General features: G+C 31.2%; 3 protein-coding genes, 1 long non-coding RNA gene and 2 pseudogenes across 6 annotated transcripts; 1 reads left to right on the top strand and 5 right to left on the bottom strand.

The window, feature by feature from the left end:
- Window positions 1–15,576: 15,576 nt before the first annotated feature.
- On the bottom strand, window positions 15,577–82,633 carry LOC143085206 (uncharacterized). 3 transcript variants are annotated; one of them, XM_076261437.1, is made up of 3 exons: window positions 82,580–82,633; window positions 17,753–17,856; window positions 15,577–15,895 (listed from the first exon to the last, which is right to left on the bottom strand). In XM_076261437.1, exons 1-3 carry the CDS (start codon window positions 82,619–82,621, stop codon window positions 15,646–15,648), a joined length of 396 nt encoding a protein of 131 aa, XP_076117552.1. In that variant the 5' UTR covers window positions 82,622–82,633; the 3' UTR covers window positions 15,577–15,645. The 3 variants fall into 3 exon arrangements, with proteins under 3 accessions (XP_076117552.1, XP_076117553.1, XP_076117554.1); XM_076261438.1 differs by lacking the exon at window positions 82,580–82,633 and adding an exon at window positions 19,391–19,502; XM_076261439.1 differs by lacking the exon at window positions 82,580–82,633 and adding an exon at window positions 19,395–19,418.
- On the top strand, window positions 25,716–26,643 carry LOC143042903 (uncharacterized; annotated as a pseudogene).
- On the bottom strand, window positions 40,030–56,153 carry LOC143085207 (uncharacterized). The gene is made up of 2 exons (XR_012981267.1): window positions 54,852–56,153; window positions 40,030–40,455 (listed from the first exon to the last, which is right to left on the bottom strand). It is a non-coding gene; the product is annotated as an uncharacterized LOC143085207 (long non-coding RNA).
- Window positions 82,634–89,509: 6,876 nt separating the features above from the next.
- LOC143042971 (uncharacterized) lies at window positions 89,510–103,296 on the bottom strand (annotated as a pseudogene).
- Window positions 103,297–104,358: 1,062 nt separating this feature from the next.
- LOC143085204 (neuropeptide Y receptor type 1-like) lies at window positions 104,359–111,032 on the bottom strand. Its single transcript, XM_076261434.1, has 3 exons — window positions 110,945–111,032; window positions 109,104–110,213; window positions 104,359–105,125 (listed from the first exon to the last, which is right to left on the bottom strand). The coding sequence occupies exons 2-3, from the start codon at window positions 110,177–110,179 to the stop codon at window positions 104,816–104,818; spliced, it is 1,386 nt and encodes a 461-aa protein (XP_076117549.1). The 5' UTR covers window positions 110,180–110,213; window positions 110,945–111,032; the 3' UTR covers window positions 104,359–104,815.
- A 13,320-nt stretch (window positions 111,033–124,352) lies between these two features.
- Window positions 124,353–127,899, bottom strand: LOC143085205 (lysophosphatidic acid receptor 6-like). Its single transcript, XM_076261436.1, has 2 exons — window positions 126,542–127,899; window positions 124,353–124,851 (listed from the first exon to the last, which is right to left on the bottom strand). Exons 1-2 carry the CDS (start codon window positions 127,618–127,620, stop codon window positions 124,704–124,706), a joined length of 1,227 nt encoding a protein of 408 aa, XP_076117551.1. The 5' UTR covers window positions 127,621–127,899; the 3' UTR covers window positions 124,353–124,703.
- Window positions 127,900–130,417: the final 2,518 nt, after the last annotated feature.

The following is a 130,417-nucleotide window of genomic DNA, read 5'->3' as shown; positions in this document are numbered from 1 at the left end:
AAATAAGAAAATATTATCTTACATTTTAAAAGGCAACCCTATGATACAGTAGGAACACATATCAAATTTCTGCGATGCAAGCTCCCATTGTTACCAATTTATGTACATAATAAAATGAATGTACCACGTCAGGTATTTGACAGTTGTATTCCTTTCGTTTGATGTGTTTGAACTTTTGATTTTGCCATTTGATTAAGGACTTCCCGTGTTGAATTTTCCGAAAATTTAGTAGTTTTGTGATTTTACCTTTTGTTATATATTATAATTGTTCAAAACATTTTGTTTCTGTTTTACGAAAGAAAAATAGTGATAAATGATATTAAATAAGATGATATTTAAATATACCGTCTTCCGTCTTAATGATAACACGCATTTCTTTTTTTTCCGCTATGAAGCTGTATAAAAGTGTAACTGCATGATTTTTAATTTAAGAAATGGACATGCTACTTACATTTGGTGTCTTTTTATGTGTTTACGACTATTTTCAGTTTGTTACTTGGATGAGTTAGGCCTATTGTATCGTCAAATGCTTTAATTTGCCCTTTTCATATTTCAACTTATTACCTTTTTTGTTGCAAAACATTTGTGTGTGCTACTAGAAACATATTTATGTGATTGGAAAGGCAATATAAATGTATGGTGTTTTTTCTACCCTAAAGCAACAATCCCAATGGAGATATTCCATGTCGAAAAAATCTATTGGTATGGTTTCATCTATTGAATCTTTTCACATTTTGTCTTTTGTTACACAGGCCTGTTGACTCTGTAAGATACAGTTTGCAAAACCATAAGAAATTTTGTGAAAAAGAAACACAGTTAGTGTAACAAATGATAAATACAATAGATAATGAAAACGGTGAATTTTTCATAGGCAAAACATCCGGATCAAAGAGCAGAAAGCAACTTAAGGCCACCAATTAGATTTCAACAACAGCGGCGAGCTTTATCTTACCCCAAAACAATAATGTAGGGCGGACTCTACTTTAAAGTTTAATAAGTTTATATTTTAAAACACACAGCTGGAACAATAAAATGGGAACATTTCGGATTAGCATATTTTTATAAACGTGTAAATTTAAATCATGTGAACAACGGCCGAAGCCCTTGTTTCCGGAGGGAAACATGTGTCCACACCGGCTGTGCTACAGGGATACGTATCTCTTAGTTGTTTTTATTTATGCAAGATTCTCATCATTGCTGTATACTTTTCAATTAAAGACAGAAATTAAACAGTATAATATTTTTCTTCAATGTTCTCAATTGTAATGGTCATTTAGTCGTGATGTCATATTTTGAATGACCTCATTGTTGGACATGTGGCGTTACAGACGTCGAGCTGTCTTATTTTCCGGCACACGAAATGAAAACTTGAACAATACCGTCAGCAAGAGGGTGAAAGACATGTAATCGTTTGACAATGTTAATAGGTACTACTCAGGTAATGAAATGTCAGGATTTATCAATGTTCCAATACCCCTAATAGCGATTATCATACCCTAGTTAAATGGTAACGTGGTGATAAGTGGAAATCCGTAACTTGTGTAACACCTATCGATACGTAAGGAGTCAGTTGATTTCTTTTTGATTGCATGACATCACTTTTGTTCTTACTGGTTACGTCATAGTTTAATGTGATTGTATTTTACTGATTGCTCTTATACATAGCTTAACAGGAAAATTTATGTGTACGATTTCATCGTTAAACGGTTCATTTTTCGGCCTTACACTGTATCCCCTCTGGATTGTATTAACGCTGTATGGGTCCGTATAATGTCAGTAGCAAACACCATAACTTGTACTATTATCAAAGATATCCATAGATAAAAAAAGGTGTGGTATGAGTGCCAGTGAGAAAACTCTCTATCAAAGTCACAGTTTGTAAAACATAAACCAGTATAGGTCAGAGTAAGGGACCATAGATGCTTGACCATTGATGGTTAAATCCAACAACTATTTATATCTACCCATTTACATTAATAAAAATATCTTTAAGTCTAACAAAACTCGATCATGGTATGTGGAAATATATGAACAGTTTTTGATGCCTGAGGTTAAATAAATTATAAAGATTTTGGCAAATTTAAATTATTTATCAAAAAAAAAATTTAATATGACAAATATGTCCTTCGATGCAAACATTTTACAATATCATGCAACGTTGTAAATTGTGTATCAAAATAGCTCAACCAGCAATGTATAGTTTTAAATACAAATAAAGAGATGTGGTATGATTGTCAATGCTATCCACAGGAGTTCATATGAAGTGCATATAGGCAATTATTTGCCACTGGACGACACTCAGTAACGTGAAAGCCGATATCGTAAAGTCGCCTTTATAAAGAGCCCAGATAAGAAACAATTTGAAAAATTAAACTTACGACTTTAGTTTTAACAAAGCCTTTTACAAAAAGCATAAGAACCAACTGTTAAAATCAGTTGAGATTGACTTATCAACACAAATCGGTACCAGGCAAAAACATAAAATAAGATAACCGAAAAAAAATGGACACATTGCAGTTACTGAAATCTAATATATGTTTACCTAAGTATCAATTAATACTTATACAATGAATTAAGTTTAAAGACGTCATAAACTGTTTGAGAACCGCACGTCCTTTTTGAATTAATCATACTGCCAAGTAGTCCCATTCTGGAGGAATGAGATAACTTTTAGATTTTGATCCTGTGTGTAAAACTAATACAAGGAATCTAAATCTATCTCTACTCTACTTCTAACTCTATAGTTCAGATCCATATATTACATGTATTATATAGGACCATATTTCGTAATTGTAATAAGTCGAAGTTCCAATAGCAGCTCGTTTATGTAAATTCCAATTTTAAACATTTCTAATACTCTAAGTATGATCGTTAGAGATGTGTACTTTCTATAACTGTGTCCTGTGTAAAAGATTCATCTTTACCAGTAACGTGAATCGGTATTTTGTTCTGATAAAGCACTGATATTATCTTGTAGTGAAGGAACAAGTAACAATGATAAATTAAAGATTTATATGCATATACATATTCATGGATGTTGGATGTGTACGGATTGATAGTTTAGTCTTAGTTGCAAGATTTTTTTATTAGTTGTTAGTGGCTTTGAACTAGCTGTCAGATAACTGCGAGTACTCTCAGATCTGTTCATTGTGTCTTTTTGTGTGGGGATGTAAGTACCGGGCCACGTCCACTTGTATTTTTGTCCATCTGATGAGTTAAGCCTTTTTCAACTGATTTTTATAGTTCGTTCTTATGTTGTACTGTTATACCACTGTCCCATGTTAGGGGAGGGTTGGAATCCCGATAACATGTTTAACCCCGCCACATTATTTGTATGTGTCTGTCCCAAGTCAGGAGCCTGTAATTCAGTGGTTGTCGTTTGTTTATGTGTTACATATTTGTTTTTCGTTCATTTTTTTTTACATAAATAAGGCCGTTAGTTTTCTCGTTTGAATTGTTTTACATTGTCTTATCGGGACCTTTTATAGCTGACTATGCGGTATGGGCTTTGCTCATTGTTGAAGGCCGTAAGGTGACCTATAGTTGTTAATGTCTGTGTCATTTTGGTCTTTTGTGGATAGTTGTCTCATTGGCAATCATACCACATCTTCTTGTTTATATTGTGTGGAGTGTCGCTGTTTTCTAACATGTTTGTCTGACTCCTGGTATCCACGAATATGAACGTTGCCATTTTGAACCTGGTTTGGAACATCAGTTAATGTTGTTCTGATAGAGATAGAATTCTGGTGTGTCCGTCGTCGCATACTGAAACTATAATAAACTAAATGTATTAATAATGTTTAACCTTTGATAAAGTAAAGCATTGTCGATATTTGAATACTTTATGAACTATTGAAGAATCAATCCACTTTTTGTTTCATTAACTAATGTAGGTAATAAAACATCTCCTTTTGTCATAATTGCTTGTTTTAGGAAATTCCCTATATATTATGGTCATGGAAGCAATCCAGGACAGCAATTTATGCATGAATTTAATTGGGTGAACCAGAATGTTTCATGCAGTTGAGTAGATTTCGGTGTCAAGAGTTTAGACGCAATATGATCATGATGTATCGTTAGGGTTCTTCAAAAGTTTACATAATCTACATAATGTATATTTATCAGTATTGATAGCAGGAGTGTTACCCAGGTTTCGTGCATTTACTGTATAACATAAAAACCAAAGAAAACCCGGAACAATTCTATCCCTGATGAAAATAATATATTTGAAATGAAGATATGTTTACACAAACCATCAGTTAGCAGTTATGAAGTAGGAACAATAGCCAGGAAATAAATTGTTGAAGCTTCTAAACTCCCCTACAATTCTGTACATAGAAGGTAATACTTAGTCGGTTTATGTGTTCTCTATTTAATATTCTCAATCAATTAAATAATAATTCAAAATAATGCAAGATCTTTAACTTCATGCATCAACGAACTGTTATGGGCAATATAAATTAATCCCTCCTTATATGTGGTGTTTACTTTCGTAATGCGACTTGCGATGAGTTTAAATCACAGCTCCTGGGGTATTTTTTTTCTTCTTTTTTTTATTAAAAGATTGAATTGATAGATAAATTATTTAAATGAAAGTGCAGTTTTATTTGAATACGAGTCCTCTAATCACTAGCACAGTGAGATATCAAATACATGTTTTTAATGTAATATATCTCTTTTATGTTATTTATCAATTTGTACTGCATTTGAACGACACCAACATAAATAAATGACATAATAACTATTCTATTCTGAACTTATTATAAGTGCTGTCAGAAAATAAACTGCTTGTTCAAATAAGTACCTCGTCCGTATTTATGATAGTTTATTCCCTTAATAGAAACGTGTTGGAAATATAGACCACATAAGAAAATGTTATCACGGCATAGACGGGGGCCTGGGAGTTATTAAACAACAACATGAATTTCCATAAAGCACTTTGCATATCCTGATGTGACTATCCTGTTACTTTGTTACAATACGGTTTACAGGATATAATAAACTAAATATGGTGTTATATAGTTATCGCATGGTCCTGTTCCAAAATCACAATGACAAAAGTAAAACATATGCGATAGAAACAATTGAGACTGGAATTATGAGAAAGAGACAACAAAAACTGACCATTTCGAATGCTATCTTAGACTTACATTTTTGATTTTGATTTTTATAACATTTGAAAAACAAGTTTTAAAGTTCTTTTAGGTTATGGAAAATTGTAAAAAATTTATCAACTTGCAGACTGGAAATATAAAGAAGTTTTCGCTATCGATAATTACAAGCTACAAATGTAATCGAGACCTTCTCCAAATGTTATTAAACTTTTGACCAGTGTAACAGGAAAGTGCTATCGAAAGAATTGTCAATGTATTCTATTCCGTTATTATAAAGATTTAATATTTGTATATGTTGAACAGCGGTATACTAGTGTTGCCTTTATTTGCCACAAAAGTATTGTTTGTTTGCTACAACTAGGAACGATTATTCCATTTTGTAATTAAGAAATTTGACATTTTTAGAAAAATGACCTTCATGTAGAATTCGATTGGAAAACTAAGTATGAAGATTATTGCCTGCTTAAATTTTAGAATAATTTTGATGAAGAAGAAAACAAAGCAACTTTTTTGGCAGACAAGGATCATGATATTGTTTATTAGTTTCCTTGTAAGAGATGATCAAATCTGTGTTTCAAATATGATGTTAACTCACAAATGGCCTTTTATACATGCTTAATAAACATAGTTTAAAAATGTTTTTATTGTTCTTTGAAGCTCATTGAGTTCAGCTTTTTTTAACGTTCATTTTATGTCTTATTTTATACACAGACTTGAATATTAGAATCCTATCTAATGTTCACATCAAAATGTTAGTATATTAAGTAAAAGATAATTTGCATAAATTAGATGAAAATGAATTTTTAAATGTTTCTTTTATAAATCAAGGACGTGAATGTTGAACTTCCGAGTTATCCTTTTGTTATTGCTATTCCCTTTTTCTACACTTTCACATTTGTAAGATATATATTACAAAACAAACATACTTTTCATATACGCATGCAAATGCACACATGTGACCTGTCGTATCTAAATAGATTGACTCTCTCAAACTAAGGATTACTCAGAGGATTGATATCGTCGAAACACTACATATTTCATTAGAGAATCATATTACAATTAATAAACATTTTGCTCTTGTCTATTAAAATTCAAAAGTTTTTGTTTTTGTAAGCACAACAATCTAGAATCATATATTTGTTCGTTATTAACACAATGGTTCATTTGACATTAACATACACAGGAAAAGTTTCCATGAATTAATTAAACCCTGGGAAGGTTAATATATATAATTAGTTATCAAAGTTACCAGGATAATAATTTAGTACCCCAGACACGCGTGTTGTCTACATAAGACTCATCAGTGACGCTCATATCAAAATATTTATAAAGCCAAACAAGTTCAAAGTTAAAGAGCATTGAGGGTCCAAAATTTCCAAAAAGTTGTGCCAAATACAGCTAAGGTAATCTATGCCTGGGATAAGAAAATCCTTAGTGTTTCGAAAAATTCAAAGTTTTGTAAAGAGGAAATTTGTAAAATGACCACATTATTAATATTCATGTCAACACCGAAATGTTGACTACTGGGCTGGTGATAACCTCGGGGACGAAACGTCCACCAGCAATGGCATCGACCCAGTGGTGTAAATAGTTATCAAAGGTACCAGGATTATAATTTAGTACGCCAGACGCGCGTTTGGTCTACATAAGACTCGTCATTCTAAAATGTTCAATAAAGATTATGAAAACAATAGCAGGTTCTGCTTTTATAAACCAAACACATCAATATTAAATTATGTTGACGAGAACATGTTTTATTCAAAACAAAGTATTCCCTACACAACCTATATACGAATGAATATAAGACAAAATACCTCTCAAAAAAGGAAACCATGACTTAAAATATTTTTAAGGAAATTTCATTCATTGAATGTATGTTACGAAGATCTACGAAAGAAAAATTTTATAAAAGCTTTTGATATAGCTTTTTTGAAAAATAATAACACTGTTTACTGTAGAATCAATTCACACAATTCTTCATTAAAACTATTCTATAAGTAAGGCGTTTATAAGCCTTTGGTTATCGTTGTAATTAATATTTGAATGTGATTCATAAATTTTATTTTTCGCGGAGTCGTTCAATGGATTCAATTTAATTATATTCATATAACACGATTTTTTTTCTATAATATACACTTACATATTTCGATTGCAAATCTTTGGAAGGTTTATTTAAAAGTTTCGTTGATGTTGACGTAAATGTAAAAGTTAATGCCATAATTTAAAATTGAAACAAATACAGTATTGCTTTGGTAAGCCCACGTTGTGCTGATACTAATGTAGTTGCTGATGTGGTTAACGAGTCAACTGCATTGACAATTTATATTGGGAGTGTTGGGATTAGAAAACATATACTATAGTACGGTGACCGAGTAAGGAAAAGTCACTAATTTAAAGAGTTTAATTGTCATTCGGACTATACGGCTATAAATCACAGTGTTGGTAGATCAAAGGTTAAACTTTACATTTTGACTTGTTGTCAAAAAATCGTACGTTGCAATTTTTGTGAAATGGACTTTGAAGTACGTTAGTTTACTTTAAAGAAAAATCGACTTTGAAAAGTTTCGAGGTTTATATTGTAAAAGAGCATCCGTGATATACTTTCTGTTATTATATACATTGTTGCAACACCTTATTTTAACGATTTCAAATAAAATTTAGCAAAATTAATCCGTTATTGAAGAGTTTTTGTAAAAGTTTAACAGTACGAAAATTTTGCATTTAATAGAGTACTTTTCAATTCAATTTTATCATTTGATATTACGGAAAATGTAAAATAGAAAACATTAATATGATTTTTCATACCTTTATTAAACAACAATATCAAATAAATTTATCTCAGAAGCAATATTTCAACAATTCAAGCCAGACACAAGGCCTAACGTCTAATATGACGTAGTTATCCAAAGCTCATATACAGCCCGTTATAGATACACATAAGCAACAGGGATATGCTGCATCACCTATATTCAAATAGTGGAATACGTTTCTGGAAGCTGTACATATCAGTACATGCCAGTTTACATACTCGATATGCTTCAATTTCCTGCGATTTTCTATTAGACAGACTCCTGGACATTTAAACAGTAAATGGACCGACATTGCAACAGAAAAGACCGCTATTAAAGAATCAAAGGGATCAGGTGGCATTTTAGGCATAGCAAAACAACAGTCTACGTTTGTTCGATAAACTCATTATAGATACCTGGATAAAGTTTTGTATCTACGCCCAACAGATGGACACTTACTAGACATATTCTAGCATCCCTTAGTCGTGAAAGGCTTGAAAGGGCTGCACTTGCTGCAAATAATGCAAATCATTCACATGAGGAAACAATCCAACAGCATTGAAAAGAGATAAAGAACATGTTAATGCCATTGTGTACCATCTAGTAAGTGAAACCATAACTGATCCTTTTTGATGTTGAACCTCATCCTAATCTTATCAATATTCCTCTCGAATGCAAACTACAAGAAATATTCAAGATTCTTAGCTCACAGCTGTGGAGGGAGGCTTGAACATGTCTAGACATTTCATCACTAGTGCTTTTTCTGTAAGTCAGTCAAGGAGTTTTTATAGTCCAATATCAAAGTCAAAACTAAAAATGTTTGAAAACCTGACCACAAAAACAAGTTTTGAATGCAAATCGGGGGATATAATTTCAGTTCACATATATCCAGAACTTGTATTTAGATGTGTACTGATTTTGGCAAACTGTAGAGGTGATGTTACAAAAGAAAATGTGCTGTCGCATCCTGTAGGTATCATTCCAGTTACTAATTTTCACGATGACGGCACCATGAGAAAATCATGTAAGTATGATTTGGTGAAGCAATTCGAATATAAATTCTCTTGTGCACTTTCAATTCACTACCTTCCTTTGGCCCATTACTAACAACTTACATCAGAGATGGTACTGAATTGGTTCAATGTACTGGTTTTACGAAAAAAAAAAATATTCGGTAACCTTGCAGCTGAATGTTATAAGAATATGTTCAAACGCTTTTCTATAGCGCACACAATATCTGATGTTTTTGACCGATACGACATGAAAAACTCTATAGCGTCTTCTGAAAGGGAACGCCGAACAAAGACTACAGCTTCCACCAAAGAGTATCAGATTATTGAAGGGAGAAGTATTCTTGACTGGAAGAAGTTTCTTTCTGTTAATAAAACAAACAAGTTATCCGGAATTTCCTTGGTATAGTTTTATTCTTTAAAAGAAATTCCCTATGATTGTCAGCTTTACTTAGCCAGAACGGTTGTAAATCCCGAAATTGTCAAAGTTATTTTAAGCAACACTGTTAATGACTGTCGTAACTTGTTAAGCACTCAAGATGAACCCGATACTGGTATAAAACTTTATGTCTTATACCTTGACAAGGAGTTTAGAGAAATGGGAAAGAGCGGCAGAACAATCACATGGACCTCTGATACGTATGTAATTGTTCTGTGAGTTCACTTCTACAACCATATGACCATTACAAGCGAGTGTTAGATGCAAAAGTGGAACATTAACAGTGTAAAGGACGAACGAAAGTTTTTACCCATTCACCAAATATGTGCCTGCCTTTCCCCAACGAGACTTTAGTGGTTTACAGAGCTTCGGTAGTACTGACAAAGATGAAGCCCTTGTTTGGGCAAGAAAGTTAATTTTAAGGCTATATGATCCTAAAAATCTCTTGATCATTCCATCATGATATGAATAAAATGCGCGTCAAGCTTGCCACTAGTAAAGATGTAAGTTTAGTCAGATTACCTCCATGTGAAGTGGCATTAAAACAGCAATGTTTTACGAACTTCGTTTTAAACTACCATTTGGACAGCATCACACATTCCTAAACCCCCTATTTCGACACCTTTAAAATAGGGTTTGCGAGAGTTAAATAATTCATTATAGCCCGTGTATTCTAAAGTGCATATGTCAGTAGAATTCTTGCAGGATCTTCTGTTTTCATGTAAGGGAAAACATCCATGTAAAACGTCATGTGTTTGTTCACAACAAGACCTTACATGTACGGAGCTTTGCTCCTACAAAGGATAAGAATTATGTAGAAATTGACAATCATGTTCTGTGACAGATGAACCAAAGGATACTCCTGGATACATTATGTTGTGTAGATCTCTTTGATTAGATGTTTTCAATTGTAACTGTTTTCGAGGTCTTGAGTGGTTTTCGCTATAATGAATAACATGAATGAACTTTTAAAAAATTACGCCTTCAGGATATTAGTCTTCAAGTAAAAACAATGTTGATCATTTATTGCTGAGGTTGGATGTCACCGGCTAACTAACTACTGTATCTTTAACAGAATATGTGTTGATCTTGGATAATAGAAGAAGTATTTGAAAAGCGCCAATTTTCAGAGCAAATCGACCAATTAATCTTTTTTTTAACATTTTCAAGATAATTCATTGGTAGTTAATTTGAAGAAAAAAAATGTATCTGAAATTTAACATAGATTGCTGTATATATCTTGAAATTTTTGAAAATATAGAAAAAAAATAAAAACAGATTTTGATCTTCGACCTTATTTTATGCAAAACTGTTACCACATTTCTTTTTGACGACATCGATATTTCAAAAGTACTAATTTTTCCGAATCCAATGATATATAATATAGCCATATAGTTTGTTAGACGATTAAATCTAAAAAATATTGTGTCTGGTCACCGTGCTACTAATGAAGAATAACATCTGAGTATGGTGCTTACTACTCCTTATGTTGCGATTTCTATATTCTTTACTCCTCATAAATAATCCACGTAATCGTCCAGAGCTCCGTAATGTTTGTCCAATAAAGATATTCATGATAAACATCAATATTAATGGAAGTAAAGACAGCCACACTAAATCTATGACAACATAATAATTTTCGTCAAAATTGAAAGATGCAGGTGATGTGTTATTGCATATATATTCATTCTATACTTTCATCAATCCGTTATTTATAAAAAGATGATCACATATTGCGAAGCTCATCAGCATTGGTACTATAAGAACTATTTTAGGCAGTGATGAAAATTTTGCAGTTCGAAATTAACTGAGTTTTCAAAAACCTTTCAACAGTTATGGACACCAGTATTAAAAACGAAATATGCATTGAACAATATATCATAAAGACATCCAGTTTACAACCGACGTCAGAAATAGTCCGAATGTCGAAATCGAACGTTGCTAGAATCCATCGTCTCACTAATCCAGTTATAAGTACAGTAGTGTCCGATAATAAGAGAATAAAAAGGCAATTGTAGGTTATATTTTTCCATTGTTTCACCCAACATTGTAAACGGATAAAATGTCCGTTGAACGTCCGGTAGACGTCTGTTTTGTAAGGTATTCGTCCGTTTTGTTTCCGTTTTGTATCCGTTACGTGTCCGTTATACATCCGTTGGAGGTTTGGCAGATAAATTCACCAACGGACTTCTAACGGACGTTTAAGGGATAAAACGGATGTTGATCGAATGTGAAACGGACTTCTACCGGACAAATAACGGATAAAACGGATGATGAACGGATCTGAAACGGATAAATGCCAATTGAAAATTTTGCGTCAGAAATGTCAATTAGATTTCGTAAGATTCATGAACTCTTATTAATAAAAAAAAAAAAAGACACTAAGAAACCTCTGCAATTTTATAAGATGTATTTATAGCAAGCTCACTCCTTCTTAACAACCATAATTGCTTTACCATACTTATACGTATAGAAAGTATTTCTTTATACAATTTTAACTTTTATATTTGACTGTATAAGTACATATATTCTTTTATATGTTATCTCATCCGAAATTTTGAATTTTATGCATTTTTAATGAATTTTCATTTTTATTTTTTTTTTTTTTTAACTTCTCTGTTACCTTTGTACTTGCATGGTTTTATGATAATAAACTATCTATCATAATTTAAAAAATCGATATACTGATTATGCCTGTAATGGGTCCACTATTGGAAATAAAATATATCTCTTAATATATCTTATCTTATCTTGTTTATTCATAATTGATCATAGAGTAAGGGCACTTCTTCGCAGTCTTGAAGCTCTTATTCAGGCAAGACACTGCCCTTTGGCTGCATTTTGAAGAACAAACCAAAACCAGTTTCACAGAAACATTTTAAATATTTATGCAATTAACATGTATTATTATTGTCGCCTTTAATTTTTCCGTATATCTTGTTCATCCGTTTTATCCGGTATGTTTCCGTTAGGTGTCCGTTTTATGCAGTACTCGTCCGTTAGATGTACGTTCGACATCCGTTCTGTCCTTTACGTTTCCGTTTCTCGTACTTTGCGTATCCGTTGTGTGTCCGTAATGCATTTGTTACACGCAACGGATAACAATTTTGTCAACGGACAACTTTTATTTTCATCCGTTAGGCAACCATTCCTGCTATCCGGTAAGGTGTGACCTAGGCTTTACCATACAATTATTTTATTTACCCGTTCATGTGTTCGTAATTTTATATGGCGGCATTGTGTCCAATGTTATTGTTGTCTTTTTCATACTGTTTTACATCACCCACCTTCCTTTTTTGTTTTATTAATTATGTATTGTCATTACGTCATTACTTTTTACAATTGTGACTTTAATGGAGAGTTGTCTCATTGCATTGACACTCATACAACATATCCTTATGTCTATATATTTTGTTGTTAGCTGATTTCTGTAACGATATTTACTACTTTATTGTATACGAACATCAAAGGAAAAGAAAATCCATTGTCGTAGATTTATCTTCAACGTTCGATCAATAAAAATCTAATATAATTCCTGAGTTTTTATATATTCTCAAACAGGCTATTCTGGAGTAATGTATTGCTAATCATTCTTCTTTCTCTATACCTGTAAAAGTGTCACCTTCTTTATGTTTAGAAATACATCAATGGTAGACAAATCCAAAGTATGGTTACATTAATTTGCTAGAGAAATGTTTAATAACGCTTCTGTTTTGTAAGGCTCTGGTTCTTTTGTGATGACGTATCTTTACATATTATCTATTGTTATGCAGTAATCATAACACTTTTATTATCACAATCCATTGGTAGAACATAATTCAAAATAGGCAAACATTCACGTTTAATATCTAATACGAAAAAGACATTAACTTTTAAAATAACGTTTTCAAAATGTTTTGTTAGAAACACATTGTAAAGTTTCATAAACCAATCAAATAAAGTGATAGATATCAATAACAGGTGCACGTTGCCATTACGCCATACTACATTGATAAGATAGTAATTATGGAGTTTGCCATTGCCTATTCAAATAAACGATTATTCATAATATCGGACATCCTCATCCCCATTGTTATTTTTTGAAAGTTTGTTGAAAGATTCTGTAAAAATTAAATAGAATTTTGAGGTTATGATTTCAACTTACAATAGACACGCGACAAGCAAACTCATCAAGATGCAAAAGTGAAACTATACTAATACAATACTGAACCAATAAAGATACAAAGGTGAACCCATACAAATGCAATAATGATCCAATAAAGATACTAAAGTGAACCCATACTAGTAGTAGTGAAACCATATAGGTACAATATTGAATCCATCAAGATGTAATAGTGAAACCATATAGGTACAATATTGAATCCATCAAGATGTAATAGTGAAACTATATATGTGCAATAGTGAACTCATATAGGTGCAATAATGAACCTATACAAATGTAATAGTGAACCCATAAAGGTCCAAGAGTTAACCAATAAAGGTACAATAGTGAACCCATTAAGATACATAACTGAACCCATAAAGGTACAATAGTGAACACTTAAAGGTGCTTCAGTGAACCCTTTAAGGTGCAATAGTGAACTCATAAAGATGTATTAATGGACACATAAAGGTGCAACAGGTAATCCATAAAGTTACAATAGTGAACAACGTATAAGGGTACAATACTGAACCCAGAAAAGTATATTAGTGAATCCATACAATTGCAATAGTGAACCCATGAAGGTAAAATTGTGAACCCACGTGTGGAAAGCTGACCTGTGTATAGCTATTATGAATGCCACTGATTTAAAGTTTGACACTGCATTTATTGAATCGTGCATGGAACAATGAAAATAGGAAATTCCAGTAAAAAAATAATTGTTTGTTTTGTCTATACATGATATGTATTCTTTTTGTTACATTTGAAGATGTTTATATTTTATTTAATGTTGAAATAATATGCTGATCTTGATATTGTGTGTTTAACAAAACATTATGTTTCGATTATTCAGACAAGTCAATTGTTACTTTTGTCTGTGATCATGTCGAGCCGTTTTTAATTGAATTATTATCATTTGCAAATACTGAAACTTACGATTTACAATGATGCCGATTAAATACTTTACATGTTGTAACGCGATAAGCTTGATTGAAAAACATTGATATCTTTATTTCTAAAAAGTCGTAACTCAAGATAAATCATGCAAAATCCTAAATGCTTGTAGGAAATATGATCTTTTAGAAACAGTATTTTCACATATACCGAGTGCAGATTGAATCGTTATGGCAGTTTTACGGTAAGCAATCAAAATGTCAAGATTAATGTTAATTTTGGTTTAAAAAAAGTTAGAGTGTTGTGTGAAAACATCATGAACAGTGAGCTACTAATATGTTTCTTATATGTTATTTATATTTAATAATCACGCTGGTATTTATATCGTTTACCATAAGGTATTTACATATCTAAGTTGATACGTTACGCTCGTGCATTTTCACACTACACGAAAAACTTCATTTGCAGGTCCTTGTGCCTTACAAACAAAAATACTTCAAAATAGTTATGAAGTAGAACTAGACAATTATGATTCTCCGGTCAAGTTGGTTCACTGATATGTCTCTCGACTCCTCACCCTCATAGATCTTCTGACTCCAGACTAAATGATAAATTTACACATTGTTTCCTATTCACCACATTTCTTATTCAATATTTAATCATTTCATAGTTATATAAGAATCCACTGAAGGAGTAATCGAGGTCTGTAACTGAATAAAATCTAGTATAACAATGTTTGACTAAATGTAAAACGTAAACATATATTCCTCGCTTGCTTTATGAAGTAATACATCATAGAACAAGGAAAGATACCAGAGGGATATTCAAACTCTAAAATAGAAAATAAACAGACAATGCCACGCCTAAATTGGAAAAAGACAAACAGACAAATAATGGTACACAACATTGAAAACTAAAGACTCATCAACACGAACCCCACAGAAAATGGGGGTGAGCTCATGTGTTCCGGAAGGGTAAGCATTTTCTGCTTCATATGTGGCACCCGTAGTGTTGCTCATGTTAGTAAAACCCGGTAAATAGTCTTATTCTGTATGTCTCATGTTCGAAATTGTTGTGCAGTTTTCATGTACATGGATTCAAGAAATAAATATTGATTCTAAAAATAAAAACAAACAACAGGGAGAAATAAACCAACACAGAAGCTTTTTTTAAAAGAAATGTCAGTAAATGTTTTGTATGTGTATTGTTTATTTATCAAACAATCAAAAGTCATCCTGTTAGATATAATGATATAGGTTTAACATGGCTTTCTATGATGTCCATATTTAGGCGATCCACATGTGCTTGCTTTATACCATGTCCTAGCAAATTTACATTTCCCTCCATTCGATTTTAACCAATTGGTAACTCTTCTATCACACTCGTCACCGCATGTTATCATTTCTGTTCGTCGACAAGCACACGTAGGCCAGCCCCGACAACTTTGAATTGATCCAAAGTTGTGAAGTATTCCATGTGTATCTGCATCAACAGCTTTACAAAAACAGCTACAAACACATGAATAAATCAACGTTATATTAAATATCATACTGAAGAACAGGGTTCAATCGATGACATCTATTTTTTGGATAAAACAACAAACAAAACAAAACCAGATCAGAAGAGCCTTCGGAATAAGTTGAAAAGATAGTATCTGACGAATACATTAGATATTATTAATTTGTTTTCTATTAATTATGTAAGTGAATATAGTACATGTTAAATTAGATCGGTTTATATGAAACAACATCATAAAAGCACACCAATATGTCTAGTGTAACAAAAGAAACTGATACTGCAGTTGTAGGATTAAATAGTGTCCCCCATGAAATGATGTCCCATGGACAAAATTTCACAGATATGACCTGTGGAATTTTGTTAAGGACAAGATTTTATTATAAAATATTGTCCACTTCTAAGTAAAAGTGTCCCTTGAAAAGTTATTTTATTTTGACCTTTGTTGGATATTTTTTCATAGTGAATTCATGTCATAAAAGTCCTGTCTAATACAAATAATTTAATTTACAAAAAATACTAAATCAGATTTGGCTCTCTTATTTTGATGCTGAAATTCATCACAAACTGATGTATATTTCTTGACAATGTCTGTGATTCTTGAGAAGTAATATTTTCCAGATATCTTATTACAGGTCTTATTAACCCCAAGATGACATCTACTCTCATTATGGCATAGGTACAACACCTGTTTCAGTTTGTCCTTATGAAAAACAAATTTTAATGTTTTCTCCTGTGTTTTCTGTCAACATATATATATATAAAACATTTCATTGTTTTTAATTTCAAATTGCGTGGCCTTCCTTCTAAATGATATTCTTTCATTATTATTAAACTCATAAAGTCATGTAGCTGTATATATTCACCACTTTCCATTTATGTTTACATCTGTGTTGTCTTGATTTAAATTTCAAATCTGATTTAACTAATTGATTAAAACATTACAATGATTGCTTAATTGTTTTCCTTCTTTAGGGACAGAAAAAAATAGCTACAATATGAAAAATTGTCTCTTGCTACATATTTTTATAAAAACATCCAGGAAATTATGTCCAAGCACACGGGACAATTTTTCACTATTTAATAGTTTACAAATGTGATATTCTGTCCCGTGAACGAAATTTCACAGATGAACTGTGAAATATAGTTCAAGAAGTCACAATTTCAAGGGACACTTTTTGGCTTACACAGTCATCAAGATATATTTTGTTTTCACTTTTTATTACAAATGTATTACATGTACATATTAGTTGACAGATTTGAAACCATTTCAACAATCTATGCTTCTCTTTAATTTGATTTGTTCCTTAAATTGTATATGGTAGACTTTATACATAAGCTTTAAAAAATTTATGATAAATTAGCATAAAGTTTAAATTGGATGTTCTACTATAAAGATGATGTCCTAGATGGGGGTTTTTGTTAATCTAAGGTATCCGTCGTTTTTCTGTGGTTTACATGTTGAAATAATATTATAAAAAAAACAATTATTTCTTTGCCATGAAAGTTTTTTGCGTTTATTTGTACTGTATTTTGTAATGTAATGTTATCATTTTAACGGTCTTTTAAACCTTGCAGTTTAAGCGGGAGGTTTATATAGCCATAAAACAACATCTGCTTATATCTATTTAAAATTGTAAAATGAAAATCATAACTTCGATATAATGGTTGGTTAACTCTCCAAATTGTATATTAAAATATCGTTGAATGTGCTGATAGTACTTACTATGACCGTTTATACATAAGAATACGCATTGACCGAAAGGAATAAAGTTTTTATCATAGTTGAATGGCAATTATAAATCAAACAGATTTCTGAAATACATGTATTAATATCGAATAGTACTTACTTTCTTGTGTCTCCAGTAACTCTAACCCTTCTGAAGAACCATCCTTCCACTTGTAAAAAAGATATAAGAATCACCAGGAAAATGAAGATTTTCTGCATACCTTCCTGTAAAAAACATATAGACATATTAATTGATGGTACACAGTTCATTAAGCACCTTATATGGCACATTAACAATAAGTTTCAATGAGATGAGATTGTAGGTAAGACGAGGATGAATACGTCCTTAACTCCTGGCCTTCTTCTGCAGATTATTGTAGCTAAGCATTCAAAAGTCGTTTGACACAAACAATGAATATCAGATAATAATTCTTCAAAAATACTGAGAATCAATTATTTATGTTGATTTTCTGGTTCATATTTCTTCTGTTAAAACTTGTGGTAACATGGTATATCTAAACAATAGTGATATTGCAAAGAATAAAATATGACTATATAAAAAAGACCAAAAGCAATTCAACAAAAAAAAAAGTAGACTAAACAAACAATCCGGAGTTGATCTTGTGTTCTCTAAAAGATAAGGCAGATCATGATACATTTTTAGAATTTTACTCGTGAAATTTTTTTTTGTTATAAAACGAGGAAGATTTAGTGTTCACTGAAAATATAATAACGTACAAATGATTTACATGTCTGCTTGATTTCTTTTTTTTTTACAATTTTTTTAAATATCAGAACTACATATAACACTATAGAAGGTTTATTACACATTGCTCATTATTTCAATTTAGCCTGCATATATAAATTTGGTAATGTTTCCTAATCGAGTAGGTGCAACATTTTCAGTACGCTGTCAGTTCTGATTTACTACATAAAGTGATCAAATAGACCAGTTGTATTCAAAACACTTAAATAGGAATGAAACGCCGTGAACAAAAATGTCCTGTCGCAACATTTAACACGGTACTAAATCATGAATTTTGAAACCTTTATTTAAATCACTGTATACATGTTAGTGTAGAAATTGTCAAGATAAATATTATGTTATATAAGGAATGGCTCTAATATGTGTTCTGTCTATGAAGAAATAACATAGAAAATATGGTACACACTAAGTAACCCGAAAAGACAGAAAAATATATTACAGTAATTTCTTATAATTTAATTCTAAATTGCATTTCAAACCAGAGTGAACCATGAAAAAACGTTGATTGCGTTACGGTGATATGACAAGATTATGTCTATGAACTGATAAACAAACCAATGTCAGCCAATCAGAAGACGCGTTCCATCCAAAATTAAATTATTTCTATAAAAAAAGTTTTTGTATTACAAATTGTAAAGAAGATTGAAATGCACGTGCATACACTAAGACGGACTCTGAGTGAAATTTTCAATAGGTTTTTTACGTTATTATATAAGATCTGACTTTGTTGTGTTTATGCATCATAAAGAGAAAAATAGAGTAGAAAGCAAGAGCGACGCTTTGAACATAAGGATGATTCACTTTAATACATTTAGAAGATGGCAACTTTTACTTGATTAAGAAAGAGATAGGGAACGCTTTAAACATTATTATGATATACATGGACTTTAACCTATAATGAAGATGTCAACATTTTAGTAGGAACCCTAAACAGTATGATAAATATTTTACGTTAACACTGAACATTATTTATTCATATAGTTCTAATCTTACCTACGTTATAGCAGTACTAATGTGAATACAATATGAGGCACCAATTGTTGTTCTAATTACATGTATTCAAATACAGAGGTATTGATTACAATTTTGGTTATCAGATTTCTGTCAACGTTTGCAACCATCTGTTTTCCATGAACTATTTAAAAATGTTTTCATGGAAGTTAACTTTATTATCTAATTGTGAAACAATTGTTTTCAAAGAACTATAGTCAATACAGAATTTGCAAAAATATGCATTCAACTATATACATCGTATCGCAAATCAAACACATATTGACTTATTATGTTGCATGTAACTTACGAGATCACCCCTATTTTTTTGGTGTGGTTCGTGTTGTGTATTCTTTTGTTTTCTATGTGGTGTCATGTGTGCTGTTGTTTTGTCTTTTTCATTTTTAGCCATGACGTTGTCAGTTTGTTTTAGATTTATGAGTTTGACTGTCCCTTTGGTATCTTTTGTCCCTCTTTTACGCGCACTCATTGAAAATGAAATTATTCAAAAATGTAAATCATAATTCCAATGATGTACAGTCAAGCCTGAATTTGTATTTATGTTGCAAATATAATGAATAATCGATTGTGTGCCTAATTTTGTGAGCAGTAGTCAACACTAAATTAAAAAAAAAACTAAAAAAAACTAAATACTTAAACAAGTGTTATTGAAACCTGTTTATTTAAAACTTAAATATTGATTAGAAAAGATGTACACAATGTAAACGTTATCGATAATTCAACGTCTCTTTTCTTTGCAAAGTTACGAGCACTCATTGAAGACATAACTAATAATATCAGATATGTTCCTTATGTCGTAACTACAATACCTTACCCTTTTCACGAATGTGACCTACCGAATTAGACTATTTACTGGATTTGTCATAACATAAGCAACACGACGGATGCAACATGCGAAGCAGGATCTGCATATTTTTCAGGAGCACCTTAGATCATCCCCAGTTGTTGGTGGGGTTCTTGTTGCTTAGTCTTTAGTTTTCTATGTTGTGTCTTCTGTACTATTGTTTGTCTGTTTGTCTTTTATTTTTAGCCATGACGTTATCAGTTTATTTTCAATCTATGAGCTTAAATGTCCCTCTGGTATATTTCGTCCCTCTTTTATGAAACTTATCAAAAAAATGTAAATCACAATTTAAATTATCTGACATATACAGTCAGGTCTGAATTTTGTTTTTATTTTGATTATTGATAATGTGTTTAATTTTGAGAGCAATAGTCAACACAAAATAAAAACAAACTAAAACAAACAAACAACAGAAAAAAAAATACTTAAACAAGTGTTAGTGAAACATGTGTATGTAAAAGTTTATTATTGATTAGAAAAGATGTAAATGTAAAAGTTATCGATAAACCCATGTCTTCTTTTTTTTTATTTGTTGGTGTGTTGTTTTGTTTCATTGTTTTTGTATGGTATATATATATATATATATATATGTATAGGAAAAAGTTAAGTAAAGTCCGATTGCTGGTAACATATAAGAAAATTTTGAAAGATAACAACGGTTTCAATGCATCACTTTTTTACTAGTACTTTCACTGCTTCCGCAGATCTTCAGGTAATGTGACTTGTATACAAATAAAACAATTGATTGACGTTAACAATAGTATGACGTTAACTAATACAAGGGAGACTACTAATGTCATTTTAAGACTTTAAAATGTTACGTTAAAGTTAGAATATCATTTATCATTTAATCCCGGGTTGAGAATGTTTATTAATAAGTCTTCTTTCTTCCTCCAGAGAAAATCATTTTGACGATTGACCATATACAATGGAAATATTTTAAATCGTCCATTAGAACAACGATAGAAATGGTCGTTTGCCCTGATGAGTGTTAAATCTTCATGGTTGGTTTGCTGTCTATGTAAAGTCATTCTAGTCCGCAGTTTATTTTATGTCTCTCCAACATAGAATTCCTCACAATTTAAACATATGAGAGAATAGATGACGTTTGAACTTTTAAAAGACAAATTTTGCTTAACAGTAAAATGTTTTCCATTTTTGAAATAAATTGAACTTTCTTCTATTAAATTTGGACAAGTCATACATCGTTTATCGGTACATTTTTTTACAATTGGCACAGTTTCCTTAAAGTCAAATTTTGGAGATGTTAAATATCATTTCAGACTTTTTTCGACTGTCTTTTACTGTTATAATCTTCTTTTTCTGTAAGACTTGTCCATTCTTTCCCTTTTGTGTAAATGTGTTTCAATTTGTCGCATGAAACTAAATATGTCATAATCTCGCGGATGATAAGTTGTGACAAACGGAATAACTTTGTTTAAATTGTTCGATGATTCCTCAGTAGTTTCTGATCGCCGTGATTCTGTAACAATTGGTCCTTTTGTCAGTGTCCTTTGAGTTCCGTAATTTCCTCAATGTTTCGGATCGCCGTGATTCTGTAACAATTGGTTCTTTTGTCAGTGCCTGTCGAAATGGTTGATATACAATAATTTGGCTTCCCATACATCAGTAAATGGAGTACATTTATCTATCAAAATAGTGTCACTCAGGACAAGAGCGACCTTAATCTCTTTAACAGTATTTTTAATTGGATTAATATCAATTTATTTTTTCATTTGCGGGTATTGCACATATAAATAATAAATGTAATTTCATTTTATAAAGAGTTTTAAAAATAAAATGAAAATGTGTACGATATATTTTTACATTTCACTCACTTTCAGAAACAAAATAAATCTATAGAAAAAAATAAAATATTATGTTTGCGTTCAAGTATCTTATTGATGTAGCTGTGACTTCCTCGCAGTATTTTTAAATAGTCATTTATAACTTTATCTTTTATCTTTGTAAATAGGTTCATGTAACTAGACACTTCATTATTAAATACGCACGAAACCTCGATGTTGTTAACCGTCTACATTTACATGTCAACATTAAAACACCCATATACGAGTAATATTTGATACTTGCAAACAAATAGATTCATTTGGTATTCATAATTTCTATATTTAAAATCAATTAAAACATATTTAACTCTTTTATACACATGTCATTCCTATCAATAAAATTATAATTTAACCCTGTGTTTCTCTCATCTGTGACTAACCTGTAAGGATGTGTGACTATACGGTCCTGGTTTCAACAAAACATTTACCGCTGTCATATCGTTTTATTTGCACATTTACTTTTGATTCAAGACATATTTGCATACATTTTTATTCAATATATATTTTGTGAAATTACGAAACGTTTCAATTTCAGACACATTTTCAACTGTAAAAATAAAACGTTTCCAGTTGTGTCTTTTGTAATTTATCTCTGCTACTTTAACAGACATTAATGTTGTAGAATTTTGTTTATGAAGAATGGATATGTAGAGGTATATGTACTTACTTAAACTGTTGGGTTTTTAGATTTCAACTCGTCGAAAGTTTAGTCTTGAACTTTAATCACAGGAAACAAGAGGTTTATGTACACTTGAAATGAAACATTATATGTCAATGCATGTGTTTATCAAATACAAGTTATTTGGAGAATGGTTTTGTCTTCGTTTTTATGTTTATTTTATTCAGAGGAGTCTGGTGTCGGTGGTAGGTGAACTATTCAATATTGCAGTATAATTTGGTGATTTTAATGTGTATCATTAATATCAATGTTATGTTTTTTTTGTTTTTTTTTTATTTTATTCATAATCAGCATTTTTTTACTTAACATATTAAATGTATACATGTGTTTAATGGACGTAATATGGTATACCGCTGTCTGTCCATATGTTTTTAAATCCGTTGTCATTATGTCTGACAATAACTCAAAATCGAATAAACCAATTAGCATGAAACTTTGTCTCATTATACATGTCTTGATTGATCTCCCTTTTGATTTTTACAAATTTCAGATTTGACGTTTCCGAGTTATTGGGTTTTATTCAACAAATGAGGGAACTTTCCGAACAAGGTCTCAACAGTATATAAATCTTCGATGACATTAATTTGTGTTTAAATGGTGGGAAATTCAGTTTAAAACGGATATGTGCGATCATCAAATCATCAATTAATGCCTTCGAAGCTGAAAATAATCAATATTGTTATAACCACTCTAAACAAAATGATTGTAACACACGATGTTGCAAAGGAATATTAGGTTACATCTGATCTAAAAAAAAAAATAGTTATGCCTAACAGAAAACTTCAAAGTGCAAAACATTTCAATTTGATAACAAACCACTCTAAAGTCCTTTTGACAAAGTTTGATACTATCGATGTTTCGTCTGTTATACCAGGGTATCACCAGCCCAGTAGTCAACACTTCGGTGTTGACATGAATATCAATAATGTGGTCAATTTTATAAATTTCCTGTTTACAAAACTATGAATTTTTCGAAAAACTTAGGATTTTCTTATCCCAGGCATAGATTACCTTAGCTGTATTTGGCACTACTTTTTGGAATTTTAGATCCTCAATACTCTTCAACTTTGTACTTGTTTGGCTTTATAAATATTTGGATTTGAGCGTCACTGATGAGTCTTATGTAGACGAAACGCGCGTCTGGCGTACTAAATTATAATCCTGGTACTTTTGATAACTATTTACACCACTGAGTCGATGCCACTGCTGGTGGACGTTTCGTCCCCGAAGGTATCACCAGCCCAGTAGTCAACACTTCGGTGTTGACATGAATATCAATAATGTGGTCATTTTTATAAATTTCCTGTTTACAAAACTATGAATTTTTCGAAAAACTAAGGATTTTCTTATCCCAGGCATAGATTACCTTAGCTGTATTTGGCACTACCTTTTGGAATTTTGGATCGTCAATGCTCTTCAACTTTGTACCTTATTGGCTTTATAAATATTTGAATTTGAGCGTCACTGATTAGTCTTATGTAGACGAAACGCGCGTCTGGCGTACTAAATTATAATCCTGGTACTTTTGATAACTATCTATACCACTGATTTATCGGTTATGATGAGGTTCAAGGATAAAATGGTTCATCATTGCTTAAAATCAATACATTGACGGTTGATTGCTGATAACTCATAATAATCCGTCAACCTACAAAGATTTAGCAGGAAAAGGAAAACTGATGAGTAGATTAAAAAATAAGTGTAATATATATATAAAAAAAAATATGACTATCCTAAGACCCTCTCGTGTAGTCCTAACTTTGTGACCAACTTTAAGAGATGTTCTAATTTAGGAGTACTTTGTGAAACCCACTAAGGAGTAAGATTTGTCATAAGACCAGCATAACAACATGGCATAGTCCTAAGACAGATTTGTGAAACTGGCCCCAGATGCATAGTTTTGATACTTTCTTTATACCTTTGTTAGTCTTGTATTATTTTTAATTTTAGTTTCTTGTGTACAATTTGGAGTTTAGTATGGCGTTCATTATCACTGAACTTGTATATATATTTGTTTAGGGGCCAGCTGAAGGACGCCTCCGGGTGCGGAAATTTCTCGCTGCATTGAAGAGCTGTTGGTTACCTGCTGCTGTTGTCTGCTCTATGGTCGGGTTGTTGTCTCTTTGACACAGTCCCCATTTCCATTCTCGTTTTGTTTCTAAAACTTTTTGATCATTGTCCTCCAAAGAAAAAAAGAACGTTTTTATTGTTCTTCTTTATTCATTAATAAATTAAAATGTCTAGTTTACTTCATTTAGTTTAATCTTAATTTTTGTACGAGTTAAAACCATTTTTAACCAATATTTCGTACATGTTTAAGATGTACGAGGTACTTTTGTACATGTTATAACTTGTATTTTTACATTATACAAGTTATAACATGTACATTATTTTTCGTACATGTTATAACCTTATCAAAATCGCAACATGTACATGACATATACTAATACACAATCTCATAAATCAGTTTTTCATCATATCTTTATAGTTTAATAATAGCTGCTCGACACGATATGAAGATTTTTCAGATCTCGTTTGCTGTGCACACCAGACAAAAAACTTCATATTGTGACTCGCATCCAATATTTTACATTTTTCATATGCAGACAACTTTATCAGTGCATATCATTTGGTAGGAACTGATCTGTAAAAAAACTCAACTGCGCACCTTTACAACATTTGATATTATGTAAACCCAAATATTGAAATTTGATCTCAAGTTGCAACTAACCTAAATGAAATTCAAATAAGAATTCACATCAGTTTTTGAACTTTGGTTCTTGTTTTGTGCTTTCATTGGCAGTCATCACGGTACTATGTGTTGGATCGACGAGATACTGGACAATGGAAGTGTTTAATATCGATCTCAGATCTATAACAAATATCGAATGTTAGGTTAATGTATTTTTTATATACACGTCCATGCAGTTTTCATCAATGATACTGGTTTGTATTACGTTTGAAAGATTTTTGAAAACAAGATTCCCATTTCGATACCACACAATTGTTTCAAAGAAAAAGACCATCTTTTTGGTAATATATAAAAAAAAGAAGATGTGGTATGATTGCCAATGAGACAACTATCCACAAAAGACCAACTTAAAACAGACATTAACAACTATAGGTCACCGTACGGCCTTCAACAATGAGCAAAGCCTATTCTGCATAGTCAGCTATAAAAGGCCCCGAAAAGACAATGTAAAACAATTCAAACGAGAAAGCTAACGGCCTTATTTATGTAAAAAAAATGAACGAAAAACAAATATGTAACACATAAACATACGACAACCACTAAATTACAGGCTCCTGTTAGGAATGCCTGTATATTTGTTCTTTTGACTGGTCTGAATATTTTCTGGTTTGAAACCCAAGGACTAGTCGTTCTAGATGGTGAACTCTCTTGTGAGGCAACCACAACAGGATATTTCTGGTTTGAGGAATTCATCTATACCTATGTTGATCTATTTGTACTTTCAGTCTTCCCTTTTGTTGCAATGGTAATAATGAACATTTTCATTAACATGGTTTTGATGGAATCTAAAGAATTAAGAAAAATGTCGGTATCTGATGAGTCAACAAGGAAAGAACTGGGAAAATTCAGCAGAGCGTTAACCAACATGATTCTCTTGACGAGTTTATATTTTCTAGTACCGACAGTTCCCGTGTCTGTATATTTCAAAACAGAGTCATATCTAGCTCCTGATGCAGATGATCTGACACTTGCAAAGATGGATGTCGCCTGGGCGATGACATATCTATTCATGTTCTCAAATTATGTTGTAAATTTTTCCTGTATATGATGACAAACACGGCATTTAAAAGAGCTTTCCTAGAGATATGTTGCTGTGTCGTCAACAAACTGTAAGTACGATACGTATTGCGAAGTGAATAGCAAAACACGTTCTTCATTATAATACATATTATGCAATTATCATTAATACCTTTCTTCATTGATTGATTTTGTTATTTGAATATTTAAATAAAGTTTGGGAACAAATTATTATTATAGATAAATGTGTATTTGTATTTTTTAACATTTTCAAAATGCCTGGCATCCAATACATACACTCAAACTATATGGAAACAAATTTGATATTTTGATGAATCTGATTATTTGTTCTGATTTATCTACGCTGTAGTTTAAGCAATTTCAATTAATTAAGGGAGAGATGAGAAATGCGTTATAAGACAGTAATCCAACACAATAAAACTAAAACTTATCTATAATGCAACATAATTATTTCAACAGATTTGACTCCGGATAGCAAAATAATTAGAGGCTGATTTTTTTGTTTTTTTATCCTCCGACCTTCTCAATGAGTCAACAAAATATACAGTGGCATTATTATACAATTACAATGAATCATACACTGTATACACACTGTTCAATTCCACATACTCTTATCATCATGTATATACTATTAACAAAAGGGGAAAAGCACAAAAGACACAAAGTACTCACAAGCAATAAAAAACGCATTATATAAAAATAAGTAGATAAGGTATGATTGCCAAAGAAACAACTTCCACCAAAGTTCAAATAACGTGGATATAAGCAAATAAAGGCAACCGTACGGCCTTCAACAATAGAGTAAACCCATACCGTAGTATCGGCTAAAAAGGCTCCGCCATAATAAAAATATGAAACAAGTCAAATGTCAAAGTAACGATGCTTCCAATGCTCAATTATTTCGATTAAAATGCGTTTATCGGTTCGTATACATAGCTTGTTCGGGAGCTTTAAAATTTCTATTTTACTTTCCAGACCGACAAGGAGAGGCAGTCGATATGTGAGTACAACACAAGTCTCGTTTGTTACATCACCGACTGAAAGCGAACGGAAACTACCTGCAGTATCGCAGTCTTCTGAATTTGATCCTATTTAACAATAGTGTGTTTTTGCTTATTCAACCTACACAACATATAACTGTTCTAAGTTTTGAACTGATATTTATATTAAAAACTTTATTGATAACACTGTGTGTTAGAATTGACAAAATTTAATTATTCATGTTGAATAAAAATACTAAATGCAAATTGCATTTTTAATGAGTTTCTTCCTTAAATATGTATATTCATACCTGATATACATATGTAAAACAATCCAGCTATATATTTTGCTTTGTTGTGTTAATAAAAACACATGATGTTATCGTTGTGTTTTATCTTATATACTCTTAGTATTAAAGGAAATTACATATTAACACGAAGAATGGCGAAATATCCCAGTAGAACATTTTAACTCATTAGTCGAAAATATACTGACAACGCCTTAATTAAACGTAGAAAAACATAAACAAAGACATAAAACACAACATAATTAACTGAGCAACAAACACCACAAAAACTGGGGTATTCTCAAGTGCTCTGGAAGGGTGAGCAGATTCTGCTAAATATGTGATACCCGTTATTTAACATTTATTTGTCAAACAGGCCTCTAAAAAACTGTATGTATAGACAGGAAAGTTTACAGAGTATAATTCTGACAATAGTAGAGTCATAATATATAGTAGTAAAACTATCTTTTAATGATAGTGAACGTGTTAACAAAGAGATAAGAGTTGATATGGCCTCTTAATCTAGAGAACTCTTTTTTGTTAATATACAAAACTTGGTATGTGATATGATTGCACAAAGTACAACTTCCACCAAAATTTAATTGTAGAAGATATATTAAGCATTTATAAACAGTTTACGATCTTCGAAGTAATTTCATACCGTTTATATGGATTATTGTTAATTAGGTTTAAAACAAACTATTATTTCTGTTAAAGTACACAAAAAAATAATATTGCTTGTCTACATGCAATATAATTAATATATAACAAGTAAAATAGAGTTTCATAAAAGAAATGTCCAGTGTTCATAAAAATATCTAATTAATATGGGACAAAGCATTCTATATAGAATCCACTCTGATTCTGGTGAAACAATATATACCAAACAAACACTAAAAGAGATATTTGATATGTTTGATTAGCATGAATTTTCAACAGATTGCTGCATTATATTTGAAACTGTGCTCGTCTTGTACATTTACACCCAGAATCACCATTTTTGAGATAAGGGTATTTTATTTCCACGTATTAATATAACTTTTTATTTAACTAGCATATGGCCAAGATGTATCCCGTTTCAATTAATTACTTTGTCATACATCTCTTGGATTTTCCGTCTTTAGCCTCCATCTTTGTTACAGAAGTCAAAGCAATAATTGATAACAACGCAGCAAATTGCTCTCGTAGATGAAGACTATGATAAAAAAAATCTAATTTTTGTTATGGATAATTACTGTATACAGTCAGTTATAAAAGCTCAGAGAGCTTATGTTTATTTTTTATATAACATGCCGACTATAGCTAGAAATGAAGCTTTGAATAGAATTTGAACATGCTATTTAACATAATTACGGGAACAGCAAATACTTTCCTGAACCTAGAGCGTTTCAAAACCAAAAAAATGCTTTATTTGTCCTATTATAATATATATCATTCTTGGGGGATTGCATTTGTACTGATTTTACAACGGTTTAACCCTTTATTCTGATTTAATATAAAAGAGTAAGCTGTGGTAAAATCACATACATTCAGGCCCCGCTAAATCATTTTCTTTTTTTTTCTTTAGATCAGTGAATTTAATAATCAATTATAATATCAAAGATCGACAATTTTTTTTTATTTCAGTGTCTTAACCTCTATTTGTTTATCACAGATAGAAGTATTTTTTTTCTTAACCATTTTTTTTCTTGATGAGTCTGTTTTTTAAACAAACTGTTTTCTCGGATGATTACGTAAAGAATATTAAAAGATGGATAGAAAACCAGTTAGTTTGAAAAATTAATCCATCAAATTATAAACGAATTAATAAATTCTGCGAGAAAGTAAACGCACATAAAAACACCAAAAACGTTACTATGAAGGTCTGTTTTTTTTATTGATAGGCAGGCACAAACACCAATGAATCAATTACTAGTAATCAATAATTATTCATGTTCATTTATATTATGCATTATGTTTAATTGTATAATACTAAAAATCAGTATGCTGTATTAAATATTAATGCCGAGATATCTAATCTTTGATGCACATATAACTTGAGCTTCATGCTGTAAGCTAAATAAATTGTTAAACAGCATTAGTACGACAAAGATGATTCAATTGTTACACAAATAACAATCATACGTTTTTCTGTTTTTATATCTGCAAAATATCTAATTTACATGTATAACGATTACTTAACATTGCAATTCGTTGGTTAAACTTCGAGATGATAGATACATACACTTTTCTTTTGTTTATTTCCATAAAATAAAAACTTTCAACAAATTGAAACATAATATATCTATACAAATATGTCATACATATATGCAAAACGCTATACTTAGTTCAAAATCAATATTAAAAACAGGAACAGTAACTTAGTTTATATATAAAATGTGGAGAACAATCAATTAAAATATTTCAAATAGTTTAAATAGTAAACACGATAAATCTCAACATAAAATGATTAAAAGAACATTTTGTATTACATGGTAACGATACTTTGATCGATTTTTTATATATGAATTATGGCGTCATAACTCATAACATATTCACAAATTGGAACCAATTTTTACAAATGCATCTAACTATAATCTGGTTTAACTTCTTTATTGCTTAGTGTGGATTTTTAGGCTGCAGTTTATTCTTTTAAATCTTTAGGGTTCAATGCTACGTAAGATTTGATATTTTTATTGATTTTATTGACCTATATTTCATTATTTAAAAATATTCAGAATAATAGCTGTCAAAGAATACATTTCATATGTAAACAACAGGAGGACAGTATATATACTCTATTGGCAATAAAGCAATTAGAAAGTTTTTATATTGGTGTTCATTTTTTTCAATAGCCTGTTCTTGGAATAGTTCTATCAAGGGACACAGTCCAGTGTGATCATCATAATCGCACACGATGAAAAATGTTTACTTTTCATTGTCATCAAAAGATACAGGACAGAATTATTTAACAAATTGTTTTTCAATTTCAATAACCAACGATTAATGAATCGTGCATTAATTATGTGATTTTACTTGATGCTTGGTGGTAGTTTCTAGATCACAACCAAGATGAAAAATGCTTATCAGCGAAATCTTGATTTAATTAAATTTCTGGTAATTTATATTTTTTATTGCTGTTATTGGGTTTTCTGTTATTAAGTTAGTGTTGGTCAATGCTTAAAATTTATAACCATTCGTTTAATTGGCATTTAAAAGGAGAATAAAATCAAATCTAATCTTTCTAAAAATATGAATTTTGGACAGATACTTATTACTGTTGATTGTTAAACCTAAAGATTTCTTCGATGATAAATACAATATCTTGAAAATAATCCCGCGCCACAATTTTAGAGTGTATGATTCGCAGATGAGTATACCTGAGTCCCAAGTCAGGAGCCTGTAGTTCAGTGGTTGTCGTTTGTTGATGTGTTACATATTTGTTTTTGTTTTGTTTTAACATAAATAAGGTCGCCAGTTTTCTCAAATTGATTGTTTAACATTTGTCATTCTGGGGCCTTTTATAGCTTACTATGCGGTATGGACTTCGCTCATTGTTGATGGCTGTACGGTGGCATATAGTTGATAATTTCTTTGTCATTTGGTCTCTTGTGGAGAGTTGTCTCATAGGCAATTATACCATATCTTCTTTTTTTTATAAATGAATACACTTTTAAAAATAGGTTGGTTATAAACATTGCTAAATTAAAATTCTGCTAAATAAGCCAAACTTTGAAAACAATATAATGACTTTGATTAAAGTTTTGACGATGAAACTATTGCACTATTCAAATTTGATTGATGATCCCTCCACCTAAAAATAAAAGACGTATTATATTTAAAAAAAAAAAAAATCATCTTAACTTTAGATATATGTTCTTAGCAAAATACTGCATTGAGGTGTAAAAACATTAAGGAAAAATGGAAAATCACATAAATAAATCCGAGGAAAATTCAAAACTGGAAGTCCGTCTGTATATACTCTAATAGCAAAATTTAACGCTCAAATAAATCAAACGAAAACGAATGGACAACAACTGTCACATTCCTGACTTAGTACAGGCATTTTCTTATTTAGAAAACGGTGAATTAAATCTAGTATCATAGCTAGCTAAACCTTTTATATGTATGACAGTCGTACACAGTTTCATTTTATTGACAACCATATGTGAACAAAACACACAGACATAATATGTAAAATGTCAAGACACGTACATTTGAAGTCCTTTAAATAATATTTATGTTAAAATCAGTTGACAGTTATGATACAATAATTTACCTGCTTTTGGTGCAAATATATTTTTTTCATCAGGTAATTGGGATGTTTGAGCATTTATTATTGTTTCGTGAAATATTTGTTTGTTTTTCTTTTGGTATTGTTGATAAATGAATAAAAAAAATGAAACATTTGAATCTATCTGCAATTGCAGATGTCTTTAAATGTGACATGCATGCAAATAAGACAACTTATCGCAAGAGACCAAACCATGAAGATGTTAATAGATTTCAGTCAAGTAATGTTTTCCATCCTGTCAATCAGAAACGTTCCTGTTCGTCAATTTTATTTTATATTTCAAATAACAAATAACATATTGATTTAGTTACATTTACACTTTTAACAACGTGTTAGATCTAGAACTTCTGGCAAAGTACCTACACCTTACCTAAGTACATCCTTAGTTAGAGACATTATTGTCCAATATAAGAAATCCTGCTAAATACAAGTCATCAATACCTGCTTGGAATACATAGTTCACACATTATACTATTAAGCAGCCAGCGACGAAAGTGTTTGTTTATTGTTATATATATGTAGAAATGTATTGTATAGTTGGAGTATTGGTACAAACATAGAACGGTCGTCTATGGAACGCCACAGCTGTCTTATCTGAAACTCTGATATAACTTTATCTTGTTTTATTATTACTAAATAGTATTTTGTCTTTACTTAATATGGTTTTGACATAACTTAATGATGTGTTAATATAACTCAATACGGAATAGTCATTAGTTAATGATATTTCGATATTACACGATATGGTTTCGTATTGACTTGATATGGTTTTGTCATTACTCGATATGGTTTCACCATTATTTGATATGGTTGTGTCATTTGTCAATGTGGTTTTAATATTACTTGATGTGTATGTAACTTAACGTAATGTAGTTGTTTCATTACATGATGTGGTTTTGTTATTTCGTAATGATGATTTGTCTTTTCTTTATATGGTTTTAACATTACGTAATGAGGTTTCAAAATTTTACGATTTTACACTACTTGATGTGTTTGTTTCATTATTTGATTTGGTCTTGTCATTCTTTGGTGTGGTCCTGTCATTCTTTTATGTGCTTATCACATTACTTGTTGAGGTAAAACCACGTGACCAAAGCGGAAAAACCTGTTCTATATTTAGATAGATTTCCATGTTGTATGTGCCTTGAATGAGTGTGGCAATCGATCGAATTAGTGTTCAAATGAAAGTTCGGGCTACTGTTTGAGTTAAACTTTGAGTTAGTTTTAAATTCAAGTCATGCTTAGAATTAAAGATCTAGTAAGCATTGAGTTTCGAGTTGGACTTCTAGTTTTAGTCACATATGAAGGCAAAGTTCTAGTTACAATTTTGAATTTGAGTCACTTCTTGAGGTAGAGTTTGAGTAAGATTCATTGTCATTCTTTGATGTGGTTATCCCATTACTTGATCAGGTAAAAGCACGTGACCAATTCGGATAAAATATGTTCTATTTTTAACTTATTTCAATATGTCGTTTGATTAATGTGCTTTGGGTGGGTATCGCCAAAGTTAAAGTTCAGATAAAAGATCGATGGGTTGTTCAGGGTTATTTGGTATGAAAAAGGTGAACGGCAGAAAATAATAAAAAAAAATCCTAAAAATTTGACAGTATTCCAAACATAATTGGGATATCCCCAAACCACTTGGTCCTGTTATTTTATACCAAGTTCTCTAATAGAAGCAGTATTATAATACATTTGTAAAATATTCCACGGAACGTTGTGTCTCGCCTGATATTCCTGCCTTTAGTGTAAATAAAGGCAACAGTAGTATACCGCTGTTCAAAACTCATAAATCTATGGACAAAAAACAAAATCGGGGTAACAAACTAAAACTGAGGGAAACGCATTAAATATTAGAGGAGAACAAAGACACAACATTAAAATAAACACACACAGCAACGGACTAAGCATTAGACAACATCCGATGAGAACAGCCAATATAACATTGAAACCAAATACATGAATTTGGGATAGATAAGTACCGTGACACGTCTTATAGTAATGTGAATTCACACTCAAAAATTGGAGAAAACAAACGACACAACGGAAACACAACGTAAAAATGTTACACACGCAGAAACGAACTAGGATATAACAATGGCCATTTTCCTGACTTGGTACAGGACATTTGTAAAGAAAAAATGGTGGGTTGAACCTAGTTCTGTGGCATGCCAAACCTCGCACTTTGATGGCATTGTTAAATATAACATTAAAATGACAACATAATAATACAGGACTACAATACAAATAAATAGCAGAACGTACATGTATTAGGCAAAGAAACACATGAATAAAAGATAACAAAAGGCATCAAGTTTAAAATTCATTACGTCAAAAACGCGCCTCGTCCAAACAAGACTTACCAGTGAAGCCCAGATATAAAAGTTCGAAAGTCAAAAAAAGGGGGACAAAGTAGTACAGCTCTGATGATCAAAAGTTGAAAAAGGTTGTGTCAAATACGGCTAGGGTTTTTTGCTTGTGATAAGAACATCCTTATTATATAGAACAATTTATGCTATTACATAAAAACGTAATGTTGATCGGCTGTACATTAATCGGTAAAAAAAGTGTTTTTCTGTAGATGTTTTTTTCTTGATATTGAGAATTAACTCCTATACAAGTTTTAAAACACTTCATGGAGGTAATAAAATCATGTCAACACAGTTTCATTCGGTTTTATTCAACTTAAACAAAACTGTATGGTTTTTCAACAATGAGCAAAACTCGTTCCCCATAGTAAGCTGTGAAAGGTCCCGACGACGTTGTTGTGTCTCACTGCCGCTACATTGATGTCGCAGGCTCGACTCAAATTAAAAGACTCATACTTTATTGTTATTAAATAAAACACTTCAAATCAAGTCACACTTAAGTTACAGAAAAATCGGGGAGGGGGACTCGGACTAAGCGACAAAGCATCAATACTGTAAAATAAGAATTCTCCGATTTTGTTTTAGCGTGAATGATCATTTGAACATACATACGAATATCAATCTTTTATTTTTAATCAATTGAATTCTCTGATCTACCTCACACTAATTGAAAAAAAGAATCTTTTGGAATATTTTTCACATATGATGACAGTTGTCGTAACCATAACACCGTCATCTTTTACTCGAATGTGAATTACCAAATAAAACCAAATCACTCAGTTTGTAATTTCGTGAATAACACGATGGGTACCATTCACACATTGAACAGAATCTCTTAACCTTTCTGGGGAACCCGAGATCACCCCGATGAATTTAGATTACCCAGTAATACCGATCTATTGAGTCAGCCAATTGAAAATGTTTTTTAAGCCACCGCAACTTTACTGCAACTGAAAGGTAGGGGCATAGTGTTTAACCTCTGTCCGTCCGTCCGTCCGTCCCATTATGGTTATATAGTTATTCCGCATGACTCCTCCAACATTTTAAATCCTAGGAAGTTCTCTCTTTACTGTCTATTTGTACCTATATTGAAAGTGTGCTGCATGTGGTCAGGGTTTAATTTTTATTAATATTTGCTCTTTTGGGAGAAAGGTGAACTTTCTCATTTTTGGGGAAATTTACTTGCATAAGTAGGGCGTTTCCAGATAACTCCTCCTACAGTTTGAATGCTAGGAATTTATCACTCTGCTGGATGTTTGTACATGTTCTGAGGGTTTGCATGTGGTCAGGTTTTTTTCTTTTTTCTTATTTTTCCTCTTTTGGGAGAAAAATTGAACTTAGTCCTTTTTGGGATATAAATGAGTGGAATGCGGGGGCATTACTTTGTCTAGTTTACATTTTTCTCTCGTATTGTGCTGTTACGTATGCACTTCTGTTACAGTCCAACGTTATGTTAGAATGCATCGCTCACCTATAGCCACGAGCACTTTCTTTATATATAAAATTGAGAATTGAAATGTGGAATGTGCCAAAGAGACAACAACCCGACCATAGAGCAGACAACAGCAGAAGGTCACCAACAGGTCTTCAATGCAACGAGAAATTATAGCACCCGGAGGCGTCCTTCAGCTGGCCCCTAAACAAATATATACTGCTTCAGTGATAATGAACACCATACTAAACTCCAAATTGTACACAAGAAACTAAAAGTTAAAATAATACAAGACTAACAAAGGCCAGAGGCTCCTGTCTTGTGACAGGCGCAAAAATGCGGCGGGGTTAAACATGTTTGTGAGATCTCAACCCTCCCCCTATACCTCTAACCAATGCAGAAAAAAGTAAACGCATAACAATACAGTACCTGCTCCAAGTCAAGAGCATGACGACGTTCAATTGTTGTCATTGTATACATATGTGTCATACTTGTTTTTTTTTTTGTAAATTAGACCGTTAGTTTTTCGTTTGATTTTTTTTTAACATAGTGCATGGTGGCCTTATGTAGCTGACGATATGGAGTGTTGAAGGCTGTACGGTTGTATATTTACGATTTCTTATATCCTCTGTATCTAAACTCTAGTGGATAGTTGTCTCATTGGCAATCACAACACATCTAACTTTAATTCAATTCCTATGTTGCGTTTTGTATACTGTAACATTGTTTATTTAGTACGCATACCCCGGAGCCCGCTTTTCGGAAGCCCAGGTAAAATCCCTTGTTTTGCGATAGAAAATTTAATTACGAACTTAAAAAAGACATATAAAATAGCTCGAATTTCAGCACGAAATCTTAATTAATCTAAATGAGACTTAAATTCGAATCTTACTCAAACTCTACCTCAAAAAGTGACTCAAATTCAAAGTTGTAACTAGAACTCTGCCTTTGAATGTGACTCAAACTAGAAGTCCAACTCGAAACTCAATGCTTACTAGAACTTAAATTCTAAGCATGACTTGAATTCAAAACTAACTCAAAGTTTAACTCAAACAGAAGCCCGAACTTTCATTTGAACACTAATTCGATCGATGGCCACACTCGTTCAAAGCACATACAACATGGAAATCTATCTAAATATAGAACAGGTTTTTCCGATTTGGTCACGTTATTTTACCTCATCAAGTAATGTGATAACCACATCAAAGAATGACAGGATCACATCAAAGAATGACAAGACCACATCAAATAATGAAACAAAGTTAACACATCAAGTAGTGTAAAATCGTCAAATTGTGAAACATCATTACGTAATATTAAAACCATATAAAGAATAGACAAATCATCATTACGAAATAACAAAACCACATCATGTAATGAAACAACTAAATTACGTTTAGTTACATACACATCAAGTAATATTAAAACCACATTGACTAATTACACAAAACATGTTAAATAATGGTGAAACCACATCGAGTAATGACAAAACCATATCAAGTCAATACGAAACCATATCGTGTAATATCGAAATATCATTAAGTAATGACTATTCCGTATTGAGTTAAAGACAAATTATCATGACGTAATAATAAAACAACATAAAGTTATATCAGAGTTCCACATAAGACAGCTTTTGCGTTACATAGTCGTCGCTGGATTTAGCTGTGAATGACGATAATCCGGTGAAGTATTCTGAACATATGAATCAACAACAAAAATAATTGAAGTCGGTAATGTTGAACACAGAAAGTTCGTAACGATCAGCATTTTTGTAAGAATATGGTTATTTTCGTTGTTATTGTATCTACTTCTACAACCAGCCATCGACTTTGCACGAATTCTTGCTGATTTCTGTAAAGTTTTCATCATTGATATATTCATTATTAACATAACTATAAACGGAATTAAAGATAGCAAGGCTAAATCTATAAAGGTAAAATATTTTTCCTCGAAAATAAAATATTTTCTGGATGTACTATTGCATTATGTTGTTCCGTTTTCAGTTATGATCAAACCATTAGTCCAGAAAAAGTGACTGTCAGCGCAAATACACATGACCATTAAAACGATATAACAAAACACAATTTTCAATGATATACCCGTCTAAATAAACTGTAACGGATATCGAACTTTTACAAAACGTTCTGTTGTTACACAAACTAAAGTCCAGGAAGATAAGTGCATAGAGAAGTAGATCATAAACAAATTGATCTTGCATCCGATATTACGCATTGTTCTGACGTCAGTGTCAAACATTTCTATGATCCACTTCCGTATTAATCCAACGCAAAGTACTGTGGTATCAGAAAGTGATAGGATCAAAAGAAAAGAGAATGTTGCATTTGTCCAAAACTCCATACAAACTAATATATAAATTGTAAAACTGTTCCCAAATAACCCTAGAAGAAAAATTACTGGTGAGCAGATTATCCATAGCCATGATGATATTTGATCTAGCAAAAATCCATTCGATAAATACTAGTATTATCATTAATTAAATTTCCTGATATATTCATAATTACTAAAACGCAGACATGTTTATGTATAACCCCGAAAAATATTATGAACTTATACGTTGTCGTAAAAATAATCTGAAATTGATTATCATTTATTATTTTCACGATACATTTCATTTTGTTACTTGGTAAACAGCTGTGTTTCAAGTATTAGTTTACATTTTTTTTTTGTTCAGGAGTAGCCTATTTGATAAATATTTACCAAAGAACTTAATTTGCTTCTACTTGTTTCAAACATAACGAGTCAAATGACTAAACAGGAATCAGTAATGTTTTGTCTATAATATGAATAGGGTCTATAAATTTTCAGATCATATGCAAACGTTAAGACTTGTTAATTCCCCATGCCAGGTAAAGATGTCCTTCACCATCTTGGACAAATAGGTTTGTAATATTTGTCGTACAGTGTGCTCTATTAATTAGTATTTGAATGTGGCCTTCCCACTTTAAAATGTAGCACAAACAAATAACCTTATACGTAGCCGAAACAAATTATTATCCTGCTATTTCTAATTCATTTTATTGGTAGAATACTTCGATTTACTATAGTATATTAAAACATTTATTCAAAATGATTTAAAAGATTTTTTTTATATGTTATTCGCCTTCTTTGTTTGTTTGATTATTATGGTCCAAGTACGATACACAATCTCACAGCATTTACGTAGATTATTATATAGAGCTATCATCATTTTATTTTTTTAAATATTTATTTAGTGCTTCGGCATTGCATTTTACAAAATATTCTCTCGTTTGACAAAATATATAAAGTAATTGTAACAAAACAATTCACGAATGGTAATTTTTCTGAAGATATTTATAGATATGACTATGTAAAATCGATTTTATTTATATGCGTATACTGTATATCCAAGTTTGCGTTTGTTTAATACTAAAAACTTTTGATATAGAAGAAACTCAAAATCTATTAACGTATACATTGTTGTCTAAATTTGAGAAGCAGATTTAAATCCTTATTTGTAGAACAGTTTAAAACCAATCATAAAATCAAATAGGCAATTTTTTAATGTGCATGATTGAACCATAAGTATTGCTTTCTTACATTGCATATTCAGTTATAAAGTATAATTAACATATTAAGTATTATACAACACTCTAATCTTGTCATTTGATAGAATGTGTATAATATATATCATTTTAAGCATGTTGCTGTATATTTTGACGGCAAATATCAAATGAAGACATATTGCATTTGATTAAAGAGACTGTTTGTACATGTAACTCGACAACATTAGACTATTTGTTTTTTTCAGATACAATTTGATTCCATGCCTCATTATTTTATGATATATGAAATAACATCATTTGTTTTCAATAATTTGAACAAGGATATATTTCCGTCAAGTCACGATTTGTTTATAATAGATTTGGCATGATTGACAATGACCGATATATTGTTTATGCTTATATATATATATATATATATATATATATATATATATATATATATATATATATATATATGAGTCTAAAAGATTGTGTAACAATACCGATAAATAAATGGAAAACAAAACACTAAAAAGTGTTGAATATCATCGCACAAAGATGGAAAAACTGAACAGATGATATAAATTATACAATAATTGCAAATATTTATATATATATATGAACATATTTCGTAATTGTGATAAGTCGAAGTTTCAATAGCAGCTCGTATATGTAAATGCAATTTCAAACATTTTTAATACATTAAGTATGATCGTTAGAGATATGTACTTTCTATAACCGTATCGTGTTTAATTGGTTCGTCTTTATCAGTAATATTGTGCAGCGTGTTATGTTCTGATATAGCACTGATATTATCTCGTAGTGATGGAACAAGTAACAATGATAACATTTGGGGGAAGTGTCGCTGTTTTCTAATATGTTTGTCTGACTCCTGGCATCCAATCAAATCTTTAGCAGTATGAACGTTTTTATTTTGAACCAAGGTTGGCACATGAGTTTCTGTTGTTATGGTAGAAATAGAATTCTGCTGTGTCGAAGTCTGTCTTCGCATGCTGAAACTTTAATAAACAAAATGTATTAATATTATTTAACCTTTGATGAATTAAAGAATTGTCGATATTTGAATACTGTATGAACTATTGAAAAATCAGTCATACTTTTTTTCATTTACTAATGTAGGAACATGAGTTGTGTGCCCTTAGAATGATGAACGTGTAAATTTTCGGAGCACAAAATATTGAAAATGTAGCAAAATCAAAGCTGCTATGGAGATATGTGATATATGATTGGAATCGATATCGAACGGACTTTATTCTCGAATGAAGAAAGCCAAAGAAAAGTAACACTTTATTTATTTTCACAGCAATTGTTTATTCTTCATAGACATCACCAAAATAGTACATAACACCTACACGTAACGAATACAACTCACTAAGATTGAACACTATAACGTATTTGAAAGCGCTACTGGTCAGTTCATCACAGTTGGACTTTGGACTTTAATATTCAACTATGCCCTTTAGTGTTTACACATATCCGCAATACACATAATGGCTTTAAGCGAGACTCGTAAACTAATGGAAGATAGTAGGTTAATTATTGAAGGCAATGGAGACGATCTGAGCGTACCTTTACTATTGAACACTTTTATTAGCTTGGTATCGAGTATTGATAAAAGGTTTCAAGTTGTTGAAAAGGGGATTGAAAAGTTCGGGGAATTTAAAAGTATAATTACATCCTTGACCAGCAGGGTTATAACTAACGAGCAGGGACTAAAAACATGTCAAACCAAAGTAACGGAACTTGAAACCAATGTCCAAGGGATAGGGAACATATTTGACGATGTTAAAGCTCGATGCGACAGAAACAACATCGTCACCGAGAAAAACTCAAATGAACTCGAACAAGCAAAGGCCTGTATAAATAATCTTTTCAAAAATTTAGCAGAATTAAGTGACCAGCGACAAGAATGCAACTGCCAAACAGAGCTTGCAAACATGAAGGAAAGAGTGCTCGACCTTCAGTGCCGCTCCATGAAGAACAATCTTGTTTTTACCGGACTTTATAATGTCAGAGATGAAAACACCGAAGAACTTCTCCGTTGCTTTCTTCACAACGAACTAGGAATTGACTATAAAATTGAGTTCGGGAACGTTCACAGGTTTGGATGATATCAAGGTGGCGGAAGACCCATAGTAGCACGTTTCCTAAATCTTTGTGACCTTCAGTACGTTTTAGATAATGCATACAGGATACGAAACACAGGATACGGCATTAAGCAACAATTCCCCAAAGAAATAGAGGACAGGAGACGAAAGCTACATCCTATTATGAAAGAGGCAAAGCGAAATAGGAAAATTGTAACACTCGTACGAGATCGCCTCTTTATAGACAATGATCTGCGACGATGCCGAGGTAGCAGATATCCCATACCAAGATGGCAGTCTACCGACACGCCAAGGTGGATCTTCGCAGCTACGCCAAAATGATGCCACACCACAGCGTCCTAGTTACGCCTCACCATAGCGCCAAAGTGACGCCACACCACGCGTATTGAACAACAAACATCAACCCCTTCATCTGATAGCAACCCCAAGAAACGATCCCGCACAGGTTCAACTCCGAAGGCTCATTATTAGGATTGCCGAGGAGTGCAACATATTGACAGTTCGACACTAATTGATAAATCTGAAAATAAATATGTAGTTATTGCTGAAAATAATGTAAATAGTAATTATAATGAAACTTTATGTAATGATGAAATATTTGAACAGATTAATTGTATTTTTGAAGATTTAAACGTTCTTGTAGATATTGATGTTGATGAAAATATTACTATAAATAATGAAGACATAAGTGCGTCTTTATCAGGTGAAACTGCCTATTTGTCAAAAAATAGTATTACAGACAAAAAAGCTTTAGATCTTTTATATGTTAATTGTTGTGGCCTAAAACATAGACTACAATATCCAGAATTTGAAAATCTGATCCGAAAACATGATGTTGTTTGCTTTGTTGAATCAAAAACTGGATGATATTCATATATCTGGTTACACATTAAAATTCAAAAATAGACGTAAAATATCAAGAGTTAAATCAGGTGGCATTGTAATCGGGTATAGAGAAAATCTTAATAACTCTATAGAAGTGATTGAAACAAATAGTAAAGAGGGAGGGCCAATTTGTCGGGATTTTTTTTCACAGAAGGGCCAATTTCAAAAAGTGCCTACAGAATAAAATTTACTATAAAAACAAAAAATAAAAATGCTTTTCGATCAATATCTCGATTTACATATATTATGATATGCCTGATAAATATTTAATTTAACCCTCAAAAAGGATGAAAGTCCAATATGCGTAATTTAGGGTGTTTTTAGTTGATGAAAACAGGGAATCCCCTAAGAAGGACATTTCAAAACCAAAAAAAAGTTATGTTTTTCCTGACTGTGGCAATTTATACTACCTCTTCCCTCAGAAATAAAATTGGTTTAGTGTGTCCTTATTATATAAAAACCAACTTTTTAATGAAAACATTGTTACATCACCAAATCGTACCTATATAGCTCCTTAATAAGAATAATTGGTCAAGCACTGCCGTGGCTCAATCAATAGAGCATAGAACTTCAAATGAAAGAGTGTTATCAAGAAAGGGTTCGAATCTCATCCAGTCTTTTTGCATTTTTGTGTTGTTATATTAAATTTTAATGTTTCTATCATATTTTTCCGGATGTTTGCTTAACTCATAGAGTCATTCTGGTTCATTTTGACTATATAGTATAAATCATTTTATTAAAGAAAAAAGTACTGTATCGCTTATTGTGTTCATTTCTATGACTGTCCATACTCTTGACTTACTTTCTATTCAGGTGTTTACATTTATAACATATATGCAAGGAACAACTGCGTCAAACTGAAATAGGTGCCTGTATATAACCAATAACACGAGAATTGATTCTATAGCAATAAATCCCAACGGTTGCGTGTGTAATATACACATAACATAAAATAAGACCATTGTACACAAGTTTCAAAATAACACAAACAATTTTTCGAAACCTTTTTTGAACATGGTATAATATGTAACAAATGCAGTCAATAGCAATCAGTTTTGTCGCCAATTCACTAACTGTGTTGATACTAGTACTGACATTTTGATAACCGTCTCTAGGCCTGTACCGGTACCTAAGTCATCAGAAAATAAGACAACACCAAAAAAACAAATCAATTACGCTACACATCGTGATTGTAGGTAAAACATCAAGAATCTGTTGCATCTGTATCACAACGAATGAACGATTTTGTTAAAATGCCAGAAAAGGCCATATATAATATAACATGTGTTAGTAACACAAGGTGGTCTATGAACAACTGATGTAAGATGTTCTCCGGTTAAAATATTATAATATACTATCTTATCTTCGTTATCTTATAGACGATAAAACCTTAAAAGACCAGGACAAATACAGAAATACATGTATTCAGAATGAGAAAAACAACATCCCATTTGAATTTGTTCGATATTTTCTGGCTTCTTGACAAGTTACGTGGTATGGTACCTTATGCGCATAAAGGGTGTTAACAATTAAACAAAATCAATATAAAAAAAACAATAGTCTTGGCCTTGTTTTTTGTAGGAATACCTGTTCAAGGTATGAAAATAGATAAGGTGACGTATTTTCATGTACTATAATTAGCATCTATCGGGCTATTTAAAACATGATCTGCCTATCTTATCGAATGAAAAGAATCCAGGGGAAAATGGCCATGGCTCTTTGTTCTATGGTGTAAAATTTCTAAATTTTTAACTAACGAATATATAATTTTTGTAGTGGTCTATATCCCACCAGAATATACACCATACTCTTCCCCTGATGCATTCAATGAAATTGAAAATGAATACTTAGAATGTTCTACAACATTTGAACATATATTCTTATTATTGGTGATTTTAACGCACGTACCTCAAATGAAAAAGATTATGTATTTATTGATGAAAAAGATATCAGTATATATATAGATTTGGAGGGTGTTTCTATAAATGATGTATGTAATTTAGAATTGTATAATATACCCAGAGATCGTATTAGTATGGATAAAGGGAAAACACGTTACGGTAATAACCTACTTGACTTATGTAAATGTAACAACTTATTCATTATGAATGGTAGAGTGGGAAATGATAAAACTGGGAAATTTACCGGCAGAAATGCTAGTGTTGTAGACTATTGTTTGAGTAATGTTACCGTTTTAGAAAAACTTATTGATTTTGATGTATTAGAATTTTCACACTTGTATTCAGATGTTCATTGTCCATTGTATTTACGCTCAGAAAGCAACTCATTGATCATAGATTGTAATGAACAGGACTGTCATAATGATCAGTCAAGACAAAAGGTTAATAAATTGGATCATAAAATGGTACCTGAATCTAGAGCTAATATCAATGTTGGTAGATTAGACAGGTTGTTTCGTAATTTGAAAAATGTGAATTTGGAAAGAGTTGATGATAACAATGTCAACGCATTTGTAAATGAGGTTGAATTGGTTGTTTTAGAGTCTGCTAAGACAACGTTTGGAACACGAACTGATAAACAAAAAAACGCGAGCCCCTAAAAAGAAGGGAGACAAGCCATGGTTTAATTATGACTGCAAATTTGCGAAGCAAAACTTTAGAAAGCTTAAGCGCAGGCTCAAATTTTCACCTTCGCTTTCATTATATAACGAAGTTAAAGATTCTGAGAGGAAATATAAAAAAGTTATGGACAAAGCCATAAAAACTCATATACGTGATATGGCTAAAAAATTAAAAAACCTCAGATCTCAAAATTCAAAAGAGTATTGGGATATTTTGAATAAGCGGGAACACACGAAACAACCGGACATCAATTTTGATAATTTGCTAAACTTTTTTCAAAGATCTAAATTCAGGCACCCCCGATCCTATTGAGTTACCAAATGTAGACCAAGATGCTTTAAATGATTTAAATGGTACACTTAATAGTCCAATTACAAATGACGAGATTATGAATTGTATTAAGAAACTAAAAAGTAACAAAGCCTTGGCGACGATATGATTATAAATGAATATATTAAATCTTCTAGTGATTTTTTAATTGATGTATATGTTGAATTGTTTAACTTAGTTTTTAGAACTGGGATAATACCAGAATATTGGGTAATTGGCACGATCAAGCCATTTTATAAGAATAAGGGAAACAAATTTGATCCAAAAAACTATAGACCTATCACAATTGTCAGTTGTGTTGGGAAATTATTCACTTCGATTTTATGTCATAGATTATCAAATGTTTCCGACGAATTTTTATTAATAAATGGATATTCAGCAGTCGATTGCATATTTATACTGCACTCTTTCTTTGAAATTTTGAAATTAAAAACGAAAAAAATGTTTTGTGCATTTGTGGATTTTGAAAAAGCGTTTGACACAGTCAGAAGAGACGCTTTATGGTATAAGATGTTATTGATTAACATCAATAGTCATATGTATAACATAATTCATAAGATGTATGATAATTATATTAAGTCATGTTTATCTTATAATGGCAATATATCAGATTATTTTTCATGCAATATTGGCCTACGTCAAGGGGAAAACTTATCTCCTTTTTTGTTCTCACTTTTCTTAAATGATTTGGAAAATTATTTTATCAACGAGAACGTAACTGGTTTGGACACTATTGAAGATGCACTCGAAGAAAATTTAGATATTTATGTAAAACTGTTTGCAATTCTTTATGCAGATGATACTGTGCTAATGGCGGAATCGGCCAAAAATCTTCAATTGTTGCTAGATAAATTCCACTCATACTGTGATGTCTGGAAAATGAAAGTTAATGTAGAAAAAACAAAAATTGTAATTTGTAGTAATGGAAGGCAACCCAAAAATCTCAGTTTTACTTATAATAACTCTGTCATAGATATCGTTCAAGAGTTCAACTATCTTGGGATTTATTTTTCACGAAATGGCACATTTAAATACTGTAGAAAACACATAGCAGAAAAAGCTACAAAGGCAATGTATGAGGTGATCAAAAAGGGGAGAAAACATTGGTTATCTATTAGTTGTCAATTAGATTTATTTGACAAATTAGTGAAACCGGTCTTATTGTACGGTTGTGAAATTTGGGGGTTGGGAATAACGACATTTTGGAGAGAGTTCAATTAAAATTCTGTAAGCTTCTTCTGCCCCTAAAGTCTTCTACCCCAAATTGTGTAATATATGGTGAACTTGGACGATATCTTATTAATTTAGATATTAAAGTCCGAATGGTATCAACTGGGCTGAAATTAGTGTGTGGTAAACCGACTAAATTATCAGCATCCGTTTATAAACTACTGTTTAAGCTGTCAAATGAAAATGATGTAAAGTTTATTTGGTTAAACCATGTTGAATCCATTTTTAATGAAACGGGATTATCTTTTGTGTGGTTATCTAAAACATGTATTAGTGACATTTGGTTAAAGAATACAATTTTAACATCACTCCAAGATCTGTTCCAACAAACATGGTTTTCAAATGTGCAAGCATGTTCGAAGACATTAAATTATTGAATTTCTAAGGATACTTTTGGCTTTGAGACCTATTTTAATATTTAAGAATTTCGTGATATTTATACTTTATGCAAATTTAGAACCATTAACCATAAATTACCCATAGAGATAGGAAGATGGACAAATATTCAGAGAGATGGACGAAATTGTAAATTATGCAACTCTAAAGATCTTGGAGAGAAGTATCATTATATTATGATGTGTACAGAGATGTCAGTAAAAAGAAACAAATGTATTGATAAAAAATATGTAAATCGTCCAAATATAATAATGTTTAAGAAAATTATGAATTTAAATAAAAAATCTAAATTGAGAAAGCTGTGTACTTTCATTAGATTTATAAATTCCTATGTGTGCCCTCCTGCCGAACTACTATCAGTATAATTGTAAATAGTGTACATATTTTGCTCAGTGTATTCATGTATTTATGTCTGTATTATTGATGTCATGTAGTGTCTGTATACCATTGTAATTGCAAAGGTTTGACAGAATAAAGAGATATACATATATATATATAGGAAATAAAACATCATTGTTATGCTTTGTAGAAATTATTAGGTCAATGAACTATTTCTATAAACAACAAAAAATGTCTACTTTTGTCCTAATTGCTTTGGAAATACCCTACATATTATGGTCATGGAAACAATCCAGGACAGCAATTTATGCATGAATTTTATTGGGTGAATCGGAATGTTGCATACAGTTAAGTAGTTTTCGATGTCAAGAGTTTAGACGCAATATGATCATGATGTATCTTTAGGGTTTTAAGGAAACTCTTTAAAAGTTTACAGAATCTGCATAATGCATATTTATCAGTATTAATAGCAGGAGTGTTACTCAGATTTCGTGCGTTTACTGCATAACATAAAAACCAAAGAAACCCGGAATAATTATATCCCTGATGAAAAAAAATATATATATTTGAAATGAAGATATGTTAACACAAACCGTGTAAGCCGTTTGCAATTATGAAGATGCAGTAGGAACAATAGTCAGGAAATAAATAGTTGAAGCCTTTGAACTCCCCTACAATTCCTTACATAGAAAGGTAATAATTTGTCAGTTTATGTATTTTAAATTTTAATATTCTCAATTAATTATATAATCATTCAAAATTTATGCAAGGTTGTTGACTTCATGCATACATAAACTGTTATGGACAATACAAATTAATCCCTTCTTATATGTGGTGGTCGCTTTCGTAATGCGACTCGAAATGAATTTAAATCACAGCTTCTCTTTTTTGTTATTAAAAAGATAAATTGATAGATAAATTATTTAAATTAAAGTGCAGTTTTATTTGAATACAAGTCCTCTAATAATGAACACAGTGAGATATCAAATAAACGTCTTTAATGTAATCTATCTCTTTTATGTTCTGTATCAATTTGTACTGCATTTGAACGACACCAACATAAATAAATGACATAATAACTATTCTCTTCTGACTTTATTATAAGTGCTGTCAGAAAATATACAGCTTGTTCAAATAAGTAACTCGTCCGTATTTATGATAGTTTATTTCCTTAATAGAAACGTGTTGGAAATACAGACCACATAAGAAAACTTTTAACGGCATAGACGGGGGTAGTTATTTAACAACAGCATAAATTTGCATGATTAGCAATTACATGATAACAGTACTTCATCAAAGTGTCCTCAAAAATTATATATTTACATATATTTTTACATATACTGAATGTTTTGGATATTTAAGTTGTTTTAAAGACTTCAACGTCTTTAATATTGCAATTTTGCACAGACTTAATGTAAAAATGTTCCCGGTAGCCGTTTAGAATATACGGGTGACAGGACATAATAAACTAAATATTGTGTTATATAGTTATCGCATTTTCCTGTACCCAAAACACAATGATAAAAGTAACACAATTTGCGATGGAGTTACTCGTTGTTGGAATCATTAGAAAGAGACAACAAAAACCATTTCGAATGCTGTCTTAGACTTACATTGTTGATTATTTTTATAACATTTGAAAAACAAGTTTTAAAGTTCTTTAAGGTTACGGAAAATTGAGAAAAAAATATCAACTTGCAGACTGGAAATATAAAGAAGTTTTTGTTATCGATAACCACAAGCTACAAATATAATTGAGACCCTTTCTAAATAGCATTAAGGATTATGTACCTTGTGTTGATTCAATGCTAAACATATGGGAATTTTATAGAAAATCCACAGCCTTTATCCTTGTACTCTCATATTTGACAATTTGATGACTGATAGATATAGGATTATTGCATGCAGTGCTAGCATTGATTTTCTTAAAACGAGTTCATTAATGTAGTTATTGGTTAAAACAAATAAAAATATGAACCAAATCAAGTACACCTTTCAGGGTGCGCTTGACTTAAGTGACTTAGCACGAGGTATTTTGAAATTTACAGGTAGGTTAGAATTTTTTGTAAAAAATAAACACTAGCACATCATAGAAAAGCAAGTGAGTAAGCTATGTTTCAAATTTTATGATGTGCTTTGTTATTTGATTTTGCTATGTGATTATGGACTTTCCGAATTGATTTTCCTCTGAGTTCAGTATTTTTGTGATTTTACTTTTTATAACAATAATCTCTGTATTAAGGTTTATCATAACCTGTTGGGGAACATGGCCGTATTTACAACATCTATTTTACTCTGCGTACAGAAAAACCTGTGCACCTACAAAAGTTTTAAGGCATGACTGGTCCTAGATAATTAAATTTTAAATGCACTTTATGGTTAAGAAAATTTTAAACTGGATTTTGCTATTCATTTTTTTTTCATTCCTGCAGAAGGTGCAAAAATAAACTAAGTTGGAAAAACGTTTGAGAAGCTCCCTCATATAATCGATGTTGTGAGTATATTGATTTAATGGACAATTGATGGACAATAGACATATGTAAACAATAGGTGATTTAAACTGCGTAGCTGAGTGGACCGTATCAAATGACACTCGTAAGTTTGTTTATTTTGCAGACTGGAAAAAAATGTACGTCAAAATCCAGGAAAGTGATTGATTTTCTGAAACATAGACTTTATATAACTTTTGTGTACCTAGGTCCAGCCATACCTTCAAACTTTCCTAGATGCATCAGTTTGTCGGCACTCATAGTAAATTTTACGGTGTACCAACGGCCATATTTTTCAATTCCTTCAGATGAACCTTAAAGGCTGTAGATTTCTATAAAAATCTTGATTTATTTGCCACAAATGACTGTTTTTTTATCAAATGCAACGAAACAGCAAATTATAATGTTTTGCATCAAGTATATGTACAAAACGGCCTATCACTATTATTCTTTATATCTGTAGTTTTAATGCAATTGTAGTTTGAAAAGTTCGTACAAAAATGACTACAGAATGGTAACAGGAAAGTCCTATTGACAGAATTGTCAATGTATTCTTTTCCGTTATTATATAGATTTCATATTGGTATATGTTGAACAGCGGTATACTACTGTTGACTTTATTTGCCTCAAAAGTATTGTTTGTTTGCTACAACTAGGAATGATTATTCCAATTTGAAATTAAAAAATATGACATTTTCAGAAAAATGACCTTCATGTAGAATTCGATTGGAAAACTAAGTATGAAGAGAATTGCCTGCTTAAATTTTAGATCATTTTGATGAAGAAGAAAACAAAACAACTCTTGTGGGAGACAAGGATCATGATATTGTTTATTAGTTTCCTTGTAAGAGATGATCAAATCTTTCTTTTCAAATATGATGTTAACTCACAAATGACCTTTTATACATGCTTAATAAACATAGTTTAAATAAAAAAAAAAGTTTTTATTGTTCTTTGAAGCACATTGTGTTTAGATGTTTTCTTTCGCACTTTTAAGATATATATATATATATATATATATATGATGTTATATATATAAGTGCCTATAAATAGCAGCACATGACATACAAATCTATGGGAGTGTGGATTAATCAGTACAGAGATTAATTCAATTACACAAATAAAATTATAGATTGCCTAACAATGTAATTTTAACACACTATTTAGTATGTAAATATAAGAATGTTTAAAATATTTACAAAATGATGAAAATAAACGCAATATTTCGCTAGACCAACTAGCTTTATCAAGCGTGCATCTATCCAGGTGAAATCGGATGTAGATGATAAGAAACTTTTGCAGCTCAACGTCTGTGTTGCACTGAACTGCCTTCAAAATAAGAAAATTTTGCAGCTCAATGTATATGACCTCTTGCATTTAGCTGCTTTGAAAATAAGAAAATTTTGCAGCTCAATGTACATGTTGCACTTGGATTTAGCTACCGTAAAAATACATAATTGGTAGTTGAAGTTAGCAACGTCCATTGGCCAATATTACGGGATAAAAAGGACGATGCTTTGTTTTAAATTATTCTTTATCTTTCCTGTATCTTTTTTCGTCTTTTTCGTTAAGACCATCAGGTTCTAAAGTGTGGAGTTGGTGGATCCAAAAGTTTTCTCTTCTCCTTCTCGCCGTGGTGTCCCATTCGGTGTTGACTTCTATAATTTGGAAAGTGACATTATCAAAAGGATGTTTCGTTGAACGAAGATGTCTTGTGAGAGGACAGTTTTTGTTGGTTTTGTACGATGAACGATGGTTATTGAGCCGAATATTAAATTTGTCCATTGTTTCTTCCACATACTGAATGCCACAAGTGTCACATGTTAATATATAAATTGAGTTCTCCGTTTTACAGTTGGAATTAGAGTAGATGGTATAATTTTGTTTAGTAACGGAGCTGATGAAAGAACTGCTTGTATTGGCAGCTTTACAACACAAACAATTCCTTCGACCACATTGTTTGTAGCAACCGGGCGAAGGATTAGGCTGCTTGGTTAATACAGATGTCACTAATTTGTCACGGATGTTTTTAGGTCTTCTGAAGGCCATGACTGGTGGTGAAGAAAATACTTTTTTTAGATTTAAATCATTTTCTATAATTTTCCAATGCTTCTGAACAATGGATGACACATTTTTAAAATCAGGATGGTAAGTGAGTACAAGGGGTGTTCTGTTAGCTGCATTATTCTTATCTTTGTACTCAAGAAGTTCTTGGCGACTAGTTTTGTTTGCTCTTTCAAAAGCGCTATCAATAATGTTGTTATTGTATCCTCGAACAACTAGATGTTTACGAAGTTGTCCAAGTCTAGCATTTTTCGTATTTTCAGTAGAGCATATTCTCTTGATTCGCAATGCCTGGCTGAATGGGATACCACGGGAGCAGTGTTTAGGATGGCAACTTTTAGGAGAAAGGAATTGATGTTTGTCCGTTTGTTTGGTATGAAGGTCCGTTATAATGGTTCCGTTCTTGATGTAACTCGTAGTATCGAGGAAGTTTATTTTCTCCATAGATGATTCATATGTAAATTTTATTGAATGGTGGAAAGAGTTGCAGTGTTCTAGAAATTCATTAAGATGTTCTTGTGAATCTGTCCATTTGAAATCAATATCGTCAATGAATCGGAACCATGATAAGGGCTGATATGGAGCACTAGCCAAGAGGCGTTTTTCAAGTTGGCCCATAAATATGTTGGCATATGACGGGGCCATTTTTGTGCCCATACTAGTACCGTCTATCTGGAGATAGTGTTTTTCATTGAAAGAGAAGTTGTTATTCTCCAGTACTAGTTTCAGAAGTGTAACAAGGCACTCAGTAGGAGGATTTTTTTCACTACGAGTGTTCCATGCCTCTTCACAGGCTGCTATTCCTTCGTCTTGTGGAATGTTGGTATATAAAGAAGACACGTCCATGGATGCAAGTATAGTATCGCATGGTAAAGGATTGAGGCTTTCCATTTTCTTGAGATAATCAGTTGTATCTTGAATGAATGATGGTAGTTCTTTCACATGAGGTCTTAGATGATGGTCTACAAATTCTGATATCTTTTCAGTTGGATGACTATTCGCTGACACAATTGGTCGACCTGGAATGCCCGTTTTATGTATTTTAGGCAACATATAGAATCGTCCGGCCTTTGCTTCGTTCTCAAGAGGTCGGAGATAATCAAAGGTGTCATTGTCTATATGCTTTTTGTCGAACATCTCTTGAAGGATGGTGTTGATCCTTCGAAAAGTATTAAGCGTTGGATCTGTGGTTAATTGTTTATAAAAAATGGAGTTAGAAAGTTGTCGATTCCCCTCTGCTATATAATCTGTTTTATCCATGACCACCACAGCGCCCCCTTTGTCGGCAGGTTTTATTACAATATAATAAACCTCTAACAAAATTTGGAAAAAATCCAATATTTTTTACCCCCCCCCCCCCCCATCCCTTTTGAGCTATTGGTAAAATCATCCCAACGTTCCTTTTGTGGTATTGAACCTGTATGTCATATTTCATAGAGATCCAGTCACTGAAACTAAAGTTATTGTCCGGAAACTAAATTAACGACGATGCATACGACTGTACAGACAACCACGAGTTTATAGTAGTATACTAACCTAAAAAAAACATTTGCGGTCGTATAAAAATGCTAAGTTCTAGTTGAAAATATATATATATATATATATATATTACAAAAAGAATTCTTTATATCCGAGAATTTTGACTTAACTATTTTGAATATCTTCTCTTTTCAAACAAGCATAACTACAAAAATGTACGCATGCACATGTACACACGAGACCTGTCGTATCTAAATAGATTGACACTATTTAACTAAGGAATTACGTTGAGGATCGATGTCATCGAAAAACTGATATTCATATTTGACTAAACAAACATGATGCTTTTTTTCAACTAGAACTTAGCATTTTTATACGACCGCAAATGTTTTTTTTAGGTTAGTATACTACTATGAACTCGTGGTTGTCTGTACAGTCGTATGCATCGTCGTTCATTTTGTTTCCGGACAATAACTTTAGTTTCAGTGACTGGATCTCTATGAAATATGACATACAGGTTCAATACCACAAAAGGAACGTTGGGATGATTTTACCAATAGCTCAAAAGGGATTGGGGGGGGGGGGGAGTAAAAAATATTGGATTTTTTCCAAATTTTTTTAGAGGTTCATATTTTTCTTTTTTTCAATTTTTAAGATATTTGACCACATTTATTTTGTGTCAGACACCTATATAAAACAAATTTGATCACAATCTAAATTCAACTAGTATCAACCTTGAATATTGTGTCCAAATTTGACCCAACTGTTCAGGGTTCGACCTCTGCGGTCGTATGATGCTGCGCCCAGAGAAGCGTTATATTAATTTTATAAACACACAAATCTAAAATCATATATTTGTTCATATCAAAATGATGGGCAATTCGAAATCTACATACAGAGGAAAACTGAATAATTTAACCCTGTGAATATTATTTAGTATAAACATTCTATTATAACATGTATATTCTTAAATGTGCAATAAAGATTATGAAAACTATAACAAATAGTTCTGCTTTTATATACCAAACACATACATATTAATTTCTGTTAGAACATCTTTCAATCAAAACAAATAATTTTCCTACGCAACCTATGTATATAAACGTCGAATGAATATAGGACAAAATCCTTCTAAAAAAAGGGGGAACCATGATTTAAAAAAAAAACTAAATTAGGATTGTTCCTTTATTGAAAGTTTACAAAATGTAAACATATCAAAGCGTTTTCTTTTGCCTTTTTTATTTCGTTTTTTAATTAATAAAACTGTTGACTTAAGAATCAGTATACAAAATTCTTCAATAAAATATATCATGAATAAGGCGTTAACAAGCCTTTAGTTATAGTTGTAATCAATATTTGACTGTGTAAAATAAATTGCATTTTTTGTCGAGTCGTTCAATGGTTCCAATAAAGTTATTGGTATTGACAGAAAATATTTTGGTCGTCATATGACTCAAAATTGTTTTTTATCTACAATTTAATAAACACTTACATGTTTCTCCTGCACACCATTGGAAGGTTTCTTTTAAAAGTTTCGTTGATGTTGACGTAAATGTAAAAGTTAATTCCATAATTAGAAAATTGAAACAAATACAGTATGGCTTTGATTAGCCCACGTTGTGCTGATATTAATGTCGATGCTGACGTGGTAAACGAATCGACAGCATTGAAAATTGATATTGGAAGTGTAGTTATTATGAAATATATACTAATGAAGAATAGCATCTTAGTAAGGTGCTTACTACTCCTTATGTTGCGCTTTCTATATTCTTTACTCCTCATGAATAATCCACGTAATCGTCCAGAGCTCCGTAATGTTTGTCCAATAAAGATATTCATGATAAACATCAATATGAATGGCAATAAAGACAGCCACACTAGATCTATGACAACAAAATAGTTTTCTTCAAAATTGAAAGATTCATCTGATGTGTTATTGCATATATATTCATGCTGTACTTTCATCAAACCGTTATTTATAAAAAGATGACCATCTAATGCGAAGCTCATCAGTATTGGTACTATTAAAACTATTTTAAGCAGTGATGAAAATTTTGCAGTTCGATATTGTAACGGAAACCGAGTTTTCACAAACCTCTCAACCGTTATTGACACTAGTATCCAAGACGAAACATGCATAGAAAAATATATCATAAAGACATCTAGTTTACATCCGAAGTCAGAACTGGTCCGAATGTCGAAATCGAACGCTGCTAGAATCCATCGTCTCACTAGTCCAGTTAAAAGTACGGTAGTGTCCGATAAAGAAAGAATAAAAAGGAAATTGTAGGTTATTTTTTTCCATTGTTTCATCCGACATAAAACAATAATAATTCCAATGTTTCCGAAAACTCCGACAATAAAGATTATTGGTGATATTATTCTCCAAATCCATTTTGTAATTTCCTCTAATTGTACTGCATTTGGATTAAATGGCACATCAGTAATGTTGTCATAATTATTAAAATTAGTTACATTTACATAACTGGACGATGTGAATGAGCACTCTGTGTATGAATCAGTTGTATCTATAGTACTACTTCCACCTGTTTGAACACCGACAACCATTAAATGGGTTTTTCTTTACCAACAGAACAAGCGTCTAACAAAATATAAGTCATCTAATGCTTTATAATAACAAAGCGTAAATCGGGTTTAATCGGGTGTATCTTTTCAAGGTAATATTTGTACTTTGTTCGTCACTGATATTCTTTTCTTTTTATACATAATAATTCTTCACCTCTAAGCGCGTCACAATCTGTATACTTCCTCTTTATATAATGAAAACTGTTGAAATTTCAAACACTGCTATAAAATCTGTCAATATGCAATTTGCGCGTTTTCCTAACTGGTTAAGGTCTTGAATGATACTCTGTACAGTATATTTGTATATTTATTGAAGTGAATGTACTTTAATGGCTGATGAATTGTATTGTATGTAAATATTGAAGGCTCGTAATTTGAATATTAAAAATTTGCTTTCTCATGGATACATTTACACATCTATTATACTTTTTTAAACCATTACAACCATTAACGCAAATGTTAATGATATATAATTTAATTTTGGATGTAATAAAATTGAGAATCGAAATGGGGAATGTGCCAAAGAGACAACAACCCGACCATAGAAAAAAACAACAGCAGAAGGTCACCAACAGGTCTTCAATGTAGCGAGAGATTCCCGCACCCGGAGGCGTTCTTCAGCTGGCCCCTTAACAAATATATACTAGTTCAGGGACAATGAACGCCATACTAATTTCCAAATTGTACACAAGAAACTAAAATTAAAATAATACAAGACTAACAAAGGCCAGAGGCTCCTGACTTGGGACAGGCGCAAAAATGCGGCGGGGTTAAACATGTTTGTGAGATCTCAACCCTCCCCCTATACCTCTAGCCAATGTAGAAAAGTAAACACATAACAATACGCACATTAAAATTCAATCCAAGAGAACTCCGAGTCTGATGTCAGAAGATGTAACCAAAGAAAATAAACAAAATGACAATAATACATAAATAACAACAGACTACTAGCAGTTAACTGACATGCCAGCTCCAGACTTCAATTAAACTGACTGAAAGATTATGATTTCATCATATGAACATCAGGCACAATCCTTCCCGTTAGGGGTTTAGTATCATACCATCATAACATATATGAGAAGAACATAACCCGTGTCATGCCAACAACTGTTTTTTGAATAAATGTGTTTAGTTCCGATGCAAAGACCCTATAAGTGAATCAATATTAACGCCAAAATATGCAATCTTTAATGACCTGACAACAGTATCGTAACTATATCCCTTCTTAATAAGTCTATTCAAAGGTTTTGTTAGTTTTTGAGGTGAATACTGACACCTTTGTGCTTTATAAAGAATATTTCCATAAAAAATTGGATGTGAAATACCTGAACGTATAAGAAGTCTGCATGTTGAGCTATATTTACGAATGATTTCCTTATACCGATGATAAAATTTAGTAAACGCGTCTTCCAATTGATTGACGTTATTTTGGTATCATCTCATAGACATAATTTAGTCATGTGACCGTGACGTCATCAACGTTTTTTCATGGTTTTGTACGGTTTTAAATGGAATTTGGAATTAGGGGCTACAGAACATCTAAGAAAAGATAACTCCTACTCTGATGGTCTGATTCATTGCTACGTTTTAAAATCATGTGCAATATACAAGCTTTTAAAAGATCATGATTAAAATGTTTACATTATTGCTAAGGGTTAAAAGGAAGTAAATAAAGATGACTGGCGCCACCTAGATTTTACATCCAAGATAATAGGTAGAAGTAAATTTATTTTCTGCTGCCTTGGTAATTAGAAATTAAAATTGAAATAGTGAGAAATGGGTGTTGGCCATTGGTGTAGAAATAGCGAGAAATTTAGAGAAAACTCTCTAAGACAAGAAACATTTTCTGTGCCAAATTAAGCAAGGGGTGTTCTTCATTCATACTATTTCGAAAATTTCGGAACCGTTGAGTACCCTTACAAAATGCCATTTTTCTATCAAAAAAGCTGCGGCACCATTGTGTTTGACCATTGCAATTACACCCAAAGGTGTTGATAATTCAGAATTCGAATTTTTTTTAATGGATCTTTGATAGTGAAAAGGCAGGACCAAATAAGCCTACCATTGTCGCCTATGTAAATAATTACTTCCTTGTAACCTAAAGCAAAATGACGATTTCCGGCGCATCACTGTATTTTTCGAGATATTTTAGAAATTGGATCAGTAAATTGATAAGGTACTAAGTGATAAACTATATCAGAAGAAAATTGCTGATCGCCATGAAACTATAGTCTATATCAATTTTTTACTGTTTTTTTTGTTCTTCTGCCTCAGGGGTAGGATTCATCGATCTACTGTAAAAACGAGAATTCTGTCAAGGACTATGTCTTTAATCATTTCTCCTCATCCTCGATAACACTGAATGTATTTATGCGTATCTGAAAAAAGGGGGGCTTATTTTTGCTCATGTTAGCGACATTTTTGTATTTTCAATGGCTAAAATGTGCCAAAATGATCAAAAAAGCTGCGGCATCATATGTGTTTGACCATTGCAATTACATCCAAAGGTGTTGATAATTCAGAATTCGAAATTTTTTTTAATGGATCTTTGATAGTGAAAAGGCAGGACCAAATAAGCCTACCATTGCCGCCTATGTAAATAATTACTTCCTTGTAACCTAAGAGCAGCTGTACACCTATTGTTATTCATTTTATCTTTTTATTCATTTAAAGTTACTCATTTTCCATGAATGAATCTCCAAAGAGATATAATAGGGAAATTTCAGAGTGAAATAAATTTACCAAAGGAAAACCTGGATGTTAGAAAAGGAGGGAAACAGAAAGGTTAAAGGACCATAACTGTTTCGTTTATTTTGTAGCGGGCAGGGGCTTGAAATTCTTCGACCCAAGAGTTTTTACTCAAATTATATGAGTAGTTTGTAAATAACAAAGTCAGTATGACAAGATATGAGCTGGTCAGTATAATATAGGCATTTGCTAAAAGTCATGTAAATAAGTTTCTATCTTTTATTCATTTCAAGAATCATATATTTTCATTTATATTCCAGATATGACAACAATTTTAGCTAGTAATATACTTAAACTATAGACTTAGATGATATGACAAGAATCTATTCAGTATGATACATGTAGAAAGTTATCTCTACACTCAAGAGATATTCATTAACTTATCTCTAAACTCAAGAGATATTTATTAACTTATCTCTACACTCAAGAGATAATATGTTGGTGTGTCAGAAAAATACATAAAAAGGCTGAGTCCTGCTATCTTAATTAATAATAAAAATAAATTACCCTAAGAGAAAATCCTAACTTGAAGTGAATTTAGTCAGAAGACCTCTTTCTGACATTTTTGCATATAGTTGTAACTGATACCTCACCAGTTACATAAAACATGTTTATTATTATTAGTTATATTCAGAACCTTTCATGAATAACTAACAATGAAATACAGTTTATACCATACATAAACTGTATTGTTTATTATAATTTCCAGACCTTTAGGAAATTATCCCTTACTTGTCAAATGTTTTCCTATTTAATCCTATTTATTACAAAATGACAAACGTTAACAGTAAACATGAACTTCAATGAACAATTTCAATAATCCTAACTTTAAAAGATAAACTAGAAATAAAGCTTTAAAGAGTCCGCTAAAATGAAATATTCCTTTTAAACTTTGAAAACGCTAACTTTACTATTTTCCTTTACAATTTAACCTTTTAAAAAAAATAAGTTTCTAAGAAAAATTAACCATTTGACTAAAATAAATAACGAGCAAATAAAAATACCAACTGTAAGAACCAAAAGTTTTAGCAGAACTGACGACCAAGCGTCGAAATTACGTCAATGTTCATGGTTGGATTGTTGGATGGTTGGATGGTTGGATGGTTGGATTGTTGGATCGCGCGCTTGCCGTCCAACTAAATATTTGAATTCTTAAATAAATTACAAAAATCACAATAATATACAATTTTAGTAACCTTTATATAATAAACAAAGTTTGCATGGTACTAGATAAATGTCTATAGTAACTAAAAATACAACAATATATACAGCGCCACCGGAAGTCACAATACGTAAACAACATTGCAAAAAGTTATGTGTGTCACCGGCGGACCAAAATGATAAATATCAAGGATAGTGAGCATTAACATCTACAAAACATTGAAGACGTTTACTATAAATACTAAAAGGAATTACAAGAAGTATGTGAAAACAGTTGCCAACACGTGTTTTTATTGAACAATCGTCCCAAGTGACACATGGATTCTACTGCGCATGTCAATACATTTCATTCATAAAATTCAAGCACAGGTGCGTGGAATTTACTACGATTTACTACGATCTACTACACAGTTTGCTACAATTGGATCTTCACAAAAATACAAGACATACAGTTGGATTATTCAGTGGATTATTACTATGAACTGGTAAATTATAACATGAACTTCAACTAGTTTAATCAAATATACAAATGACATGCAATTCAATATTTCTACAAGAATCATAATACTATAATTGTTCTAACTTTACTTTATTAAATGTTAATTAAAACTTATTTGCTTCAAATATCATATGTTCCAGACTACAAGCATTACAAGTAGTATATTAAATACAAGTTATTTCACACAGTTGCTGTTTCCTACATAATAACTTTCATGAAAAATACAGAATATTAAACAGTATGATTTATCAATACCAATTTAAAACATACATTAAAAATATCATACATGTCTATCACACGTCACAATAAAATACATGTACCCTAGTCGTCGTACTCTACATTTTACCCCCTTTCCATTATTTGCGTCCCCGCAAATACTTTAAACTTTTGCAAAAGATTCCATTTCAAATTTTTCTATTTAAATACATATTCTTCTTAAAAAGAAATTATTTCTAAAACTGGATGAAATTAACTTTCTTATTAATACAATCTGTGATTATAACACAAATACATCATAATATAATACCAGATATGTAAAAATTATGCATAATTATATGTCTTTTTATATTATATTTTACAGATACACTATGCATAATTATATGTCTTTTTATATTATATTTTACAGATACACTTGAAGTTTCACCATTATGACCATCAGCACGAGGGCAGTAGATACCAAACAGACATATATATGTACAAAATGTGGAAAATGACTGCACGTTATGAACAAACTGGAACTTGGCTAAGAAGCAGAGGTTTTCTGAAGGAAGATTTTAGTTACCATGCAAACAGTACCAACATTTAAATACAAGTTCAAAAATACACCCAAAATTTAACTTTTCACACTAAAAAGCTTTGACTATATCTAATATAAATAACTTTTCAACTTTCCAAAATGAATTTTCATTCTAAATTATTTTAACCTTTGATAACTTTTGATATTATCAATTCAAATAAACAATACCATAACATTGCCATAACATTTCTATTAAAAATTAAAATTACATGTACATCTTTATTCAATCTTAAATTAAATGTCTCTTCATGTAGCTACCAGGGACTTCTTCTGTTGTGTTCTTCTTTTGTACAACTGGAGCATTGTTGCTACATGTACAGAATGTATTGTAGGGGGTGGTTCTGGTGTCAGATCTTTTTCCTTAGTAGTCAAATGTCTACCTATTTCTTCTTTGGATACCCCCTTTCCAGACTCTAAATTTGAGTCATGAAATTGCAGTCTTCTCATTGCAATTTGGTTATTTACTTCAACTTGTTCAAGTGTGTCTTCACATTTTGATAGCATCTTTGGTTCATGTTCAACAACTTCTGCTGAACCAATTACTGTATCTTGATCATACATGTATGGGTTCATTATACTACATGTACTAGCATGACTAGTATTACAAGTAACACTAGTAGCCAGATTTAAGTCTGAAACGGTCATTTTGGTCTGATCAAGTCTTAATCGACTTAATTTACCGCTAGAGAAAAACGTTAAGACCTGTTTAGACACTCAGACTCTGTTAAGATATATTGTGTTCAGTCAGATCAGTCGTGTCAAGATAAATAAGACAGATTCGTCTAGCATCCAAATAAGACTTGATTAGATCACGTTCAGATTAAATAAGACCAAAGGCGAACAACTTGTTTAGTTGCAGTAAGATCGTGTTCAGTTGTGTTAAGATTTTAAATATTTTGAATAAAACGGGCGACACTTTATCTGTTTTTTTATCAGGGGTTACTCCCCCTTTATGAATATAATCTCTATATCTTGGATGATATTCTTTTGTGATCTTTTAATATGACTGTATATCTATTTAATTAAATAAAGTATGCAAACTTTAAAAACAATTCATTTATTTCCGATAGAATCTTTAACATTTCATTGGTTATATGAGAAAAGATTAATTGTTGTAACCGGAAAATTTCTCATAAAAACTTTGCAGTCTCACATAAAGTAGTCCTGTATGTATGCATTCCGCCTCTAAAGATACAATGATCAGTATTAAATATATCTGAAAGATGTTCTTAAACATTTTTTGTTTCTAATGTAGAGTAATAGTTCTTATCTATATTTGGTCAAGAAACGTATATTTTAAGTATATAATTTACTTTTTATTTTAAAATTGTACACAGATGACAGATGCTTGCTGAAAGTTATTTACATTTTAATAAACGGATTATTTAAGCAGTCAACCGAAACGGATGAGCATAAACTACCTAAATAATTACGCATTCGTGTCACTGGACGTATAATGAATGAAGTTTCATGTTTTATCTTTAATATAAGATGTATAAGGTTAAACCGGGTTAAATTATTACATTTACAAATAAAACATTATTTTATATTTTTTTTAATAAATGCAACAATTATATTAGCATATTTTAAAAATTTAATTGACAGTTTATATTGACCATTATATACATATAAAGACCGATGTCGATAACTCATTTGAATTTTTTTTTCGCCATTTTTTTTTTAGCACGAATTAAATACAAGAGTAAATCATATCATAGAAAAATACCAAACAACGTTAGTTAAGACACGATTGATAAAATCAAATGTACGGTTTATATTTCTGTTTCGTATCAGATATTTTGAAGCACCAGTGTTACTACTCATTTTGAAAAACAGTGAGACGCTTACTTGCTATTTCGGAATTGACCAAAAAGCTATAAAATAACGTAGCGAAATGACCGTATTTATAGATTAGACTTTTGTTTTCCATTTTTATTGTTTTACACTAGTCATTTTAGGGACCGTTATAGCTTGCTGTTCGATGAGGGTCAAAGCTCCGTGTTGGGGTCGTACTTTTGACCTCTTATTAAATTATACCATGTGACTTGAATGATGGAGAGTTGTTGCATTGACACACATACCACATCTTCTTATTTATATTAACTGGGAGCAGTTTACAACATTTTCATTTAGATAAAAAAAAAAATATAAAAATTCAATATATCAAATGGATTTGTACCATATTGTTACATTCAAAAGTCTTTAATTTTGATTGATAGTATACATTATACGTATTGCATTGCTTCAAAAATAATGTCCAGTGTCAAATATTACACATCGATGGCCACTTAAATTAGTTACTTTATAGAAATTCATTTCCTTGGATGGAAGTACACGCTAGTATTTTATCCTTTAAAGTTAGTCTGTCTGTTTAATAATTTAGTTTAAGGAGAATTCTTCGTCATTTGCAAATAGACAAAAAAAAAAAGTAAACAAAAATTTGCTTACGATTGCATTCAGGCAGAGAGAAATATGTTTTATTTTATTTCAGATGATTTAGAACAGATATAAAAATATTCTTAATCTTTTACAATCTACAAATATAATTTGATAATGTTTTTTATACACACGGTATATAAAATGCTTGTAGTATTCCGTTACTGGTTGTACGCTCATATTTAAATACCTTTCTGTTTAATAAGAAAGTGAGAAAAAAACAGTTATTGAAATTCACCTGAAAAAGAGTAAACGAATAGCGGCTATCTAAATTATTTTTCAAATATCGAATAAACAAATAAATCGGCCACGCTTGCAATTTGTTTTTTACTGACAGGTGTCTGCTGGTATTCGATTGGACATCAGTATCAATGTAGGCGTAACAACCTATCATATTTATCCAATCAGCTGTCTTGTATAAGGTAAAATGTATTCGATGACATACGGTCCACATAGTTTAGTTTTTTTTTAAGTTGATTGCAATAAAAATTATTCATACACTCTAAAACAAATAATATCCTGCCCAAAAATGACTTACAAGACACTATATTATACTTTTAAAAATAACTATATTAAATTACAAATTAAGACAGCGCAAAAATAAAATAATACTAACAGTACTATTTAACGGTAGAGCTCTGATTTAACGGGGACTATTATGCTATTAGAATGATAGTCCCAGCAAGTTAACAAATTGATCATCAAAAGGACGGTTGTGTTTATTTACTTGTGCACTCTATTGTGGGACCATGAATGATACATTTTATTGTGTATTTAAATTGATTAAGGAATAACGCAAGATTGCAGAGAAGCCAATTAGAATAACGTATTATAATGAAACATATATCTAATGTTAGGCAGCAACCATTTGATTTTCTGGGGGGGCTATGGTTTTTTTTCTGGACAAATTATTTTTTTCGCCTGCGGCGAAAAACAATCTATTTTTTTCGCGACAAGTCGAAAACAATTTTTTCTTTCAATTTTAGCATTACATATAGTGGCAGCTGAGGGTGAAACAAACATTTTTTTTTTCTCAGAATCAAAAACAAATTATTTTTTTCTCCAAAAACTGGAAACAAACTTTTTTTTCCCAAAAAAAACATAGCCCCCCCCCCCCCCCCAGAAAATCAAATGGTTGCTGCCTTATTATAACATTGTACATGTCCTCCTAATGATACATCTAATAGTTGCCACTGGACATTAAACAGCTAACTATAAATTCATCCGTCATATTCTTAGTTTTGTTATAATGTGAAAATCCAACAACATGATGATATAATAATTATTGCAGATTTCACTAGGGAAATACGTGGGAAATAATTGTAAACAAAACCTTACCACTCAATAACATCCCTACGGCACATATTAAAGTCTAGCCTTTTCACATTAATATACGTTATTTTCATAAATCTATTCTAAATAATTTTAAACAATTTTAAATCAAACGGTATTTTTTTCTTATTTGCCATCCAAAAAACCCAATTATTTGCATTACATAACAGATCGATTGTTTTTCAATGGTCGGTGCCTGTCAGCATTTATAAAACCGTGTTTGCCAGAAAGAAAGCTACATAGAACAGGAAAACAACAATGTATTAGAAATACTTCAAGGTCCTACGTGTATATTCTATTTTCTGTTGTAATGTGGTGTAATGCAAAAAAAAGTTAATTCCTGAATACTGATTTGTACCCATCAAGCATTTGGGGTTAATAACAAATCTATGGTAGTCTCTCCTTCTTTACTCGCAAAGTATTCGACTAAATCATGTTTTATTAATGAAAATTGCTCATTGCTGGCGAATGTTAAACATTGATCTCTAGGTTTTCAATTGTTTAGTTGTTAGGTTACTGTCTGATCTCGCAAACCTGATATTTTATGGTCATTATTGTTTGCATCCAATTGCACCAATGCATTAAAAAGATATAAACGCGACACCGTACGAGAGTCGTTAATCGTTATTTTACATAAACTATTAGTATTTTCTTTCTTTAACGAAATACGAAACCACTTCTCGCAATTCGCTTTGGGGTTATTGTGCTTGTCTTTTGACAAAAAATAGCCTTGTTTCAAAAACAAAACGTATAAGAGTAATATTTAAAACTGAACTAGAGTGAAGAGATAGGAAGTAGGAGTTTCGAATTTTAATTGAATGTTCTAAATCTTAGTGTATTTCTGATATATGATTGTACAGACTCAAAAATATCTTTGTTTTTCTGAAATAGATAGATAGATAGATACTTTATTCTCTAAAAACTAAATACAAGTTTTCAGAGAAACATACAATATATTTACAGATACAATAGTTGAAATGAAAGGCCACCGTCACCAGCCAATGAAAGCAAAATGGATATAGTAGATCTTTCTAATTTTGAAAACAATGTTTCTCTTGCTTCGTTGATAAAAGGGCACTTAAGGTGGATAAGGATGTTTTGTTAAAAAAAAATCCTCCAATAGATTTCTACAATATTTATCATTTTGCAAGATTAGGGTGACTGTCCTCAGCAAAATATGAAAGTATTATGACCACTTTCTTGGTAAATAAGGGAGATAACCCACCATGAGTTACCCCCCCTAATGATGATTTCCTCAATTTCCCAATAAAACACTAATTTCATGTTAATTTTTTAATTTTTTACAGTTAAAACAATAGAAAAGTCATGATGACTTAATGAAAAACAAGTCAGGATAAATTAATAACTAAGAAATGCAGAACAGAATAGAGTGTAAAATAAAAAAAAAAGCAGGACTACATTTACATTGAGATATCATTGAAGAGGGGCGTACATCCTCTACACCCCCTCTGAATCTGCCACTGGATTTAGTTTCGCTGAAAAAGAATGAATTTGTGCAACAACTTAATTACGCCAATTCTTATTTTACATGCTTTATTGTAAAAACTGCAACATTCATTTGCGCCAATAAAACAACCATTTAATTGCGCAAATATTATAGACTTGTTTTCAGATGTTTGTTCTTAGTGCATTGAGGAGGTCCTTTCCGGTATTGACAGGTACAAGCAAAGGGTCTCCTTAGTGCACTTAGAACAAAATAGTGCACTTAGGACCTGATGGGATGATAGAACTGACACAAAAACATGACATAAAAATGGAGACTTTCTTAAAGTACTTAATTTCAAATTTTATAATCATATCTTTAGTAATTATAAAGTTATTTAACAGTTGAAGTCAGTATTCTAATGTAACATGTACGTGCAAATAAGTAAATCGTTTCGAGGTAAATATGACACAACTAATAAAATTGAAAATGGAAATGGGGAATGTGTAAAGTTTCATTTATTGGCGCAATTCATATTATCAAAAAGACAGAAGAGATGGGCGCGATTCAAACCTTTACAATTTGACAAATTACAACTGACCGTTTTGACAAACCAGTAAATTCTTCGTCCGGGGATATGCAGCTGACATTAATCTTCCTTCAGTAACTTTACAATACCCAGCCATGTCATTTCCGTATATTGTACATGTAGATAGCACGTGTGATACATGTATATACACCAGAAATACCCATTCAAGTGATTTTTATTTTTAGAAGAACTCCATATCGGGTAACATTAAATATACATACGCATAAAATGTTGTTTTAATTAAATGCACCTACAACATGTAAGTACGTATTCGTAAACTTATGTTGTTACTTTATTTCATATAAATTTTATTTTTCTCGTTGTGTTGCTTGTCCATTAATTGACGTTTACGCTATATTTTTTGTTCGGTATTTGTGAAAACCTGCTCATCTATCAATTTCACAAGAAATATAAAATAGTCGTAAGTCATGAACACTGAAGTTTAACTTGTTATCAATTTTTCGTATACGCAAAAAGATAGAATTAAATGAAACACTTTAAAGATGTTTAAATCATGCAGTGAATTTTCAAAAATATAGTTTTGAAAAACCGGTTATTTTTGTTTAATACTTTTTCTGTCCCTTTTCTTAAAAATTAGGACGCGTGTCACAGGTAAATATCACGGGGGGTCAACTTCCTATTATTGGGTATACGGAGATGTGCCAAAAATATGGGTCATAATTTTGCGAGATTTTATATAAAAATGACCCTCCTTTTTAATGACATCCTATATTAAAATGCATTTACGTTTGATAACTATATATTGATTCGGGGTATGATCTACATATCATATATAAATATGCTATTGAGAATCATACATTATTAATGGTCAATTATTATATTAAATTAAATCAATTCATTTGAAAGTTCACCTTTCAAACAAAGTGCTTTCAAATAAGTTCCCAAATGAACCCCGGTGAGTTAGTGCTTATATAAGCATGGCTCATATTTTAAATATTGTATATAAGTATAGGTCATTCTTTCTTAAATATTTATATAACTATAGGTACTGAATTTCAGTGAATGTTATATTAAAATGGGTACGTTTTTTGAGGCAAAAATGGCACACCCCTACCAAGAAAATATCGAAGTTACCCCCCCCCCCCCCCCGTGGTAAATATAGAACTAGTCAACTATGAATAATCACAAACAACAAATTTTTGAATCTTTTATCATTTGTTCTGTTAAATCAAAGACATGACTAGTACATGTATTCTATTATCCGGAATAAATTATTCACAATGATAAAGACATAAGGGATGATTTAGAAATTGGCATGTTGTGTATACACCTATCTATTGGTGAACACTTATATGTTGCCCACTAGCCGTCCTTATGTGATTTTTGTTGTTTGGTTGCGAGTGTCTCGTTGTCGTTCAACCCACTATGATCTCCTACAGTTTCAATATATATTTTTCTTAAGACTTTGCTCAGAGGAAAGTAATAGAATAGGTTTGGATATATACATTTTAAATCCCCAAAACTTAATTTTAAACTATTAATTTTGAAGACGTGTGTTATCTAAACGAAGTCTAAATGGTCACCAAATCACCTGTTTATTGTCTGTTTGGGTTTATTATTTTAAGCATAAAGTTTATAAATCCATCTCTGAACACACATTATACATGTATAACATTAAGTCAAAGTAAACATTAAACTTATGAATGGCGGAAAAGAAATATCTGAAAACGATAGATGGATGTTGGATGTGTACGGATTGATAGTTTAGTCTAAGTTGCATGATTTTTTTATTAGTTGTTAGTGACTTTGAACTAGCTGTCAGATAACTGCGAATACTCTCAGATTTGTTCATTGTGTCTTTTTGTGTCGGGATGTATAAGTACCGGGCCGCGTCCACTTGTATTTTTGTCCATCTGATGAGTTAAGCCTTTTTCATCTGATTTTTATAGTTCGTTCTTATGTTGTACTGTTATACCACTGTCCCAGGTTAGGTGAAGGGTGGGGATCCCGCTAACATGTTTAACCACGCCACCTAATTTATGTATGTGCCTGTCCCGAGTCAGGAGCCTGTAATTCAGTGGTTGTCATTTGTTTATGTGTTACATATTTGTTTTTCGTTAATTTTTTTACATAAATAAGGCCGTTAGTTTTCTCGTTTGAATTGTTTTACATTGTCTTATCGGGGCCTTTTATAGCTCACTATGCGGTATGGGCTTTGCTCATTGTTGAAGGCCGTACGGTGACCTATAGTTGTTAATGTCTGTGTCATTTTGGTCTTTTGTGGATAGTTGTTTCATTGGCAATCATACCACATCTTCTTTTTTATACTATCAGTACACTATTCTATCAACATGTGTTTGGTGTCCATTTTACAATATATTGTTGAAGAATTTAGTGTTTTCTTATTCATTCTGACATCTGTGTCCATGGCTGTTAAAAAGAAATTGCGAAGACGTTATGCTTATCTGTTCACCTTTAAAAATGATTTTCAACAGAATATTATATCTATAAAATTTTTAATTTTTGTTTTTCGTTGCGAAAACAAAATGGCCCTCAAGCTAAATGTCATCGTCATCGGCATGTATAATAGAAGACGATAAACACTTTAGAATATACACCACCTGCTGGATCTTTTTACCTGGGCACATATCTCGTTACGTATTAAGTATGAATGTAAAATTCTCGATATGGTACATGTATATTCAGCCGAATATACACTGTATCTCTGGACTGGGGTATTTAAGATATTTTGATCTGATAATGAAACATGTAAATATATTTGTGCTTTATGTAAAAAAAAATGCATTTAACCATTTTATTTTTAAAACTTCTTTAAAATAAGTTGACTTTGAGCATATATATGGTGAATATTAGATTAAATTTGGGAAGTCGTGTATATCCCATTTGTCAGGTGAGAAATAAAAAAAAATATCAGCTGGGTTTAAGAGTTGCAAATATTAACAAATTAAATTTATTTTTTATTTGTGTTCCTCAATAGTGTTTGCTAAATATATGTTTTCTCGAATGCCGAAAAGTGAAGAGTTTTTAATACGTGTAAATCCCGAATTCACACAATGGATGTTTATTAATGGTCTGTTCAAGAGTTTAGTTACACTTTTCAAAATATTTCAGACACGTAAATAATATAGGTTATTAGTGCTAGCTTCACAAAGAAAATATCCACTGACATGCATAATATCTAATGTCATGGGCCACACATGGACTGTCTTTTTTATAGGGATGCCCATGTGGCACATCAAAGATAAGATTGATTTAACCATTGTACTTTAGAATTGTAACAAATCTTAAATTCTGAAAATCACTTGAATACATTAACCTGTTATCTTGTCGACTTTACAGCTTATTTCCTAATGCTTGTAGAGTAAAATTTTGGTAGGCTTGCTTGCTCTGTTGGTATAAACATGAATTCAAGCTTTGTAAATAACATTGACATCTTCAAACAATGTAGAGGCACATTTTAATCTGTATATATTATATTTAAATTTGATTGGACATTATCCCAATTACAATTGTAAAATATACAAACTAAGCAATCAAGCTAACAAAAGTCTCGCTTACATGCATTGGGAAATTAGCTGTAAAACCAACATACAGATAGCCGTTATATCCTGAGAAGAGATCACGATGAAATTTGAAAGTTAAACAAATCTTATAGTTTTCACGGGAACGAATATTTTGTTTAAACGTTGTAGTGATCAGCTCATCAATGACGTAATTTAAAAAATAAGACGAGAAGGTCGAAAATAGTCATAGACGTCTTATAGCAAATAAACTCATCAAAGATACCAGGACTAAATTTTGTATATACGCCAGACGCGCGTTTCGTCTACAAAAGACTCATCAGTGACGCTCAAATCCAAAAAAGTTAAAAAGGCCAAATAAAGTACGAAGTTGAAGAGCATTGAGGACCAAAATTCCTAAAGGTTTTGCCAAATACAGCTAAGGTAATCTATGCCTGAGGTAGAAAAGCAATTATAGGCAACAATACGGCCTTCAATAACGAGAAAAACATTGCCATATAGTCGACCGATCATTAAAAGGCCCCGACATAAAAATGTGATTTTTATTAAACAGAGTGAATTCATATAAGCTTACAGAAAAACAATAAAGTCAGTTATAAATAAAAATACGGATAAACAATTCTTTTTTTTTCAGCTATCTTATGATCAAAAACAAGCTTCTGTCCTAGTTTAGTAGAAATCCAGGATAGTTTAAGAAAGTTATTAGAGTTTCAAACACTTTAACCACAAAGTGAATATTTGTGGTTTGTGGATCGCTATGTCTCGCTTTTGCAACAAAAGTCGCAGGCTCAACAAAAATGTAATAAACTGTTATACTTTGCGAAACATGTGTATCTTCTATGTCAGTATGTGTTGGTAAACAAACTCTATACATTTTTTTACTATTTTAAAATATCTTTATAAAATATTACTAGAAAACTTAAAAAAGTGATCTTACGGAACAAGCAAACGAAATTAAAAGAAACAAAAATAAGTAGAAAATACACTTTTGCATAGAAGTAAAAACTATAGCAGACAGAAAAGCAAAATAGATACGGCAGTAATAACTATACCATAAAAAACAAGAACAACATAAAATAACATAATATATACATTTTTAATAAGTATACTAGTGTATTCAAAACGGATCATGGTTGAACGAACATGAATTTCTATAGATTACAATCAACTGAGTGTGGCGCGTTCGATAGAACATTAAATAACTTTCTAATTACTTAAGATATGATTATAAAACTTGAAATTATTTATTTCTAAAACGTTAACTTAGATATGCAATGTCCTTTGTGTCAATTTTATCATTCCATCAGGTCCTTAGTGCAATTTTTTGTTCTCACTAAAGGGGTCTTTTGCGGTATTTCTACGGACCCCCAAAAAAGATTTAAAGGACAAAACGTTATTATATGGATTGGTTTTTTTTCGGAAAATGTTTCTTTTGGCAAATATCTGAAAAAAAAATCTCAACTTTTACATATTCAATACATTTTAGGTAAACACCTAGAGTTACAAATATACGACCATACATTTTTGATAGAAAAAAAAAGCATTTTCAATATCATTTGTCTTTTTAACTATACTAAATTTGCGGTTTTGTGACATGAGCATGTAGTTTAAACAATGTCGTCAATAGTGTTAAAAAGAAGCTATCAAAAATGATTTAGAACCTTATACTACACATACGGAGGTACATGTATGATACCATGACAGGTGAACGTATGATATAACTGTGAAATAGCCATTGTAATTGCCACGTTATTTTATGGATCGTTGATTTTATTACCTTTGGATTATTGGAACGTGCCATCGAACTTAATCTTTATAGACATACGTTACTTTTACAGTTTAGAAGGAGAAGACGAAGAAGAATTATTTATAACAGTGCAATCTGAAAAAACAAATAAATACATATTTTATATCAAATAAGTTTTTTTATTCAAATGAAAGAAAGGATAAGCGCAATTACAAAAAGATGTACTAAGACATATACTCGATGCTGAACTTAAAATTAGGTTATATTGTTTTAATCTATGAGGATCTGGAGGGGGGGTCCTTTCGTGATTTCTGTATTCTTTAATGTTTAGTAGGCCGGGTTTTTTCTTTATACTTTTTGTCTATTATTATCAATTCTTTATATTCAAGCACCTTATTATTCTCCATTCTTTATATTTTTTTCCATTTTCTCTATTATTCATATTTATAGCCGATCATTCTCTTTTCTGTAAAACCTATCGACATCCTTCTCTTTCCGATGGTATGTTATTTATAGTTTTAACACTCTCGCTTCACGGCCTTAGAGCAGTTTTAGAAGCGTAGTTCAAACGGAGACATGGTTCCCTGATGCGGCCTGATGAGGATAACGAAATTAACGATATAAATTATCTGACATATAAAATACTTGTATTTTGCGTTGATCGTTCCAGATGAAGTAAAATCCAGAAACGTGATTTGGACGTATGAAATTTATAAGATGTTGTTGTCACTCTTTTGTTAGTGTTACGTCAAAAATTTGCAATTACTTTTTTCAAAGAATAAGTAAATAAATACATAAATTAACACCAGAAAATAAAAAAATAAAAATAAAATCAGAAACAGTTATTGGCGAATAATTTATTTCTACAACAAAACAAGCTAACAAAACTGTATAATATATAATTTATTCTCTTATACCTTAAACAAAGACCAACAGAAATAAAAAGCCAACGAATGATTTTATGTTTAATAATTCAAAATAATATACATTTTTTATTCTAGCATTTATAATACAATGTATCATCCACATAAAGGGGCGTAACTCCTAATATCCTTCTAACACACTAAACGGATCTTAACCCGATCTGAAAGTTTTGAAAGTTACTTTTTATGATTGGTCTTAATTTGTCCAAAACAGTCTTAACAGACTTGATTGAACGCTAGAGCCTTCCATCTTGATTAACTGGACATGACTGAACAGACTTGACATAACATATCTGAACAATGTCTTAAAATCTGAAAAGTCTCAACGTATTTCTCTAGCGGTAAATTAAGTCGATCAAGACTTGATCAGACCAAAATGACCGTTTCAGACTTTAATCTGGCTACTAGTGTAACATCTTGGCTTATGTTAGCTTGGCTACTATTACTATTGACTAAACATGGTGCCATTACTAATTGAAATCTTTCTGAAAATTTCTCAGTGGGTTGTAAAATGCAATCTTGAACTGTTTCAGGAGAATCATCATCAAGTCGGTCAATGAAAACATCAACAAAATTTTCAGACCTTGGGGGAATTTCATAGTAAGCTTCCCCATAAATTTTTCGTATAAATTTATTTGTCTGGCCAATTTGTGTACAATGGACAGCATGACCACCAAGCAGTATAATTCCTTCAGTTAACTTTATGTCAGCAGGACCCCACTGAGATTTCATCAACACATCTAGCCCTAGCAAAGCTTCGTCTTCTATATTTGCAACTATCATTTCTGTATCAAAACATAAATTTCCTAATTTAATTTCAAAAATAGCTTTCCCTAGCTCCTTTAGGGGTTTGCCATCAGCACAAGCTAAAGTATTAGACTTTTCCAAGATTGGTCTATTAACATGAGGAATTTTATTAAAGGCATACACGGATAATACTGTCCGGACTGCCCCTGTATCTACAGTAAAATTAACCTCAGACCCTTGGATATGTCCTTCGACATAGACTCCATCACTTCGGAGTACTTGTCTTGCAATAACATTACTTGCAACTGATTGTTCACTTCCTAAAATTGGGTTAGAACAAACTAACTTTGTATCTTCTAAAGTGACAGAAGATATATTACTATTACTACTAGTTTCCTCTTTACTATTACTATTACTATTAGTTTCCTCTTTACTATTACATGTACTAATATTTTCCTCTTTACTATTACTAATATTTTCCTCTTTACTATTGCTAATATTTTCCTCTTTACTATTACTAAAAGTTATACTGCTTGTTGGTTCACCTAAACCAATATTATCCAATTTATGACCGTTTTCATTAAACTTAAGGGCTAACTTCTGGTCAGCTGAGTTAACCCGTTCTAGTTTAATGTATATACGTCTGATCTAAATTCACCTTGTGACATACTACTGTTGGGGGGAGTGTAAGGCATATTCATTTGTCTTGGAGGAGTAGCCATATTATTTCTATAATCTGGTTGCCTATTGGGATTGCTATAGCATTTTCTGGCATAATGACCGGGTCGACCACAATAGTAACATTTTGGGATGTTTTCTGGGTTATTGTTTCTGTCACAATTGTTATCCCTATAATTCCCATTAGGAACATAGGGTGGGGCGTTGACATTGAAGGGCCGTCTTTCATCAGGACGACAATGTCCGGTTACTGAGGTGTGTATCACATCATTTCTTTTCTCGTCTTGGTACATTTGATTAACCATCTTCTGTAACTCAGCTTTGGTTACTGAAATTACATCTTTTTCTGAACTTGTGGAATCTTGCTTGTTGAAATTGGTGTTCTCTTTCTTTAGTTGCCTTACTTTGGTATTTCTTCCTGAATTGCCCTCGTGTATTTCAGAAGTTGTCTCCTTATAGTTTATGACCTCTTGGACTGCTTCCTCTATTGTTTTGGGGTCTTTATGAAGTTCAAGATAAATTCTCGCTTCAGTATCCGACAGTCCCATTAAAAATCTTTGGAGCAAGTCTTCCTGCCTAATTTTTGCATGTCGGTTTGAATAGGCCTTGTCATATAGGTGTTTTAATTCTGCAGCATAGTCTGCAGTGTCTTCATTAGGTTTTTGGGTACGTCTATTAAATTGTACCTTATATGCTCTCTTATTTTCAAAAACCCCAAATCTATTCTTAAGTTCTGTGGCTAATTTTGAATAATTCTTTAATGTTTTACTATTAAGCTGATCAAACACAAAATCACCAGCTTCCCCTTGAAGTCTGGTTAACAATTCCCCCAATTTAGTTCTGTTATCCCAATTTTGTAGATTTGCAACTGCCTCAAATCTATTTATCCAGACCTCCCATTTTTCTTTTCCTGTGAAAGAAGGGAGTTTGGCATTGGAAAACCCAAATTTTGATTTTGATCGTTTACTTTGGGTTATTACATCTGTATCAATACTATTTGTATCCATATCAGAGCATGCATCACTAAATATTTCATCATCAGATTCATCACACTCAGATGCTGATGTGAAATCTAAATTACTATAAGATGTAAAACTTGGTTTATTTTTTCTAACTTTAGAAAAAGAATTGCTATTATTAGCAATTGTTGTACTTTTAACATGTTTTTGCTGCTGACTTGAAGCATTATTATGCCTATATTGTTTGGTAATACCAGTAAAAGCATTTTGAATGGCTGATACTACTTGACCAGTCATATCTTGTATCGCTACTTTTATACTGTCATATACCCCAGAATCACCTTGATTTTGAGGTTCAGACTTGTTTTCTATATCATTTTGCTTTTGATATCTGGAGGACCTTCTTGGAGAGCCAGTTTTTCTAGGACTTGGCCTCTTACTCAATTTCGATCTGGGTCTTAAGACTATTGTTTCTTCTTCTTCAGTCTCAATACAAGACAAGTCATTAGAAACTTCATTAACTTGGTCACTTTCAGAATGACATGGTTCATCATCAGTGGTATAGAGAGTATTAATTTCACTGTCTTCTGTGTCATATTGGCTACTATGTCCCCTATTAATATATGTGTCGGTCTTTCTTGAACAAACAGACTTTGGTTTACCCATTGCACTGTTTATCTATTACACTTCAAAAGGTTCGTATCACAGGATCCAATAAAGTTTAATGAATCCCACCGAGGATGCCAAAATTATGTAGCGGGCAGGGGCTTGAAATTCTTCGACCCAAGAGTTTTTACTCAAATTATATGAGTTGTTTGTAAATAACAAAGTCAGTATGACAAGATATGAGCTGGTCAGTATAATATAGGCATTTGCTAAAAGTCATGTAAATAAGTTTCTATCTTTTATTCATTTCAAGAATCATATATTTTCATTTATATTCCAGATATGACAACAATTTTAACTAGTAATATACTTAAACTATAGACTTAGATGATATGACAAGAATCTATTCAGTATGATACATGTAGAAAGTTATCTCTACACTCAAGAGATATTCATTAACTTATCTCTAAACTCAAGAGATATTTATTAACTTATCTCTACACTCAAGAGATAATATGTTGGTGTGTCAGAAAAATACATAAAAAGGCTGAGTCCTGCTATCTTAATTAATAATAAAAATAAATTACCCTAAGAGAAAATCCTAACTTGAAGTGAATTTAGTCAGAAGACCTCTTTCTGACATTTTTGCATATAGTTGTAACTGATACCTCACCAGTTACATAAAACATGTTTATTATTATTAGTTATATTCAGAACCTTTCATGAATAACTAACAATGAAATACAGTTTATACCATACATAAACTGTATTGTTTATTATAATTTCCGGACCTTTAGGAAATTATCCCTTACTTGTCAAATGTTTTCCTATTTAATCCTATTTATTACAAAATGACAAACGTTAACAGTAAACATGAACTTCAATGAACAATTTCAATAATCCTAACTTTAAAAGATAAACTAGAAATAAAGCTTTAAAGAGTCCGCTAAAATGAAATATTCCTTTTAAACTTTGAAAACGCTAACTTTACTATTTTCCTTTACAATTTAACCTTTTAAAAAAAATAAGTTTCTAAGAAAAATTAACCATTTGACTAAAATAAATAACGAGCAAATAAAAATACCAACTGTAAGAACCAAAAGTTTTAGCAGAACTGACGACCAAGCGTCGAAATTACGTCAATGTTCATGGTTGGATTGTTGGATGGTTGGATGGTTGGATGGTTGGATTGTTGGATCGCGCGCTTGCCGTCCAACTAAATATTTGAATTCTTAAATAAATTACAAAAATCACAATAATATACAATTTTAGTAACCTTTATATAATAAACAAAGTTTGCATGGTACTAGATAAATGTCTATAGTAACTAAAAATACAACAATATATACAGCGCCACCGGAAGTCACAATACGTAAACAACATTGCAAAAAGTTATGTGTGTCACCGGCGGACCAAAATGATAAATATCAAGGATAGTGAGCATTAACATCTACAAAACATTGAAGACGTTTACTATAAATACTAAAAGGAATTACAAGAAGTATGTGAAAACAGTTGCCAACACGTAAAAATAGTGTTTTTATTGAACAATCGTCCCAAGTGACACATGGATTCTACTGCGCATGTCAATACATTTCATTCATAAAATTCAAGCACAGGTGCGTGGAATTTACTACGATTTACTACGATCTACTACACAGTTTGCTACAATTGGATCTTCACAAAAATACAAGACATACAGTTGGATTATTCAGTGGATTATTACTATGAACTGGTAAATTATAACATGAACTTCAACTAGTTTAATCAAATATACAAATGACATGCAATTCAATATTTCTACAAGAATCATAATACTATAATTGTTCTAACTTTACTTTATTAAATGTTAATTAAAACTTATTTGCTTCAAATATCATATGTTCCAGACTACAAGCATTACAAGTAGTATATTAAATACAAGTTATTTCACACAGTTGCTGTTTCCTACATAATAACTTTCATGAAAAATACAGAATACTAAACAGTATGATTTATCAATACCAATTTAAAACATACATTAAAAATATCATACATGTCTATCACACGTCACAATAAAATACATGTACCCTAGTCGTCGTACTCTACAATTTACTTGACAATGCCTAGGTCTTACATAAAATGAAATAAAGTACAAAAAAGTAAAAAGTCTAAGAATAATACCATTTGATTTTATTGTCGGGAACGGGCTTGAATTAAAAATGTTGTCCTGCATTTTTTTTAGTTGTAATCATTGGGGAGGGGACCGGGATCCTTTTTTTTTAAGCTCAGGATTTCGGAATCCTGCAATTCTTTTTTCGAATTTCGGGATGTCAGGATTTAGATTGATTTAAACTCGGGATTTCGTGTTTTTAAGTCCTGGATTTCGGGATCAGGACACCTCCTAACTCTCCCTTATCTGACGTCATTGTCCTGCATTTTTATTTTTCATTCTTTAGGGACCTGTAATTTTCATTAGTTCATCCTGAAATTGTTCAAATAAGTTGTAATCTGCGTATTATGCCAAATTACTGATCCTACCTTTGTTTGCTCAAAAACCTGTCTTGCCTTTTTTCAAATGTCATCCAAGCCTCCCTTCTCAAATGATAGCTCCCACTGACAATAACATTTTACCCAAACAAATGAATAAACCATGGACAATTAAACAATGCTTCTGTTCGTAGATCTTCGTACCAAATTGATTAAAACCAAAACTGATTTGACTCCACAATATAGCATATTTACCTATCGATATCAGGATATTGGTATTTAGTCAAATCTTAACCGAAATTTGTGACACAATTTATGAAATGTAAGCAACATGTCGAAATATTTAGGCTTGGAATATATATTTTTTTGGATAAGTTAATGCAAGCACACGAGGTGTATAGTGTCTTAATATACGATTAAAGGTTTGTAATATTTAACAACCATATTATATCAGTGTGTAAACACGTTAATTATGAGCTTTGAAAGTTAAATATTTCGAGCATTTTTCTGAGTAAGTGTTAAAAAAATTTCAAACAAATATTCTTTACTGTGGTTATCATTCATAAGTCATCAGTATCTATAGATTAACAACTTGTGGTTATATTGATAATTTAGAATCTGCCTTGAAGGTGGCGCACAAATTCACAGCTAAATAATTCGATTGATGTGTCATTTGTATTCAAGAGTTATATTCCTTTGAACTATGAGTCTATGTTCAATTTCATAAAATCAATATATTGATTGTCTACCTTGAACAGGGTTGTAATTTTATCTTATACATGTAGTTTTTTTTATTGAATTCAAAATCGTTACAAAATCTACAATGTACTAGATACTCGTATTTTTCATTAGTTTATCAAAGACATTTATGTATATCTATATTTTTTTATTTGTTTTGAAATGTTTACAATTAATATATACCAATATAAAGAATTATTTTTTTATCTTATAAATATGTTTTTGTTATAAATTATGTAAGTATCCATACCGTGTTTATAAAGAAAAATAAGCAAGGTCGAATCTATAAAGATAAAAGAAAAAGCAAGGTCGAATCTGCCTTCATCATCACTAACTTTCTTAGAGCGATGAGACAAACTGCAAAAATCACAGATCTCAGGCACTCGTTCCAGAATAAAAAAATTCCTCTATCATACCTCAATATACCATTAAGGTATATAGGGGGAAATATTCTGAAACAAGTGACTACGTCACAGAAAAGGCATCTTCAAAGTATTCATGAAATTGCTCTCTATTAAAGCCATATCCTGGGAATTATTAAAAAACCCCACTTTTTCCTACTTTTAATTTGAGGTACAATATGCCGGTGAAAAACATTAACTGATGCCGAATGCTAGAGTGTAAAACTGTAATTGGGACCTACATGTACCCAAAACAATTAGAACTTTTCTGAAAAAGACTATAAATGAATACAGAACTATATCATCTTCCCATAATGATTGCATGTAAGGAAAATTTACCAGAGTTATCTTACTTTAATCACAGAGAGGGGAAAGCAAACAATTTTTGATTTAAGCCTAATTAACATTAAAACAAGTTTCCACCTACAAATAAAGTTACCTTATTGAAATATAAGGACTTTGTTAGCTAAATCTATTAATTTTATTAGATATTATGATTTTTTTTTTGACAATAGAGAAACATGCTACACAGTACTTTTTTTTAATCAAACACCAGTGCATTATTTACATGTCACGGGACAAAGACAAAAGAAGGAAAAAAGCATCCGATTCAGTCCACAAAACATTACACATATTTATGCACTCTAACATTCATCTGAATAAAAAAAATACTATATCTTTCTAGTATCTTTTTTCAACCTTTATACTGACAGGACTGGTGTAGAAAATAAACTGGTGTCTTCTATTCCGTCCGCAATTTTCGGGAAAGTAAAGTCTATATTTAGAATCATAGTTGAAACTGAAACTATACATGTACAAATGTTTGATACAAATAGAACATGTTATTTTTGCTTTATCAAATTTAAATTTCGAAGGGATAGCAAATTTTTTTATTTTTCTTTTGTTGTGCTTTTGTCATGTTTGTGTATCTTTCCGAATTTTTTAATCAAATGCAATTTTGAAATAAGTATAAAAAAAGAAAGTGTGGTGTTATTGCAAGTGACAAGTGAAAATGTTTCTTCTCAAGTCTCAATTCAAGATTATTACTGAATAGAGTAATCATTCTCTTTAATAATTGAAGGCCCAAAAAAAATAATGTGAAACTTGTAACTGCCGTGCTTTTAACTAAAAACCAGTTGTATCTAATTTTCATAACCTCGAGTCTACAGAAATATTAAAAAGTTCTATGTTTAACGAACATGATTTCACAGTATAATGATTTTTTTCAGTCAGCTCTATTTTATCTCTCATGAGCCGTGGTTCTTTGCACGAGTAGTTTTGTTCTTATGTAAACATGTAAAGCAACTGCCAACTTGTAAGCTTCTCCCTATGTATGATATGTATTTGTGGCTTGTCATGCATTCAATTTCAACAGCTCGTATCTCAAATCAAAAATCAGTTACATCTTTCTTTTTTGGGGGGGGGGGGTGTATTACTCTTGTCTGTATGTCCTTCCATCCGTCCCATTATTGGTATATAGTTATTTGTCATAACTCCTTCTACTGTTTGATTCCTAGGAAGTTTTCACTTTGCTGTCTGTTGAGTACAAGTACGTACACAATTATCGTTCTTGAGGTCAAAGTTCAAGGTCATATGAAGGTCAATATTATAAGAAGGCACATCACCTCATAACGAAACATCCACATGCAAGAGATGTAAGGCCAAGGTCAAACGGCAAAGAAGTTAAGGCCTTCACGGTTGTGTTCTTCACAAAAAAATAACAACATAAAGTTGACCTTGAGGTCACATTTGAAGGTCACAAAAAGGTCATTATGATGCAAGACACTTAACCCCGTGATGATACATCCACATACCAAATATCTAAGGCCTAGTTTAAAAGACTAAAAAAACTATTATGTACTTTTTGAATAGATTTTACTCTTATTTAATGAACCAATTTGAAGGTAGGGCGTATTTTAAACTTAAATGCCAAAAATCTAACGGTTAAATTTTAAAAAGATTTTGCAAGAACAACCGACTAGTATAGCAATTCAAATGCCTATTTTTTGAAAAAATTAAACGACACATTCTTCCTTAAATACCAGAAGCACAGCATTACTTTTCGGTGCTGATTCTGATACCATCTATTAAAGTTCGGACAAAATTTTAAATCCGGAATAAAAAGACTTACAAGAAAAGGGTATCAGTGACCTAATATTAACATCAGCTATCATTATTAGCTATGCTATTGTCAATTTAGAATTATTTTTTTTTGAATTTTAACATATTTAAACCTAAACCTATATTTCAGAAGCTTCCAATTTTGGCCGATACTAGTATGAAAAGATGCCATATTTGAGTTGCCAAATCTTTTAAACCTACGGTTCAAATCTTTTTAAATTTTTACAAGATGTTTAGGTTGGTCTAGTTTATCAATGAAATAAAATTAAGAAAAATTAAACGACAGGATTTTTTGGGGGTATAGTGTTGGGTATCCCCTTAAATTATAAGAAATGACTGAAATATTTTGTCTGTCTATTCGAAATAACATAAAAAATGTGGTGCGCACTGTTACTGCTACGTGCGTTATTCAGTGTGCACCAAATTTTTTTATGCTATTTCTTCATAGACAGAAAAAATATTACAGTTATTCCTTAAATAATTAACATATACATTAAATAAATAGTTTAATTTTTCTAAAGTTTAAAAATGATGATTATTGATATCACAAAGCTAACAAACGCAAATGCTTCTCAATTTATTTAGCACCATAGAATCATTTTTATACAGCCATATTCGTACAAACAAACAAAATACAAAAACGAAGACAAATACACAAATCAGCTCAGTTATAGCAGTCTGATAATTATGTGGGTAGCTTAGATAAAATTTCTATTTTAACAGTTTTATAATCATACCTTATTACGTAAAGGGTAACTTATAAATTCCACTCCCATCATTTACTAATCCGAATTGACGTAAAGGTATTGAATCATGCAGTAGAATTCTTTAACTAAATGTAAACTGGTTTTATGATGTAATAGATTTTCATTTGACTATGTGCAAACGTTTCTTTTATAAAACGTATTATTTATAAACCTTACAGTATATTTCGACTGATACTTTTTTAAGATTTATTCACGGTCGAATACAAATGTGTCGTATTTTAAAATGACATAAGCGAGAAGTCAAATTTTATGGAAGGATTGCACTTGAAGACTGTATTCGTGTTAACTATTGATTTCAAATTGAGTGGGATTTTTTGGATCTGGAAATATCGCCAACGAAATTGTTTATGAACAGATTTACAACAATAATTATCTTGCTTCTTGTTTTTATTTTTCTGTGTAGGTTTGGTTTAAAGTTGATTTCCTTTTTAATTGATTGTTAATTGATTAAATACACGGACTCATGTTACAGTACTATACTAATAGAACATTCTATGGTGACTCCAAACTTCTCCGGTCATTTACAACATTTCGAAGTTGATGTCCAGTTTTCAAACTTATCTCAAATGTATATCGAATCAAAGTTCATGACGGATGTAAAATGTGCAAGAAACAAAAAAATTCCAAACAAAGAATTAAATTGGAAACTCATTTTTCAATTAAATTTTCACTTCTGTTCCTGTACTATATACAATCAAAATTATTGTTTTTTTTTTTAAATTTCCATACTCCATGTATTTCTTACCACACAATTATTTTATTTACCTGAACATGCGTTCGTAATTTTATATGGCGGGATTTTGTCCAATGCTATGGTTGTCTTTCTCGTATTGTTTTACAAATACACCCCCCCCCCCCCCCATTTTTTATTATTTCTATTTTTCATGTATTGTAATTGTGTCATCACATATGCTTATATCTATATATGTTGTTGTTACCTGATTTCTGTAACGATAATAACTATTTTTGTGTATAAGAACATCAAAATAAAAGACAATCCATCGTCTTAGATTTCTCGACAACGTTCTTCAATATAAATTTCATATAATTCCTGCGTTTTTATATATTCTTCAACAGGCTACTCATGAGCCATTTATTGCTAATCATTCCTCTTTCTCTATATCTTCAAAAGTGTCACCTGCTTTATTTTTAGAAACACGTCAAAGGTAGAGAAATACGAAGTATGGTTACATTAATTTGCTGTATAAATGTTTCATATCGTTTCTGTATTGTATAACTTTGGTTCTTTTGTGACGTTATTCAATTTCTTAACATATACATTTTATGTACATATTATCTATTTTTATGCATTTAGAATCATAACACTTGAATTTTTACAATCCATTGGTAAATTATAATTAAAAATAGGCCAATTTTCACGTTTAATCCCTTATACAAAAAAATCAATTGACTTTTGAAATTACGATTTCAAAATGTTTTGTTTGAAACACTTTGTAAAGTTTCATGAACCAATCGAATAAGGTGATAAAGATCATAACATGTGCATGTTTCCATAATGCCATGCATGATACATTTAGAAGACACAAATTGTACCATTGAAGGAGGTTGCCCTTCCCTACTCAAATAATCGATTATTCATTATATAGGAAATCCTTATCCCCATTGTTAACATTTGAAATGTATGTATTTATGTTATATATATTTAAAAAAAAAATATATATATAATATTATTGAGTTTGAATAGCCATCGACCCATTTGTTTGAATGTCCGTCCCTCTGGTATCTTTCAACTCTCTATCAAATAAATACTAAATCTATTTGATCTGGTCATGTACTCTACCGATTAAGAATACATAGACATTGACCAACAAATGTCACCGCCAATATAAGTGTGTGTTTGTATTTAAAAGCAATTTTTTTTCTTTAGAGCATGTAGATAATTGATCTAACTTTGAAAGAGCCACAATATATGTGTAGTAATTGTTAACAGATTAACGGGACACATCTTGTCCGAGTTCGTTGTGTTTTTGTGTGATCTTTTTTTTTTTTTTTTTCTACCATGACGTCGGTATATGGGTACACTATATTTTGATAACATCGCTTTTTTTGTTTCCCCTAGTCTAGAATATATTAAATCAAATTTTGCACTTTTTATCTGAATGTTGGATGACTTCAAAAAGTTATTTTTTGCCCCGATAACTGAAATCATTTAATCAAGTCTGGTACTCTACCAGTCATGTATAGTCATACATTGGCATATTGTTGTTACCGCCAATATAAAATGTAAAATCGCAAATATACTGAACTCCTAAGAAAATTCGAAACGGAAAGTCCCTAATTAAATGCAAAAATAAAAAGCTAAAACCAGCAAGCAAACGAACGGATAACTGCCTGACTTGTTACAAGCATTTTCTTATGTAGAAAATGATGGCTTAAACCTGGTTTTATAACTAGCGAATTTATATTTTTGGCATAGCAAAGAATGACATTTTCCTTAGATAACTGACCAATTATTGAGAAGTTGCAATGCATGATGAATTACCGAAACAACACTTTTGTTCAAAGACCTACAACTTAAATTTTCAAGAATTGACAGAAAGATTCTTTCTGTTTAAACATTTTCAGACCTCGATGTTAAGTAATAGTTGTATGGTGAAATTTACGAATTATTGTCTCTGTCGTATGAATATGACCCGAATTATAACTTCAAAAATAGATAAACAGACTAAAAGTATTAGTTCACGAAAACGCAGTCAATTGACAAACATGAAAACATCACAAAAGACGTATATGTAATGTATTCAGTTTAGCCATTAATCATAAAAATATTTAATTTAATCGTAGTTTTGATTAATAGAAATACGTTTAATGGATAGGGCGTCGATATATATGCTTTGTTACATTTTGTAGCGTAGAAGACTATATAATGAATTAAGTGTTATTGAAGGCTCCTCGTCCCTTCAACGAACATTGTTGAGGTGATGTATGCAAACTCTTGTTCGATCTATAACATTTAGATATTTTTTTTTCAACTTCAACTTCTGGATCATATATTACAGTATATTTGCCTGAAAAAATAAAGGGTATAGAATATTTGTTTCAAAAGAAACATATATTATTGCATTGCGGAAAACAAAATTTCTAGGCAACCTTCTGTAAGGTGGGAGACATATGCATTGACAAATATCTAGTCTTGCATCACAAATTTTCTGTAAATATTAGCGTTATCATAATCAGTATTAAATCTAAAAAAATGTATCTACAATTTTTCTTGGTGGGGGATAAAAATCGGCCATTCAAAAATTCACATACAAGACATATACTCTTATCCGAAAATAACTGTATGAACTACAGACTGCTTTCATAATTATCCGCTGTCACATCACATCAACTTTTAGTTTGAAAAATATTTTTTTTTAAATCAACATTCAGTTTTAACTGTATTTATTAATGAAAAATTGTAACACTAAAGTATCACAATGTTACATGAAATATTATAACATGGGATTCGGAACAAAGTTTGGAAGACCTATACATCACTCTCCCCTGTTTGGCTGAATGTAGGTCGTCAAATAGTCTTTATATAGTGGAAACCCGTATAATACTTCCTTCATTTACTTTGTTGAGAAGGTGGCCATATATAGAATCATAATTTGGAAAATGAAGCTACGCTGTAGAAATGAATAACATTTAGATATCGAGTTTCTTACAAATAAAGATGATTTTTTTATTGGAAAATAAGTATGCTTTGGAAACGGTTAACCAACAAAAATTATGTACGTCAGAGTCAATTAAAACAACACAGCATAATTTCTTTAGAATAGTTTGTTTAATTCTGAATCGGTTACATATTCTGTTATTTCAAACGTGTTATGTCGAACTGTAGTTTTAACATTGTCGTCTTTCATGACCAAATGTAGGTGATCCACATGTGCTTGCCTAATAGTGCTTCTTGATAGTTCGACCCTGGCATTTTGATTTGTTATATTTCAATCATCCAGCAACTCTTTGATCACACTTGTCGCCGCATGTTATCATTTCATGTCGTCGACATCCACATGTAGGCAAGCCAAAACAACTTTGAACTGATCCAAAATCGTGAAGTCTCGTACTTGTATCTGCATTGTAAATTTTACAAAAACAACTAGAATAAAATAAATAATTGTTATCATAAACATCACATTATTTTTCATATATGTATATAAAAATAAACATATATTTCATTGTATAAAGTACTGAAAAATAGATAATGATCGAAAGACTCATTCAAAATGAATAAAAAAATGTTTGCAATCGGTAACAGCAAATTTTCAACCAACATTACATCGAATATAAGCTATATTCTATTTCTTTTGGTTGCTCACACTTGACGGAGTCTCAGAATATCATACAACTTGTCGCAAAATTATCTACGCCAGAGTCAAATGTAAGTTTTAAAAAGACAGTGCATGCATGTGGGGTATTTATCATAAGTTGATTTGAAATTATCACTTGTCATGTTAACTCAATTGCTTTACTCACTTTCGCCGTCCCGCCTGAGACGAGAAAATCAATCTCGTTTATTGATTATCTATAAATAAATGGCATCGGGTTGTTCGAGCATCAAAAAGATCAAGATAAAGAATGAGAGAGAGGGGACGCTTTCAACATAATGATAACATACTTTAACCTAACGGTTTAGTAGATCCCAAAAGAAATTGATAAATTACTTTACGTTAACACCGAACATAATTTATTCATATAGTTCTAATCTTACCTACATTAATGCAGTATCAATGTGAATACAATATGAGGAACGATTTTTTGTTCCATTTACATGTATACATATACAATCGTATTGATTACACCTATGCATGTTATCAAATTTCTGTCCACGTTTGCAACCATCTGTTTTCCATGGACTAATTGGACAAATTTGCATGGAAGTTAACTTAATTATCATAATAGAACTATAGTCAATACAGAATTTGACAAAATATGCATTCATCTACATAGTATACATCGTATCGCAAATAGAACACATATTGACTTAATATGTAACATGTAAGTTACGCGCACTCATTGAAAATGAAATTATTAAAAAATGTAATTCATAATTCCAATGATGTACAGTCAGGCCTGAATTTGTATTTATGTTGCAAATATAATGAATAATCGACCATGTGCCTAATTTTGAGAGCAGTAGTCAACAAGTAAAACAACAACAAAAAATACTTAAACAGGTGTTATTAAAACCTGTTTATTTAAAAGTTAAAAATTGATTAGACAAGATGTACACAATGTAAACGTTATCGATAATTTACGTCTCTTTTTTTATTTGCTAAGTTACGCGCACTCATTGAAAATCATAACTTATGATATCGGATATGTTCCTTATGTCGTAACTACAACACCTTTCCTTTTTCACGAATGTGACCTACCAAATTAGACTATTTATCGGATTTGTAATATCATAAGCAGCACGACGGGTGCAACATGCGGAGCAGGATCTGTATACTTTTCCGGAGCACTTAAGATCATCCCAAGTTTTTGGTGGGGTTCGTGTTGCTTAGTCTTTAGTTTTCTATGTTGTGTCTTCTGTACTATTGTTTGTCTGTTTGTCTATTTATCTTTAGCCATGGCGTTGCCAGTTTATTTTCCATCTATGAGTTTGACTGTCCCTCTGGTATATTTCGTCCCTCTTTTATGAAACTTATCACAAAATGTAAATTATAATTTGAATTCACACGGTACTAAATCATGAATTCTGAAACCTTTAATTAATTCACTGTATAAACGTTAGTGTATAAATTGTCAAGCTGAATATAATGTCTATGAAGAAATAGCATAGAAAATATGGTACACACTGAGTAATCCGAATAGACAGAAAAAATAACACAGAAATTATATTATCTGACAAATACAGTCAGGTCTGAATTTTGTTTTTATGTTGATTATCGATAATGTGCTTAATTTTGAGACCAACAGTCAACACAAAATAAAAACAAACAAACAAACAACAAAAACAAAAAAAAACTACTTAAACAAGTGTTATTGAAACATGTGTATGTAAAAGTTTATTATTGATTAGAAAGGATGTACACAATGTAAAAGTTATCGATAAATCCACGTCATTTTTTATTTGTTGTTGTGTTGTTTTGTTTCATTGTTTTTGTACGATATATATATATATATTCAAGGAGATACGACAAAAATGAAAAAAAGAAAACGACGCATATCAAATGGTAATATGTTTCACTCTAAATGCAATAGCATTTATTTTATTTGTGATTAGAGTTATGATTTATTCATCTGATGTTTGTTTTAATTTTAAAATGTGCTTACATAATTAGTGTTATAAGAATAAATAGAAATTCACCTATAATACATGGCACATGTACAAAATGTACAGTGGGAAAGTTAATAATCTTTCCAACAATTCGAGTTAAACATCTGTTTTATTTACAGATACAAGGCGTTTACAAATAAAATTCTCATGTTTCAGAATTTATCACATAAATTACTGGTCTGTTAAATTCTTCTCACATCTGTAAAAATATATAGTTTTTTATGGTAATTTTACGATTTAATGGTTTCTCAGAATACAATTTCTTTGTTAAACAAAAGAAAGATGTTTTTTTCTGTAAGTATAAAATGCCGTATTCTGCACAGTTAAAATTCGTTTAAAATGCCAGAGCTAGAAATTTGTCACACCAAGTGCGTTTTGAATTTATAAGACTCATAAATACAGCTCGGGTTAAACAGTTTGGAGACAAATTTAATACAGATATAAAAAAAAAATGATATGTATAACTGATATCTAAGTTTTTTTTAAATAAAATTCTTCGTACTATTATTGTTGTTCTTTCCGATTAATAATTTATGTATCTGATATTTTTATGATATACCCTCAACGGTGGTCAATGTTTACATAGGGTTATGAATTACAATAAGTTAAAATCTGACAATGCATTTATTTGATTATGCATGAGACTAGATATAAAAACAGTAAATAAATAAAATCAATTCATTTGTTTTACATAATGATTCGTTTAAATTCATTTGAAGGTGTCTCTATTTGTTTCTATTATAGATCCAGATATATATATAATACCAGTAAATAGATAAAGGGAAAATGTTTGATGTACATTAATATATCTCTTTCACCCATAGCTTGTTACTACTTGTTTCTTTTTCGTTAAGAGCAATAGTAATTGTATGATGATGTTCACATTGTGCACTCTATAATACATTAGCTTAGGAAAACTGAGTTTCTTTTATAGTACGTTTGCCGTTTTCCTGAAATTCATGCACTGAACCGTTTTCCACAGCGTTATCAGCATTTGTTAGTGTCGTAACTCGACTGCTTCTGGAAACTGAGAGAGAGTGTTTTTCTATTGAAAATCTGAAATTAAAACGTTTTATAAATCAAAACTCATGTAAATATTGTTATCCATACACATGGTTGTTTTATAATTGGGGAAAACGGTTATCATATGTAGATTAGTTGACTCTCATTGACAGTACATCTGCTATCTGTCGAGTATGAGTAAAAATATAAAAGATACACAGATGATTCCAAAGAGATATTCCCAAATAATGATTCGAGGAAAAGCTGACATTATCATTACTAAAAATTACTAAAAATAATCAAAAGAAAAACAAGACTTCAAATTAAAATAAAGAAAACTGAAGACGGAGCAAAAAAAACTTAACACATAAAAAACAGATGATTTCAGGTGTTGCGAAATGGTATGTATCCACATACACGTGCGACAAACACACACGTTCTTCTCATTTCGTAATTTTTCTTTTCTGTTTAGTTTATTCAATAACTAAATAGCATTTATTGAACGTTAACTTCAGTTATTTAATATGGTATCATTGGTGAGTGTTTACTACAACTGATTCGTTACGGTAGTCTTTTATGGATCAAATACACCGTGATCAATAATTGACATGAAATTAATTATGCATTACTGACTATGTGGTATTGGTTTTGCTCATTGTTGAAGGCAGTTTGGTGACGTATAGTTGTAAACTTCCATATAATTTGGTCTCTGCTGGCGAAGTGTCTTATTTGTAATAAACCACATCTTCATATTTTTATATTGAAATGGTGTTTTTTTCTAAAAATTGAATGTTTTTTATTGGTTGAATTATTCGTTACACTTATATTTTTTATACTTCCGACATATCACTTTAGCTATCAATACTTAAAAGGTTGTTTTTATTTTTAATGCTTCTCAAAATCTTATTTGATTTGTCCTACATGTATAAATGATTAAATTCGAGTACCACTATTGAGTCGTATGGACATGAAACGCGCATAAGGCGTACCAAATTGGTATCTTTGAAGAGTTTTTTGTGTTTCGGTTTTCTACTTAATTTCATTTTTACGATTTCATTCCGACACATTATGAACATTTAAGAAATTTTCGTAAGGCATATTACAATAAAAAAATGTATATATATAGGAAGATGTGGTGTGAGTGCCAATGAGACAACTCTCCATACAAATAACAATTTAAAAAGTAAACCATTATAGGTTAAAGTGCGGCCTTCAACACGGAGCCTTTGCTCACACCGAACAACAAGCTATAAAGGGCCCCAAAATTACTAGTGTAAAACCATTCAAACGGGAAAACCAACGGTCTAATCTATATAAACAAAACGAGAAACGAGAAACACGTATATATTACATAAACAAACGACAACTACTGTACATCAGATTCCTGACTTAGGACAGGTGCAAACATTTGCAGCGGGATTAAACGTTTTAATGGATCCAAACCTTCTCCCTTTTTCTGAAACAATAGCATAACATCACAACAAAGAAAAACATACGATAAAATATCAATTGGCAGACTTAACTCAATCAAAAAACCTATGATTAAACAATGAACGAATAAATTTGATCTGCGATATCTGAATACAAATGCACAGTTAATTAAATATTAGAGACAAACATTCATGACCAAAAAGCTAACAAACAAATTCAAACACAGGACATGACTGAGAAATATTTAACCAATCAATGTTCACTTTAGAAAAAAACTGTTTTTTTTATAATCTTGAAGTTTATACAAATGTTGTAAGAATAAGTGAAAAATTGAAGATATTACAAATAATCAAAGCTGGTGTACAGACAAGATCCATATAAATAAAAAATAACAAAAAAGCATTATAAACAGTATCAACAGGTCGAATTAACAAGAAAATACGATTTGAGAGTACTCGCAGTTACTGACACTCATTTATTTTTAGTTGCTATCCATCAACTGCAATAGGATTAAAATAAATATCTCTTTGTACATTTATTACAATCGACAATTTGACCTGATATAAATTAAAGGGTGAATTAAAATTTACCTTGGTAATAGTTGAGAAAGACATATAATTTAATTTTTATCATATTATGACACAAGAATCAGATAAATATATATCAATGTCATCTATCCGGGTCAATAACTTTTTTAACCTGGTATTACATGATGTACACGTATAGACGATTTAAATCGACCCATTTCATTATAACAATTACAACTTGCATATTAACCTTACGTCATAATTCTATGGGAATGTGTTTTTTTACAGTGTTTGACTACAGAATTTTTTTAAAGGTTTTTAAAGAGGATTTATTTTTTATCTAATGTAGATATGTTTACTCGTTTTTAGTCTCTTATTGAAACTAAACAAATTTCGGCTTTATAAATGTCCTCTTCGCGGGAATCACATACAAGACAGACTTGTTTAAGAAACGTTTAATTTTTTGTTTCCTCGGTTTATTAGTACTATTTTGTTCTATGTGTCTAACATACCTTGATCTTCGTTTACAGGGAAGGTATTCTCTAAAGGCATCTTTAAATTTGCAATAGATATAAAAATTAGCAGAGTAATTTGTAGACTGGAACAAATAAAGAATTGCTTCAGACAGATCAATTTTGTCAGATGTTTCTTTTGTCCAACCTGGTTTTAGAAATGAGTCGACACAAAAATGTATTGATATAGGTAATGTTGTGAGGAGAAAGTATACACTGGTCTAAAATATCATCCGAGTTAAGTTTTTACTTCCAATCAAATGACGTTCACGATTTTGTGGATCTGGGATGTATCGCACTGTACGTCGGAATGATCGTCTAATTGTTCTGCCAACAAAAAAGTTCATAAGCGTCATTAAAACAAAGGGAATGAAGCATAGCCATGCGAAGTCGATAAAAACAAAATATGTTTCCTAATAATTTGACGTTTCTGTTGACGTATTGTTACAACTTCGACTGTTCTCTGTGTTATTTTTTTAAGTTCATTCGTTACAAGAAGGGGACAGTCAAGTCCCAATGTTATGACAATGATAAACACATATTAAGTAATCTTCAACATTTTAGAAACATTTACACAATAGGAACGAAATGGATGATTGTTTTCAGATATCTTTCAAACGTAGCACAAACTAAAGTCCATGACGAGAAATGCATCGAAAAATATATTAGAAAAACAAAAAAATTGCAACCGAAATCTGAAAACAGTCTAATGTCTAGATCTAACGCAAATCTAAGCCATTGTCGTCCAAGTCCAATACATAGTACAAAAGAATCGGATATCGCTAATATCAAGATTAACTTAGCTTGTAAGTCAATTTCTTCCATCTATTCATTCGATATAAAATTAATATAATTCCAAAATTTCCAATTATTCCAAGAATGAACACTATCCATATCCAGTTCGTAATATTTTCAATGCTAGAAATTGTATCGTCTGACTTTGGAAAAGTAGCAACTGTAGAGAAATCCAGGGTACTGTTATAACACACTGCAGATCTGTTGTAAGTGATGAAGTCTCAAAAAATGTACCTGTAAACAAATTAACAGATGGCATGATGTTGTGTTAACATTAAGAACACAAATAAGTAAATCCCAATGTTAAACAATGTCAACATGCACATGTCGTTTCACCTATACTATAATGTATCTTATATTCTGGGTACATACTACACTTCCTCATTTTCACCTAGTGTGAGATCATCTATCTGCTGTTTTAATTACTCCACAATTGAATCTTTTTGTCAATAAAAATGTCAATTAGTGCGCTCAAAGTGTTTTTAAATGGTGTTTAACATACATTTTATTCAGTCGTTTAAATATCCTTTTACACACATATGTTGGTATTTAAATCACGATTTAGAACTCATTTCGAAACGCAAATGAAATAGTAAAGCCTGTCTATAACTATCATTGATATTTTATGAAAAACTATTCAACCTCTAATATACTAACTGTTTCGTTTGTACATTAAACTGAAAAAAATAATTAGAAACTGTATATCGTCGATATTTATTTCTGCCTTGTACATTTGAATAATTTATACTTTTGCAAACAGTAAATTTTATAAAATGACTATACAAAAGATAAACTGAAGTATTAACTAATTAGAGGAAACAACCGAAACACATTACATAACCCGACAAAATACAACACAAAAATTAGACACATCCGAATAAGTCCAAACATCAACGCCAAGTGACGTCATATTTAAAATTGTAAAAAATTACAAAAAAATGACGTCACAATTGAATTTGTAAAACAGATCATCAAAAAAATGAAAAATGACGTCACATTTGAATGAATAAGATAGAATTAGGATTGATTTAAGATTATATTTGAACTAAATACTGAGATTACATTTAATAACAATGCACATTTAAATACTTATTAATAGCAAACTAAGGTAGCAATTAACTATATTATATAGCTATGTCTGATTTGTTTTGAACCCGACCGTGCGAGGGCTGTATAGCCAGTCAAGGTCGTTAAACACCACCACATATATTGTTTTGAATCTAACTTTCAACGTAAAACATCATACAGTTTACGTTGCCCAAAATCAAATCTAATAAATAAAGGCGGTGATTAATTTTCTTTACCATAACACATGAATATAATAGAAATTACGTCAACACATTTGACAAAATTCGATGAGAATTACAAATATGACATTAAACATTTAAACTAAATACATGAATTTTGGATACATAAGTACCGTAATACGTCTTATAGTAATGCGAATTCACACTCAGCAAAACAGTCACAATCGGGAATAAGTCACGTTTGGTAATTATAAGATAGACGACGTAATGACAAACCACAATCTACCATGTGGTAAAAATGTCCTTAGCTAGTTTGGTCAAAGACACATCGTATGGATCCACCAATTCGTGATGGAGTCCATAAAATTTACGGAGCGTCAATTTTAATCTGTCCTCCTCATAACTTTGTTGGAGCAGTTTCTGTGTAAAGAGCACACTCCTGTATATGAAGTCCGTATAGTGTAAACAAGCACTGCTGAGAAATGGGAAATTGATAATTGGGAATTTGAAATCGTCCCGTTTATCATAGATTTTCGTGTAAAGTCTTCCATCTGCGTCAATATTGAGGAAAAGATCAAGGTGTGAAGCAGTCCTTTTAGTATCAGTAGTATCTTTAATTTCAAGTTCACTGGGATATATGAGATGTAAGTATTGGCTGACGAAGTAATTAAATCAACCGCACTTTATGTGTTCACCATGTAAATCTGTAGGTAGTGGTTTTGAAAATTTTACCTTACGAGAATGACAAATACCAAGCATGAGTTGTCTATTCAATGAGAATAGCATTAGCAAAAAATATATATAAGGAAAAGCATAGCAAAGTTTAAAACTAAAATTTCTTAATTTGATCAATGGTTATCATGGTAATCAAATCAAGCCTATCAAAGAACCATGAAAACACGATGCATCTTGCAATATGAAAATGAACTAAAATTTGTAGTTTGGACCTAAACTACTGTGGATTCATTAATATTCGTTGGATACCAATTTTCGTGGATTTCATGGGAACAGGGGAACCACGAATTTAAATGTTCAACGAAATACAAATTTTCCTAAGGAATGCATGCAAACTTTTCCAAAACAACGAATTTAAATATCCTCGAATATGTGAGTTTTTCGCAATCCACGAAAATTGGTACCCACGAAAATAAATGAATCCACAGTAAAAAAAAATGATAAAACTAAAATATACCTCATACCAAACTATCTTTTATTTTAGCTGTTAAGGTGTATATGTGGGGAAATATTAAGTCGGGGATTGAGGTACCACAAATTACTTAAACAATTAAAAACAAATTCTTCAGAGATCAATTGAAGGTCTTTCCACCTCGATAATAAGAATGCAATTTTAAAAATAGTGTTGGAAAATGTCACTCTTGGTTTATAGTATTTGTTACTTTAAATTGATATAAAAAAAATTACAAGTATAGGTACTTTTTCAGAAAAAGTCTGAAATGGGTTATTTCCGGTTAAAACACGGTCATTTCCGGTTGACCTGTATATGATGAAATGTCTTCAACCAAATGCAGAAGAATTAAAAGAGGGACGAAAGATACCAGAGGGACAGTCAAACTCATAAATCGAAAATAAACTGACAATGCCATGGCTAAAAAAAAAGGGACAAACAGACAAACAATAGTACACATGACACAACACGAACCACACCAAAAACTAGGTGTGATCTCAGGTGCTCCGGAAGGGTAAGCAGATCCTGCTCAACATGTGGCACCCGTCGTGTTGCTTATGAGATAACAAATCCGGTAAATAGTCTAATTCGGAAGGTCACATTCATTAAGGGGAAGGAGATAGGTACGACGATAGGAAAATTTCTAATATCATTTATGAAACGGTTATTTCATAACGGTCAACCAACTCGTGATGGCGTCCGTAAAATTTACGAAGTGATTAATTGTTTTATAATGAACCAGTAAGACTTATAAGCAAAAGTAAAAATTTAGAACGTCACATTGACCTCTCTCCTTGACCTCAACTTTAAGGTCTTAGTTCAGTGATCTCAAATCAAAAGAACCAATGTCAATCACTTTTATGGGTGTGGAGTAATACTAATTTCAGATACATAAGGAGAGAAAACTCCTATAAGGGTTGACCAAAACACTTCGACTGAAATGGGTTGAAGTTGCGGCCTATTGTAAACAGTTTTTTGGCAAACACATCATATCATTAACCAGTACGGTTTCTTTTGAATAAAGATAACAAGCAAAATTCATTATTTAGAACATGACCTTGACCTTTGACCTTGACCTCAATTTCCTCAAAATTGACCAAGGACTCCATATCAAAAGACTTTAGGCCTCTAAGACTTATAATGTATGATTATCTAACATATCGACTATTTAAAATTTTCAAAGGGAAATAAATCCAATAAGATTTCATCCGATCACTCCATTTAAAATAAACAAAACCATTCTTAAAGGTGAAATGCAAAGGTAGATTTTGTTTATGAGAAAAAGGTGTTATTCGCAAGAATAAATGTTGAAATTTATTGTTATACTATAATTCCATACCTAGATGGTACTAAAAATAACAGGTAAATATCGGTGACGAAAAATGTGGGAAATACCAACCTTGTTTATCTCCTCTTATTTTCTTCTCGCTGTGACGTCATTTGAGTCTTTTGTTACAATGGTATCGAATACATGTGTTAGAACGTACATTTGTAAACAACTTTAGCCGCCTATGGTGTTTTGTGTTGCATACAACTGTAATAAGTCAGGTCAAGGATTCTGTTTGTTTACATTTCCGAAAGACCAACAAAGACGAAAGATTTGGACACAAAAGGTGAAGAGGCAAAACTTCGTTCAACGGAGCATTCCAGATTATGACGCCAAACACTTTGGTTTTGATTCATTTGTTATTGATGCATGAATTGACTCATTCATGAAATTCACACAAAAACAGAACAAGGCTGAAAGCAAATATTATAACTTCATTTAAGTCGGCGGGAACAGACGTATGTTTTTGTTTTTGTTTTTTGTCCATGGATTTATGAGTTTTGAACAGCGGTATACTACTGTTGCCTTTATGTATGTCCTTCCTGGGAGCCAGCCTTAATAAAAGGAATAGACATGCATGCATCTAGAGCATAGGAAAAGACACGGAGATTAGAGGTATCTACATTACAAAGTATATATTTGTGAGGCATAAATGGTTCTTAAATTAAGGCCGGGGGTAGGAACCATTTGTTGTTATAATTTGGTTAGGATTAACTTCATTTTTCTTATGGAGCTCGATCTACATAGGCTGGAAACCCTAAATATAGTAAAAGAAGACCTGAGTATTACCGTTTGGACTATATTAGAACTTCGAGGCCTGCATGAAATGGACCCAGGGTTGTCACTTGCAGTTACATGTACGACAAACAAAATACATGAAATACAGACATTTGAATTTTTTTCAAGACTGATAACAAAATAGTGGTGGGTCTGAAAGTCAATCACTTTTCTATATGTACCAGTAAAACATAAAATCTTTAAAAAAAAAGTTGCCGTTAAGTTGCTGTCTCATTTATGTATATATATTGTATTGACCTATAATGGTTTACTTTTACAAATTGTTATTTGGATGGAGAGTTGTCTCATTGGCACTAACACCACATCTTCCTATATCTATTAAAAAAATGATATACAATGCACTTTAACAACAGTGTACATGTACATGCCAGTTTAAACTTTAAAGGAGATAAATCTTAATAGAAAAAAAAGTAACAAAGCTGTATACAACTACCAATTCAATGTACAGATTTTTAGAATGAGCCTAATAATGACCCCCCCCCCCCCAAAAAAAAAAAAAGAAAAAAAAGAAAAAGATAAGATAATTTGATTCAAAGAAATGAAAGACCTTTTTTATTTTGTTGTTAGTGGCTTTGAATTATATTCAGTACTCTCAGATCCGTAATTAATCTGTTTGTTGTCGGGATATATGACTACCCGGTCACATCCACTGAACCCACTCTGTGTCAGGAGCCTGTTATTCAGTGGTTGCCTGTTGTTTGTTGATATATTACATATTTAGTTTTTGTTTATTTTTTTGTACATAAATTAGGCAGTAAGTTTTCTTGTTTGAATTGTTTTACATTTGTCATTTCAGGGCACTTTATAGTATATGCTATGGGCTTTGCTCATGGTTGAAGACTGTACAATGACCTATACTTGTTAATTTCTATGTCATTTTGGCTTCTTTTGGAGAGTTGACTCATTGGCAATCTTACCACATCTTCTTTTTTATATTCATTCCTGCTTTGAATATAGCTGGACTTGTTTTTTTGTCCACATGTCTATGACAGTAGTAGATAGGCAATATGTTTTCTAGTCAGTCACATCAATTTAAAACTGATTAATAAACACATATAGAATTAAGAAGATGAGATATGATTTCCAATGAGACATCTCTCCACCAGAGACTAAATGGTGTAGAAGTACATGTGTAAATTATGGTGTTAACGTTTAGAAAACATTAGCCATGCTGAAAGATTCAAGCCTTGTTGTTTCTATGTTAATCAAATTGATTTTAGAATTGAATTAAATTAATTATTATTCAGATATTTTTTTAAGGTACAATGTCATGTGCACCTCTGCTATCAAATCAGGCAAACAGACAAGAAAAGAAGACCACCTATAAATAAATTTTACAATGAATAAATGTGATAAAGTATCAATACAGTTAGTATAATTTGATTTTTTTTGTAGTAATTTGGGCTATTTAAAGCCTGTATATTGTTCATCTGGGAATTGTTTCCCTTATTTTGCAAACAACATATGATGGCAACACAACTCTTATGTTTTTCCTAGAACATGGTAAATCTTCTGTATATGCCAAATATCTGTAATTTCTGAAAAACAAAAAAAAAATATTCAGTGAGTACTTATTTTGAAAATGAAATTTAATAAACAAAGTGTCTTAGTTATTTTTGTTTGGTTGCTGTTCAATATATTTATACCCCACATCTTCTTTATCATACATACTTAGTAGTTTTCTTAAAAAATCATATGAATGTTTATTTATTCTTTTGAAACTTAATTAAGGATTTTAAAATCAAGTGCAAAATCTTACTTAAATCTGTAATTTATCATTACAACTCGAGTAGGAAAGAAGTGGAATGGGTGCCAATGAGACAATTATACACCATTAACCAAATGACACAGACATTATATACAAAATTTCTTTTAACTGGTGCATTCTGATATAGCTGCTGGTATAAAAATTTATGAAAACTGAATATGAATTGCATCAGTCTCTGTGCCAGTCACAAATAAAGGTGCACGTCCGATTCATTGTTTTAGTTAAATTTAGTATATTAAAAACCTAATCAGAGAAAATTAATTGACTTCTTGTTTTTAAATTTTAACAATACAACAGTTGCCCTTAGGAGATCAAGAAATGTGAACTTTCCATAAAAAAATATTTCATACAGGGTAATTGACAGGTTTGTGTTGGCAAAATTAAAGAATATAATCATTAAAGCAGAAATGGTACATGTAAGTGTATAATGTGGGGTTACTTGCTACTTGCATTAGCAATGCGACAGTACACTTAATCATGAATTATATGATTTGGATCAAACGGACCATTTCCTTATCATGTGTATTCATAATTCAACATGTTAAAGAAAGTATGGTAAGGGTTGGATAAAATCACTCAAAATTAGGGATATATTTATTTATATCAACTCTGCAAGTGCTAAGAACAATTAACTTGGGCTTTATGGAAAATTCATGTAGATTGCAACATGTGTATTAGTACTATAACAAAGTGCAATTAATTACAAACAAAGCCATGACTTTACTTCACAACTTTTCTAACTACTTTGATTCAGAATCCCTCTGTTCAAGAAAATTAATAAGCTTATGCAAAAGTATCTTACTGTAGCAGGATTTGCTAAGTTGATCAATCATCATGTGTTGAATTTTAAAAAAAAGAGAGAAATATTCTTAACTTAATTCATAAATACATTTTTGTACTGCATTATACATGTATATATTTTTTAGAATTCATGACCAATTAGTTGAAAATTGAGAATGAAAAAGTTTTTTGTTAATCCTTATAGCCGCTGTATACATTAGAAACATATCTCTGTGTAAAGTAAACCACAACTTGAAATATATTTAAACTTCAAACACACACCTGTCCTCCCCAGGGATTGATATATACATGTACATCACACCAGAGAAATACACAAATTGAGAATGACCTTTTTTATAAATCCCTATAGACAATGTATACATAACATAACATTTCTTTGTGTAAAATAAACCTCAACTTGAAATTTATTTAAATTTCAAACACACACATGCCCTGAATGCCCTCCCTTGGGTTTGACATACATGTATACATGTACAGGACACCAGAGACATACACAAATGTACATGTATGAAGATAGTTCACCACATTTGTTCAATTTATTATTTTGTATTTATTATGACCAATTTGTTAAAATATAGAATTAAAAAAGTTTTTAAAAACCTTTGCTTTTCATTTTAAGTGTAAACGAATAATTTGATGAAAACGGTTTGTTGAAATCTTTTACGGTTTTAGATATATAAAGATAACAAGGAAAACGGGACAAGATATAAATGCATATCACTTATATCAAATGCATAAGGGGAATAACTCTCATATGGAGTGTTCATTTGGCTTCGGTCAAAATAGGACAAATCATGCAAAGGATATAGCGAGCAATTTTATAAAATAAATCTGTCGCTTTCCTTTACGGTTACGGAGGAGATGCGGGCAAAAGGAAAACAGTGTAGCTCCTACAAAGAAAATTATTTGGTTGCTCGGGGTAAATTTCAAAGGCGGAACAAATATTTATCGCAAGAACACAAATAGGCTAAAGAAAAAAAATAATAATCAGGAGAAAACTAATAGGTCCAAATAATGATAATCAGAAGAAAAACAATAGGTCTTTCCGCAGAAAAGTGGAAAGACCTAAATATTATAACTGTTATATACTGTACCCTTTCATGGATCTACAATTTGTCGATACCTGTATATTTGCATTGTACAATGTCATGTTTGCTCTGACTGTGTATTCCGTTATTACACTTAATCCATTGGATGACGGATTTGTACTGATTGATAATTTAGAATCCAATGCATGGTAGTATTTATAAGTTGTTATTGGCTTTGAACTTTGTTTTTCTTGTTTCGTATAAGATCTGAAATAATTTTATACCTTATGAACACACTATCCACAAAATGTTATTAAATTAAATTAAATTTTTAGTTGGCAAGGGATTCTTTAAACAAAACGGGTCCAAAATAAACAATAGTTAGTGAAAATAAATTATTGACGCTTTTAGACGTCCATGCAGTCCTAAACATAGAAATGGTATAATTTGTCGGTCTATGTATATTCCATTTTACTATTCTTATTAGATGATATTTGTTTGTTTGCCCGATCATTGACTGCATATGCATGTAAACAGTTATGAGCAATAAAAATAAATTACATGTACTTCTAATATATCGTGTTTATTTTCGTATTAAAAGATCATATCGAAAGATAAAATAATTCAAACGAATTTTATTTGAATACTAGTTCTCTAATAACGAGTACAATGAGATATCAAGTAAACGTCTATATTGTAATCTGTCTCTTTCATGCTCTATATCATATTGTACTTAATTTGAACGACATCAACATAAATACATGACATTATAACTATTATCTTCTGGCTTATTATTCTTATGTAAGTGTTGTCAGATAACGATCAACTTAGTCAAATGAGTCACTCTTCCGTATCAACATGTAAGATACTAGTTTATTTCCTCACTATAAAGGAGAAAAATAGTACAATGCAACGACATTGAGAAATTTACAAAAGACAAAAGCTCAAATTGGTCGTTACCATGTTATTTATTTTGAAATTGAGTGCAACATGTATCTTGCACATATTTCGGACGATGTTTCACAGGTGGTTAAACGTGTACAATGTCTTCTCTTCTCGTTTATTGACAAATATTATAATAGTATTTTAAACGAATTGCATTTTAGGTGTTTGCACTACGTAATTGTTTGTTTTCAGGGTTTTCCCTACATTTCAATGTCAATACTCAGTCAAGAAATAATGGTTCCTGCATATTACAAGTATTGCATAATGTTGGCTTTTTCCTTTTCCATTTTATGCTTTGAATTTAAATGTTTACGATTCTTTGACTTTTGAAAACTGTCCTTCATCGATATAGTTTGTATCAATATAAAGAAAAGAATATCTTAAAGTCATGTTATCATCATGTGATAAATAGGAGATAAAGTAAAATACTCAGAAATATTTGACAGTCAAATGGAACGCACAAAATACCAACATCGTAAGACAAACAATCATGCACAACAAGCTAAACACCAGAATATTCGGCCTCATTTTTTTCAAGACATTATGTTAGTTAAATCATAAGGAAGCCACTGCGACTCCGGTAGCCGTTTTTTTAATTTATTATTGTAAGTTTAAAATTTTAAGATTGTACAATGCATGTGTATCTAAAATGTTGACTGAATTATTTATCACGTCAAATAGTTACAGATTGAGTATAATGGAACATGTTAAACAGTAGGAATACACATTAAACTTCTGTGACGTAAGCTCCCTTTGTAATATACATGTATTTTAATAATTTTAAACTTTTTATTATCTTTATGAAAGAAAATAATGATCAGTAATATAAAATTACGTGATGTGTTTATTTTTAGAGCATATTCTTATAAATATATCAACAGGAAAGTCCTGTTTGCTATTTATCCATTAAACGGTGAATTACTAACCAAATACCTTCGGCCTCACCAACAATGCATTGCACTAGCCCTCTCTGGGTCTGCATAGGACCAGTAGCAAAACTGATTACTTGTAGTACCATCAAAGATAACCATGCGTGATCATTAATGGTTATTTAAAACAATCCCAATTCTCCAAGAAATAATTGGGTACAATCTCAACAAGTTAGACACACATTCAAGACCGTGTATATAAATAATCTGCGTATGCCATGCAGTTGTAATCACTCTCCATTCTTTTTCGATAATTTCTATTGTACAAAATCGTTTTAATCAAATCTAAAATTCGAATAATATCCATTACTGGATATCAAATATATGTTTATTATATATAATTTAGATCCAAATGTACCTCCGAGCTTATTGGGTCTGGAGTTGTGAAATGGTTATTTTAATTATTTTTATTCATATTTTTAACGAAAAGCATAGAAACACGGCTTCCATGTAAACTGCAAGTAACATCAGACAGATATTTAAAAACGCTGATCAATATTTAGATAGATATAAAACTTGACATCCCCATGCATGAATGTGCTTGGGGTTCTAAAAATCGTATGGCTAACAAATATTTCTTAACAGACAACTATTTTACGAATGCATGAGTTAGATAAACTGCAATACTGCAGATTTTGATAATCTTAATTATTTATCCAAAAATTTAATAATAATTCATTTTTATTAAAACCAATTTAATTAGGGTAGAGCTAATAAAGTTTGTTTTGATACAAATTATATCACTGCCACTTGCAAGTAACGTCCTTCGTTCAAAATTTGACCATAACATGCTATATTTTTAATTGTGTATCCAAATAGCTTCACAAGCAATGTGCAGGTGCGAACTACATTTGGCTGAATGAAAAAAATAAAATTAAAATAATGAGATGTGGTATGATTGACAATGCGACAGACAACCACAATAGCTTGTTGTTCGGTGTGCTCCAAGTCTCCCTGTTAAAGGCCGTACCTAGACATATAATGGTGAACTATTATAAATTGTGTCTTGGACAAGAGAGTTGTCGTACCATATCTTCTTATATCAATATAAGCAATCATTGGCCAACGAACGGTATTTATCAACGAGAAAACCGATACCGTATAGTCGGCTATATTAAAGGCCCCGTTAAGACACAATTCGAAAGAGAAACCTGACGACCTCAGTTACAACAAATCAGTTTATCAAAAAATAAATATGATATATTTAAATTAATTACAAACACTGCACATATATTATTAAATGGTTGTTTTAAACATGTTTGTATACGGGAAAACCTCCCCGTAGTCAAGGACAGTGTAGTAACAGCAAAAGGATTTATTTTTAAGACGTCATAAACCATCTGAGAACCGCACGCCCTTTTTGTTTTAATCATAAGATAATACCTTTCAAATAGTCCGACTTTTGAGGAATGAGACAACTTTTAGAATTCAATCATGTATGTGAAACTAAAACAAGGAACCTACCTCTATCTCTACTCTAACTTTAATCTAAAATTCAGATCAATGTATTACATGTATCATATAGGACCATATTTTGTAATTGTAATGAGTCGAAATTGCAATAGCTGTCCTTATATGTAAATTCAAATTTTAAACATTTTTAATCCTCTAAGTATGATCGTCAGAGATATGTACTTTCTATAACTGTATCCTGTTTAGCAGTTTCGTCTTTATCAGTAATATTGTGTAGCGTTTTATGTTCTGATAAAGCACTGATATCATCCTTTAGTGAAGGAACAAGTAACAATGATAAATCGAAGATTTGTGGGGAGTGTCGCTGTTTTCTAACATGTTTGTCTAACTCCTGGCATCCAATCGAATCTTTGGGAGTATAAACGTTGCCATTTTGAACCGGGTTTGGAACATCAGTTAATGTTGTTCTGGTAGAAATAGAATTCTGCTGTGTCGAGGTTCGTCTTCGCATGCTGAAACTATAACAAACTAAATGTATTAATAATATCAAACCTTTAATAAATTGAAGAATTGCCGATATTTGAATACTTTATGAACTATTGAAGAATCAATCGATTGGTTTTTTTTTCATTAACTGATGTAGGTAATTAAACATCATTGATATGCTTTGTCAATAGATTATATTAGGTCAGTGAACTATTTCTATAAACAATAACAATTGTCTCCGTTTGTCATAATTGTTTGTTTTGGGAAATATCCTACATATTATGGTCATGGGAACAATCCAGGACAATTTATGCATGAATTTTATTGGGTGAATCGGAATGTTGGATGCAGTTAATTAAGTAGTTTTCAGTGTCAAGAGTTTAGACGCAATATGATCCTGATGTATCTTTAGAGTTCTAAAGAAACTCTTAAAAAGTTTACAGAATCTACATAATGTATATTTATCAGTATTAATAGCAGAAATGTTACTCAGGTTTCGTGCATTTACTGCATAACATAAAACCAAAGAAGACCCGAAACAATTACATTCCTGATGAAAAGAATTTATTTGAAATGAAGATATGTTAACACAAACCGTTTGAGCAGTTAACCGATATGAAGATGCAGTAGGAACAATAGTAAAAAAATAAATTGTTGAAGCTTCTGAACTCTCCTGCAATTCTTTACATAGAAAGGTAATAATTTATCGGTTTATGTATTTTCTATTTAATACTCTCAATCAATTAGATAATAATTTAAAACTAATGCAAGATCTTTAACTTCATGCAGACATGAACTGTTATGGGCAATATAAATTAATCCCTCCTTATATGTGGTGTTTACTTTCGTAATGCGACTTGAAATGAGTTTAAATCACAGCTCCTGGTATTTTTTTATGATATTTAAAGATCAAATTGATAGATAAATTATTTAAATGAAAGTTTTATTTGAATACGGGTCCTCTAATAATGAGCACAGTGGGATATCAAATACATGTCTTTAATGTAATCTATCTCTTTTATGTTCTTTATCAATTTGTACTGCATTTGAACGACACCAACATAAATAAATGACATAATAACTATTCTATTCTGACTTTATTCTAAGTGCTGTCAGAAAATAGACAGCTTGTTCAAATAAGTAACTCGTCCGTAGTTATGATAGTTTATTTCCTTAATAGAAACGTGTTGGAAATATAGACCAGATAAGAAAACGTTATCACGGCATAGACGGGGGGAGTTATTTAACAACAACAGGAATTTCAATAAAGCAATTTGCATATCACTTTGTGACTATCCTGTTACTTTTTTACAACACGGTTTACAGGATATCATGAACTAAATATGGTGTTATATAGTTATTGAATGGTCCTGTTCCCAAAACACAATGACAAAAGTAAAACAATATGCGATGGAATTAATTGATGTTGAAATCATTAGAAAAAGACAACAAAAACTGACCATTTCGAATGCTATCTTAGACTAACGTTGTTGATTTTTATTTTTATAACATTTAAAAAACAAGTTTTAAAGTTCTTTTAGGTTATGGAAAATTGAAAAAAAATCTATCAACTTGCAGACTGGAAGTATAAAGAAGTTTTCGCTATCGATAATTACAAGCTACAAATATAATCAAGACCTTTTCTAAGTAGCATCAAACTTTTGATCAGTGTAACAGGAAAGTCCTATCGAAAGAATTTTCAATGTATTCTTTTCCGTTATTATTAAGATTTCATATTTTTTTATGTTGCTCCACAAAATTATTGTTTGTTGTTCCATCTAGAAACGTTTATTCCATTTTGCAATTAAGAAATTTGACATTTTATAGAAAAATGACCTACATGTAGAATTCGATTTGAAAACTAAGTTTAATGAGTACTGCCTAATTTTAAAATCATTTTGAAGAAGAAGAAAACAAAGCAACACTTTTGGGAGACAAGGATCATGATATTGTTTTTTAGTTTCCTTGTAAGAAATGATTAAATCTTTCTTTTCAAATATGATGTTATCTTACAAATGACCTTTTATACTTTTATACATGCTTAATAAACATAGTTTTAATACAAAAAAAGGTTTTATTGTTCTTTGAAGCACATTGTGTTCAGCTATTTTAAACATTCATTTTATGTCTTATTTTATACACTGACTTGAATATTAGAATCCTATTTAATATTCACATCACAATGTTAGTAACATAAAGTATAAGATAATTTGCATATATGGGATGAAACTTATTTTTTTAATGTTTCTTTTATGAGTCCAGGACGTGAATTTTGAACTTCTAAGTTAATTTTTTGTGATTGCTATTCCCTTTTTCTACACTTTCACACGTTTAATTTATACGAGAACACACCCGTGATATCCCGGGTCCTTGTCTGAATTAAAGTATATAACTATGCGTAAGCCTTATTTAAGTATTGGTATTGTCATCTGATAAAGTCATGCCGATTATAAGATACACAGTTTTCTCTACTTTCAAAATTTATCTGTTTGAACCCGTCGATCTGAAACTTATCAATTATTGGTAATACTAATTATTTGGAAAACAAAAGGTACTGGAATGGAGTATTTTTTAATCAACAGTGTTCTCCTATATTAGTTATAAATAAAGTTGAATTATTTTATTCACTGTTTTACGTCATGCCCGCTAACAAATTGAAAACTGTACCTATATGCATATGCCTTATTTTAAGTCCAGAATTTTAGAATTCGTATTGTTATCTTAGAAAGTCTCACTGATTGAAATACTGCAATATTGAACAATTTGACAATGATTGAATTTAGTAGTGTCAACCCTGTGATTATGACCCGTGTATATAGCAAAATCCTAAATACACCGTGTTTGGTTGTGCGCCTGTAGATGCGGAACGTACAGATAAGGTAATAGGTAACGGATGAATATACTATTGGTATCGGTATCGGATTCGACCCGGAACTTATTATTGGCAATATTAATTATACGGAAAACAAAAGGGTCTGAAGTGGTGTTATTTTTAATTAACAGCATTGTCCTATGTTAGCTATATATAAAGTTGAATTCTTTGATTTGTCGTTTTTACTCGATAACGGCTGACAAATTGGACCTCGTTATTTTAGTATTATAGATATTACAAAACAAAACTACTTTTCATGCAAATGCACACACGTGACCTGTTGTATCTAAATAGATTGATTCTCTTAAACTAAGGATTACTCTGAGGATTGATATCGTCAAAACACTGCATATTTCATTAGATAATTATATTACACTTAACAAACATTTTGCTCTTGTTTACTAAAATTCCTACATTTTTTTGTTTTTGAAAGCACACAATTCGAGAATCATATATTTGTTCATTATCAATACAACGGTCAATTTGACATTAACATACACAGGAAAAGTTTCCATGAAATAATTAAACCCTGTGAAGGTTAATTGATATAAACAGTATATCACTATATGAATATTCTAAAATGTTCAATAAAGATTATGAAAACAATAACAGATTCTGCTTTCATTTTTAGCCATGGCTTTGTCAGTTTATTTAAGATTTCTGAGTTTGACTGTCCCTTTTGTATCTTTCGATCCTCTTTAATAAACGAAACACATCAATTTATATCATGTTGACGAGAACATGTTTTATTAAAAAAAATGAATCCCTACACAACATATATACGAATGAATATACGACAAAATACCTCTCTAAAAAGGAAACTATGGCTTTAATTTTTTTTAATGAATTTTCATTCATTGAATGTATGTTACGAAGATCTACGAAACATACATTGTATAATAGCTTTTTTTATAGCTTTTTATTTAAATAATAACACTGCTTAGTGTAAAATCAATTCACAAAATTCTCCAGTAAAACTATTCTATGAGTAAGGCGTTTCTAAGCCTTTAGTTAGCGTTGTTATTAATATTTGATTGTGATCAATACATTTTATTTATCGCGGAGACGTTCAATGGATTCAATTAAATTATATTCATATATAACGAAATTTGTTTTTTAATCGATAATATACACTTACATATTTCGGTTACAAATCTTTGGTAGGTTTCTTTTAAAAGTTTCGTTGATATTGATGTAAATGTAAAAGTTAATTCCATAATTAGAAAATTGAAACAAATACAGTATTGCTTTGGTAAGCCCACGTTGTGCTGATATTAATGTAGTTGCTGATGTGGTAAACGAGTCAACTGCATTGAAAATTGATATTGGAAGTGTTGTTATTAGAAAATATATACTTATGAAGAATAACATCCGAGTAAGGCGCTTACTACTTCTTATGTTGCGCTTTCTATATTCTTTACTCCTCATAAATAATCCACGTAACCGTCCAGAGCTACGTAATGTTTGTCCAATAAAGATATTCATGATAAACATCAATATAAATGGCAGTAAAGACAGCCACACTAGATCTATGACAACATAATAATTTTCTTCAAAATTAAAAGATGCAGGTGATGTGTTATTGCATATATATTCATTCTGTACTTTCATCAATCCGTTATTTATAAAAAGATGACCATCAATTGCGAAGCTCATCAGCATTGGTACTATGAGAACTATTTTAAGCAGTGATGAAAATTTTGCAGTTCGATATTGTAATGGAAACCGAGTTTTTACAAATCTCTCAACAGTTATTGACACTAGTATCCAAGACGAAACATGCATAGAAAAATATATCATAAAGACATCTAGTTTACAACCGACGTCAGAAATGGTCCGAATGTCGAAATCGAACGTTGCTAGAATCCATCGTCTCACTAATCCAGTTATAAGTACGGTAGTGTCCGATAAAGAAAGAATAAAAAGGAAATTGTAGGTTATATTTTTCCATTGTTTCATCCGACATAAAACAATAATAATTCCAATGTTTCCAAAAACTCCAACAATAAAGATTATTGGTGATATTATTCTCCAAATCCATTGTGTAATTTCCTCTAACTGTACTGCTTTTGTATCAAATGGCATATCAGTTATGTTGTCATAATTATTTAAATTAGTTATATTAACATAATTGGACGATGTGAATGAGCACTCTGTGTATGAATCAATTGTGTCTATAGTACTGCTTCCACCTGTTTGAACACCGACAACCATTAGATGTGTTTTTCTTTACCACCATAACAAGCGTCTAACAAAATATAAGTCATATAATGCTTTCTAATAACAAAACGTAAAGCAAGTTTAATAGGGTGTATATATGCAAGGTAGTATTTTGTACATTGCTCGTCACTAGAATTCTTTTCTTTTTATACATAATAATTGTTCACCTCTACACGGTTCACAATCTCTATACTTCCTCTTTAGATAATCAAAACTGTTGAAATACCAAACACGGCTATCAAATCTGTTAATATTCAATTTGCGCCTTTTTGCAAGTGATTAATTCCTTGAATGATACTCTGTACGCTATATTTGTTTAAATAAAATAGTTTTTTAATGAAGTGTGTGTATTTAATGACTGATGACTTGTATTATATGTGAATATTTCAGGCTCGTAATTTGATTATTTAATAAACTGCTGTGTCATGGATACATTTACACATCTATTTATCTTAAATTCAAATTATATAAAAGAATTATCCCTAATTACTTTTTAAATGTATCGTCTAGATTGGATAAAAAGCATTATACTTCTTTATACATCTACAACCATTAACATAAAGTTTTAAATCTTAAAGCTTACAAATGAAGATACTTCACAATTAATTTTGCACAATAGAATCAATGTTTTGTGTTTCGTCATTAGACAAACAAAATACAAAAACGAAGACAAGTACAAAAAAAGTACAGTGATAACTGCTTCAAATTTATATGGGTAGTTCAAATAAGATTTATATTTTAACAGTTTTATAATCATACCTTACGTGAAGGGTAACTTGTAAATTACACTTCCCTCATCTATTAAAATGAGCATTTTAATCCGAATTGACTTAAAGGTATTGAATCATGCAGTAGAATTATATAACTAAATGTAAACTGGTTTTATGATGTAATAGATTTACATTTGATTATGTGCAAACGTTTCTTTTTAAAACTTCTTATTCATAAACCTTGAGGTAGATGTGAACATATTGTTCTGATACTTATTTAGAATTGTACATGGTCGAATACAAATGTGTCGTATTTAAAATGTCATAAACAAGAAGGCCAAATTTATGAAAGGATTGCACTTGAAAAACTGTATTCGTGTTGAATATTTGTTTCAAATTGAGTGGAGTTTACAATGTTTTCATATGGAAATATCGCTTACAACATTGTTTATGAACAGATTTACAACGATAATTATGTTGTTTCTTGTTTTTATTATTCTGTGTAGGTATGGTTTGAAGTTGGTTGCCTTTTTAATTGATTATTAATTAATTAAATACACGGACTCGTGTCACAGTACTATTATTATAATAGAACATTCTATGGTGACTCAAAACTTATCTGGTCATTTAAAACGTGTTCGAAGTTGATGTCCAGTTTTCAAACATATCTCAAATGTAAGTCAAATCAAAGTTCATGACGAATGTAAAATATGCAAGAAACAAACAAATTCCAAACAAAGAATTAAACTGGAAACAGCCATTTTTCGATTAAATTTTCACTTCATTTCCAATACTATATACAACCAATTATTGTTTGGTTCTTTTTATATTCCGTACTCTATGTATATCTTACCTCACAATTATTTTATTTCCCTGTACATGTGTTCGTAAATTTATATGGCGAGATTTTAATTTGGCCAACGTTATGGTTGTCTTTTTCGTATTGTTTTACAAATATATCCCCCCTCTTTTTTTGTTTGTTTTATTTTTTATGTGTTGTCATTGTGTCATTACTTTTACAAATTGTGACTTTCATGGAGAGTTGTCTCATTGGCACTCATACCACATATCCTTATATATATATATATGTTGTTGTTACCTGATTTCTGTAACGATATGTACTACTTTATTGTTTACGAACATCAAAAGAAAAGACAATCCATCGTCTTAGATTTATCTACAACGTTCTTCAATTTAAATCTCATATAATGCCTGAGTTTTTATATATTCTCCAACAGGCTACTCATAAGCCATTTATTGATAATCATTCCCCTTTCTATATCACTGTCAAAGTGTTTGATTTAGAAACACATCAATGGTAGAGAAATCCAAATAGTGGAAGATATTAGCAAGCAAAATCTAGGGAATTGTGCAAATGATGATACAAGCATAAAAATTAGCATGAAGCATCATTATTATATACGTTTTAAGAAAAAAACTGCTGGCCATAAGAAAATTGCATTTTTTCAAGATGGCCACCACCTTTCTAAAATGGCTATTTTTCCAAATTGAAATACTTATTTTTTCTGGAAAACGTTTTATTTTACCTTCTTTGAGTCAGGTTTTGTGGATACCTTCTTTACATGTGACGTGTATACTAAAAATGTATATTTGACATGTTCTGGAGCTGCGGATGCGTGAAAATGTTACAAAATTCACAGTAAAACATTTGAATTATTTATTACATGCTTAGCGCTTTTGGATTTTTAATTATGTTAGGAATTTGTTTAATGACATTTTTAAAGGTCATGATACACATGCGCTTAACAATTTCGCGCATGCGCGAACTATTTTTAGATAAAGAACGAATTACACGCACTACAAGGGCACAATGATTGATATCGTAGTTCATCTAACAGACGAGGATTTGAATTTCTTAAACATATCTTGGTCGTATTTCATTCCTCTAAGCATCTATATGCTCTTCTGTTCGAGTATACAGTGCTACTTCTTGGATGCCACTGTTTGAAAATATGTCTTTTTAGTTATAATGATCAAGCATTCGACGGATAGGCTGAAAAAGGTGGTTAACCTTCCAAATATCGGGCAAACATCAATGCAGCTGCAGATAATAAACCCTTTGGTATTTGCTACGCAATTTCAGTTGGAATGGCCAGATTTGTACGGAGAACATAAGTTAATCGTCATGTTTGGTGGATTGTACATTAAAATGGCTCGTTTTAAAATTCTATGTGATAAATTGTGTGATAGTTGAGTGACATGTACCCTAACTGAAGCCGGTATTGCAACACCTAGAATGGCAGATGCTTTTCATGTATGTTCAAATGTAATTATAGACACTAGCATCAGATAACTGAATTTGGTTTGCTTGAATTGGTTATGCCAACCGTTATGGAAGCGTAAACACAGAAAATATAGTTCATGGCTCTGTGACGTTTAAGTATGTAATCGGGTGTAAGGAAAAAGAGTCAAACCGACCACAGTTTAATTTCTGACGTTCAATAACTAGTATGGATTAACAAGTTTATGTGCCTTCGGTAGTACGCTCATTTCACGAGTCAGATATCGTACTTCCCAAACAATCCATATCAAGCATGATACTAATCTTGGTTTTGATCGTGTTAATAATGCTCGATAGTACCGATCCATCTCCAAGATATGGCTTCCCATCACGGACATTATCAACAGGTGGCAATGAAATTTGACAATGGTAATTTTTACTTTACGTTATACCAGCAAGTTGATTTGTTATATTAAAATTGACCAGGCACAAATACAAAATAATGAGTTGTGAACGGAGATGTTGGTACCATACGTTCAATCGAAGATACCTTAAAGACTATGGACGGTAGCTGGACCATTGTTTATTCAGAAGTAGGTAAGATATGTGTAAGACTCCAAGATTTTGGGTCCAAATGGTACGATCTTTTGAAGCAAATGCGAAACGAAGTAGAATCTGCTTTTTTATCCAGATGAAACAGAGCGTTTCCATATAAAAGCCGTAAAATGCAACTGGAAACTTCTTTGTCAAAAATCAAAGTTAGAGAAGCTGAACACTGATTGCGATATCTTTTATAGACTTTTCATTTCATCTTTAGCCATGAAAACCAAACTGCTCCCCCGTCTTTGTGTCAGGATATGGTATTAAATCGCAGCAAATAGATATACTTGAAACATTCTGCGAATTGCCATCAGCTGGTCCAAATTCTGACGCATTTATTGTTGGTAGTGCAGCAATGGAAGATTTATTGCCACCACTTAGGGCAAACATATTTGATGATTATATGCCGATGATATCATACTGCCTTACATAAAATCTTCCTTCGATAGGTATCTAAGATTAGACATCGATTTAATGTTTACTAAATTTATTATCCAACGACTGGGACGAAAACAAAAGGCGACGTACTAGTACTAGACGTAAAGTTGTTGGTTCTGGTAGAACGCCAAGGGTTTGGGTTAGTTTTCTCTGTGAGGATGACAACAAAAAGAATTGTTCCAAGTTTCTTAATTTGGCCAACAGAATTGGTTCCTTTGAGACTAATGCAAATGCATTTGTTACTCAAGGTGACATATTCTTTGCAATTTCAATACGGATTCTTCACAGCTTATAACCATGAAAAAGCAGATACACGAATGATTCTCCATGATAAGCATGCTGCTGCAAATGGTTGTTAAAGTAATTTTCATTAGATCTGCCATAAATATAGTAATATTAGGAATTGCAGCACTCGCAAGACTAGGTGTGGACACATTGTGGATAGGTTTTTGAAGTCATAAAGACTTTTGATGGCTTCCTGTACATGTCATATCAAATGCGTTTTGTCCTCGCGTAGGAGCTTTTCCTTTCTTTCATGCATTTAGTGGGTATGACACTGTGTCGGCATTTACTAGGAAAGTGAAGAGGTCAGCTTGGCAGATATTGGAAGTATTCTCAGATGTAATGGACTGTTTTGCCCGATATTGTATAAAGACACAGACATTACCATCATAGAAGGATTTGTTTGCATCATGTACGGAAACATCACCGTTTGCTGTTAAGTCGGGACGATTAAAGTCGTTTGCAAGGAAGCAGAGGCCTTATGATGCTACTCCGCCTACCAGGAAATCATTATAATTACCTGTGGTAGGCGGAATAGCATCATAAGGCCGTTGCAAACGATTTTAATCTTCTGAAGCACATCAAAATAGAAACATAGCAAGGTGGACACGGTTGAGAATGTCCGGAGTTATGCATTGGATAGGTTCATGTACCAAGTCATTCACACAGGAGTTAGGTAAAAGAAAAAAAACCAATTACAATTGCACACCAAAATGGACTAATTCTCGTGTCATGATTTTTTTAAATGTGGATGCAAGAATAAGCTGTGTTTGTAACTGTAAATGCTACTGTTATGGCATTCCTTGTACATGTTTGTGTATGGGTAACTGTCAGATAATTATAAGACAAGAAACCTGTCTTTCTAAACAAACTTAACATGCATTGAATTTAACAAAGTCTGTGATATCTCTTGTTAAGTTGATGAAATTGACATTTTCCACGTTTTGCCGCCATTTTTGGGACCGGAAATCACTTTTTTTGTTCATGCAGGTATTGTTTTTTCGTACTTTAGGAACTACTATTTTAGTTTTATCAAAACTTACATTGGATAATACCTCTTACACAGCTTTCAAAAGACTTACGAAATGTAACCAATTGGAAATGACGCCATTTGCAAAATGAGCCATGACCATCTTAAAAAAATGATTTTTTTATGTCCAGCAGCGGAAATTTTTTAATTATCATTTAGTCTACCCATATACCAAATTCCATGCTTGTATCCCGATTTGCACAATTATGTCAAGAATATCTCCCACTAAAAGTATGGTTACATTAATTTGCTGTAGAAATGTTTTGTATTGTTTCTGTTTTGTAAGGCTCTAGTTCTTTTGTGATGACGTTATTCAATATCTTTACATATTATCTATGTTTATGCATTAATCATAACACTTTCCTTTTTACAATCCATTGGTAGAACACAATTCAAAATAGGCCAATATTCAAGAGTAATCCCTCATACGAAAAAATAAATTCACTTTTGAAATAACGATTTCAATTGTTTTTGTTAGAAACACATTGTAAAATTTCATGAACCTGTAAAATAGGGGGATAAAGATCAATAACAGGTGCATGTTGTCATTAAGCCATGCATGATACATTTATAAGACACAAAAAATACTATTGGAGGAGGTTGCCCTTCCCTATTCAAATGAACGATTATTGATAATATCGGAAATCCATATCCTTATTGTTAATTTTTGAAGGTTTGATTCTGTAAAAAATAATTATGATTTTGAGGTAATGATTTCAACTTACACTATACACGCGACAGTTTAACATATTTACAAACATTGGCGAGGTTATTCCTAGCTTGGCATGTTAGTTTGTAAATGTCAGAGTAGTGAACCCATCAAGGTGAAAAGGTAAGCCCATAAAGTTGTAACAATAAACCCATCCAAATTAAAAAGAGAACTCTTCAAGAAGCAAAGGTGAACCCATATAAATGCAATAATGAACCAAAAAAGATATAATTGTGAACCCTTACAACTGCAATAGTGAACCCATTCAACTGCAATAGTGAACCCATAGAGGTACAATAGTGAACCAGTAAAGGTATATTCGAGAACCCATACAAATTCAATAATAACCAATAAAAATGCAATTAAAAACCAATTCTTCAGAAAACAATTAAAGGTCTTTCCACCTCGATGATAAGAATGAAATTTAAAATTTCCCTCCTTGTTGATGTAATTTGGTACCTCAAACTGATATAAAAAAAATAAGATTAATAGGTATATACAAAAGACTTAATTGTTTTATAATGAACAAGAATTTGTTTTTAGCAAAGGTCAAAATCTAGAACGACAAATTGACCTTTGACCTTGACCTCAATTACAAGGTCTTAGGTCAGTGATCTCCAATCAAAATACCCCAGGTCAATCACTTGTATGGTTGTGGAGAAATATTGATTTCAAATACATAAGGGGAGAAAACTCCTATAAGGGTTAACCAAAACACTTTGACTGAAATAGGTTGAAGTTGCACCTTATTGTAAACAGTATCTTGAATTTTCAAAGGGAAATAACTCCCATAAGATGTCTTTCGATCACTCCAGTCAAATTAACTAAATTATTCCGAAGAGTAGACGAACAATTTGGTGAAAACAGTTTGTTAAAATCTTTTACCGTTTTAGAGATATAGCGATAACAAGAAAAGGGGGACGCGAGGAGATAACTCCTATAAGAATAAGTGTTCGGTCACACAGGGTGAGTTTTTAAACCCCCATTACTGTACAACATCATTGACCAAACATCCATTCGATATGTTGTAAAACAAAAACGCATCTCAGACGGAAGACGAAAAAGAAAAAAATCAGAAGAAAAACAAAAGGTCTTTCCACGAAAAGTGGAAAGACCTAAAAATAACCAATACAAATGCAATAGTAACCCCATAGGTACAAATAAAAACCCATGAACATGAAATATCGAACCCATAAAATGAACTAGAACTGCTACAAAACATCCGCCAGCCCATACATAAACGGTGTCTAACAACTGCAATATTCCAGAATTAGTACAGGACCTTAAACAAAACATGTGTGGAAAGCAGACAAGTGTATAGCCGTTATGAATGATATTGATTTAAAGTTTGATACTAATAAAATTAAGAGTGGAAATGGGGAATGTGTCAAAGAGACAACAACCCGATCATGCATGGAACAGTAAACAGCAGAAGGTCACCAACAGGTCTTCAATGCAGCGAGAAACTCCCGCACCCGGAGGCGTCCTTCAGCTGGCATTTATTCAAATATGCATGCTATAAGGCAAAATGGAAATTACAGTAAAACCATATTTGTTTTGTTTTGCCTATACATAATAGATATTCTCTTGGTTCCATTTGAAGATGTTTGTATTTTATTATTTCGGGATCTCGGTGACCGAATGGTCTAAATAATAACAATTTTAATCAATAGCCAGTCTACACTGAGGTTGTGAGTTCGAACCCCGCTCGTGTGCGTGCACTCAAATCCAATATTATTGTCAGTTTTCCTATCGAAAGTCGGTGATTTTATCCGGGCATTCTGGATTCCTCCACCAATAAAAAGTTGCCGCCACTAAGTAGCCAAAAAGCGGTGTTTAAAGTGGTTACACAAAAAAAAAACACAAATTCGAAAATCGATTCTATTTTATTTTATGTGGAAATAGAATGCTGATGTTGACATTGTGTGTTTCATAATACATTATGTTTAGATGACTGAATTGTTTATATTGAATGTGGTCATGTTCCCGATTTTCAAACGTTGAATAGTTTTCAGCTGTTTATCAAGATTTTCTGATACTGAAACTTTGCTATTCGTATTTACTGATTGCGATTTTGATAAAAAAAAAAATGCAATGTTACCGTTTAGATACTTTAAATGTTGTAAGGCGATAAGTTTGTTTGAAAAACATTGATATCTTTTTCCAAAAATTCGCTGTTCATGATAAATCATGCAAACTTATACATGCTTCTCAGAAATCTGATATTTAAAAAACAATATTTTTAAATATACCGAGTTCAGATTGACTCGTTATGGCAGTTTTATGGTAAGCAATTAAAATGTCAAGATTAATGCTCATTTTGGTTAAAGTGTTGTGTCAAAACATCATGAACAGTTGCTACTTATATGCTTCTTCCTGTTTAAATTTGTATTAATTTTTTTCGCTGGTATTTATATCTTTTACCATAAGGCATTTAGATATCTGAATTGATACGTTACGCTCGTTCTTTTTCACACTTTATGAATTGCATAAGCAGGGTTTTGTGCCTTACAAAAATACCAGCTCCCAAATAGTGAAAAAAACGAATGAAATCGCGCGAGATATGTTTACACATCATACATACATATTATGTCTCGATTCCCTAGTGGTATGGTTCCACACTGTTAAATCTTCAGATACAATGATAGGTTATATTTTCTGTACGTTTATCGATTTCGTCCTTTTCCGATTATTTTGATTGTATGTGGTTTCGCATAGCACGTAATGCCTGTAAAGCATGAGACGATAACGATATTGCTATACCAGATCTCGCTTTTTTATGAGTGCATGCTTTTCCCTCAGGTTTGTGTTTTTTTTTTCTTTCTTATACAAATGATGATATGAACTAATAATTATCAATGTTGGTAACCTTGTACATCATCGTCATTTCCTATGTACACTAGTCATATAATCAGACTTATATTTTATAACAATTTTAGACTTAACATGACAACTTATAGAAAAACGTATGGCAAATCATTAATACAAGGTTATCAAATTTTCCTTTGCCTAATTGAATTGTTTCATTTCATCATTAATCTGTATATATTACACACTATTCAAGAACTTTATGAGTGACCATAAACTGTATATTAAAAGTAGTTATAATATAAATGTTTTAAACTGTATATTGGTTTTTAAAATACCAACGTTAATGTTGAAATCAAATATTTCATCTTTTAAAATGTAGATGTTTGATGGAATATAAAATAAGATATATGCTATACATGGCCGGAGCACATGACTTGTATGTTCTACTGTCCATAGCAATCAGCAAGCTATATGCTTAAATAGTGAAATAAGCTGCAAGTGTAATTATATTATGAAGAGTCTGTACCAATTGTAGTACATTTTATCTGTTTGTATACATAGCACCGTGGATTATATTAATTTCCGTCGAGCATCATCACGAAAGCTTCAACAACGAATTCAGGTTTAATCTCTTTTTAACTCGTGGTGTAAGTTGATGAATGAACCGGTGTCATAAAAACTTGTGGAATTTATTTGTTACAAATGTATGGTACTGTTGTCGATTATGATTATTTAAGTCTATAACGTATGCAATCAAATTAAGAATTGAATTGGAAAAGTGATTCTGCAAATTTTTATCAAGGTTTTTGTCTTCTAAGTTTAAAAATTGATTGTCTTCAAGGTCCAAAACATTGTTCGATAGTATGTCTTAATCTTTGGAAAGAAAGAAGGAAAACGGTGAACAAATAACAATCGTGTGACAAGTCACATTATTTACCAAAATACTTTTGTTCTTGGTCAAATATTTATAAACTGGACCAATTGTTAAAAGCTGCCAATACAATCTTTACTAAAAAATATTCAACTATATAAAGGCAGCATGGAAAATGAGATGTCAAATTCTTACTTAATCTTGTATGATGTGTGTTGTTTTCTGCTGTTTATCATTGTGTCATATGTGTAATATATATGTTGATTGCCATAGCATGTAAATGCTTCACACAGGACGTTGGCATACTTTTGTTACTGCCAATATAAAATGTAAAATCACAAAAATACTGAACTCCTAAGAAAATACGAAACGGAAAGTCCCTTATTAAATGACAAAATAAAAAGCTAAAACAAGCAAACGAATGGATAACAACTGTAATATGCCTGACTTATAACAAGCATGTTCTTATGTAGAAAATGGTGGATTGAACCTGGTTTTATAACTAGCTAATTGATTTTGTTTTTGCATGACAAAGAAAACAAAATAATTGTTATCATTAACATCACATTATTTTTCATATATATAAAAATAAAGACCAAACGATAACGTATATTTCATTGAATAAAATACTGAAAAATAGATTATGATCGGAAGACTCATTCAAAATGAAAACAAATAATTGTTTGCAATCGGTAACAACAAATTTTCATCCAACATTACACCGATTATAAGCTATATTCTATTTCTTTTGGTTGCTCACACTTGACTGAGTCTCAGAATATCATACAACTTGTCGGAAAATCATCTACGTCAGAGTCAAATGTAAGTTATAAAAAAAAATGCATCTGGAATATTTATCATAAGTGGATTTAAAATCAAAGGCTGGCGTTTTCAATCATAAAGGAAAGACATTGGCTTCTTTTCAGAATCAATGGTTTAAAATGGGAAAATAAAAATCATACTTTCGGTATTTTTACGTATGCCATCATGGTTGGTTAACTATACTAATATGATATTAAAATGAGATCACCATTTAATTTGATAGTTCTCATTGCGATAGTATTTCCAAAGTAAAGCATTTGCAATGGCTAAAAGGAGTAAGCCTTATAGTGGTAAGGCCATTGTAAAGCGAACAATTTCTGGAATATATGTAACTTACCTCCGTGTGTCTTCAGTAACTCTAACCCTTCGGAATAACCATCCTTCCACCTGACATATAGATATAAGAACCGTCAAGGTGATGAAGATTTTCTGTATACTTACCTGTATAAAACAATATAAACAAATATACAAACACAGCTAAAACGATTGATACAGAAATATTTTTGTATTTGTCAAAAAAGATTCATTGTGTGGTCATTGAATAAAAAATAGTGTATCAATGCCTTTTAAAACGAAATGCATACTACAAATTATTTTACAAATGTACATAAGTTCGTTAGTTTAAGTTAAATTAGAAGGTATCTAGTGAAATCACAAAAATACTTAACTGCAAGGAAAATTCAAAACGGAAAGTCGAATTGCTAACTCAATAGATCAAACACATCAAACCAATGGGTAACAACTGTCGTATTCCTGACCTGGTACAGACATTTTCTCATGTAGAAAATGGTGGATTAAACCTGGTTTAAAAGCTAGCTTAACCTCTCACTTTTATGACAGTCGCCTCAATTTCCATAATATTGACAACAATGTGTGAACATAACAAACACATACCAAGTACAAATGTTACAACTAGGGATACAACAGCAACACGAACCTCACTGGTAGGTAAGACGGGGCGTTCTTCTTCTCGTAATTAAACACCTTGACTTTAATTTGGATAGTTTAATTTTCATAAAAATGTTGACAAAATATTATTTTGATTCTTTGTCAAAACTTATATGATTCAGAACTATTTTTGTATTTGGCCAATAAGATTTAATGTTTGGTCATTGAATAAAAATATTATATAGTGTATCAATGCATTTAAAAAAACAATTAAAAAAATTAAGCCACATACTCTATCTGAAAAAATCATTTGAATAAATAGCAGGTTGACAAAGCCTAATTTCAGAAAATCATCGAGAAGCTTATTATTTTCTGACAGATACAATACAAGTCTTATTTTTTTCAATTTAAATGTTATGTTATTTCTACAAAGAAAATAGGGTTTATCACAAATTATAAAAGGATTGAAATGCACATACATACACTTAAAAGGCAATGAATTTCTTCTATAGTTTATATTTACGTTTTTATATATTATCGCAATTTTACGATACTTTCCTTTGATCTTATGACCGATAATATCATTTTTCAACACAATAGAGTGATAAAAAATAATCGCTAGAACCTAAAAGCGCGCGGATCGTTGACAATGAATTTGACAATGAAATTGACAACGTCGTCAGAGGTAGAATAGTTATAAATAGATTATCACTGGACATGTTAACGCAATTCCTTTACTCACTTTCGCCGTCCCTACTGACACGAAAAAATCAATCTCGCTAAATGATAATCTATAAATAAATGGCATCGGGTTATTCAAGCATAAAAAAGATCATGATAGAGAATGTGAGAGAGGGGATGCTTTCAACATAATGATGACATACTTTAACCTAACGGTTTAGTAGATCCCTAAAGATATTGATAAATTATTTCACGTTAACATCGAACATTATTTATTCATATAGTTCTAATCTTACCTACGTTATTGCAGTATCAATGTGAATACCATATGAGGAAAGATTTTCTGTTCCAATTACAAGTATGTATGTTCAATCGTATTGATTACACCTATGCATGTTATCAGATTTCTGTCCACGTTTGCAACTATCTGTTTTCCATGAACTATTTGGACAAATGTTCATGGAAGTTAACTTAATTATCTTAATGTGAAAACAATTTTTCGTTGAACTGTAGTCATAACCATAATTTGCAGAAATGTGCATTAACAACATACATTTGTGTATATCGTATCGCAAATCGAAAACAACATCGACCTAATATATTCGATAACGCGCACCCATTGAAAATGATATCTTATGAAAGTAAACACGAATGTAAATTACAATTCAAATGATCTAAAAGTCAGGCTTTAGTTTGTAATTATGTTGCAAATATAATGAATATTCGATAATGTCCTAATTTTGAGAGCAACTATCCTGGTCACAAAAAGAAATAGAAAGAATTCTTACCAATTGGTATTTAAGTTTGTTTAAATAAAAGTTTATTATTGATTTGAAAAGACGTAAACAATGAAAAAGTAATCAATAATTATTCATGTCTCTTTTTAAATTTCATACTGTGTTGTTTTGTTTCATTGTTTTTGTACTGTATTCCAGCAGATACGAAAATATGAAAAAAAATTTGCATAGAGGTGTGAATAATATATTTGATGTTCGTTTTAATGATTTGCTATCTTCGTTTATTTTAATTCTATATATGCTTACAAATTAACATAAATAGTTGTTATAATATATAGACATTCAACCAATATACATTGCAAATGTATAGTGGGAAAGTTAAGAATTTTTTTTTTGGAAATTGCGTTAAATATCTGTTTCATTTACGGATATAAGGCGTTTACATATTGTATTATCGTGTTTCAGTTACAAATATGTAATAAAAAACTTACTGGTATTGGCATATATGTTTAAACTATTAAGAACAATAGAGGCTAGGTTAGTTGTACAGGTAAAAAATTGTCTCATATTTTTATCACGTAAAATTCCGATCCTGTGGCATTCTTCTTACATCCGGAAAAAATATATTGTTGTGTTGTTTTTTTTTTCTTTTTTCTTTTTTTACAATTAAATGGTTTCTCCGAATACTATTTATTCGTAAAAACAAATGAAAGACGTTTTTGTTGTTAGTATAAATTGCAATATGCTGCACAGTTAAAACACGTTAAAGATGTCAGAATTTTAATTTGGTACACCCCACAGGTATTGTCATTTAGGCTCAAACTGTTTAGAATAGAGGCTTGGTTAATTATATAGGTAAAAAATTGTCTCGTTCATTTATCATATAAAATGCGTGTCCTGTTAAATTCCTCTTACATCCGGACAAATTATACATTGTACTGTGGTGTTGTTTTTGTTTCTATTGTTGTTTTCTTTTAGTTTTAATGGTTTCTCCGATTACTATATCTTTGATGAACAAAAAAAACAAATGTTTTTGCATTAAGTATAAAATGCCACTGTTTGCACAGTTACAACATGTTAAAGATACAAGAATTATAATGTGGTTACACCGGCCATGCGCTTGGACTACATACGACCCATAAATACAGCTCGATTTAAACAGTTTGTAGACAAATTAAACATAATTACGAAGAAAAATGACATATATAACCGATGTCTAAATTTTTGTCAGATATAATTCTTCGTACTTTTTTCTTTACGATTAACTATTCACGTATTTAATAGTGTTATGATTTCCCCTAAACAGTAATCAATGTTTGCAGAGGGTTATGAATTAAAATAAGCTAAAAATCTGACATTCGATTTATTGAATCATGTATTAGATTAGATATATCTGAAACCGGTATATAAATGAAATCAATTCATTTGTTGTACATACTAGTTTCAATTTCATATCCAGACATATCTTTATCAGTAATTAAATAAAAGAAAAATGTGTGGTGTACATGAGTTAGTTTTCAAAGGTACTAGGATTATAATTTAATACGCCAGGCGCGCGTTTCGTCTACATAAGACTCATCAGTAACGCTCATATATATCTATTTCACTCTTAGCTTGTTACATTGTGTTTCTATTTTATATAAAGGAATAATTATTGTATCATGATGTTCGCATTGTGTGCTCTATAATACATCATCTCAAGAAAGCTGAGTTTCATTTATAGTACGGTTGACATTTTCCTGAAATTCAGGCACAGCACCGTTCCCAACAGAGTAATCCGCATTTGTTAGAGTCGTTACTCGGCTGCCTCTAGAAACTGAGAGAGATGGTCTTTCAAGTGAAAATCTGAAATTAAAACGTTTTGTAATTTAAAACTCAAGTAAATAATATTATGCAAAAACACTTGGAATATGTTCTTCCGATTTTCTTGGATTATTTTTGGTTGTTTTTGAATTGAGGAAAACGATTATCATATAATTATATTAGTTGACTCCAATTGACAGTTCATCCGTTATCTTGTTATCTAGATATGTTGAGTCTGAGTAAATATAAAAGATACCCCGATGATTCAAAAGAGACATTCCCAAATCATGTTTCGAAGAAAAGCTGACATTGTCATTAGCTTAAACATTTAAAAGAAAAACAACAAACTACAAATCCCAATAAAAAAAATAAAAACGGAGTAACACAAACTTAACACATAAAAACAGATAATTGTATGTGCTGCGAATGTATGCAGCAACATACACGTGAGAACCACACACACGTTCTTCTCAATCGTAATTTTTCTTTTCTTTTGAATTTATTCAATTACCAAATTACATTTATTGAACGTTAACTTCAGTTATATAATCTGGTAGTATTGAAAAGTGTTTACTACAACTGGTTTGTTCCGGTGGTCTTTTATGGATCAAATATACAGTAATCAATACTTTGACTTGAGATTAATTTTGTATTGCTACCTATATATGTGGTATTGGGTTTGGTCATTGTTGAAGGCAGTACGGTGAAAATTGGTGGTAAACGTCCATATAGGTTGGTTTGTCTGGTGGCGAGTTGTCTCATTTGTAATTGTACCACAACTTTATATTTTTTATATTGAAATGTCCTTTTCTAAAAATGTACTTTATTTTTTTTTGAATTATTCGTTACACGTATATTTTCATACTACCGGCATACAGCTTTAGCTATCAATACTTTAAAGTTTTTTTAATTTTTAATGCTTCTCAAAATCGTATTTGATTTGTCCTACATGTATAAATTAAAGTCCACTATTGAGTCTTATGGACATGAAACGCGCATTAAGCGTTCCATATTGGTATATTTGAAGAATTTATTTGTGTTTCCATTTTTCTACTTTATTCATTTCTTTTTACTTTTACACTCCGATACATTAAGGACGTTCTATACTATTTTAGGAATATTATCTTTAAGCATATTACAATACATGTAACCAAGAAATTATATATTCATTTAATTTCAGTTAATAATCACGAACTGCAACAGGATTGAAAAAAATATCTCTTTACATTTATTACAATCAACAATTAGACCTAATATAGATTAAAGGGAGGATTGAACTTTACCTGGGTAATAGTTCAGTAAAGACATATAATTTTTATCATATTATGACAAAAGAATCAGACGAAAAATATCAATGTCATCTCCACCTTGTTCGCTGGGTCAATAACTTTTTAAAACGGGGTATTATATGATGTACACGTACCTCTTTATGAGCGATTAAAATCGACCCATGTCATTGTAAGAACTACAACTTACATATTTCCCGTACGGCATCAGTCTTTCACAAATTTATTTTCCAGTGTTTGACTACATAGTTTAAAATTTGTTTTGAAAGTGAATTTTTTTTTTTATTTAATGTAGATCAATTTAGTCTTTTTTAGTCTCTAATTACGGCTATTTAAACTTCCATTTCTGCTTGGGAATCATGCACGAAAAAGTTATTGTTTAAGAAAGGTTAAGATATTGTTCCTAAGGTTGATTAATACTACCATGTTTTAAGAAATTGACGTACCTTGATCTTCTTTTACAAGGAAGGTATTCTCTAAAGGCATCTTTGAATTTGCAGTAGATATAAAAATTAGCAGAGTAATTTGTAAACTGGAATAAATATAGAATTGCTTCAGACAAATCAATTTTGTCAGATGTTTCTTTTGTTGAACCTGGTTTTAGAAATGAGTCGACACAGAAATGTATTGATATAGGTAATGTAGTGAGAAGAAAATATACACTAGTCCAGAATATCATCCGTGTTAACTTTTTATTTCCAATCAAATGACGTTCTCGATTTTGTGGATCTGGGATGTATCGCACTGTACGTCGGAATGATCGTTTAATTGTTCTGCCAACAAAAAAATTCATAAACGTCATTAAAACAAAGGGAATGAAGCATAACCATGCGAAGTCTATAAAAACAAAATACTTTTCTTCATAATTTGAGGTTTCTATTGACGTATTGTTACAAGTTCGACTGTTCTCTGTGTTAATTTTAAGTTCATTCGTTAAAAGAAGGGGACAGTCAAGTCCCAATGTTATGACAATTATGAACACATAAGTAATCTTCAAAATTTTCGAAACATTTACACAATACGTTCGAAATGGATGTCTTGTTTTCAGATATCTTTCAAACGTAGCGCAAACTAAAGTCCATGAGGAGAAATGCATCGAAAAATATATTAGAAAGACTAAAAATTTGCAACCAAAATCTGAGAACAGTCTAATATCTAGATCTAAAGCAAATCGAAGCCATTGTCGTCCAAGTCCAATACATAGTACAACCGAATCGGATATAGCTAATATCAGAATTAACTTGTACGTCAACTTTTTCCATCTATTCATTCGATGTAAAACTAATATTATTCCACTATTTCCAATTATTCCAAGAATGAACACTATCGGTGCACCTATTATCCATATCCAGTTCGTAATATTTTCTATGCTAGAACTTTTATCATCTGACTTTGAAAAGGTAGCATTAGTAGATGAATCAAAGGTATCAGTATTACTCACTGTCGATATGTTGTCTAAGAATCTTTCTGTTGTAGAGGATGAAGTCTCGTAAAATTCGTTTGTAAACAGACTAACAGATGTCATGATGCTGTCTATTGTTATTATGTTAACATTAAGAACACAAATAAGTACATCCCAATGTTAAACAATGTCAACATCCACATGTCGTTTTTACCTATACTATAATGTATCTCATTTCTCTGGATACTTAATACACTTCCTCATTGTCACCCGGTGTGCGATAATCCATCTGTTGTTTTAATTACTCCACAATTGAATCTTTTTTGTCAGTAAAAATGTCAATTAGTGCGCTCAATATGTTTTTAAATGGTGTTTAAAATACATTTTATTCAGTCGTTTAAATATCGTCTTACACACAAATGTTGGTATTTAAATCACGATTTAGAACGCATTGCGCAACACAAATAAAATAGTAAAGCTTTTCCATAACTATCATTGGCATTTAATGAAACTATTCAACTGCTACGAAACTAACTGTTTCGTTTGTACATTAAACTGGGAAAATAAATAAGAAACTGCATATCTGCCTTATAAATTTGAATATATAAGCTTTTTTCCATAAATGTTTAGTTTGAAATTTTCGTTGACATGGTTGATATAAAAAAAAAAAGTATCGTGGCTTCCCAAACGTCAGTAAATGGAGTACATTTATCTATCAAAATAATGTCGTTCAGGACATGAGAGACTTTTACAGTATATTTTATTGGAATATTAATTTAATTTTCATTTGCAGGCATTATACAAATAAATTATAATTATATATCAACGAATAATAAAAAATGGTAACGATAAGCTTTTTGTGTTTACATCCTCGCTCATGTGTCACTGGTGAATATTTATTTTTTCGTTGCTAATCATATCAGACATATTGTTTTCAAATTTAGGCGAAACATTTCGTTCAATAGAAATTATTTTCAACGTTTTCAAATGTTAGTCAGTTATTTCATCTTTTACGGATAAATGTCTTCAGACACATTAGTTGACTTGATTTGTCTGTTGAATGCAGTATATGGTATATAGTTCCTTGAAAACAAAACTAGTTGTGCACATAATTCAACAGAAACTATCTTCAGTTAAAATGCATAACCAAGTCTAGACAATGATGCCAATGTAGGTTAAATCGTGAAAAAAAAAAATTACAATAGTTATTACGATAGAAGGGCGATTTTGTACATTGTTAGCGTTTTAGCTATTATTTGGAAAGAAATTTATAAAGATTGAAACTAAGACTGTAAAAACAACATTGTTCGATGCCACTGCTAGTGGACGTTTCGTCCCCGAGGGTATCACCAACCCAGTAGTCAACTCTTCGGTGTTGACATGAATATCAATGATGTGGTCATTTTTATAAATTTCCTGTTTACAAAACTTTAAATATTTCGAAAAAAAAAAGAATTTCCTTATCCCAGGCATAGATTACCTTAGCCGTATTTGGCACAACTTTTTGGAATTTTTGATCCTCAATGCTCTTCAACTTTGTACTTGTTTGGCTTTATAAATGTTTTGATATGAGCATCACTGATGAGTCTAATGTAGACGAAACGCGTGTCTGGCGTACTAAATTATAATCCTGGTACCTCTGATAACTATTTACACCACTGGTTCGATGCCACTGCTGGTGGACGCTTCGTCACCGAAGGTATCACCAGCCCAGTAGTCAACACTTCGGTGTTGACATGAAAATCAATAATGTGGTCATTTTTATAAATTTCCTGTTTAAAAAACTATATATTATCAGCAGTAAAAAATTTATAAAAAGTGAAATAGCATAAAATATAATGGTAAAGAAGGGAGATTATTTTAATTTTGTTGATTTTGATATTCATGAACTGAAAATTTCAAAAATTGATCATCAAAACAAGATAGATATTTTAGTCCTGAAATTTTATTTTTGTTCATAAGTTTCGACCATACTTTCATTTTATAGAGAGTGAAAAGTTGAATTGAAAATGTGTATGATGTAACTTTTCATCTGTGTGAATTACCTATACAGATATGAACATTTTTCTACTTGCATTTCATTCACTTTCAGAAAACAAAATAATCTATAGAAAGAAATCAAATCGTATTCTTGCGTTCAAATATCTTATTGATGTACCTGTGACTTGCTCGCGGTATTTTTAAATAGTCAATCATAACTATATTTGTTACTTGTGTAAATAGGTTCATGTAACTAGACACTTTATTCTTAAATACGCACGAAACCTCGATGTTATTAATTATCTACAGTAACATGTCAACATTAGAATACACATATATGAGTAGTATTTAATACGTGCAAACAAATATGTTTATTTTGTACATTGTCATTCATAATTTCTATGTTTAGAATCAATTGAAATACTTATACACTTTTATACATATGTCATTTCTATAAATGAAATGGTCATTGGTTGTTGATTTCTGTGCCATTTGGTCTGTTGGGGAGAGTTGTCTCATTAGCTATCATACCAGATCTTCTAATTTTTATGTTTAACATGTCCCTCATCTATAACCTATAAGGATGTAGGACTATATGGTCCTATATAGCTAACATTAGCATAACATTTACGCTTTCATATCGTTCCATTCGCACATTTAAACTTTATATTGCCAAATATTTGCATTTGAATCCAATATCTATTTTGAAATCTCAAAACGATTCAATTACATCTAATTAAAATGAAGGTTATAAACGATGCTGCATTAGAATGATAAGTAACATCTACATGATCTAATCACAACAAAATTGATTATGCGTAACAAAAACTTCAAAGTGTCAACCATTTCAGTTTAATATAAACCATTCTACAGTCTTTTTGACGATAATTGATTGTATCAATGTTTCTACTGTTTGTACCACTTTAATGTGCTTTTTATA

The sequence above is a fragment of the Mytilus galloprovincialis genome, chromosome 8, assembly GCF_965363235.1.
Source record: "Mytilus galloprovincialis chromosome 8, xbMytGall1.hap1.1, whole genome shotgun sequence".
In the NCBI taxonomy this organism is placed as follows: domain Eukaryota; kingdom Metazoa; phylum Mollusca; class Bivalvia; order Mytilida; family Mytilidae; genus Mytilus; species Mytilus galloprovincialis.
Note: the sequence above shows the minus strand (reverse complement) of the source record. Positions and strands in the feature narration are given on the sequence as shown.

Excerpts from the sequence above, each read along its gene's own strand:
- LOC143085206 (XM_076261437.1), bottom strand. The coding sequence starts at position 82,621 with ATGATGGGAGTGGAATTTATAAGTTACCCTTTACGTAATAAG. Across the intron at positions 17,857-82,579 it reads GTTACCCTTTACGTAATAAG|GAAGGTATGCAGAAAATCTT; the intron begins GTATGATTATAA and ends TGTTTTTTACAG. Across the intron at positions 15,896-17,752 it reads GTTACTGGAGACACAAGAAA|CTGTTTTTGTAAAGCTGTTG; the intron begins GTAAGTACTATT and ends ATGTGTTTGTAG.
- LOC143085204 (XM_076261434.1), bottom strand. The coding sequence starts at position 110,179 with ATGGTTGTCGGTGTTCAAACAGGTGGAAGCAGTACTATAGACACAATT. Across the intron at positions 105,126-109,103 it reads AAGATTTGTAACCGAAATAT|TTTCAGCATGCGAAGACGAA; the intron begins GTAAGTGTATAT and ends AGTTTGTTATAG.
- LOC143085205 (XM_076261436.1), bottom strand. The coding sequence starts at position 127,620 with ATGACATCTGTTAGTCTGTTTACAAACGAATTTTACGAGACTTCATCC. Across the intron at positions 124,852-126,541 it reads CCTTGTAAAAGAAGATCAAG|ATTTTCACTTGAAAGACCAT; the intron begins GTACGTCAATTT and ends TTTTAATTTCAG.